This window comes from Rhineura floridana, chromosome 3 (genome assembly GCF_030035675.1).
Source record: "Rhineura floridana isolate rRhiFlo1 chromosome 3, rRhiFlo1.hap2, whole genome shotgun sequence".
NCBI classification, from domain to species: Eukaryota; Metazoa; Chordata; class Lepidosauria; order Squamata; family Rhineuridae; genus Rhineura; species Rhineura floridana.
The window spans coordinates 86,560,587-86,704,765 of NC_084482.1; positions in this window are offsets into that span (position 1 = coordinate 86,560,587).

Here is a 144,179-nt window from a genome sequence, read left to right on the forward strand (position 1 = left end):
GTCTTGTGTTGCCACAAGGTTGAGGGTGTGGCTAGCACATCTCTGGTGTGGTGGTAAAACAAAATCCTCTCCTGAGTCTGCAGCTTCTTCCTCTGCCTCAGGTCCTGTGTCCAGGATCTCACAGATAGGCACAAACTCCACCTCAGCCTCCTCCTCCTCCTGGTTATCACCATCATCGTCACTGGTGCCTGCAGCTTCCACTGGTTCTTTGGCCATGAAAACTCTGAATGCTTTCACAAAGTTGGAGCCATTGTCTGTAGTAGTGCACATAACTTTGTTGTGGATCCTGTACTGCACATGTATATCATGCAGTGCTTTTGAAAGGACATCGTATGTATGGCACCCCTTCAGACGCTTACAAGCCAAGGCCCTGACCTCACGTTTCAGGGTAGTTGGGTTGATCCAGTGGGCTGTTACCCCAAAGTAACTCTTCTTGCCATTGGTCCAACAATCTGCAGTGGTTGCTATATATGCCACAGCACCCATTCGGTTTGCAAGAGTTTCTCTCATGTGGCATGCTCTCTTCTCAATTCTGTCTCTCAGAGTCTTGGCACATATGATGGTGAGATCTTTGGGGAGTCCAATGCGAACCAGATTAATGAATGATGGTTTGTCCACAGTCTGAAGTGGTAATGTCTCCTCTAGAATGAAATCAATGATTCTCCTGTCAAGATTGCTCTGGGTGACAGGCTCCCTGCCAGATCCCCACCTCTCAAGGGTTGTCTGCTGCTGCTTCAGCATTTTGGGAGGAGGGGTGTCATGCATTGGTTCAGAAAGGCCACGTCTCCTTGCCTTTATTGCTTCTTCAATTGCTCTCAGCTTCTCAGGGTGTGCCCTCTGAGGAAGAAGAACAAAGCATGAATCCAAGAAAAAATGGAAGAGGAACTTCACAATTTAAACATAAATAGACAATGGACACTCTTTGAGGACCAACATGACAAAGGCATACCTCAAAATGTTTCTTCACATTGGATGAGGAGGAAACAGCTGATCTCAGATTTTTGATCATTGGAAGGCAGCAATTGCATCGTACAACAACATTTTTCCCACTCTGGCTCACAAATGTATAAGCTTTCTCAAAGCCAAACCATGGTACTTGCTGTTCTGCAGATGTGGCTGTGGGCAACTGGCACTGCTTCATGCCCTCCTCCTCCTTGTGCACAGGGCCTCCTTTCTGAACCTCACTTTCTAGTTTTGCCTCCTCAGGATCAACAAGCTGTGACTCAAGTGGCCGCACTAACTGACTGCTGCTCTCAGCAGCAAAACCTGCAACAGGCGTCTCTGTAATAAACAAGAGATAATGCTCCTATATGGGTGAACTTCAGCTGTGATGTGCCCCCATCTCTTCCCCATGCTGCAAGATGCCCCAGTCAGAGTGGAAGTAAGCAGGTCAATAGCACAATTAAAAGAGATCCTATTTGCATCATTTTTGCTCACTGAATAACCCTGCCTGGGCCAGTCTAACCTACTATCTCACAGGGTTGTTGTGAGAACAAAATGAGACTAGGGTTCAAATCCCCACATAGCCATGAAGCTCACTGGGTGACCTTGGGCCAGTCACTGCCTCTCAGCCTCATGAAAACCCTATTCATAGGGTCACCATAAGTTGGAATCAACTTGAAGGCAGTACATATATTTTTTATTTTGAATATGATGATTATGATAATAAATATGCAGCATTTCAAATTAATTCTGTATGAGAAGCATTCCATGCCAAGCTTGGAAAACCAAGGATGAGGTATAAAATGTAGACAAAAATACTTTTGACAAAATGCCGTTTATCTTTTATATCTATATTTATAATTAGCAATACAGCTGAATGCTGTATGTAAAGTATTTTTTCTTTCCCTTTTCTTTTTTATTAATATTTTAGTACTACTGCTAAAGTTCTGATGAAAGAATAAAGCATTCATTAGCCAAATTCAAATGATTAGAACACATCACATAAATTCCACTGAAGTTGGAGTTTTTGCCATAGAAAATGAAAAAACATATAACCTATGATAGCCCAATAGACAATCAGAACTAATATAAAACCCTATTGCTTCTCATTTGCAAATCTTGCAAGATCTAAGGTAACTCTAGATCATGTGAGTTCAGGTGATGCATGTTATGTACATTTGTATAGATATTAGCAGAGATTGTCAACAGTCTATCTCTCTCTGGGACTGGGAATCTCTCTCTTTCTCACAGAACATGAGTTTGAGAGCTGGGGGACTGAGAGGAGGAGCTGCAAGGACCCTACTTCTCACCTCATCTCTGCCAAGAACAAAAAAATCAGCCTTAAGCCATTTATTATACGCCTAATGATTTATTATTATTATTATTATTATTATTATTATTACTGAGACAGTTTTTGTCCCACATACAATTCAGTCTTGTGATTAAACAGGACAAAAATACAAATAAAAAGAAAGATGGAGTTCAAATAAATATACAATAAAAAGCTAGCCGGCATTTTAAAAGGCAGGAGTGCTCTGTCTGGATAAGTACAGCACACAGGTATGTATGCATGGGAACAAGGGGGAGAGTTCAAAAAGGGGGGGAAGGGTAGGCCAAAGTTTCGGAAGTGCCTTGTGATTGATGGAGGGGGCGGCAGAGGCAAGGAGAGGCAGTGGGGGGGCAGAACGGTGCCGCGGGGGCACACACACACACACACACAAATCATCGTCACTCACCTCCACAGCTCTTCACCATTCTGCTGCTGCCTTTTCTCCTCCATTGTCCTTGCCCTGGCTTTTTCCTCCAGTGTCCATTTTGTCCTCTGAGACGCTAGCAGGCCCTGCCTATTCACCTCTTCCCTCATGCATCCTAACACAGATCATGAGGGAAGAGAGAGTCCGCGCAGAGGTCCAATCAGTGTGAGGCACATGTCTTGTGTTAACCAATCACAGCCAGGAGCTGTCTTATTTTATTTATTTATTTATTATTTATTTATTTTATTACATTTTTAGACCGCCCTATAGCAATAAGCTCCCAGGGCGGTGTACAGCATAATAAAACAGGTTAAAATACAAGTGGATGTAAATACAATACACAATAAAACATAATTAAAAATTTTCAATTTTAAATTCAAATTTTAAAATTTTTAAAATGCCTGGGCGAAGAGGTAGGTCTTTACCTGGCGCCGAAAAGATAACAAAGAAGGCGCCAGGCGTATCTCATCAGGGAGGGCGTTCCATAGTTCGGGGGCCACCACTGAGAAGGCCCTAGCTCTAGTTATCGTTCTCCGTGCCTCCCTATGCGTTGGGACACAGAGAAGGGCCTTCGACGTCGAGCGCAGCAACCAGGTAGGTACATAGCGGGAGAGGCGTTCCGCCAGGTATTGCGGTCCGATGCCGTTAAGGGCTTTATAGGTCAGAACCAACACTTTGAATCTGGCCCGGAAACATATTGGTAGCCAGTGCAGCTGGGCCAGGACAGGTGTTATATGATCAAATATTTTTGTCCCAGTAAGAACTCTGGCCGCAGCATTCTGCACCAGCTGAAGTTTCTGAACCGTCTTCAGAGGTAACCCTATGTAGAGTGCATTACAGTAGTCCAATCTAGAGGTTACCAGAGCATGGATAACTGTGGCAAGGTTCTCCCTATCCAGATAGGGTCGTAGTTGGGCTACCAGCCGAAGCTGGTAGAACGCATTCCGTACCACCGAGGCTACTTGAGCCTCCAGTGACAGGAGCGGATCTAATAAGACCCCCAAACTACAGACCTGCTCCTTTAGGGGGAGTGTAACCCCATCTAGGGCAGGTCGGACATCAACCATCTGGGCAGAGAGCCCCCCCACCAACAGCATCTCAGTCTTGTCAGGATTGAGTCTCAGTTTATTAGCTCTCATCCAGTCCATTATCGCGGCCAGGCAGTGGTTTAGTACATTAACAGCCTCACCTGAAGAAGATGAAAAGGAGAAGTAGAGCTGCGTATCATCAGCATATTGCTGGAGACGCACTCCAAATCTCCTAATGACCTCGCCCAGCGGCTTCATATAGATATTAAAGAGCATGGGGGACAGAACTGAACCCTGTGGGACCCCATATTGGAGTATCCAGGGACTCGAGTAATGCTCCCCAAGCACCAACTTCTGGAGACGATTCTTGAGGTAGGAGCACAGCCACCGCCAAGCAGTGCCTCCAACTCCTAAGTCCGCAAGACGTCCCAGAAGGATACCATGGTCGATGGTATCAAAAGCCGCTGAGAGATCAAGGAGAACCAACAGAGTTTCACTCCCTCTGTCTTTCTCCCGACAGAGGTCATCATACAGAGCGACCAAGGCTGTTTCTGTACCAAACCCCGGCCGAAAGCCCGATTGACATGGATCCAGATAATCAGTTTCATCCAAGAGAGCCTGGAGCTGGTGAGCGACCACACGCTCTAAAACCTTGCCCAGGAACAGAACATTTGCTACCGGTCTATAGTTGTCAAGATTTTCAGGGTCCAAGGAGGGTTTCTTTAGGAGCGGTCTCACCACTGCCTGTTTCAGGCAGGGTGGTACCACTCCCTCTTGTAAAGAGGCATTGATCACCTCCTTGGCCCATCCGGCTGTTCCGTTCCTGCTAGCTTTTATTAGCCATGAGGGGCAAGGATCCAGAGCAGAAGTGGTCGCCCGCACCTGTCCAAGCACCTTGTCCATGTCCTCGAGCTGAACCAACTGAAATTCATCCAATAAAACAGGACAGGACTGTGCTCCGGACACCTCATTAGGCTCAACTGCTACAATATTGGAGTCAAGGTCCCAGCGGATGTTTGTGATCTTATCTTGGAAGTGTCTCGCAAACTCATTACAGCGGGCTATTGATGGTATTATTGCGTTCTGAGGACCAGAGTGTAAAAGTCCCCGAACAACCTTATAAAGTTCCGCTGGGCGGTTAGAAGATGACTGAATGGAGGCAGCAAAGTACTGCTTCTTCGCTGCCCTCACCACCTTCACATAGAGCTTGGTAGAGATCTTCACAAGTGCAAGACCACAGCCGTCGGGAGTTCGTCTCCATTTGCACTCAAGCCGTCTCCTTTCTTGCTTCATCACTCTTAGCTCTGGGGTAAACCACGGAGCCAATTGAGCTCTGCAGAGGAGAGGGCGCACCGGGGTGATCGTGTCAACTGCCCGGGTCATTTCCGTATTCCACAGATTGACCAGGGTTTCGACAGGAGCGTCAGTTTTATCAGCCGGAAAACTCCCCAGAGCCTTCTGAAAACCTTCAGGATTCATTAGTCTCCGGGGGCGGACCATCTTAATTGGTCCTCCACCCTTGCAGAGGGGAGAAAACATTGTGAGCCTACAACTCAATAGGCGATGATCTGTCCATGATAGAGGAACAGATGTAAAATCCCTCACTCCCAGATCACCATCCCCTGCTCCAGTAGCAAAAATTAAGTCTAGAGTGTGCCCCGAAATATGCGTAGGGCCAGTAACAAATTGAGACAGCCCCATGGCTGTCATGGAGGCCATGAAGTCCTGAGCCGCCCCAGACAAAGCGGTCTCGGCATGAATGTTGAGATCCCCCAATACCAAAAATTTGGGGGATCGCAACACCAAACCCGAGACCACCTCCGTTGGCTCAGTTAGGGAGGCTGTTGGGCAGCAGGGTGGACGGTACACCAACAGTATTCCCAGTCTGTCTCGCTGACCCAACGTAATATGGAGACACTCCAGACCATTAGCTACCTGGATAGGGTGCCTAACGAGAGGGATGGAACTTCTATAGACCACAGCGATTCCCCCTCCCCGACCCTCGGATCTACCCAGATGCTGAACCGAGTACCCAGGTGGGCACAGCTGGGAGAGATTAATGCCTCCCAGATCGCTCACCCAGGTCTCAGTAATAAACGCCAGATCGGCCACCTCATCCACAATTAAATCATGGATGAGGGAAGCTTTATTATTTACCGATCTGGCATTAAGAAGCAGCAACTGGAGATCCGAGAGTTGGCTGATAGAACTACCAGCAATCCTGTGGATGTGGGGAGGACCAGAACACGGTACAGCCACCAATTGTCTGGGCCGAGTTCCCCTCAACCGGCATGTCCTCCTCACAATGCCATACCTCCCATTACCCGTCACTATGCTAACAGGGGCCCCCTCTGGTCCCCCCTCCCAATACCCTATCCTCCCGCCCAGGCACATAATAAAATAAAATAAAAATAAAATAAAAATACACACACACTCACAACATACAGTCATACAAACATCCACTCATTCCATTCAGGTCTACACAACAACCACAGTCCCGTGCTCCATGCGCACCAACGCAGCTCTCAAACCGTTCTTCTTCCCGGGAAAAGCGCCACCTGGAGCCTGGTCCTGCAAGGTGCCCACGTGCAGAGCAGGAGCCCAAGAAGGAGAGAGCAGAGATGTTGGCCAAGCAGCAGCAGCAAAGCAGGCAGATGGCTCTCCCTCCCTGGGCGGTGATGGTCCTCCTCCCTTGCAGGCACTGGATCTCCCAAGCCCCCTCAGCCAGCCGGCTTATATATCCCCTCCAGAGAAGGGACAGGTGGAACAGTATCAGGCACAGCTGGCTGAGTACCTGGAGCCTGGTCCTGCAAGGTGCCTACATGCAGAGCAGGAGCCCAAGAAGGAGAGAGCAGAGATGTTGGCCAAGCAGCAGCAGCAAAGCAGGCAGATGGCTCTCCCTCCCTGGGCAGTGATGGTCCTCCTCCCTTGCAGGCACATATTTACAGATGCTTAACCTACAGGAACATCACAGGGGCATACAGGAAGTGTTCTGCCAGTTCCGGTGTGTGTCCACTTTTCTCTTCTGAAAACGGGGGCACATGATACTAGTCTTCCCCTTGTTCCCGCCCCCAAGTAACGTGCAACCTAACGTGGAAACGTTAAAGTTGCAGCTGAAAAGTAGGGAAATTACTAGTCGTTCCGTTACTTGCCAAATGTAATGGAATTACCCACTCGTTATTTAAAATTGTAACGAATTACAAGTAACTCGTTAAAAATAATGAGTTACTTCCAAGCTCTGATCTGTAGGCATGAAAAGAATTTAGACAAGATTTGCTTCATTTTTGTTTCCATTTAGAAGGCATGAGGCATGACTTTCAAATGAAAGGGAGACTGAACACACAATGAAAGCGAGACAAAAAAAGTGGGATCAAGTGAAAACAAAGCCAAAAGAACATGATTTCCTTGATAATTTCCTTTTTTTCTACAACTTCTGCAGAAAAGTATTTGCATTGCACCTGCTAGTAGAATTATAGAATTTGAACAATTTTCTAGAAGAATACTGAAGTGGGAAGTGTGAGCTAGCAGTGTTCTGTATATTTTCAAAAAGAATTAGTACCAATTTAGTGACTTTGATTTGTTCTTATTGGAAATGTCAGAAATAGGGTTTATTCAGCTCTATAAAGAAAAGAATAACAAATTATCTGTATTACCACAAGGCGGCAGCCAAATTCAGTTCTTCACATACACATTTTGAATTTGTTCATAACTTGAACTAGGAGTAGAACAGCATTTAAACTTGTGAACCAATGCAATGATATTAAAAGGGTTGATACTAAAAGGCCTTATTCCTGGTGTTGGAGCTGAGCTGCACATTCATGGGGAAGGGGGGATTTCAAATTTTAGACTTCAGAAGTATGAGGGAAGCAGAAGGAGAGGATTCAGATCTTAGCCAATGTACCCCTTTGGCTCTTTTAAGGTTGCAATCCTAAACACTCTTTTGAGGGAGATGCAGTGTGACTAACTTCTGTGTAAGCATGCATAGAATTACAATGTAAGTCACTTTACTCCCTGTTGTTTATGTGATTGGAGACAGAATAACCCACATTTGAAGGCATCTTCTGTCACATGTAGCTTGGGCCTCAAATCACCACTTTGGTTGCAAATGTTTAGTTGGCCAAGTCAGGCAATAGTACTATTAACTGTAGGATTTAGCACACTAGGCCAGCAATCCTAACCCCTCTTACTGGAAAGTAGGGATGGGGAAAAATGTAATTCACTTCACATTTAAAGGCAAACTTAATGAAATTTGCACTTCTCCAAATTTTGCAATGCAGTTCTCCAGCCAAGTAATGTGTACAGAAATGATATATTAGGGCAAAATGTGTATATAAATGCACATACTATTTTCGCTAATATAAGTGTTTATATGCACATTTTGCCCTAGTATAAACAGTGAAAATAACATATTATGTTAGAGAAAATTTGCAAAACTTTGTGAATGAAAAAAATAATTAAAATTGGTATATTAGGAGCAATTCACAATGAAATGCTGGTGAATTTTCATGAAGACTTTAAAAAATCACAAACTGATGTGGAGATATGAACTGAAGAATGAAAAAATGAGAAACTGAAATTGACATATCTGCCCATCCCTACTGGGAAGTAAACTCAAAACTGACAAGATTTACTGCTGGTAGATTATGTTACTGCAAGTCAGTGATCTGAAACAAAGCTTGGTAGTAGTTCATTCCTTGGGATTTCCAAGGAACTGTGTGTTTGTAAGATTCCTCATCAAGAACAGGTCAGATACATTCATACTACTACTGCTACTACTACTGTTAATAATCATAATAAGTGAGATAATACATTGAAGTTCTAAATATAGGTGAATATATGAGATTGCAAAGCTCCAGTGAATGGAAAGGGGAAAAGTTAGGAAGATCAATTGGAAAATTATGTACTTCTCTAGCAATGGTAACAGGTTAAGTGTGTTGACAACTTTGTCTCCACTAGGTGGCACTGAAATATGACCAAAGCACATGGCATTATTTATAGTTTCCAAGTGATCCTGTTATCGATGTTGATAAATCATTTGCTAAAATGTCAGCATTTAATTATCTTGATTCTGACACTCTTTAGGTCGGAGCTAGATGCTTACCTCCACACATCAAGATGAAAGCTCTGAGATCCAGTGTGAGGAAGGCAACAATCTGGATACACTTAGCAAGAATGTATGTTTCCCCAACCCACAAATATATGTTGGATAACAAGCCTCAAAGTTAAATAACATGGCAGATATGTACATTATATAATTGATTGGTTGTGGAAATCCTTTTAACATATATAGACTTGAATAGGTTTGGAGTCAATTTTATTTTATTTTTTAATTTGTTGGGGCTGAACTTCATACTCAGAAAAAACGAGGTACTGTGCCACTTCAGACTGAAGGGATGAGGAGTACTGCATGTTTCAAAGTTTCCATTTGTAAACATATCCTGCTCTTAGAAATCTATCATGTGTCTCGTTCCACTCTAGCCTTTCTCCTGAGATGAAAGGAGGTTTTTTTACATGTAAGGAACTGCTTTTTTAAACACCCACCCACCAAACAAAAATCAGGTAGAAGCATGCCAACATACCATCCTCATCTGGCATTCTGAATAGTACAATGCCAGGAAGATTGTATTCCTTGCTTTTTTCATACCTAGTTACGAAAGAATTTCCACTTGAGGAACAACACATTTTGTTACCCATTAATATTATCTGTGGCTTATGACGCACTACCATCCAAACTCCAAGAGGAGGAGTTTGGGCACTCTCCATTCTTTACCAACTATACATTTTTAATAGTATTAACATAAATGCACCTTTTAGTTGTCTGGAGATCATTTAATGAATAATTAATTGTTCTGAGATTTTAAATTTTTACAATTTTGTTTGCCACTCTCTTAGTTATACAAAGCAGAAAATCCTAGGTTAACACTGCTAGAATAATTGTATGGAATTATTCCTGGAAGACCATTCTGCTTGAAAAGATGCTTCTGTTAACATCGCTGAGATAGTTGGCACATTAGATGCAATGCCTGGCTTGTGAGCTTCCCGGAGGCATCTGGTTCACCCTGTAAAGGAGGCAGTCCAGATCCCTCTTCTGTTGGCAAAGTGCTTGGCAAGAGGAAGAAATTTGCAATTGTGCTGCAAATGAAGAGCTGCCACATTAAAGGGATCTGCAGTACAACCCAATTTGGGCAGGGGACTTATTGTTTGATTGCAGTGTGTTGTTTTGCTTAGTATTGCATTTGATTATATTATACTGTAGTTTCTCACATTCATTGTTATATATATATATATATATATATATATATTTGTTATTTTGTAAACTGCTTAGAGACTGTCTTAGGTATTAAGCTGCATATAAATATATGAAATAATAAAAAATAATAATCAAGCCTTCCCATTTCTTAATAAAGTGCTTTCCAAGAGAGGGGAAGGTATCACACTTAATTTTTTCAGTGTGAAAAATTATTCAAGGGGCAGCTTGTCTTCGGGTGAGAGCTTCGCCATCCTACAGTAGCAAGCAACTTTCATGCCTAAACCTGAACTATAAAAAGATCAGTGTAGCATTTCCTTTTACTTTTCCATTTTTGCCCCATCTATGAACACACATACAGAGCATCCCTTGACTGCTTGTTTTTATTTGCATCCATTTCACACTTGTATGTCTCCATATAGTGGCCACACACTCAAGGCTTAAATACATCATTAAGCAGTAACAGCTATCTGACTGAAATTGCTACTATGTGGAACCATTTTATAAAAGTAACTGAAACATGTTTAGTATATCAGCTCTTATTTTAAACATGAGAATGCCTATTGATTGGGGAGGACCTATTATCATGAGCCACACTGAGCCACTTGTTTCAGGTGACAGCTAGGAGGGACATCAGAGAGAATGCCTGCTACACTGTCATAATGATGCCAACATCCTCTTGCCAACGGTTGCCATCACACTCAAGTTCCTGTTGTCAGTGGTTGTCTGTCCAGGCACCTTGGCAAAGCTTCACTAGACTTGGGTTGGCTTCTCTGTGGTGCCCACAGTAAGTACTGTTAGTTGCAGCACAGGCAGATGCTGTGTTGTCTCAGAAAGCAAAATGGCTTGGGCCAACCCTGCTATGATGTCCACAACTTTTTCCAAAAGTTAAAATAGTAAGACTTCATTGAAATTAATTTTTCTTGAAAACTGCTTGGAATCCCTGTTTCAGTCCCCTTAAATGCACGAGGACTGGGGTGATCTTGCCTCTTTGCCCTTCGAAGGGATGAAGGAAGAGACAAAGATGAAGATGACAGCAGCTCTCCGGAGTCCATGGTAGAGCCTATCCTCAGGCCTGCAAGATACTATGCATTGATCCTTGGATCTTCTGCATGCAAAGTATGTACTTGGTGACTGCCCTATTGCATGTGATAAGTTTATAAATAACTACCAGCCACAATTATTATGTTCTACTTCCACTGTCAGAGGCAGTATGCTTCTGAATACCAGTTGCCAAGAATCATGAGTGGTGGAAACGCTGTCGCACTCAGGTCCTGCTTGGGGGCTTCTCATAGGCATCTAGTTGGCTAGTGTGAGATCAGGATATTGGACGAGATGAGCTAGTGGCCTGCTCCAGCAGGGCTTTTCCTATGTTTTATTATTATAATTTTGGATGATTTGACTGTAATAGGAGGCAATTAGTAATTTATTTACTGTAGTTTCTGCATACAGCCTTTTTTCTTACAGCAAAATCTTATTTGTACGACATATTTCAAGCAGCACAGGGCTGACATTTAGTTTTTCTATGGAAAAGTATTTGATCGTGTGAGTCTTGACCTGCAGTGTGAAACAGTACAACTGAGGCACAGCTTTTCAATCAGAAGTAGATCTCACGCTGTAGCCTGACCTACACATGCATCAGAATGCTGAGATGGTAGAATGCGGCCACATCTGCACTATCTTTAAAGCAGCATTATACCACTTTAAACAGTCCTGGCTTCCTCCAGAGAATCCTGGAAACTGTAGAGTTCATTAAGGATGCTGAGAGTTGTTAGGTAACTCCTATTCCCTAATATGCAAGTAAAGTAATGCTCAAGATTCTACAACAAAGGCTCTTACCATACATGGAGAGAGAAATGCCAGACATCCAAGCTGGATTTAGAAAGGGAAGACGCACCAGAGCTCATATCGGAAACATACATTGGATAATGGAACAGTCCAAGGAATTTCAGAAGAAAATCACCCCGTGCTTTATAGATTACAGCAAAGCCTTTGACTGTGTAGATCACAAAAGGAAGTACTTCTTTACTCAGCGCATAGTTAAACTATGGAATTTGCTCCCACAAGATGCAGTAATGGCCACCAGCTTGGATGGCTTTAAAAGAAGATTAGACAAATTCATGGAGGACAGGGCTATCAATGGCTACTAGCCATGATGGCTGTGCTCTGCCACCCTAGTCAGAGGCAGCATGCTTCTGAAAACCAGTTGCCGGAAGCCTCAGGAGGGGAGAGTGTTCTTGCACTCGGGTCCTGCTTGCAGGCTTCCCCCAGGCACCTGGTTGGCCACTGTGAGAACAGGATGCTGGACTAGATGGGCCACTGGCCTGATCCAGCAGGCTTTTCTTATGTTGTATGGATGTGAAAGTTGGACAGTGAAAAAAGCAGATAAGAGAAAAATCAACTCATTTGAAATGTGTTGGAGGAGAGCTTTGCGGATATCATGGACTGTGAAAAAGGCAAATAATTGGGTGTGAGAACAAATTAAACCAGAACTGTCACTAGAAGCTAAAATGATGAAACTGAGGTTATCATATTTTGGACACATCATGAGAAGACATGGTTCACTAGAAAAGACAATAATGCTGGGGAAAACAGAGGGGAGTAGAAAAAAAAGGCCAAACAACAGATGGATTGATTCCATAAAGGAAGCCACAGACCTGAACTTACAAGATCTGAACAAGGTTGTTCATGACAGATATTCATGGGGTCACCATAAGTCGTAATCGACTTGAAGGCACATAACAACAAATTCCCTTCACAGCGCTACAATTTTCAGAGTTCCCTGGCAAGAGGAACTGACTGTTAAATCACTCTTGGATCTTGTAGTTCTGTGAAAGGAATAGAGGTCTCCTAACAACTCTCAGCACCCTTAACAAGCTATACAGTTCCCAAGATTCTCTGGAGGAAGCCATGACTGTTTAAAGTGGTATAATACTGCTTTAAAGGTGTAGTGCAGATGGGGCTTAGACTTCATCAGTTTAGACTGTACATGAAGGAATCACATTTTGAATGCTTCCCTACTTTAAAAACTCCTTGCAAGTAGAAAACCATCATAGTTACCAAAGAGGCAGTCTAGAACTTTTCTTCCTGATGTGCTGTGTTTGTGGGGGGGTTGAGTTTGTTTTTTGTTTGTTTTTTATATGGCAGAGCATTCAAAAATGGTAACCCACTACCTGTAGTCTTAAATGGTATAGTCCATTCTACTGTGCCTCATTCTTTTTGCATTCCTAGACCCAGACAGAATCAGTCAGAGACTGGAATTCAGCCTGCTTCACCTGGGCCCAATCTGAGGTAGAGCATGCTATATTATTTCAGGCTGCAAGTGGGGAATACCTTTTTTAAAAAAGCAACCCCAAGTACAAAATCAAATGCTACAACTTGCAAATTAAAGAAAAAACCAAATTATAACATCTCTGGGAAGAAGAATTCCAACAAAATACCATCTGCTCTAGTTTTCTACCAGCATACAATTTCATGCAGTCAACATGTGATACACACCTGTACTCTGACATGGTATAATCCATTCTACCTATAGGAATTGGGTCTGAGACTTCAGCAGAGGTGATTGGTATCAGAAAGAAAAACAACTTGCAGTTTGAATTCGGAGCTGAAAGACTCAAGAGTTTCTGGCTGGAGTTAGCTGAAATAGGAGTGGGGCATGAGAGGGCTTCATAACGTTTGGGAATTTGATGCAGAATTAGCCATTGCCCCCACACCCAAGAAGACTCGTGACACAAGTTGGAATAATGTTATATTTATTAAATATAACATTCTACATCAAATGCAGATAAGCCAATTCATCAGATTAAATTGCTTCGGGCAGGTGAGGCCACCTATATATGTGGGAATACTCCCACGCCTTCTAAAGGCAAATAACTCTCTTCAGACCTTAACTCCATAGTCAAGGACGTGGGGGAAAACCTCCCTCCTTGCTGCTGAAGTCAGCTGTGGATCCAACCCCCGCACCATGGCCCCACCGTACAGGCGTTCACCCTGATGCGCAAGCAGGTCCCACAAGGACACTCCTCAGTTCGCCACCAGGCATTAAGCTTTGATGGTTCCCTGGGGAGTGCCCCTTACCTGTATACCTTAACCACCTCAAAATAACCCAATATACCTCACCTGCCCAAATTCCATGCCACAAGAGGGGATCAGCTCAAGCTTGGTCCCCTCAACCCAAGGAAAAAAACAAAAAACAAAAAACAAACTCCCCAAACCCAACCTCAAATCCTCTAAAAACAAATCACATCCCCACTCTGACAGGTGGATGCCATCGTCCCTAAACAATTGAGGGGAATAAAACCTTATCCTGGCATGGGTTATGCATGCCCCCCCAAGGGATAAAACCAAATCCCTAACCTTCCTATTCACCCATTTGCGTGACCTATCGATCTTATTTGGGTGAAGAGCCCCCCTCCATACTCGTCTCACGAGCATAGCTGACCACACCAAAATTAGAGTAGGATAAGAACACCTAAGCCACGTGAGATCACGAGTGACCCTGAGCAGCAAGTCCATACCGGGGCGCTGCACAAGGTCGTTCTCTCCCAAGTGAATTAACAAAATGTGAGGCGGGGCCGCTGACGCCATGGTACGGCACACCAATGGCAACAAAGCATCCCATAACATGCCCCTCCGCGCCTCCCAGCTAACTATCGCTGATGCAGAAAGCTGCAGCTGCGTTCCGGAAAACGACGAAGAGGCTCTCCGATGTGCCCAAAACAAGATGGAAAGGCCACACAGAACGATCCGCACAGGAACTGGAAGACTTAAAATACCTAAAGAAAAACAAAATTAAATACAATATTAATACCGAACATAAGACTGAAAAGCGGAGGAATGCCACCTGCCAATCGCTTGGATGTCGCTAACGCTCATGCCCACGAGGGCAGCGACCAGTGGCCAACAAGGCCTGCCGAACAATGGCCCAAAATTGGAACTGAGTCAGGGCAGAACCATCCGCATGTATAAATAGATAACGCAGGACCGCTGGCCTTAGAAGCAGCAATTGACGCATTGCAGACACAGGGCATAATTCCAAAACTTGGCAGCTGTGTAAAGACACAAGACTGCCACGGCCCTTCTGATCAGTCTTAGAGACTCGCAGGGAAAACCTAACCATATCAGCACCTAACGTGCAATCGCCAGAGCATAAGGCTCTGTAAGACACATCGTGCTTAGAGAGGACTAACACTTCACTAGGGCGAAAGCACCATAGAACATCGTCAGAGTTACTGTGGCGAAAAGGTGCGCTTCATACTGGGATGAGCATAAAGAACAAAACAATGCCAGGATCTGGAGGAGGACATCGGGCGTGATTGGCCTCCTCTGGTCAGTGGGCCTGGGAGCGAAACGCGACCAACCCTCAAGGACCTTTCTGACCCTAAAATCTACAGAATGATCCGGCAGTTCTCGTGCCTTAGAGATAAAGGCCAGCGCAGAGAGGTGCCCAGCGATAGTGGAAACAGAAGAGCCGTGCCCTCTCAAATGCAACATATACTGTAACAATTGATCCGCAGGAATAGGCCACGCCATAGGTAAAGCAGCACTGATTCTGAAAGCTTGGAACTTCGCAAAAGAATGCTGATACGCTTTCTGAGTACTGGGAGCAAGAGCAGATGCAATAGCGGCCCCAACTTCTAAGTGCCAAAAAGCTCCACAGGAAAGGAGGTAACGCTGGGTCGTATAGCCTGAATACTATCTGGACACATGCCCACGAGGGCGATGATCGCTGCTGGTCCACTTTGAAAAGAAATACGTTAGTGCGAATCCATCCAGATGTATGAACAGGTAACACCGGCTTGTATGACCAGAAAGCTGCCAGAAAGCAGGTCTATGAGGGCAGCGGCACCAGCTGCTCCTGTATGGAAGAAATATAACCCTTCCCCTCGGGTATCACACCCACGGGCCCTCATGGCCCTGGAAATATACCAAAATTAGAATTGAGTCAATGCATAGCCATTGATGCATATAAAAAGATAGCGCTGGCCCGCTGGCCTGACAGAAAGAAAGCTCCTTTAGAGCAAAACCAGCCACCAGGTGGGCCATGGGTAGCACCTCAGCTACAACACCAAGCTACTACCCCCCTGGTCCGTAGTGAGTATATGCACTGAAAACATCACAGAAATGTAAGTGCAGGGCTCCACATGAAGTGACTTGCCTTGAAGGCTAAGATATTACCAGGGCAAAAGTCTCCCTACAAACCATTAAGGCCACTTCCAGGAATAACTTTCCCTCGTAAAGAGGGAAACACAAAGTGCTGATGGAAGGCAGGAGCATCATGAGTACATCAGGGGTAAATGGCCACATAGAGCCGGGCGGCCTTAGGGTGGAGCACCACAATCACCTTTGAATTTCATGAAGTGGGTTTCAGAATGCACTTGGCATGGAAATTAAAGGCCAGGCAGAAAGGTGGGCGGATATATTACTTATGATAACACCCTGCCTCTTTTAGGAGAACATGAACTATGAAGGTGTAAAACTGATATCGGCCACGCCCGAAGTGGGGGATACCAAGATGGCACAGCCGCATCTGTCTGCAAACCCGGAACATGCCGAGCCATGAGCAAAATATAAGAATGTACATTGCAGAGCACACACATGCACAAGGCACATGGCACAAGTAGAGCTAGGGTTCTGGGAATTTACCAAAGAACCAATAGCCAGGCTGGACTGAAAACGTACCATTTAATTCTGAAGGGCAGAAGGCCACACATGTACCACAAGCACTATTGGAAAAATAGCCCAAGAAAATAAAATCCAGGGGAAACCCCATGCCCCTCATGGAAGCCAGCCATTTCTCAGCACACCAAAGGACCTGAAATTAACACCAAAATTCCAGCCACCAACTGCATCAAAGCTTACCTGCAGTGCATCCTCCAGGACAAGTCCGCTTCTCCCAAACAAAGAATGGCTGCTGAGGTCCTTCAAAAAGTAAGCCACAGGGGATATCCACACACCTCCTATCTGAGACACCACTGAAATAGAAACGTGAGCACACCACTTCCGTGTTCTCACAAAGTCACTGAATTAATGCTTTGTCAGAAGGAAATGACCTAAAAGGTAAGTACAAGTGACCAAGCAACTCCTACATATCAAAATATTCCTGCCATACTCCTGCTGAATAAATAAGTTTTTATCAGCTAATCCGCTACTAGAGATCCTTAAAGAAAATTACAATTAAACTTAATCCTACAAAAAAGCCATACATCTGATTCAGCGAATTTATAATCTTTTCAATTTAATCATTAGCATAAACCTCTTAGCTCATAATGACAGCCACAATAATGAATTTTAACTGGCTAAGAGCATTTCCTTTAAACTTACATGGCATACATTGCCTTTCACTGAATCTCACCATATTGACATATTTTAAAGTGTTCTTGCACTCGGGTCCTGCCAGCGGGGTTCCCCCAGGCACCTGGCCGGCCACTGTGAGAACAGGACGCTGGACTAGATGGGCCACCCGCCTGATCCAGCAGGCTCTTCTCGTGTTCCTATGGCTCTTCTTAAATCCTCATAGGAATTCTAGGAGGCAGGATTTTTATTTACCCAGATTAAAACATCTATTATGCCCTCCAAAGGTGATATTGCATAGGCATATCATTTTATTGTTATTTTATTTTAATTTATTTATTATTTTGTATGATACATAGAGCAGAATTAAGAGGCTAAATAATCTAAAACAGCATTATAAGGCAAACCTTGAACTCACCAAGGAACAACAATGAAGTGATTGCAAAACAACCAAATATAACTGTATTGAGTTCAAGCTAATCCAAATGAAACACAAACCATATAAATGGCACTTAATTAATTAATTGATCAATCAAATCAATCAACCAATAAATTATTTATTTATATATTCATATATTTATTTATATTGGCAAAATATGCCCAGGGGAGAAATCAATTAATTGTACCCCACAATGAAATACCCCAAACCCCTAATGAATGAAGCTGCACATAAAAATTTACTTGAAGTCAGCCTGGGAGAAAAAAGGAAGGGGGGGTAATAGAGAAATATGAGCATAGGGCTGCAGGCGCGCTGCAAAACAAAGAAACAAACAAGGTACCCAAAGGACCAGCACCACTTAACCCCCATATTGTACTGCTGTGGCGACTAAATGCAATATGCACGCCAAGTCTGCATGACGTAATCAAATTAGTTACATATACAATTAAAGTGCACACAAGGCACAAGGCTACAGACGCTCTAGAGCAGGCTGAGGGCACCCCTCTAAAGCCAATTGCATAACCTACCCATCTGCAGGAAGATAATCCTATTAAGTACTTAGAAAATAAAGCTCAGGCAAGGCAGGAGGCTACTGCTTCCGCTCTATAGCAGGCTGGCGAGGCCACTCAAAGATGCATAGCTCTACCTACACTCCCTTCACGCGATAGCTTCAAAGCATCGAAAGCAGGGGCAAAGGCAGGGAACAAACCAAATGCCTGCGTGCAAGTAAATACAGGAGTGCTATGCACCCGCTAAACAGCTGACGTGCGGGAATGAAAAGGAAAGAAAACCACCACCTCAATTCTCAACAATTCTCCTAAGCTGGCAGGCAAAAGGAGAAACAAATCAAGCAGCATATTTAAAACGCCTGCATGTTATACTATGAAACTATCCACCCACTGAACAGCTGACGCACGGGGATAAAAAGGGGGAGGAAACCTCCCCCCCACTCTCTATAACTCACAGAAAAACAAGCAAACGGCACGTTTAAAACGCCTGCCTGCTATTATACGGCAAAAGAATCCCCCTCTGCAGAGCAGATGCGTGGGGATGGGGGAGAAAGACGAACCCTCCTCCCCCCACACACACTCCCTAACATTCCGAAGGTGGTGAATGGGAGCGGAATACGAGGCGAGGAAGGCGGGAAACCGCCACATTACCACAGCCTACTTAAACAATAATAAAGCAAGCTGAATAACAAGAGCCTAAGAAATAACGAGGGGGGTTTAAAGCAAGACAACGGGATTAAACTGATACCAATCAAACTAAGGGAACAAAAACAATGAAGGACACCACCCACCGACCCTTAAGGAAAAAGGAGGAATGAAATAACAACAAACGCTTTAACTCTGGGAGAACTCGTCAACGAGCAGCAGCCAGAGAGCCGGCAGGAAGCCGGGGGGCGCGTGGGCGGGCGCCCGGAGCCCAGCTGATCAGCGGGGAAATGAGCCTATTTAATTGAATGAATGAAGCAGGGGAGGGGAGCAGGCAGTAGCAATGGAGAAACCAGCAAGCAGGCAATAAAAATGGTCACAAACAAACGCTGACGGAGCCCTTGAAGCGCAAACCATGCAAGGTATGCTGCGAGGCAAAAAAGGCAAACGCTAAGGGAAGGAGCGGCTTTAAATACTCCGCTCAATCCCGGACTTCCGGGAAGGGTGACTTAGCCTGTGCCTGCTTTTGAGACGGGCTCCTGCCTCAAAAGAAGCTTATTCAGATATATCAGTCAGATTTTTTTTTTTTTTGACTGATTAAACTTCTCCCGGGTAGGGAGAAACGAAGAGATTAACCTCAAAGCCTATTTTTGTTGGGACGACCAGATCTCATTAATTTATGGGACGAGGTCCAGCCGACGAAGGTGGGACGGATTTTCAACAACAAGCTCTATCTGATAAAGCGAACGTTCATCTTATCTTCTAAGAGAGAACGCACTAACAGGCAAGCACCCTTCTTTCTATATTTTTCTTTTACTTGACTTAAATTGTTGCTGTTTAAAAGAGATTTGCCAGATTGATCGGTTTTTGACATCTCACTGGGGAGCCATAACTTCTCTCTGCTACTCACTAATTAATAGCTTATCTCTGTTTTTGTTGCAAAAAGCTGTCCTGGATTTGCATTCTAAAGATATACACAGAAGAGGGATTTCTATTCCAGATTTTTATTTTGAAGAATATTATATTGTCTGAGACTACTCTCTTTTTGGTCTATTTTATTTTGACGAATCTGTTTCCTGACGACCGCCATTAATTGTTTCGATCCTGGGAACTGCATTTTGTTTACTTAAGCATGGAGAGATAAGGCTGTCTGCTCTGTTTATACTGTGATGTCACCAAGTTTGGAGTATTAACCCAATTGTTGCTGAAATAAGAAGTGGTTTTCCTATATTTTTCTTTTAAAATGGCAATTAAGAAAGTGGCTGAGAAGCTGGAAATAACTATGTTTCAGAAAATAATGGATGAGATTGAGATAACGAAACAAAACCTGCGACAGGGTTGTAAGGAGCTGAAAATTGAATTGAGTAAAATGAAGCAGGAGATTAAAGATATAGGGGTCCCTGTGAGAGAGGTGACCCTGGAAGGGGTCCCTGTGAGAGAGGAGACCCCGGAGATTGGAACAAACGTGGAACAGGAAAAAGATTTGGAGTCTATGGACTTTAGAAACAAAATCTATTGTTTGGAGACACAGGAGATTAAAGACATAGGGGTCCTTGTGAGAGAGGAGACCCTGGAGACTGGAACAGGGGTCCCTGTGAGAGAGGAGACCCTGGAGACTGGAACAGGGGTCCCTGTGAGAGAGGAGATCCCGGAGATTGGAACAAACGTGGAACAGGAACAAGATTTGGAGTCTATGGACTTTAGAAATAAAATCTATTGTTTGGAACTCAATGTTATCTCTGAAGAAATTAATGAAGATTCTAGAGATAAAGTTATCAATGGCATGGATAATCTTCTGGACTGGAATGATGTGATGGAGCCCAATATAGAGAAAATCTATGGAATTAACTGCAGCCATGTGACAATGGAAAAACTTTCAAGAGATGACCCAGTGTATTTTGAAAAAAAGAACAGAGATATGATTTTACAGCAGTATTTCAGCAACCTATTCAGAATGGATGGCAAGAAAATATTTGGGATAGAGGTAATTCCCATCAGACTCTTACTATATGACTATGGCTTTGACAGCAAGATTATTATGGAATACTGATAATGGAAGATTGGATACTGAAATTACTGGACTTAACAAGACTACTGAAGATGGAAGATGGAAAATGGAACTAATAGGGATAATAGAACAATGGCTACTGAAATTACTGAACCTAACAGATTCTGATGTGATGGATTAATTGAAATGTTTATTTTGACTATGGTTATGACAATAAGATTATCATAATTAGTAATGAGATGGATTAATCGATATGCTTATCTGGAAAAAAAAATTGATAGATATATTTCTTAAAGAATTGAAACCTCTCTTTGACTTTTTGTGGAAAGAATAAAGTAATGTTTATGAGATTTGATGATTAAGTAAGATAACTACTGGAGGAAAGTGATTTTATAATATGACTTAAGAGACAGGATTGTTATATATTATAGACTTATAACTGATTTGATCTTTGACAAATGGGAAGTCAATATTTTACTCTTTATTTTTTATTTTTGTTTTTTTTTTTTTTCTTTTTTTCTTTTTGTTTAACTATTTTTGATTTTGTTTTTTGTCTTTGAATGTTCTATGATTTTGTCTTGTATGTTTTATGAAAATCTGAATAAAAATTATTGAAAAAAAAAAAAATACTCCGCTCAATCCCAAACCTGATTGGCCCCTTTGATCTCACGTGGCACACTTTAGAAGCTTCGAGATTGTTCACGAGCCTTCTCCTACATTTCGGGTGGAGGCAAAAAACGCCCCTTAACAGGAACGACATTCTAAGGTGGCTGCTGCCTTTGGGTCCCTTTTACAGTCTCTGGTTTTGAATCTGTATAGATGGAGTTAGCAGAGAAACCTACTGAACATGTCAAACCAGTACTTTTGTTTGGTTAATGGGTCTGCCAAGTGCTCCATTAATATGTGTAAGGATTTGGCCAGGAAAAGATGTGCTGTCATAGGATCATGGGTGACCCTCACCTGGTTGAGGCAGGAGGAAGATTTTGAGTTTGTGTCTTTTCAGCTTGCATCTCCACCTCAGACAGAGAGGCTTGTTCTGTGTGCTAAGCCCCAGGTTATGGCTTTGGGGACTCCCCTAGAAACCTAACATGGAAGCAGGATTTGTTGGAATGTTAATGCTGGGAGCCTCTCCATCTTATGTTCAGGTTGTGTACATGTGTAGATAATACCACGTATCCCAAAGACACCATAGTCTCCACTGACCTTCACTCTAAGAAAACCAAACCCTGTGTGAGCACAAGAATCCCTGAAAATCTCACACCACTTGGAGATTGGGTGTATACAACAATATGTTCTGCAAGAGGCAGAAGCTCTTTTAAAATTTGGAAGCAATGAAACACACTCTTTCCCAGTTGATTTTATTCAAAGGGAGAGAAAAGATGATAACAAAAAGGAAAGGCAGTTACAGAAACACACATCCCTTCAGTTGCTAGGATCCCCATTACAGCCACAGCCCTACTCCAGAGCTAGTTAACCATGGCACAATCCTTGCCCCTAGAATGATTCTTCAGTCTGAGCATTCTTGTGACTTTTATACTGTTTCACACCACAGACGCCAATACATTGTGCTGACTCATGCTTGTGTAACTATCCTCATTAGTCCCACCTGATTTCTGGCTACCCCCTAATTAGACTCCTGGTCACCAGTGAGTTGTTATATTCCACAGCTGGTACTCCCAATTAGTTAATTGGGTACACCTGGCTATCCTGTACTCCCAAAACTCTCTCATGGGAGCCTTGAGAATGTTTAAGCATGCAGGACACCTGAAGGAGAAACAGGTGCTGAAGGGAACAATTGCATTACACACTAACGCCTCAACATTACAGAGGGTCTTTCGAGCAGTCCCACTACAATAAATGTAAACAAAACAAATAATAAGAGACTCCCTATAAGCATAAGTGATCAAAGAAAACTAAACCCAGTAGTGTTGCCCCTGGATTTCTTATTGTGTGGAGGAAGGGAAAATGTTTTACAATACCGTAGAAGCATACTTAAGTTGCAGTCCTATACACACTTACCTGGGAGTAAGCTCCATTGTAAACAATGAGACTTCTGAGTACATATGAATAGAACTATGCTGTTAGCCAAGTTATTGCTACAAGACAGGTCACTTCAAATTGTGAAAATTTCAGGGAGTTGAAAGATTTGGTTTCCCACATAAAAATAAAAACTCCATCCACTGATCTGAATAGTTTCCATTTCCAGCCAACATCCCTAGTTAGTCTGAATAAGAACTCCGTTTGCAAGCTGCTTTTGAAGTACTATGCTGAAAGGCATTCAAATGACACCATTTGTCTATGTAGGACTTTCACCTTCATGGAAACAACATTGCTGCAAAGCAAAACATTAGCAAATTGATTTGGATTTCCTATCGCCAAGAGTTTGTCTAATGTACTGTAAGTCCTGATAATGAGGGAAAAGTGTGATGCTAGCAAAGCCTTGACATTTAAGAGAGAAAAAAACCCAAATGATTTTGTGAGCCGATGTGTGCTGTGAGCAGATGATAGGTACTTCAAAGAAAGCATAGTGCAAATATTAAACTTTAATGGCAAACTCTCATGAGAATTTACTTTTCTGCAGTTGGCATACTTTTCTTATGCCACACGGTCACTTCAGCAAGTTCAGTAATGTACTTTCTTTTCTGGAAAGGTTAAACCTATTTAGATTGGGTAGCTGGGTAAGAGGGGCATTGGTCTACTTCACATATTACCCTCTTGATATATAATAGATATAACTGAGCCTTCCACTGCCTCTGTTGGCTTCTTGAGGAAGACAGCAAGGTTGCTTCTTCCAGAAATGAGTATAGGCAGCATCAGAGGCTTCTGGGTGGAATGAGCGAGTCCATATTCCAGTTAAACTGACTTGCCTGTTCTGATATTTTAAAGGAGGGGTGGGAAACCTGTAGTCCTTCCATCATCTCTGATGGCTGAACATGCTGACTGGAGTCAAACAACATCTGAAGGGCCACAGGTTCCCCATCCTTGGTGCAAAGGACTGGAGAATATAGGAAGCTGCCTTCTACCAGGTCAGAGTATTTGTGTATCTGATTGATTGGCTGAAGCTTACCAGGATCTCAGGCAGAATTCTGTTACCTCATCCTGGATATTCCTGGGATTTAACCTTGGACCTTCTGCATGCAGAACATACGCACTGCCACTGAGCTCTGGCATCTTCTAATTAGAATGATTTAAGGTTTTAGCTAGGAACATAGGAAGTTGCCTTGGCCCAGGGTTTCAGGAAGGACTTTTTCATAGCCATATCAGGATATGCCTGGGATTGAACCTGGGACCTTTTGCATGTAGAGCATGTGCTCTGCCACTGAACAATGGCCTTTCATCATTAGATTGTGACCTGTGCTTTAGTTAGGAACACAGGAAGCTGCCTTGGCCTATCTAGCTTGGCTTTCCAGGGCTTCAGGTAGTGGTCTCTTGCAGCTATATTTGGATATGCCTGGGAATGATCCTGGGATCCTCTGTGTGCAAAGCTTGTGCTCTCTCACAAAGCGATAGCCCTTAATTCACAAGTACACAGCAAAAAGCCTCTTGGTAAGGGTGCATACAGTTACAGACTGAAGACTACAGCCTGCATAAGAACTTCCTGTGTGTGTCTGAGGCAGAGAGCTTGGAGAAACATGGCTCAAACTCCTACTTTGGGAGGGCTAAGTGGAACATTGCAAAAATATTCATTTCATTTTAAATCGAGGTGCCAGGTTTTTAGATTGTTTCCTTGTATTATTGTATTGTATTAGAAATGTGAACAAAAAACACCGTTCCTGCTTTCTTGAACTTTTTTTAAACCAAAAAGCCCCAAACATTGTATCCAAACATTGTGACCTGATAAAGGGAGCTGTTCCAACCACTGTATCATTTTGGATAGCCTGTTCTGAACCTTTTCTGAATCTTTTTTGAAGTGAAGCAACCAGAATGGTACCAAATATTCCAACTGCGGTTGCACCATTGATTTGTATAAAGGCATTGTGATGTTGGCTGCTCTATTTTCAGTTCCTTTTCTAACAATCCCTAAAATGGAATTAGCCTCTTTCACAGCTGGCACACATTGGGTATTCTGAGCCCGTGGTTCTGAAACCCACTTTGCCAGACAGTCAACTCAATATCTCTCTTTTAATCAGAAATATTTTATCAAACCAGAAAAAAGCAAAGGTATACAGAAACTTCAAAGAAAACGTACAGTCTCCGGGATGGTGAACTGAGGATGCTGCTGCTGCTGAAGCTTGATGGCAGGTAATTATACTGCAGAATTGTTGAAGAGGTAGATTCAACAGAGGAGAAGTAACTTCTGAGCAGAGCTTGGAAAAGTTACTTTTTTGAACTACAACTCCCATCACCCAATCCAGTGGCCATGCTGGCTGGGACTGATGGGAGTTGTAGTTCAAAAAAGTAACTTTTCCAAGCTCTGCTTCTGAGAGAGAGAGCTCCTGGAAGAGGCAATACTGGCAGAGGAATAACTTCTGAGAGAGAGAGATAGGTAAAAAAGTAGTGTTGTCCTCTGGAGCTACTAGGCCTGTTGCTATCTACACTGATGACTGAAACAAACTGAGACAGGTTTTGGAGGGAAAGCTAACTAACCAATTAAAGAGCAGGGTGATGTCATCTGACAGGCAGTTACTGTAAGGCTAAGGGAGCATACAAACAGACCTCTAGAGTTCCATAACTAGAGTCTAACCCAGCCTTTCCCAACCGGTGTGCCTCCAGATGTTGTTGTACCACAACTCCCATCAGCCTCAGTCATTGGCAATGCTGGCTGAGGCTGATGGGAGTTGTGGTCCAACAACATCTGGAGGCACACTGGTTGGGAAAGGCTGGTCTAACCTAATAAATACCTTCTTTAGCACAACGGAAGGAGTCTCCCTGCGAAGGCAGCACACTGGGTCAACATCTTCATTGTGCTTTCCACTAGGACCCCAAGATCTTATTCCAAGTCAGTCACCACCAATTCAGACACCAGTACTGTATATGTGAAATTAGGGATTTTTTCCCCAGTCTGCATCACTTTACAGTTGTTTACTTTAAATTGCATTTGCCATTTTAGTACCATTCACCCAGTTTAAAGAGATTATTTTGGTCATCTTCACAATCCCTTTTTGTTTTAACTACATTGAACAATTTAGTATCATCAGCAAACTTAGCTACCTTACTGCTCACCCCTAAGTCTAGATCATTAATGAACAAGTTGAAGAGCACAGGCCCAATATGGATCCTTAGAGGATTCCATTTTCTACATCCTTCCATTGGGAGAACTGTCCTTTTATTTCTATTATTTATTTCCTGTTCCTCAACTACTTACTGATCTAAAAGAGGATCCCACCTATTATTCCATGACTGCTAAACTTACTCAGAAGTCCTTGATGAGGTATTTTATGAAAAGCTTTTTGACAGTCAAAGTACACAATGTTGACTGGAGCTCTCTATCAATTTGTTTATTAAAAGCTTCAAATAACTCTAAACATTGTTTAGATGTTTTTCATTGTTCTATTTTTTTAATATATTGGGCTTCTTGTTTTGTTTGTTTTATTTAATAAATAAAAATAAAAAATGTTAGTGGGTCAGGACTTACCCTTCCAAAAGCCATGCAGATTCTGATTCATTAAGACTAATTCTTTTATATGCCTGCTGATTTTAGGCAACCATCTTCCACTTTGAACATAGATGCAAAGAATTTATTCATCTTCTCTGCAATCTCCTTTTCCTCCATTAGCACACGTTTGACTTGCTTGTCATCCAAAGGTCCAGTTATCTCCCTAGCTGTTCTCTTGCCAGTAATGGGATTAAAGGATGTTGTTGCTGTTGATCTCTATGTTTTTAGCAATGTGTTCCTTGATTTTTTTTCTTTTTTGCATCTCTTATTGTCTGCTTGCATTTCTTTGCCAAAGTTTGTGCTTTGCTTCTTTAAAAAATCTGACTGTCTGAACAGCTTGGACTTGTGCTATGGGTTCCGCAGGGTACTCTTCTCTCCCCAGCACTATTCAACATCTATATGAAGCCATTGGGAGCAGTCATTAGGAGTTTTGGAGCAAGGTGTCAGCAATATGCTGATGACACAGCTCTATTTCTCCATAACATCTGCATCAGGAGAGGCTGTGAACACTCTGGATTGGTGTTTGAATGCTGTAGTGGACTGGATGAGGGCCAATAAACTGTGCTTCAATCCTGGGAAGATGGAGGCTCTTTGGGGAGGCTCCCATATCCAGGAGATACGTAGATTACCTGTTCTGGATGAGGTCATGTTCCCTCTGAAGGACCAGGTTTGTAGCCTAGAGGTACTCCTGGATTCATCTTTGTCACTAGAGGCCCAATATCCTCTGTGGCCAGGATTGCCTTCTACCAGCTTTGTCTGGTTCGTCAGCTATGGCTGTTCCTGGAAAGGGATAGCCTGACCTCTGTAGTCCATGTGTTGGTAACCTTGATGTTGAACTACTGCAATGTGCACTATGTGGGGCTATCCTTGGCCCTGGTTCGGAAGCTCCAGCTGCTGCAAAATGGAGTGGCCAGATTGCTGATGGAAGCACATGTTGGGCTGGTGACCAGTAGGCATTACTGTCTCTAGTTGTTTTCCATGAAGCCTGCAAGTTTGAAGACGTAACAGTGGTTAAGGGGGAGTTATGTCTATGCCCTGTCTGGGAACGGACTGCCAGGGCCGTTGCTATGGTAGCCATCTGATAGCGACTGGGAAAGTTCTAACAGAGTCTATGTGTTGTCGTCTTCTGAATTATGCCTCTGAGCTGAGAGGCTGTCTTTTGTGTTTATCTATGGAGAGAGATGTACCAGAAGGGGGATGACTGAAGAATCTCTACATGTATTTACTGTTAAGCCTCTGGCCTTAATGTCTTTCAATAAAGACTCTTAACATGCTCTGAAGAAGTTTCTTGCTCAACTTAACTCCAACGTAATGTATGCTGTTTCACACAACAACGCACACATGCCAACAGTGGTAGCAGAGGATGGTTGCGCTCCACCGCGCATTACACGGGAGTAAGTTGCTGGTCTGAACAGCAGACGGAGTTCCAGAGAGGGCAGCTTGATTGATTGAACCAGACGGAGGTGAGCAACATGGCTGTAAACCTGTCTGGGGGAGGCTTGCCGATGGAACGACTTAATGAAAAGAATTATGGCAGCTGGAAGCCAAGAATGCGGGCTTTGGTGATAACAGAAGATTTATGGGACGTGATTAAGGAAAAACCCCCGGCGGTACCGACCGCGGCCTGGAAGCGTCGAGACCAGAGGGCTCAGGCGTTTATAATCTTGGCTCTATCGGATTCTCAACTGATGTGTGTGAGAGATGAGCCGTCGGCTAAACAGATGTGGGACGCGTTGCAGGATTTGTCCCAGGAATGGCAGCGGAGGCAGGAGGCGCAGAGAGCCCAGCCGGTGGAAGCTGTCAGAAGCAAGGAGGAGAAATGTGCCGAACCGGAGCAGGCTGCCGAAAGCAGACAGGAAAACAAGCGGGAGCAGCAGCGGCTGAAGTCTGGTTTTGCCTGTGGGGCTCGTGGGCATCTCCGTAAAGATTGTGCAATCAAGCGAAACTCCAGGGACGGAGGCTTGAAGCAGGGCAGTGTGAACTTTGTTTGTAAACAGAAGTCTAAAGACTTGGAACAAATTAACTTGATTGTCGACAGCGGAGCAAGCCATATATTAATCAACGACAGACGTTTGTTTTACGTTTCAGAAGAAGTGAAAGACTTTGTTTTACTTGCTGATGGATCACGGAAATCCGTAAAAGCTAAAGGTCTGGTGAAATTTGACAAGCTTGGAATAATGTCAGACTGTTTGTTTGTTCCGGAATTGGCTCATAATATTTTATCAGTTAGCAAACTGGTGAGTTGTAATTATTCAATTTTGTTCCACAAAGACCAATGTTTTATAATGAGGGGAGATGAAGTGTGCATGCAGGGAAGCCTTAATGATTCACAGTTTGTAATAAAGAGCAGTCAAGCAGGGTGTGCTGTGTTAAATGCTGAGGCACAGGTACATCAGGGCTGCGTCCATGAATGGCATCAAAGGCTGGGGCATGCAAACCTTGACACGATAAAGAAAACCCCTTTGCACAGTGAAGGCATGCGTTTAAGAGACTGTGGACAGATAATGGATTGTGATTCTTGTAATCAAGCTAAAATGACTATTGCACCAATAAACCGGGAGGCTGAGAGAACCACAACAGCTCCCTACCAGCTAGTTCATGTTGATTTAGCAGGGCCAATAAATGCTTCACGAGGAGGTGCGAAATTCTTCATGGTACTGGTAGATGATTTTTCAAGATTTTGTCATGTTTTTCTGTTAAAGCATAAAAGTGAAGCTGAGCAGAAGCTGAAACTGTTCATTAAGAGAATCGAAACTCAACACTTGGTCACGGTGGGGGCTATACGCTCGGACCAAGGTGGGGAGTTTACGAGTAAAGCATTGAGTGACTTTCTGGAGAGTAAGGGAATAAACCAGAATTTCACTGCTCCACACAGCCCGTTTTCCAATGGAACTGCTGAGAGAAAAAATAGGGTGCTTGGGGAAGCAATGAGAGCCATGCTGCTGGATTGCAGTTTAGGGAATTCTTTCTGGACAGAAGCAATTCTTTATGCGAATTACATTCACAACAGGGTGTTACACAGTGCTATTGGAATGTCTCCTTATGAGAAACTTACTGGCAGAAAGCCTAGAATACAACACATTCAAAAATTCGGGGCAAGGTGCTGGATCCACATTCCACAGGGAAAAAGGAGGGGCAAGCTTGCGCCCAGAGCACAGCAAGGTTTTGTTTTGGGATTTTAGAATGCATATTACAGAGTTTGGTGTCCAGAAACACAGCAGTTAATTCTGAGCAGAAGCATTAAAGTCTCAGAAAAGCCTTGGGATCAAAGGGAGACAGTCCTTCTTACAGGAACAAATGACACACAAACACAAACATGAACACAATCACAGAAATTTAAGCCAGATGTTGACATTAAAGTGGAAGGTACACAAATACCTCTCAGAGATGCTTTGAATGAGCTCATTTGTGGAAAACGCAGATCAAAGAAACGAAAAGCAGAGGAAATGGATGATCCTGGGCACGCGGTGCCAAGCACAAGCACAAATGGGGGGGGCAGAGAGAGCCGAAGCTCTGGTTCCTTTAAGACGCTCCACGAGAGCGAATTTAGGCAAACCGCCTGACAGATTTACTGTGGGATTAATAACAAGTCCTGGAATGAATAAAGTTGTAGACATGGATCCTGAGACACTTTATTTGACATGTGTTGAACCAAAGTTTGAGTGAATAAAGTTTTTGAACTGTACTGAGATATAATTTTGAACTGTACTGAACTGAAAATGTATGATGCAATGTACTGAAATGTATTGCAAGAGGTATTGTAGAAATGTATGACTGTATGACTATGTATTATGGAGATGTATTTCATGTGTATTTTGCAGTCTTAATGGAAAAAGGGGAGACTGTTGGGCTGGTGACCAGTAGGCATTACTGTCTCTAGTTGTTTTCCATGAAGTCTGCAAGTTTGAAGACGTAACAGTGGTTAAGGGGGAGTTATGTCTATGCCCTGTCTGGGAACGGACTGCCAGGGCCGTTGCTATGGTAGCCATCTGATAGCGACTGGGAAAGTTCTAACAGAGTCTATGTGTTGTCGTCCTCTGAATTATGCCTCTGAGCTGAGAGGCTGTCTTTTGTGTTTATCTATGGAGAGAGATGTACCAGAAGGGGGGTGACTGAAGAATCTCTACATGTATTTACTCTTAAGCCTCTGGCCTTAATGTCTTTCAATAAAGACTCTTAACATGCTCTGAAGAAGTTTCTTGCTCAACTTAACTCCAACGTAATGTATGCTGTTTCACACAACAACGCACACATGCCAACAGCACATGACCGACAACACGTGATACCACTTTTAAAACGTCTGCACTGGCTGTCCATCCACTACTAAGCCAGGTTCAAGGTCCCTGTATTAATTTACAAAGCCCTGACCAACTTAGGTTCAGGGTATATTAGGGACTGCCTGAACTCTTATATATCAGTTCGATCACTGAGATCATCTGCAAGAGCAGCTTTGGTCATCCCCCAAGTTGGCAAGGCTCATTTAGCACTGACACAAAATCGAGCCTTCAATGTCACTGGCCTAGTTCTCTGGAATGTTCTCCCAACAGAGATTCAACAGGCACCTTCCATTTTAACTTTTAAGCACCGGCTGAAAACCTTTCTGTTCTGCCAGGCTTACGCAGGCCATTAAGAAGATGCTCTTTTTGCAACAGTTGGCCTTTGTTTTTATTGTATTTTTAATGTTTTTATTCTATGGTTGTTTGTTTGAACATGTTGTAAATTGCTTTGATGTATTTAATGAAATAGCATTATACAAATATTTTTATAAATAAATGAGCAGCCACTTGCTACATGAGGTGATCCAGTGTGAACACATGTTGCTTGGGTCAGAATAACAAAATTCCATGTATCAATCTAGTTGAAATTAATTCTTCCTCCATCCCTAGCCTGAAATTCTAGAAGGTTGCTACCTATGTACTGAAGACAATACTGAGGCACATGTTACCAAATTCTTCCAAGCTACACAGGAAGTGGATTGGACTGTGAAAGACCAACCCAAATTGTGTTTGCATTTTGACAAATTTGTAGGGTAGTACAATATCTCAGAGAGTTGCTAGGAGATGCCGTGTTCCATTTACGGAGCTTCCATCAGAACATCTGACTGTTAAACCACTCTGGCCACTGGAGCTCTGTCAGGGCAATAGGAGTTTCCTCTCAGCACCCTTCACAAACTACACTTCCCAGGATTCTTTGGGGGAAGCCATGACTGTCTAAAGTGAAATAAAGATCTGGCAGTGTGGCCCCTGATTAGCCAAGCCAAGCAGTTGTGAGTCTGGCTTTTAGAACACTGAGAGTTGGTTCTTTCTGAGCATGCTCAGGTTTATCATTGACTTTAATGTTAAATTTCTTAAATTAATGAAAAATCAGCCAGGCATTTTTTTAACTTTTCAACTGCAGAAGATGAAGGTCAGAGTATGGGGCAAGGTAAGTAATAGGATTACAGGTACTCTGTGAACATGGCTGATATTTAATTAATTTCAACAAATTATAAAACCACTGAGAGAAAAAAGTCCAACAGGGGTATTTTTTTCTCTTTTTACACTTTGAACTCTAAATTCTCTGTGACTGTTTTGTGTATCACCATGAAAATGTAGAGGGTTGTTAAGCAAGAGTTTCTGAGTTCAGGACGATGGGTTTTGTAAGGTTTTGTTTTGAAATGAGTTTATGAGAAGCAGCAGAATGACATGGGGGTATTTTTAGTGCTGAATGTGAAAAATCCATGTTGGCTCTATACACTCTAGCGGCTGTATAATTTTAGAAAACCCACTATTTGAAAGGTTCATTGTTAAAATACTTTGTTCCTGCCTGTAGCCTCCCATTGTTCAGTTTTTGAACATTAGAAAACCCATCATATGAAGTCAGAAACGGCAGGCGTTAATTCATATCATTGTCACTACCCTTAGCACTAATTAACAATCTTCTCCTCTCATACACTCTGATCATTGCAAGCAATGGAGAACCTGATTGTGCAGTTTTCATGCCTTTCTTTTCTGCCCCAGAATCACAACTGTCTTTCTATAAATCAACTGTTGTGATCTGAACATGCAGTTCTGATGCCAGTCATGGTTTTGCTTCTGCCCTTGTCTTTCTCCTCAGGACACATTATTAAACAAATTACTTAAAATGCTGCTTCAGTTTTCATTGCTGATTCCATACTTCTTTTCATTTTCCCCACTTCTGCCTACAACACAGTTTGACTCTGTGACTTAACCTCAGAAGGCATAAATAAAACATTCTCAGCTCAGCTCCTAATGTGCTTTCCAGTGAGAGGTATAATTCTATCCCTAATTCCTGGAAGGTGACTCAGCTAAGTAGAAGAATTTTGGTAAATGGCAGTAGGCAATATTCATATTGGGAAGGATGAAAGTCACATTTGATTGATGGAAGTGACTGCAGAATTAAAAATGTGATGTTTTAATAAGACTAATTAATTATTAATTGGTGTTTGTCAACAACATTTATGCTTTATTCATATGCCCCACTCCAGTGATCTGTTTCAGATGCCAATTATTCCAATGTGTTCATGGAGCTCCTTGGCAGCAATGGATTTCCTGCTAATTTAAATGGATGAAGCAGATTTGTTGTTCACATCAGTTTATGTGAATAATAAATATACTTTCTTCATTAGAAGAAGTAGAGACAGGCTATGTATGCGGAAATGTGTGTGTATGTGTACTGGAATGCCCATGGATCTCTGGCTGAGAACATTATTATTGTTGTGAACAATAATTGATCTTTGTTGGCATTAAACAATCAAGCCACTGATATGTGATCAAATGCAAAGCAGAATTTGAGGAGGCCCAACCTAATTGGTACTAGGTAGGGATGGAAGGATTTTTCAATTTTGGTTCTCTCACTTTCTCAGTTTTACAACCTTAAATTGAGTTTTCCACATTTCATCAGCAATTTGTGGATTTTTTGTTTTTTAAAAATCCTCATGAATTGTTTTCAGCAATTTAGTGTGAATTTCTCCTAGTATTTTTTTTAACCCAGTCCAGACTAATATACACATTCCTTCTAATATAATACATTTTGTACGTTACTTTCATGAGTATATTCGTTTTTTGCACACTTTCCTCTAATATATGCATTTTTATAAGCATTGGTTGGAGAATTGCAAAATTGTGAATTTCAAAGGATGACTGCATTTTGGTTCTCATATTGTTTCAGAACCTGCAAATTTGATAGATTCAGCTGTAAATGTGAACTGAAACATAATTCTCCCCCATCCCTAGTTCCAGGTATTTCAAATAAGTCTCAGACAGTAAAACACCAGGCTTCTCATTTTTCAAAATCTAGCGCTAAATAACTTGCACACCTTTAAACACACAATCACTCCAAAGTATAATATGCTAACAGATTGTTAGTCCTCAAAGTAATATGGGTGACAGATCTAAAATACACAATTTCTGATGAAAGCTGGAAGGGGATATGACACAAAGTATCGTTCAAATGTACTTTAGCTTATGAATGTGAGAATGGGTTAATAATGAGTTGATGGTATTTGTACCCATTAAAGCTACAAACTCTTAGCACTGTGGAGCCAGCCAGGTAAGTGGCTGGCTTCTTGGGGGCAAAGCCTGGAAGCTTCTTAGTTTATTCTCCCTCTGCCTGTTCCTAGGTCTTATATTGTAGGCTCGCTCTTGGTTTTAGCCAGTGCTGCCACCAAATTCCTAACCTGTGTTCCCTAACACTTGAGTTTGTAACTTGCTGTGAAGGTTAGCTGCTGGTTGATGAGGCTAGGAAATGTTTTACTCACAGTTGTGATTGGGCTCTGCAACATAGGGTTTTTATCTTCCTCATAACAGGACTGTTATCTATTCATCGTTTAAATGGCTATCTGATTTTATCTTATTTTACTGCCACCACTTTATTCCTGGTAGCGAAGGGATCCATATCAGACATAAGCAGGGATGTGCCCCTGTTCCTCATGCTCCTCACTCAAGAAGAGTGTTGCTTCTTGACTCAAGCCTATCTTGGGGGCTGGCATATCTTCCACATACCCAGATTTCAGGTTCGGCCCCACCATATCTTTTTGTGCCATGGTGAACCCAATATACCTATAACTCCCATCAGCATTGTCCCAGTATTGTAGGACAATGGTTGCATCAACCAGCAGGCAAGGTGCCTGATGGCTAGGTCTTTGCCCTATGCTTTGCCAAGCTCTGTGAACTGTAATAAAAAACCCCTGCAACCTTTGACTCAGCCTATGTGTAGTTCTCGCTCCCAGAAATGGCACCTATTCCATGCTGCTGGAGAGACCAATGAAGTTGGCACAAAGGACATAGCTTCAAAGAGGTTCTATTCAGATATTGTAACTGCGAACTGCTAGCTTACTTGAGGCTCCAACTTAGTGATTCCTCATAAATCCAGACTTGCAAAAAAAAAAGCCATACTTTATCCAGACAGCCATGTTTGATGCCCCAAACCACACTTAGTAGTAATGGTACAGAGATCTTGCTCTAAAAATTGTTGCCAAAACTTGAGCAATACCCTCTATAGCATCAGGACATGAAACATACATCATTTCAGCACTGAAATTCAAAGCGAATATGTGATTGGAAAGTAAAACTGCCTCCCCAAGCAATTTTAGTTTCAAGACTACAGCCACAGCTCCTCTGTATAAGAACTACGGGAACATCCTTAATTCCCACAGCACCAAACCATAGTCAAAAATTCTATTGCGGCATCCATTACTATCATGCTGTTTCTCCTTGACATCACACTGGCATACATGTCAAGGAGCATGCCATGTATGGAGAAAGGACAGCAGTCCATCTTAAGTATTTGGCAGGTGGTCACATCTCTGGTTCTTCTACACAGCAGGCATTGAGAGTGGTGGTTTTGCTCCAGAGGAATAGGAATACTGGAAACGTCCTGATACCATCAGACTATTGGTCCATCTAGCTCAGCATTGTCTACACTGACTGACAGTGGCTCTCCAGGGTTTCAGACAGAAGACATTCCCAGTCCTATCTGGAAATGCTAGGAATTGAACCTGGGACCTTCTGCATGCATAATCCACCCAGGAGAAGGATAGAAACCATATCATATTACATTTCTCTTTGGGGGATTGCTTCCCTCACTTCTAATGCATTCCAAGTGCCAAATGGGGGCTTTGGGAACCTCACTGTATATTAGCCATTAAAAAACCTGATATTCTTCATGCTCCATTGTCCTACTCTTTTTTTTATTATTATTATCATCATCTTGGATTGGATCCTGTGTTTGTTTATGCTTGCATGGTTGCTGATGCTATTTAAAGCCTCTGCTTTTACAGATTGGATATGCAATCCAATCCAAGCAGAGAACCCAGTCCAATATTTTGTACAAATTGATAGGGTTTAGGTGGTGATGCCAAGGATTCAACACAGCTGGGGTGCAGGAAAAAGTTATCATCTGTGAGGCAGCAGCATCTGCTTCAGCCCCTCTGGCATCCTGTTTGTGAAGGAAAATAGAAGAGAAAAATAAGCAACTGCAGGCTGCAAAATGAAGTTAGCTACACACCGACACCCACGGGCAGAGCAACCCAACTTCCAGGCAGCCACTGGCAGAGGAGGAGCCGGCAGAAAGCTCCATGGGATCCTCCGCCTCCTTGGGAGCTGCTGGTCTGGCTGAAAGTGCCAGCTGCAGCCAAGAGGCCTCCTGGGGAGTAAGAACTCCCCAAAGGCACACAATGTCATTTTTTAAAAAACATTTTTTTACTCTGCTGGCCTTTTGGCCAGTGGAGTTTGAAGGTGGATCAGGACCTGGGGGAGGGGTCTGAACATGAGCAGGATCTTGTGCAAGTCCACCCCATGGCTCTGCCCTCACAATGCCTCCAGCACACACAATTTTTGGGCCTTCCGCCATGCCTCCGTCTGCTGGGCTGGATGTTCTTGGTGGACCCCTGGCAGTGCTGGGAGGCTCCTGGTGAAGCCACATCTCCACAGAAGGCTGCTGCTGGCAGAGCCCAGCACAGCTGGGAGCCTGCCAGCATCGCCAAAGATCTGCAGCATCCAACTCATCCCAGCCTGGCGAAAGGGTGAGTTGAATTGTGCCCCAAATTAAGTATGCTAATATTAATGAATTTTATGGTCAAATTTCCGAAACTCTAATTACAATCCCTGTAAGAGAGTAACAAGTTAGGCATAGCAGGGTTATCTGTTAGCTGCTGATGACTTTGCCATCCCACATTCCTTTCAAAATAAAATAATAGCATAACATAATTCATGTTAGATGTAGAATTTATGGCAGGGTGTTTACCCTCATAACTGATTTATCTTTCAGGAGTCTATAGTGAAATTATCCAGTGATAGAAACAACTGAATGAAATGCTTGGAAAATTTACATTTCTGTAGTTCAACATTCAGTTTTTGACTTCTTTCTTTTCAAATCTTGAAATGTGAAAATATTTAAGCATTTTATAGTAGAAACCATCTCTTGCAGAATAAGTATTTCTGATACATTTGTGTGCACATGGAGGATTTCGTGCAGAAAAAAAAGTCATAGAAGGAACAAAGTTCATTTTTGGGGATATGAGCTTTGTACCTTTTAGAATTAGACTATCTTTAGTCTCTTAAGTGAAACATGCATACGCAAGAATGGCACATTCTTTGTGCAACCTTAAAGCTACAAAAGCCACAATGCAAAATGAAATTGGTTAGGATTTGCATCTCTTATTCCCTACTGACACTGAACATGCATTTAGCACCCAGAACACACACAGTGACATTCTGATGATCCCACAACATGTCCTTAAGATAAAATTTCCCACTCATTTCACTCCACTTTATTTATTTAAATGTTTCTATTTGACCTTTCCCAGAACTGCTCAAGGTATAGTGTATAGTGTGTATAGTTTATTTATATAGTGGCAGAACATGCACCTTCATTCTTGTTTGCAATGAAAAGCCTGCAGCTTTTTATTACATATAGAAAGGCTGCTTTTCAGCCCATATACATTTTCAGGCCAAAGCTTGTAGTGTACATAGTGAACTGGATAACAATAAAGGGGCAAACAGAAACATGAAACCCCACAGAAGGAAAACCTACTTGGGCAGGGTTAATCTGAGTGGAGAAACAAAGGGTAGAGTAAGGATTAAACACTTCCTCTGCCCTCTTTCCCCCCCTTCATGAAAATTGTTTAGTTAGCTGCATACTCCATGATGTGTTATAATGTAAATGAGTGTTTTACCCTATCACAGTGCAAAGATCTCTGTGTTGAACCAGTATAAAGAGCTATTTGGTAAAGCATTGCTAGCTTTGGTACATGCCCACAATGTGCCATTCTGCCAAGTAAAAAAGACAGATTGTGTCCATCAGTGGCACCACCCTCGAAGCCACAGGTCCTGAGGTAAGGTGAGAGAGGCACCTTGAGAAGTGTGAGGTAACTGAGGAAATCAAATAAAAAATATAACATAGAATAGATCTTAGAAAATCAATAATATCAGTAAGAGAAAGAATAAATTCTCAGAGAAAATCGTTTGGGTTGTATCCAACAGTGTTGCTCAGCTGACAGTAAGACTTCCATCAGCAGAATGAATAGGGAAGCCATTTTGGTGATTCTTCATCTTCCCTGCAGTCTCCAGAAGTAAATGTGTTTCTTCAATAGCAGATCTAGATGGGGGGGGGGATGCAGATATAAGGGAAAGAAAATAGCTGAAAATGTTTCCCTTCACATTACACTATAGTAGGGTTGCCAGGTCGGGACCATTCAAAAACCTGAGAAAATGGGGGCGGGCCCTAGTGACGTCACGGGGTGGGCCCTAGTGATGTCACGGGGTGGGCCCCGGAGGGGCAGACAGATGAAATGGTCTCTTCCCTGCCCTAGAACCCCTTACCAGCAGCCACAGGCAAAAGCTGGTGAGGCTGCAGCAGCTTTCTTAATTAACATGGGGTCTGGTATAAAAGCAGTGGCGTCACTAGGGTTGGTGTCACCTGGTGCGGTAACTCATGGTCTCACCCCCATGGACCTCCTCCCGTATCAACCACAGTTGCTTGGAGCATACCATTCAAAAAAAAATTCTCTGATCAGAGATTAAAATAGAAATCTTACCTAAAATACGGTGTTCCTAGGTCCATCTGAAGTGACAAGGTCATTCTTTCTCACAAGCTTAGGGAGTATGGATGGAAAATGGAAATGGAATGCCTTCAAGTCGATCCCGACTTATGGTGACCCTATGAATAGGGTTTTCATGGTAAGAGGTATTCAGAGGTGGTTTACCATTGCCTTCCTCTGACTTTGGACACGTATACTTTGGACACATAATGCGAAGACATGATTCATTAGAAAAGACAATAATACTGGGAAAAACAGAAGGGAGTAGAAAAAGAGGAAGACCAAACAAGAGATGGATTGATTCCACAAAGGAAGCCACAGACCTGAACTTGCAAGATCTGAACAGGGTGGTTTACGACAGATGCTATTGGAGGTCACTGATTCATAGCGTTGCCATAAGTCGTAATCCACTTGAAGGCACATAACACACACATACAATATGAAGAGAGATTCCATTCTATGCTTATATGTAATTAACCTATGAAACTGATTGTCACATAACGTCTACTAGGATATAAGGGTAGACTTATAGTTGGCTAATAGCATCATTAGGCAGAAGTGAAATCTCCATATTTTTAGAGATGATACAGTACATCTGACTACCAGGCATAAAGGAACCTAGGGGAAAGAGATCATCATGTCATGCTTGAAAAATTCTCATTGTGTCTTCTGGCTGGCAACTATCGAAAGAGAAAGTTCTGAATCAGATGCATCATTGTTCTGATACTGCATGGCAATTTTGTTGGAGTAGTGGAGGAATTGGTCAGAATTTAATAATCAGAATTTGGTGATGCAAGCCATGTTGCATATATGACACCCTGTCTTCTAATGATGAAAGTTTCTTGCTGTTTAACGCTAGAAGAGTAAGAGACATGACATCCCATCCCATCCCATCCTGTGGCTCAGTGCAACATACAGTAAAGTGATGTTAGTTGTGCACCCAGCTATATCATTGCAATGGGCAGTTTGCATCTTGAGTGCTCACCTGGGTTTTTGCTCAACATGTTTCAGATTTTTTTTGGAGGGGAGCAGAATTTGGAAAACATTGTTTCTTGTCACAGAGTTGGGAAAGCAACTTGGGATGTGTAGGAAAAAATAGAAGCAATAATTTAGAGACAGAGGAACCCAAATGTAGAATCCTAGGGAGGAATTTTTGCTGACTGAAGACCTATTTTCTTGAACACCGCTACTTGGATGGGAACTCTATCCAATTCTTTTTCTATTTATTTACTACATTTGTATTTTGCCTTTCCTCCAAGGAGTTCAGGGTGGCATACATGGACTGACTCAAGAACACCTAGTGAGCTTCACGGCTGAGTGGGGGTTTGAACACTGGTCTATAGTCTACTACTCTAACCACTACATCATACTGGCTCTCTGGTGCTTATAAAAAATTTTACCATGCTGGTTCTGTAATTGCCTATCTGCAGCATGGGCAAGTAAGGGACAAGTATGTTCTGAAGTTGTTACTACAGATGACTGCGTATATGCCTTGGGTTAGCATTACATCTGTTGCTGCTCTGAATAGGAAAGGCCAAATGGTCTTTTGCCACTGAATGACTTAGTGCAAAAGTCACATCTACAGAAGGTGATGGAAAGAGAATGAGTTGGGGGGAATCAAGAAGATACAGATGTATTTCCATGCTTTATAAAACAGTATTCAAGCTTTCTACAGCAGTGGATATGGGCAAAATATACTGGAAGGTCTCAATTTGTTGACATCACTAAATCCCTTATTCTTTCCCTTGATACAGTATTATCATGTTCCCTGTTTGAGGAATGTGGAATACCACTCCCAATGGAAATTACCCTGCAATTTTCCAGTTTCCGAATTTTTAGCTTGTGTGCACACATTTTATTTTCTCTGTTTTCTAATCTTTCCAGTCCTTATTAAATGTGAAGTATTTCTGGGTCTGTACTTTCTCCGTATTCTTTCTTAATAGGGACTGGATGAACTGTACAAAGAGATTGCGTTTGGTTTTCTAAGTCAGGCCACCTCTCTTTAGATTACAGGGATAGTTTGCAGAGGCAATGTACCGTTATGTCAAAATTTAATTAAAAATTGAATGATGCAGTGGAATATGAAGCATGTGCTTCCTGATTCTTATTAGGTCTGGAGTCTACGGTGAACCTCCCTTGAAGTAAGTTAAAATAGCACAAAGACACTGCAGGTGCAGCCAGGAACAGAACTCAACTTTTCCTTAACTGATGTTTGAATACTGAGGTGTAGACTTCTAAGCATGGGATGTGGCCTAATGACGCTTTTGCAGGGGAAGGTATAATCCAAGAGCATAACATTTTTTGAGCAGGTGAAGCTTTGTAGGAGAAAATAAATGGAGTACAAAGAGGCTTCAGATCAGCCTTAAGAGTTTTAAATCTGGATAATGTGCAGAGGCATGTTATTTTGCCTACACTTGGAAACTAGGCAAAGATGGCAAGAATGAGCCTTTCCATAACTATTTCCTGTGGGTTTTTTGTTTAGTATGTTTATCAAACAAGGAATTTGGGGAGATTGTTCATTGCTTTAGGTAGAAGTGGTGGTCTTAACATGATGGCATACTGTATCTAATGTCTGGCTCTACTTCTGTAAATTAAGAGAGCTGCCTTATAGATAAATACATACCACATTGTCCTTGCCTCAAGAGAGCTCCCAGTCACCAAAGAACAGTGAAGTGGTACAATGAAAGAGAAAATAGGGATTCAGTACAAATGTAGATTGCTTCCATCATCATGATCTAGAATTCTAACTTCTTGGTCTGCCTTTTCACATTTTTCTGATGAAAGGGAAGTATCCTCAGGATTTTTTTATATTGAGTCCAGTTCAGGCATAGCATCAAGGAGGAGATTTTAAAGTTGTGTAGATCCTCCATAAACTAACGGCTTGTGGATGACTATAAGGACAGCACCATGTAAAGGTTTGGTAGTCAAGCTTGAACAAATCGGAGTTTCTGTTTGGTTATTTTACCCTCCCAACTGTGATTTCAACATTCAGATTAAAACAAGGTTTGGAAACTTTCTTTAAGCAAAGCTCAGAGATTTGCTACTGACAATGGCAGGGGTAGTAAGATCTAAGAAATTCTCTCTCTCTCTCCAGCCTGTCTCTCTTTCTCTCCAGCCAGCCTCTCTCTCTCTCCAGCCTCTCTCTCTCTCTCTCTCCAGCCTCTCTATCTCTCTCTCCAGCCTCTCGATCTCTCTCTCCAGCCTCTCTATCTCTCCTGCTCAGGCTACAAGGCCGCATGGGTCCCGTCTCGGCAGCAGTTGCTAGGAGACGGCTTCCGAGCGGCCTGCAAGCCTCAGCAGGAGTGGAGGCCAGCCAGGGCCGGCTCCTTCTTAGCCCCGGAGCCGTTTCCCCTGCTCCGGAAAGGACGGCCGGCCCGGCGGCTTCACCCCTCCTGCTGTGGGTGCCACTGGGCGGCAGCGGCCGCGATGGGGCTCAGCAGTCTCTGGCTGGGGGGGCCCATCACGGCCGCTGCCGCCCAGCAGCACCCACAGCAGGAGAGGTGAAGCGGCCAGCCGTCCTTTCCGGAGCAGGGGAACTGGCTCCGGGCCGGGGCTAAGAAGGAGCCAGCCCAGCCTGGCCTCCACTCCACTGCCACTGCCTCTTCACGGGCTCCTGCTGAGGCTGCCAGGCTGCTGCTGCTGGGGGGGGTCGCTGAAGGGGCGGCAGCTGGACGGAGCCCACGTCGTCGTGGCAGACGCGGGCCAGGAGGCTGCCCTCGCTCAGCCAGGTGGCTGCGGGCTCCATGTCCAGCAGCACCCTCACCTGCAATTGTGTGTGGGCTCTGGGTGGTGGCTGCTGCTGCAGCTGCGTGCTGGGGGGGTCCCTGCAGGGGTGGCGGCTGCTCAAGTCCATGCTCTCCAGTGGTCCCTGACTGACTGACAGGGCGGGAAGGCGGCCAGCCACAGCCCAATGTATGCGTGTGTCAATCACGCATGCATGGCTGAGGGGGCCAATTAAAAGCTGGAGATCTCCCTGTTTAAACAAAGTATTGCCGGAGGCCGGAGACGGCCCCCTTTTGCTGGAGACTCCGGCAGAAAACCGGAGACCTGGCAACCCTACACTATAGGAAGCCTTACCATCAGTTGAGCAAAAGCATTTCATGCAACCTTTTTTTTTACACAATTTAGCTTGAGCTCAGGGGATGAGTGAGAGAAAGTCCCTACTGATAATGCCACTGCACTGGTAAAAAGGAACTGAATCGGTGCCTTGCCCCCCAGTGTGTACACTGAGAGTGGGAGCATACTGCTAACAAAGACACAAGCATGGATCTAGAAAGATCCAAAATGAGGCTTAGTGCAGGCACAGAACCTATGTGTGACTGCATAGATGAACTTGAAGGACCAGTGGTAAGCAACCTGTTTTATGCGTGTCTGTTTCTGTACTCTCAGCAATGCACATGTCTGCTAATGTTTACTCTCTTCTGAGATCCAGACCTTGTAGGAATATATCCCCTAAGACCATGTGTGAGCATTTGTATTGGGGGTGTTGTATGGTTAGTAGGTTTGTTGGCAAAAACATGTATTTTGAACTTTGTGTAAGCAATGCGTTGCTAGAGCTCTGACCTCTAATTGAACAGTATTTGGACCTGTTTTATCATCACAATTATGTATTGGCTATAAAAATTGTTTTAGGAAGATTGCTTCTCTGTCCTTGTGTCATATCATCAGGAAATTTATTAAAATACACTGCATTTTTAATGCATGCATTTTGGCTTAGTTATAAATTTATATTAAAATGTTCCCTCTTGCATCACGGCCTTTCTCAGAAGAATGTAAACAGATAATAATAATAATAATAATAATAATAATATTTAATGGTATATATTTTATATAGCTAGCTACTTGCAGTATGTGCAAATCATGATTAAACAATCAATAGCTGAGCCTCAGCTGGTCAGAAATGAGTCTAAATCCAATTCAATCAAGCATCTTTTCCTTACCATGGATGTTTGTATTTAAGGTGAAATGCCTTTGCTTTCAATATAACTGCTTTTTGAATGGAATTACTTTTAAAACTCTGATGTGTTTTATCACTATCAAACATTTGTACAGAGTAAATCAAGTAGTTGCCCACTATTTTGTAACATTTTATAAACAAGTAGTATGGTATTGCAACTTGCTCTGGGCATTTTTAAAGGAATTGTTATTGGGTGTCCATTTTTTTCTTTCAAATGTCTTACATGTGGAAGCCTCTTTATCATGCACAAGCTCTGACATTTGGATTGAGGCTGAAGTGGTTCAAACTAAAAACAAAAACAGGGAGTGAATATAGCCTTGCAAATGGATTTACACAAGTTACTAGCCTGTCCACCCAGCAGTAAATACATGAATTAAAAAGCAAATTAAAATTAAAAACTGCTGCTTATGATCCATGCCCTGCTGAAGCAGAAACCTTGTGGGAAAAAAGAATGAAGATACAGTGAACCAGGCATCACAGTGTGCAGGGAGAGAAATCTTATTTATTTATTTAAATATTTCAATCCCACCCTTCTACCCTACAATAGGGCACTCAGGGCAGCTTACAATAAAATCGCACACATACATAATAAAATAATACACAATAAAAACACAAAACATTATAGTAAATTAAAATACATAAAGTACAATTAAAATACATAATGTACATAAACTATATATATACACACACACAGACATACAGACACACACATATATATGCATACATATATGAGGGTGTGACACTAAAAGGACTAAAAAGATAAAAATTAAAAATGAAGATGTAAAAACAGTGTCAGGCTCACCCGTCAGTCCCTCCCAAAGGCTCCTCAGAACAAGATAGTTTTCAAAAGTTTCTGGAAAACCATCAGGGAGGGGGCAGAGTAGGCTTCTTGGGGCAGGGAATTCCAAAGCCTGGGGGCCACAACTGAAAAGGGTCTCTCCCCCGTGCCTGTCAGTCTAACATCTTTCATTCCAGGGATGCAGAGGAAACTAGAGGCAGATGATCTTAAATCCAGGATAGGAACATATGGGCATAAGCGGTTCCTCAGGTACACTGGTCCAAGGCTGTTTAGGGCTTTAAAGGTCAAAACCAGCACTTTGAACTGGACCCAGAAACAAATTGGGAGACAGTGGAGTCAACAGAGCACAGGGGTGATATGTTCCCTGCGCCATGCTCCAGTTAACATTCTGGCTGCGGCATTTTGAAACAACTGTAATTTCTGAACTGTTTTCAAAGGCAGCCCCATGTAGGGTGTGTTACAGAAGTCAAGCTTCAATGTCATCGATGTAGAAAGACTGGTGGTTTGTAATAACCCTAAGAATGATTGTGTAATGTGCCTCAATGTTCTACTGTTTCTATTCAATTTTGCTTTCTTGGTTCATTTACTGTTTGCATCCACTGGGTGTCCAAAAGCTAGGACTGGATGTCCATTTGAACACAAAACTATTACTTAAAAATGTTTTGACCTTGCTGATTTGCAATACAGCTATAAACAGGGGTCAGAATATCAGGACAAACAACAGCAACTCCCCGTTTTATGCTACAGAAAGCCCAAATGTTGCCAAATTTGCTCTGTACCAAACATGTAAAATGTGAGTGCCTCCTTAAGTACACCAAAGGCTAAGTGTTACTATTACTGAATTGGACCATCTTGTACTAATAATAGACCAGAACTTATTTGCTCATAAAACAGGTGAACTGGAGGGAAGGGAGGATTGTAAGTAGGACTAGATACTAGAAGGAGTGATGATTTGAATTGGATGTGTCCCTCTATTAAAAGTCAGGGTGTTTAAAACTCAAGGAATGGAGAATGAGTATCTCTTACAACAAGTATAGGTTCATATTATGGAAGGACATCTTTTTGGGATTCTCCTTATGATGCTAAAAAAGTACCTTATTATCCTTTCAATGTAGGGAAATTAACTTAGTGTCAGTAATTTTTTTGCATTCAGAATCCTATAGGAAAAAAATACTTACTCTACCATTTATCTGTCAGATGCCTTCTATAAATGGATCAAAATCTGACTAATGTTCAGAAAGCAAAGAGCATAGTATATTGATTGGGGAAGCAGAAAGGTCAAATTATAGAAGAAAGCATTATTAATAATTTTAAAACTTTCCCAAAGTCAGAGCAGGGCACTATATTGAACTGCTATGCATACCTCCTTAAGTATCCATATCTGAGAGTCCTAACTGAACACAGGAACAAGGTAAGACCACTGCATGTTGCCACCCACTTAACTTGAGAAGGGAGGATATTGGGAGACAACAGCTGTAATATCAGTTTAATTGTTATGTGAGTCTGCTTTTAATTTGTGGTTCTGAGACGTTCAAAAATATAAAACCCATTTTTTAAAATCATGATGCACTACTGAAAAGAATAGTGTTACACTTACCAATCTTTTATCATTAATTCTAAAATGTTGGCATCCTAGGCACAAGTATTTCTCTCTTTTTTAACTGGAATGTTTCTAGGTGAAGTTTTCCATATTCATAATGAATATTAATTCATATATGTCCCTACGGCTGCAGTACTGGGAATGCTTACTTGGGAGTAAGACTCTAACTGTGAAAGTAAACCTGTACAGGATTGTGCTTAAGGCTGCAATGGTATACACACTTACCTAGAAGTAAGCCCAATTGTACTCAGTGGAACACACTTCTAAGTAGCCACACAAAAGATTGTGCTGTTGTTAACTGATCGCTTAGGCCAAGGGTAGCCAACGTAGTGTCCTCTGGATGTTTTGTACTACAACTCCCATCAGCCTCAGCCAGCATAGCCAAAGGTGAGTGATGATTATAGGAGTTGTAATCCAAAACATATGGAGGGCATCATGTTGGCTGTCCAGACTTAGGCTTTTTTGCTTAGCGAACTATACTGACAAAATATTTAGCCATTGCAGCATGAAAATTCAAGATAGAACAAAGATGAATTATTAATAAAAGTACATATTCTGGGTTCATCCCTGTTCATCTGTAAGGATGTTAGTTACAATTAATGATAGAATGTTTAATGCAGTGAGTTTTGGGTTTCAGAAATTCTGTAACATGCTTTCAGGCTTAAAATTATGCTACAATTTAGAAGATCATCTGAGTCAAAGGGACAAATGCAAAATGGAAGTTGTAAACTTTGTCATCGAAGAAAGGACAATTGCTTCTAGAATCAAGTCTCTTAGCATTATTTATTAATTTAAATCATTTCTGTCTATATCTTTCTGACTGGCATCCAGAGTAGCACTAAGCCCCTCACACTGTTAGTGCACGGATTTCCGCTTGTGCATGGAACTTCCCCTTCCTCTTCTGTGCCACCCTAAATCTGCACTGGGTTTTCCTCCAACCCTCTACAGCAGATTTGGCGAGAGTATGGGGCACCCGTGGAAGGAGGAGAGGGGGGAAGTTCCATTGTGCACATGTAAATCTTTGTGCTAATGGAATGAGGACTTTGGATACACCCATTATATTTCAAAAAAATCTCAAAGCAATTTACTGTCTATCCTAAAACATCAGATGGAACATTACACACACACACACACACACACACTTTTCAAATGAAGGTAACTATACATTAAAGTAGCATGATTAACATGAAAGGAAAATATTCTCTTAAACATAAAAAATACAAATAAAATCAAATACAAAACCACAATAAAGCTTCACATAATAGCATCATCAGCAACTAAACAAAATAAATGAAAGATGCACCCCACTTCCCCCCAGTAACATCTCCCAAATATATCCTTAGCAATCTTCCTCATACAAACCTCCTACTCAAGCACTCTCACCAATCATATGTATAACACAGCTAATCCCCTGCCAACCATTTGTTGCAAAGCAAATGTCTAGTCTACCACAAAATCTCTGGCAGCATTAAGCGTAATTTACAACTAGCTCATTCCCCCAATCTCCACCTAGGACAACAGTATCACACAAACAGCAACATAATCACCCATCCCTGTTTCCCACCCAGGTTCGGCCTTATTCTATACCAGTCTCTCACTCTGAGAAGTATTAAATAACTTTGCAAGACACAAAACTTTGCAAGACAGAAAAAACTGTCTCTGGACAGCAAAAGAATTATTCCAGTTACTACCCAATAATATAGCAGTCACTTTCTCCTACTGAATAATAAATTCAACAATACAAAATTAAAGTGGGAAGGCACCATCACCCATGTGGCAATCCTGAAAAGCAATCTAAAGGGAAAACTCACTTTTGGTTTTCCCCTTTAGGATCAGCATGGTGGCAGCAACCCACTGCACTGCAAGAACCCTCTTATCTTATATGTGGGCTGGGAGGTGTCAATTAACCACAGCCTGTTCCACTCTCCTCCTCTGGAATCAGTAATAGCATCCTAGCTGTCAGGGAGCAACCAGGAACCGGAGGGGCAGACAGATGAAATGGTCTCTTCCCTGCCCTAGAACCCCTTACCAGCAGCCACAGGCAAAAGCAAAGCAGGTCTGCATCTTCTCAGAGGTGAGGCTGCAGCAGCTTTCTTAATTAACATGGGGTCTGGTATAAAAGCAGTGGTGTCACTAGGGTTGGTGTCACCTGGTGCGGTAACTCATGGTCTCACCCCCATGGACCTCCTCCCGTATCAGACCATACAGAACCCTTAGTAATGTTTTTTGTACTAATGTTACTCGTAAATCGTAATTCCCGTATATCACTGAATGTAATGGCAATAGTAGTGACATAAACAACTAGCAAAATTAAAATTACACCTTTAAATTACAATATCATACGCACAGCCCAAATTCTTGCTCTTATTACTAATGGGAGTTAATTATCTTGCATATGCCCATAGTAAATTTTCAGATACTTTCAGACCCTCAGCAATTTTCAAGTGGTCTATGTAGAAGAAAGGTTTGGGAATCCCTGGTATAAGACATCTGCTTATGTCCCTATGCTGCTCTCACCCCTCATTTAGGTGCCTGGGATGCTTGCGTGTGGACATACCTCCTTACAATTATGGAAAGTGATTCTTAATAAGTCTCCAGACACAAAGTTACATAGGTATTTATCAGTTGTTTAGTAGAAAATTCAGAGCTGCAGGGTCCCTTCATGATAGTTACAGCCACGTACACCCTTTATTGCTCCTGGATTAAGAATGAGATCTTTGTTAATGCATTCTCTCACAACAACAACCATCTCTAGGAGCCAATCAGCATGAAAGTGGAGAGCGTTAGCAACTGAGAAGAGTCTTCTCAGTGGATGACTCACCTCCTTTCACTCTGATTGGCTCCAATCTGCAGAAAAGGCAAGGAAGCATATTAGAAGACTCTTCTCAGCGACTAACACACTCCCTTTTCATGCTGACTGTAGGATGCTTGGAGACATAGGAATCCTGCTCCCAAAAAAGCAGAGGGACTAAGATCACCTGGGTGACTACCCTCCTGGTGCTTATGGACATGACTGTAATATATTTTGTGATGTGCAAGTTCAATATTATTTATTAAGTGTGTTTAGGATTACACTGATGGCATTCCCAAATATGTACTTTCACACAGACTTTGGTTTTCCATAACACAATGTTTGTCCAAGCCTCCACACTTGGGGGGGGCACTACTTGCATACCCCTTCCATAAGCACATCAAAGTTGGATACACACCTGAACCAAGACCCAGACAAAAGGGCACTCAAAACAAATAGGTAATTACAGTGGCTGAGTAGATCTTGTACAGTGGTTATACTGACTGGGCAGCCACTGTCCTTCACATTTTACAAAATACTTTTTCCTATACAAAGATTAAATTTCTGTGTATGAAAAAGTAATATATGAAGTGGTCTCAATAGTGAGAAAAGTAAACAAGTGAATGGTGATCCAAATGTTTTTCATTCTCACGTTATGAAGCTAGCTGCCAGATGATGTATCACCTTCGCTACGCATGCAGCGTAGACTGAAAAAACAGCACCCAAGCCACCATTCAATACGTGCATGTGTTCTTTCCAACATTACAGGTCTCAAAAAGTAATGTATGACAAAGTCCTCAAACACCTTATAACATGCCTCAAACACGGTCTCTTGTTCTACCAGCATGCCTTCACACCATCACTTTGCCAAAACATAAGGATAGGTAAATTGCTTTTAGGGAGGTTCACAATTATGATTTCCTGTTTATTTAATCTAAAAATATTTAAAATACATAAAAACAGCCAGGGGAAGATATTGGAGAAATATAAAATAAATACAAATAAAAAAGGGGGGGGGAGGTGAAAAGACCTTAAATGTGCGACTCACCATCTCTCAGCCTATCCTCCCCTCAGGATGAAAACAATGGAGAACCATGACCACCCCCAGGAAGAAGGGCACACTTAAAATGTAGAGGAAAAAATCATCTACAACCATAGTGTGAAATCAAATACTTATTGGGACACAGTATGAAGAAATATTTATATAAACATGACTATCAAATATGTTTATGAATTACACAATCTTTAAATATATTTATAGTGCAATCCGATGTTTGTTTACTCAGAAGCAAGTCCCAATGTATTCAATGGGGCTTACTCAAACTGGGAAGTGTGCAGAGAACTACAGCCTCAAGTGATAAGGAACTTGTTCTTTCAACTTGTTCTTTTAAGTTGAGACCTTATCCAAGTCTGAGTCTGTGTTGGAATTGCTTTTTAATATGTTTTTAAGCCTTTTCTTTTTTTAAAAAAAATGTTTTTTTAAAGCTTTAAAAAAATATTTTCAAAGGTGTTTTAATATATTTTAAAGTCTGTTTTTATGATGTTTTAAAGTGCTTTTAGTGCTTTTTTGCCGCCCTGGGCTCCTACTGGGAGGAAGGGTGGAATATAAATCAAATAATAAATAAATAAACTTCATTCACCCAACCCAAAACTCAGAATCATGCCTCTTTAGGCTGTTTTCCAACTGTTTATTCTTCCTTTATGGTTATTGGATTTTAAATGGCTTTATTTTTTGTTGTGAGCTGCCTTGGCTTCCAACCCTACCTCACAGGGTTGTTGGAAAGACTACACACACACTGCAGATGTATAAATACATACAGCCCATATAATAGTTTATTGTCAAACCAGTTGGTCATTGCAGAAAAATCAGTATTAGTTTTTAAAAAATCAGTATTCGTTTCCTACAGAATAAAAACTGTAATACCTAAGTAAGCCCTGCCTACTTGCTTTAAAATAGGACTGGAGGAGGGGGAGACAGAAAGACAACACAAATACAATTCTTTTTTACATTCACTCCAAAGTCCCATTGATTTTCAGCACATTCATAACCATGTCTACTCAAAAGTAAATTCTATTGAATTCAATGGGATTTACTCTGGAGATATGGGATTAACAATGCTTTTACCCCCACAAAAGCAAATATTGGGAAGGTTTTCAAAACACTGCCCAGGATCTGACTCCTACACACAAGAGGGGAAAAAACTGAATTTATTTATTTATTTGTTAGATTTTATACCGCCCGACTAGCATAGCTCTCTGGGCGGTGTACAGCAAAAATACAAATACATACAATAAAAACCCATAATAATACAACAAGAACACATATAAGGAAATGAAATATCTAAAATCAGTTATCGCAGATTTAAAACTAGATTAGAATTAAAATTAAATTAAAATGCCTTGGAAAAGAGGAAGGTTTTAACTTGGCGCCGAAAAGATAGCAAAGTCGGCGCCAAGCGCACCTCATCGGGGAGACTATTCCACAGTTCAGGGGCCACCACCGAGAAGGCCCTAGTTCTTGTTATCACCCTCCGAGCCTCTCTCTGAGTCGGGACTCGGAGGAGGGCCTTTGATGTAGAACGTAGTGTACGGGCAGGTTCATATCGGGAGAGGCGTTCCAGCAGATATTGTGGTCCCGTGCCGTGTAAGGCTTTATAAGTCAAAACACTTTGAATCTGGCCCGGAAGCATATTGGCAGCCAGTGCAATTTACCCAATTTATGAGATTTTCAGATAAATGGGGGGGGGAAACACCATTTTCTGGCCTTGCAATGAGGTTTACTAGACACTGCCACAGGTCAAACAAACACTTCACTGATTGGCTGCAATCCTGAACAGGCGGGGTTAAAGCTACGAAGTGCTATACAGTAGTTTAAAAAAAGATTTAATGGGTGGGCTGACATTTTTATGTATATCTCGAGAACCGGACCACCTAGAAACTTATTTTTTTTAAAATTAAAGCTGAGAATCACACCCCCCTCTGATAGTGTCACCTGGTGTGGTCAGCACCCCCCCGCACACCCCTAGTGATGCCACTGGGGGGCGGTTGATGTTTTTATGTATATCTCGAGAACCGGACCACCTAGAAACTTAATTTTTTTAAAATTAAAGCTGAGAGTCATTCCCCTCTGATGGTGTCACCTGGTGCAGTCTGCACCCCCCCCCACACCCCTAGTGACGCCACTGTATAAAAGAGCCATGGTGCAGACAGAATGGTTATCTCCTTAGCAGCCAGGAATACTAGGAATGTGGCAGAAGAACCAAAGCACAGGAGTTAAAACAGAGAAAGGCTTTGTTGAAACTGTAGGTGTCCTAAGCATACCTAATTTGAGTGTGCTGTTCATCAGGGCTTTGCCACAGCTTCAAGTGTGATCCTAAACAAGACCATCTTTCCTGGTGTAGAGATCCAGTGACAGGAAAAGCTGCACCTCTTTCAGCTTTTGCCCACCATAGGTGAAACTGCCTTTATCTGGTCTGTGTATAGTTTTTATTCATGATTCTGTTCCATTCAAGTTCAGCATTATGCTGTGAACTTTAAAAAAATGTCATTCAACATATGTATTTAAGTGTTTATTTTCTCTCAAGGTATGTATTAAGTATGTTTTTCAATAAATTTACACTGCCAAGAACTGCATCACAACCTTTGGAGAAGCAAGGAGACAATGAGAGGCTAAGTTCTGATTGTTAGTCCAAGAGGTTCAGATCAGATTCTTTCATACAGGAATGTGCAAAGATCAAGTTCCTCAAGTATACCTAGCTATTTAAGGCTCTAGGCCCTAGCCAGAAAAAAAAGCAGAAACCCTCTTAAAAAAACAGACTTTCTGCGCTGCTAAAGGTGGTTGAATCTCTTCTCATGAATGATTGGATCCGCTGTTGTCTGTACATCAAGAATGATTTGCTCATTCTTTGCTCAGAAATAGTTGGAGGCTCTTGTTTCACCATAACCAGTTAGGGAGTCAGGTGATCGATTAGGCAATAAGATTAAAAGATGCATCCAAAATATTCCAAATTTGCTTTTACAGCTAAACAACTGATCCTCAGATCTGCTGTTCATACTGTTTAATTGGATAACAGGAGAAGATATTTGGAGACAGTGATAAGCGCAGCCTCTGTGGACACATTAATTTAAATGTGTGTTTCTTCACCAGCCAGCAGGGACTATAGCTCTTCCGTGCATAATCATTGTTCCTTTTCTAGAGACTTCTTTCCATGCTTTTGGCTTTGCATTGATGTGCTTTATTTCAAAGGAAAGAAGAAATTTGTATAAACCTCCAGGAAGAAGACCATGTAGGATCACCTTTCTGGAAAAAATGCAAAACATGTTTTTATTCTTGCTGCTAAAGAAGCACAGCACTGGGAACAGATTATGCTGTCTCCACAGAATGGGGGGAGAGGAGGGGAATTTTATTTTATTGTCACCTTATTTTTTATTATTAAACAGTTACATTATGCTCCAACACAGAGGCACAGAGGAAAAAACTACAGTGAAAAAATGTCAGGGATTTACAACAAAGGTAGTTTGCAGTATCCAGCTAATGATGAACATAAGCTAGCTTTTCTCATTTTCTTCATATACATTCATCCAATGTTCTTGTTGTTATTGTTATCTCAACTATCTGACAAGTACTCCAAGCAGCTTTTTAAAATTTATTTGCAGTGCGTAGCCGGGAAATGAAGAGGCAAGACAAGATGAAGTGTGGGTAAATCAAGGGCCACGTTTATTTATATAAAGCTAATTAAATGCTTGATTGCATAATAAATGATCTGCAGAGACAAATGCGGGACCTAACTCTTGCCCAATCGGGCAAGGGCACCCTGCCATGGCAAACGGGGAGGTCCAAGCCCAATCCCCTCTTCCAGACCCCATCCCCACAGGGAGGTTAGGGAGGCCTTCCTGCTCCACACCCCTTCAGGGCCCCACAACCTCTAAGTGGGTGTTACAGGTTAGCCCCAAAGGTGAGCCTTATCCTGCCAACCAGCCACACAACCTGGAAGGCAGGCCTCAGAACCCACCGATCACCTTAAAGGGTGCCTAAGGGTGGTCACCAAACCCTATCCTGTGAAATTCTTGCACCCATCCACCACAGAAGAGGACAAGCCTCAGCTTAGTCCCTCTTTCCTCACCTGCGACAAATAATTAAGCTCAGGGCACTCTGTAGATCAGTCAAAGCCAGATCATTACCCAGGTCAGACATATGAGCACCGTCTGGCCAGGAAAGATCCACCCTGCCACACTTCACCTGTGGATGATGTATTACGTCGCCCTGCTTATCAGCAAGGGCAAGCCAGACTTTCCCATTTACCTTTTGACTAGCCTTATTCAGGCCTATAGGATCATTCCCACCCCTCCAAATCCTCCTCTGGAGGATATTGGACCAAACAATCATGATCCTAGGCCACCTACTGCATATGGCCGCAAAGTCTAGGCAAGTCTGAATGATAAGGGCTTTCCCCTTCAACATTCCCAGGCCATTGCCACCCAAATGTATAATCAAATCCTGTGGAGGATGCTGCACCAACGAAGCATCAAACAGTATTGGCAGGAGGCGTTCCCACAGCATGCCATGTCTACCCAGCCACTGGACCAGAGCGCAATGGTTGAGCCCCAACTGGGTTTCGTGCCTGATCTGTGATGCCCTCCCCTTGGCCCAGAACTCCATCCAGCGGCATCACTAGGGGGGTGCGGGGGGTGCGGACCGCACTGGGTGACACCATCAGAGGGGGTGACACCCAGAGCTGCCCCAGGCACCGGGAAGCCCTGCAGCTGCCATCTCGCCAGCCACTTCCCTCTTGGGGAATTTCCCACTCTTCAGCTGCAGAGCAGGTTTTTCCCCCATCCTGCCTGGCCTGCCCGCTCATCAGCTGTGAATTTTAGGGGGGAGATTTGAATCCCCTGCCTGCTCTTGGGCTGCATGCCTGAGTGGCTTCCCAGGAGTAGGGTTACCAGGTGTCTGATTTTTGGCTGGAGTTTCTGGTTTTGGGGGGTCCCCTCCAGGTCCCCAGATAATTTACCTTAATCTCTGGACTCTCAGCTTCAATTTTTTTAAAAAACTAAGTTTCTAGGTCGTCTGGTTCTTGAGATATAAACCAAAACGTCACCCGCCCCGCAACTGTTTAATCTGTTTTTTAACCGATTTGTATAGCAGCTTCTAGCCAGAGCTTGGAAGTTACTTTTTTAAACTACAGCTCCCATCAGCCCCAGCCAGCATGGCCACTGGATTGGGCTGATGGGAGTTATAGTTCCAAAAAATAACTTTTCCAAGCTCTAGTCTCTAATCCCGCCCTTTCAGGATTGTAGCCAATAAGGAGAGCCAGGCTTGTGATCTGTTGACCCAGGCAGTGCTTAGGCTTCATTACAATGTCAAAATGGTGGTTTTGAGGTCTTCTGTTTGAGTAAGTAAGAATATGGGTTAGAGTTTTTTTTCTCTTGTGTGTAGCAGTCAGACCCTGGGCTGTTGGAGAGGGCAGTGCTTTGAAAACCTTTCCAATATGAAAGCTTTAATCCAATACTTGCTTTTCAGGGAGTAAAGGAATGCTGATCCCATGTACCTGGAGTAAACCCCATTGAATTCATTAGGACTTACTTTTGAGTAGACATGGTTAGGATTGTGTTGTAAATTAATGGTACTTCTGAGTAAACATAATAAAGAATTGTGTTTGTGTTGTAAATCTTTCCCTTCTTCTCCAATCCTATTTTTAAAACAATTAGGCAGTTCTGCAATGACCAACTGGTTTGACAATAAACTATTATGTGGGGTGTATTTTTAGGTGTGTGTGTGTGTGTGTGTGTGTGTGTGTGTGTGTGTAGTCTTTCCAACAACCCTGTGAGTCTTTCCAACTTCATGTGAGAGGAGCTTTTCAAAGCTGAAACTTATAAATAACTTATAAAGAACTATTTGGGACAATCAAGGCTTTCCAATCTTGTGATATTATCAATTTTGATGTAGTTCTTAAACATTTTTACTTTGAATTCTATTGTTTTCTTACCAAATTTTCACTTTAACCACATGAAACTATGTAAATGTAAATACATTTAGGCTGTGCGTATGATATTGTAATTTAAAGGTGTAATTTTAATTTTGCTAGTTGTTTATGTCACTACTATTGCCATTACATTCAGTGATATACGGGAATTATGATATATGAGTAACATTAGTACAAAAAACATTACTAAGGATTCTGTATGGTCTGATCAGACTCTTATTATATGACTATGACTATGACAGCAAGATTATTATGGGTGCAAGGATGGAAGATGGAAGATGGAATTAACACTGATAATGGAAGAATGGCTATTGAAATTACTGGACCTAGCAGACTTGATGAGATGGATTAATTCACATGTTTATTTGGAGAAAAATCGATGGATATATTTCTCAAGGACTGGAAACCTCTCTTTGACTTTTTGCGGAAAGAATAAAGTGATGTTAATGAGATTTGATGATTAATTAAGATAACTACTGGAGGAAAGTGATTTTGTAATATATTAAGAGACAGGTTTGTTATATATTATAGACCTATAACTGATCTGTGACAAATCAGAAGTCAACATTTTATTTTATTGTATTAGTTATTAATTTGTTTTTTGTTGTTGTTTTGTTTTGTTCTGTTTTGTTTTTTGAAACTTTGAATAAAAATTAATGGAAAAAAAGGATTCTGTATGGTCTGGTACGGGAGGAGGTCCATGGGGGTGACACCATGAGTTACCACACTGGGTGACACCAACCCTAGTGACGCCACTGACTCCATCTGTAGCCTTGACTCTCTCCAGCACCCTCCAACCTGTTAAAAAATCCCAACAATTATCAATATGCTCAGCAGCACAATGGTTAAGGAGGACCCTTAAATGGCCTACAGCCAGTGCCCCACTGCCTGCATGGCTGTGCTCCCACAGCCCAATGTAGCTACTATAGAAGCTACACCCATCTGGAAAGAGTGTGTACCGAACTGGTTGGGATCCAACCCCAAATATGACTGTCATTAAAGCTCCACTCAGCCCCTCAAAGGCAGAGAGCAGTCACTGCACTCTATTATAATGTGAGTAATAGTTTCCATAATGTCCATACTGGGTAATTGCATCTTTATTATCAGAACAGCTCTTGCTGGCTCAGGATAACAGTAGATCAGTTGGGATTAGATATGGTATGTGGAAAGAATTGATGAAATGATCCCTAATAAATCATGGCCACAACAGTCTTGGACACAATGCACCATGTGCAAAGTCCATCCCTTCGACTTCTTGGGTGTGTTTGCTACTCCTGATACAAGTCTTGAAGATGGCTATTTCTGTTCCTCAAATCTCAGAAAATGGTCAGGTTACAGTGACAAGGCCTGTCTGACAATGGACCAAAACTGAAACTTAGTCAAAGGCTGACCATCCTGATGACAAAATAACAACCCTCTAGACTTACTTCTAAGCCACAAAATGAACCTAAAGCCCGGACTGCACACAGCCTGTGTACATGGAAGAGGCCAAAGTGATAACCAAACTTCAGCCCCTCTGGTCAGTCTCTGACTTGCGCAACTAAATCCAAACACAGCTGCCACTTACCAAAACATCACCTCCTCCAAAGCCCAACCAGATCCATGATTTCTAAAAAGGGGGCAAAGCAACTCTCCCATCCAAAAGATCCCAGCCCCAAAACAAAACAAACAAAAAACACGCTATCACAGCACTGCATGAAATAAGACTGCCTCAGATCTACAACAAAGATACCCAAAGCCCAACAGCCTCAGCCCATTCCGCTGGTTATGCATTTGCACACCAGTTATCCTGAAAAATAACCCCCAAACCCAAAGCCCCAGAGGCAATGGAGTGAATTTACACTCTGCCTCCAATAATAAGTTCCATCACCAAAAGAAACCCAATTAAATTGCTCCAAAATTCCTGGTGCATCTAATGCTGGCCACGCTACGCTTCAACTCCCCTAACTTCACTGCTGGTAAATGGCAAGCTTGCAGCACTGAGTCAAGCTCAATTCCCCCAAAAGGTATGTACAGGCAAAGGACCCTCCGTTTTCCCCATGGGCAAGGCACCCCTAGCTCAGCAGACACCAGTCAAAATACAGACATAGGTCAAAACTCTGCTGTGAGCAAGCATAGTAGGGTAGTTGAATAGACCCAGTACCCTTCTCTCAGCTATTTATTTATTTATTGTATTTATATACCGCCCCATAGCTGAAGCTCTCTGGGCAGTTTACAGTAAAGAAAAACATTAAAAACAAATATACAAATTTAAAATACATCTTTTAAAAACAATTTAAAACTCAATTTAAAAATTTAAAACAATTTTAAAAAATAAATAAAAATATCCTTATCTATTTTCTCCTGCACCACTAGCTCCATTTCAACTACCGACTTAAAATTCCCTGACATGTAAGGGCTATGCTCCCCAACAAATGAAATCCTAAAACCAACTCAAAAACTTTTCCCCACGTAGAGTGCGTCAGCCTGCCTAGTATGCTGACGGAGCAAAGGCAAAACCCACAAATCTTAATCAGGGTGGGACCCCTTACCTGAAGGCTGCCCTCCAGATCCGAGTTTTTTCCCCTTCTGAAAACCCTTAAACCCCTCAGCTCTAGAGCAGCTGGTAAAAGGATGGGAGCCAGTTCAGATGGAACACTCATGTCTAAATTTACACAGGTTCCTGTTGCAAAAGCCCGTAACACTGAACTCCCAACAGAGCAGGCAGGCTTGAATCTCCTGCCCCATGGCCCACAGGAAGGCGCCACAGTGTCAGACTGACCCAGTAAATGCCTACTATCAGCCCTATCCTCTTGCATGGGTCGAGCTACAATCATGAACTGCAACCACAACCAGGGTCCTTTCTGTCCCACTGTAGGTTTATATCCACTGCTGCTCTCATCCTAAAAGATTTATCATAGCCCAGCCATGCTGAGCCCATGAATTCTGTATGCACCCTAAATATTATGTCCAGGTATTTCACCAAAGCTACTGCCCTCATAGGCTGGCGCTGAATCACCACCCCCATATACATTACAATTTCTGCCATCCAATTACCCCAGGTCCTATCCACCTTTTCCTTTTAACATTTCTCATTGTCTCTCTCCTCCTGCTTATCCCTTTCCTTCTGCTCGGGCTCTCATTATAACAGGGAAAACACATCCATGCATTCTTCCTTCCAAATATGCTCCCTTGTTGCCAACAGCAAATGGGCCCCCAGAGGAGCTGACATCTCCCCTAATGGAACTGCACCAACTTGGACAGAAGACAACGGGCCAGCAGTGAGGTAGGCGGCCCCTGCCCATGGGGGCCCCAACCTATCTACAATCATCACTCATAGGCTGCTTCTGGGCAGAAGGAGAAGCACTCCTTCCATATCCAGCAAATACTACCCCTGAATATGCAGATATGATATCAGGGCCCTAATCCACAGAGGATGACATGTCCTGAGTGAAAGAGGCCACTGCTGAGCGGGCTGCTTTGGGGCCTTGCCCGTCTCTTAGGGCCACCCCCACTCTTCTTAGGAGGCATGGCCCACAACCCAGATGGTTACTACCTAAAAATTACCTTACCAGAATGGCTGCCAGCATAAGACCTTACCAAAATGGCCACCCTCCAGAAGACCCTACCAAAATGGCCACACTCTTGAAGACCCTACCAAAATGGCCACCTTCCAGATGACCTTACCAAAACGTCTGCCTTCTAGATGACCTCACCAAAATGGTCAACCTCCAGATGACCTTTCCAACATGGCTGCCAATCACCTATCAAATGACAACCTTCCCAAATGGCTGCCTCATAGAAAGACTGCCAAAATGGCCACCAGGCAAAGAAAGGCCCAGTCACACAGCCCCATACTACCACCCATGCTCCAATTTGTAGGCCCCAAATGATTCCAGCCCTCCAGGCCCTTAACAAGCCAGCCAGGCCACCCAGGAGGCCTCCAAGTGAAGCAGACCTCCCAGGCCTAGCAGAGACTCTCCCTGCCCCAACTCTAAACCTTGCGATCCCAGCCCTCCAGGCCCTTAACAGGCCAGCCAAACTGCACAGGAGGCTGCTAAGTGAAGCAGGCCTGCCAGGGCTAGCAGAGTCTCTGCCCAGACTCCAACCCTTGCGGGGGCCCTGCCTCAACCGCTCCAAGCCTCTCTCTCACGCTCCAATGCTGAGAAGCTGACCCACCAGGTCCCCAGCAACCTGTTCTGTCTAAGGCCTAAAGCACCTAACGTGGCCTAGCGACCTGCTCTGTCATCGTGTCAGGCCAGAAAGAGGCCAAGGGGAGGTGGAGCAGGGCTTAAATAGCCACCCTGCTCCCCCCTTATGTGATAGGCATGCGTGGCCATGCCACGCCCCAAAGGAGAAGAAGCCATGCCAGGTCTTCCCCAGCATGACTGCAAAGGCCCGCCATTGCCAGAGCTCTTGGGTCTGACAATGACGGGAATTTAAAAGGTAAGACAAGTCATCCCATCAGATCGGTACAAGGAGCACTCAACCCCTAAAGCAGGCAGAGATACAAATTTATAATGATTTTTAATTATATTGAAATGGCAAGCTGGTTGGAGAAAAGATATTTGGATCCCCTGCAACACAAAGTATCAACTTCACATTTATTGCAGAATGAAATGATTGTCTAGAAAGGTTGTCTGAAGACAGAGACATTTTTGTTTTTAACGCTTGTAATTGTATGGTCTAAAGCTGACATCGCTTTTGGCCTTTGAGAGGTGAAGCTCTCTTTTCACTCTGGCACGCAAATGACAAGAGCAGAGAATGTCCAACTGGCTGCCACCATTCTTTTCTAATTCTATGAAAAAGGAAGCAGCTGGAAGATATTTTTTTTTGGTTAATTTTAGTTCTCAGCGTTGCTGAGACTGCAAACTAGATAATTTCCCAAGAGTAACTCATAGCGGCAGGAAAAAAAGGTCCTTGGGGCCAGCTGTGGGTACATCTTTAGAAGCGATTTAAAAACAAAACAAAAGCTGGAACAGAAAATAGATTCGTTTAGTACTTGTTTGTTATCATTAGAAAGCCAAATGGAGGAAATAAATTATTCTGTCACAGCTGTTTTAAAATCAAGGGTTTCAACAGAAAATTGAAATCTAAAAAACCCACCACCATTAGTGGGGCACCTATTCAAGCAGTACTTGGTATTTTTTTGTCCTTCTAGGGTTAGTGTGTTGGACTACGACCTGGGAGACCAGGGTTCAAATCCCCAAACAGCCATGAAGCTCACTGGGTGACCTTGGGCCCATCACTGCCTCTCAACCTCAGAGGAAGGCAAACCCCCTCTGAATACCGCTTACCATGAAAACCCTATTCATAGGGTTGCCATAAGTCGGGCTCGACTTGAAGGCAGTCCAGTTCCATTTCAGGGCTGCAGGGATGACCACAACAAGTAGCCCTCCACGCATTTCCCCTTTTAAAAAAAAGTGGGTTGGTTTTCTTCTTTGATTGGCTCTGTTCTCGGTCAGTGCTGACTGATTGTCATTTTGGGACCAGGAAAGAATTTCCCCACAAGTCAAATTCATCATTCTGGAATAAAAGTGGGTCTGCCTTCCCCTGTAGTGCATGGTCTTGCTTGATTGCTTGAGTCCTATATGGTTTGATCCTATGCAAGCTTACTCAGAAGTGAATACCAATGGGCAGTTCAGTGGGGCATACTTATTTGTACATGGGCTCCCAGTCTTAGAGCTATTTCTCTGCAAGGTATTTTCCAGTTCAATGCCTTAGTTCTATGCCTTTTCTGCCATCATTGTTTTGATTTTCAGGGACATGTCTGAAGAAAATAAAGATTTTCAGAAAGGGTAGAAGAAGTGGCATTTCACATTATTAAGCTGTGATGGAGTTCTAGGGGCACAATCCTACAAAAGTTAAGCATTGTTAAATCCCATTGATCTCAATGGGAATGTGAACCACTTGCCTAAATCTCTTCTGTTGAAACCAATGGGACTTAAAAGAATGTAATTCTGGCTAGAATGTGCCCCTAGTCTTTATAGTAGTGAAGGCTCCAACCTATGTCTGAGGGCATTTTTATCTGTCATTTCATTTTCAGGACCCAGTAAGGGAGAAAAAGTGCAATTCCTCATTTTCTGGATTATAATAAAAATAATAGGCTTTCATGAGCTGCCTGAAGATGCTTATCCCTAATAATTCATTTTAGCTTGTAGAATTGCAGAAAAACTAGCACACTTTGCACTGGACCCAGTATGGATGTTGATAGAGACCTGTGATCTATGGAGCAGAATTAGAAGCGTTGGGTAGTCAAAAACTATGACTGTCAAGTATTTTTAGCTGAAAGGATCCATCAAAAGAGAAAGATGTTGATTATTTGTTTTTCTTTAATTGTGTGAATAGATCAAAGAACCTACTAACAGAACTTTAGGATCCATTGGGATGTAATTTTGGTTTACGACTTTCATCTCAATGATGTTAATTACTGTTTGCATCTAATCACTGTATCTGTAAAGCCATAAAAATAATCCACTAAATGGATTTGAGAGTGACTGTCAAATAGTAAAGTGACTCAATGCTTGTTTATTAATATACGGTCAAAGACCCATTCAAATAAAATAGTCAATAAAATGTCAGAATAGTTAAGATACGGAAATATAAAAGTACAACATAAAAGAAATAGCAGTTAAAAGGGAAAAATCCTCTTGTGACTCCTTTGGGCAGAGAAGAGGAACTTAGCCACTGACTCTGTTGTAGACTTATTAAAATCAGCTAGGAAATATTTCAAGAACCAGACCAATAGCCTGCCAGGAAAGTTCCTCATAATTAAGCCAAGTAGTCTATCGTGATCCTCCCTATAAAAATTACATACAAAAAAGATGTGAGTCAATGTTTCAACTTTGTCACCGCAAGGACACAGCCGGTATGCAGTATCAATGCAGTATTTTTACAGCGCTGAGACGGGAACTTGAAATGGTCACTCCAATTGTTTATAACACTTTTAAAAGTCTTTCTCATCGTGTGGCTTCCTCTAGTAGAAAACATTGCTGATCTTATCTTCCTTTTTTTATTAAAAGTAAAGGGATAATATTGAACAAGATTGGTGTGATCAGCTGGATTATGTAGAAGTAAAACATAAACTAGCTATAAGGTAGCATGAGTTCACTCAGACCAGACAAATCACAATATCCTTTTTTTGGGGAAAGTAATTGGTTTTTTGAACAAGGGAAATTGAGGTAGCTCTAGCTTATCTGAAATTCAGGAAAGTGTTTGCTACTTGACTCAGTAAGACAAGAGACATGAAATGGGGTTATCTATATCATAAACAGGATCTGCAATGTGCAAGAACGAATGTTAGCTGAACCCAGAACTTTCCAACTCAGATTTGTATTCAAGTACTCAGAACAGAACCGTTGAAGTTAATGAACATAAGTTAGTCACATCTATTAATTTCAATGGGTCTGCTCTGAGTAGAACTAATATTGGATATCACCTGGAATGTGGAAATTCTGCTTAGGGTCAATAAAAATGTTTCAAAAAGAGGGTTTACCAGGTGGCAAACCCTCATGTGATTGTACCCTCTAACAATAAATATGGGAGTTCACATCTCTCAATATCTCCATTGTTAATTTTTCACTGTTATTGCACTTCAAGGTGAAAGAAGGACAATGGTGGCAACTCCCTTCATGTTTCATGCATTATTAAAATGTTTAAACTTATTCTTACTAATGTAAGAAAATCATAGTGATGAAAAGTCACATCCACCCATCCTGGCTTGGAGGCCACAGAGTCCCCCCCCCCCAAGTAACATCTCATGAAAGTGGCAGACAGGAATCCGGAAGCTATCAGTACCTCCAAGTTTTTTGTAAGGCTTAAGGAGAAGTAAAGGACTTGACTGTCTGAATATTGTGCTTTGAAATAGTTTCTACTATTTGTTTCCTTTAGTTTTCAGATAATCTTTTCAGGAACTCTAAAACACTGCAGGCACCTGTTCCTATGACCTCCCCCCTTTCTGGCAATGAACCTGTGCACAAATATGCACACAAATGAAATTGTACACATTGGGTTTGAAGAGAGCCTGCGATGGACTGTGGTCTCTCTCTCTAGGGTCTGAATAGTTTTAGCAGAGTAGAATCACAGGAGATATTTGACAGAACAGAATAGAGTGGGTCACTGGTGCAGCTATTTCCAGTCACCCAGGCATCATTAAATTAACATAGAAACCAGAATTCAGGAGCAAGAACAGCTCACACTCTGTCTCTCAGCTATATGTTTGCATGTTGCTACCACCATTACAAAGACTAACATTTTACTTGTTTGGGAATTGTTGGGTTGGGATTGCTGATATATTTTATATAAGAAAGCTGTTTCTGAGCACTCATGCTAATATATATTTGTTGTTATGTGCCTTCAAGTCGATTGCGACTTATGGCGACCCTATGAATCAGTGACCTCCAATAGCATCTGTCATGAACCACCCTGTTCAGATCTTGTAAGTTCAGGTCTGTGGCTTCCTTTATGGAATCAATCCGTCTCTTGTTTGGCCTTCCTCTTTTTCTACTCCCTTCTGTTTTTCCCAGCATTATTGTCTTTTCTAGTGAATCATGTCTTCTCATGATGTGTCCAAAGTATGATAACCTCAGTTTCATTATCTTAGCTTCTAGTGATAGTTCTGGTTTGTTCTAACACCCTATTATTTATCTTTTTCACAGTCCATGGTATATGCAAACCTCTCCTCCAACAACACATTTCAAATGAGTGGATTTTTCTCGTATCTGCTTTTTTCACTTTCCAACTTTCACATTCATACATTGAGATTGGGAATACCATGGTCTGAATGATCCTGACTTTAGTGTTCAGTGATACATCTCTGCATTTAAGGACTTTTTCTAGTTCTCTCATAGCTGCCCTCCCTTGTCCTAGCGTTCTTCTGATTTCTTAACTATTGTCTCCATTTTGGTTAATGACTGTGCCAAGGTATTGATCCTTGACAAGTTCAATGTCCTTGTTGTCAACTTTAAAGTTACATAACTCTTCTGGTGTCATTATTTTAGTCTTTTTGACACTCAGCTGTGTGCTTTCCTCTTTAACTTTCATCAGCATTCGTTTCAAATCATTACTGGTTTCTGCTAATAGTATGGTATTGCCTGCATATCTTAAATTATTGATATTTCTCCCTCCAATTTTCACACCTCCTTCATCTTGGTCCAATCCCGCTTTCTGTATGATACGTTCCGTGTATAGAATAAACAAATAGGGTGATAAAATGCACCCCTGTTTCACAACCTTTCTGATTGGGAACCAATCAGTTTCTCCATATTCTGTCCTTACAGTAGCATCTTGTCCAGAGTATAGGTTGCACATCAGGACAATCAGATGCTGTGGCACAACCACTTCTTTTAAAGAATTCCATAGTTTTTCATGATCTACACAGTCAAAATGCTTTGCTGTAATCTATAAAGCACAGGATGATTTTCTTCTGAAATTCCTTGGTCCATTCCATTATCTAATGTATATTTGCAATACGATCTCTGGTGCCTCTTCCCTTTCTAAATCCAGCTTGGACGACTGGCATTCTCACTCCATATATGGTAAGAGCCTTTGTTGTAGAATCTTGAGTATTACTTTACTTGCATGGGATATTAAGGCAATAGTTCGATAATTTCTGGATTCCATGCGATCTCCTTTCTTTGGAATTGGAATGTATATCGAATACTTTCAGTCTGTTGGCCATTGTTTAGTTTTCCATATTTCTTGACATATATTTTTCAAAGTTTGGACAGATTCAATCTCAGTAGCTTGTAGCAACTCAATTAGTATGCCATCTGTTCCTGGTGATTTGTTTCTTCCAAGTATTTTAAGAGCAGCTTTCACCTCACATTCTAAAATATCTGGTTCTTCACCATATGGTTCCTCCATGAATGAATCTGTCATCCTTGCATCTCTTTTATAGAGTTCTTCAGTGTATTGCTTCCATCTTCCTTTTATTTCATCTCAGTCAGTCAGTGTGTTCCCCAGTTGATTATTCAACATCCCTACTCTTTGTTTAAATTTCCCTTTAATTTTCTAATCTCTTGGAATAGGGCTCTTGTTCTACCCTTTTTGTTGTCCTCTTCTATTTCCATACAATAACTATTGTAATAGTTCTCTTTGTCCCTATGTATTAGTCACTGTATTGTTGCATTTAGGGTTCTGACCGTGTTCCTGTCTGCTTCTGCTTTTGCTTTCCTTCTCTCTTTAACCATTTTAAGAGTTTCATCAGTCATCCATTGAGGTCTTTCTGTCTTTTTAACTAGAGCCATTGTCTTTTTGCATTCTCCCCTGATAATGTGTCTGACTTCACTCCATAGTTTTTCTGGATCTCTCTCAATTAAGTTTAAAGCCTCAAACCTGTTCCTTATTTGATCTTTATATTCTTCTGGGATGTTATTTAAATTGTATTTTGGCATTATGAGTGCTTTGTTGTTCTTCTTTAGCTTTACTCTTATTTTCGATATGACCAGTTCATGATCTGTACCACAGTCTGCTCCTGGTCTTGTTTTCACAGAGAGTATGGAACTTCTCCATCTTCTGCTTCCAATTATATAATCAATTTGATTCCTATATAGACCATTTGTTGATGTCTACATGTACAGTCATCTTTTCAGTTGCTCAAAAAATGTGTTTGCGAGAAACAAATTATTGGCTTCACAGAATTCAATAAGTCTTTCTCCTGCTTCATTTCTGTCTCCTAAGCCCCATTTCCCCACAATTCCTAGTTCTTCTCTGTTCCCTACTTTTGCATTCCAGTCCCCCATGATTATCAGCACATCTTGTTTTGGTGTGTGATCAATTTCTTCCTGTACATCTGCATAAATTCTCTCCAATTCCTCTTCTTCTGTGTTTGCCATTGGAGCGTAGACTTGCATGATGGTTATGTTAATTGGTTTCCCATTTAATCTCATTGATATAAGTAACTCAGACCTTGTGTTATAGCTCATAATTGCTTTTGCTACATCACTTCTCACTATTAAAGCAACCCTGTTTCTTCTCAATTTCTCATTTCCTGCATAAAGTATTTTGTAGTTGCCTGATTGAAAATGTCCTATTCCCATCCATTTAATTCACTCACAGCAAGTATTGCAATGTTGATGCGTTCCATTTCTTTCTTGGCAATTTCTAAGTTTCCCTGGTTCATGCTTCTCACATTCCATGTTTCTATTGTGTACGTCATACAACTCTGGACTCTCCTTTCGCATCTGTGCACATCAGCCTCTGGGCTTCCTTTCAGCTTTGATCCAGCTGCATCATTAGTCCCAGCACTACTCGTATTTGTCCTTTGTTCTTCCCCAGTAGCTCCGTGAGTGCCTTCTGACCTGGGGGTCTCATCTTCCAGCACTATCATGTGTTGCATTTTGGATACTCTGTTCATAGGGTTTTCGTGGTAAGAGATATTCAGAGGTGGTTTACCATTGCCTTCCTCTGAGTTTGGGCGCATCTTAGTCTGGTGTCTCAACTTTGACCATTCTGCCTTGGGTGCCCCTGCTAGGATTCTAGCCTCTTCGTCTAGACTCCTGACAGCATTGCTCTCAGCTTCTTCAGCACTTTCAAACCCCCTCGCTATGTTAAGTATTAAACACCAGTGAGAGGGAAACAGGACAGTATTAGCTCATCTATTTGCAACCCAATTTTCCTCCGTCCAGCCCTGCAGTTGTAGATGAGGTGCTTGTTAAAGGATGGCCCACTAATATCTGACTGGCTAAAATGTTTGCAGAGGGTGTGTGTGGAAATAAAAGATATATTTTCCATCCTATCTGAAGCATGCACAGCCTGAGGACACAGAGTTTATCAGAGAGCTAAAGAGAAAAGTTACTCTGGGTTGTTTATTTATTTATTATTTGATTTATATCCCGCCCTTCCTCCCAGCAGGAGCCCAGGGCGGCAAACAAAAGCGCTAAAAACACGTAAAAACATCATAAAAACTGGTCTTAAAATACACCAACAGAAAACAACTTTAAAAACATTTTTTTAAAAAAGCTTTAAAAGCATCTTTCAAAAAGGGTTAAAAAAACATTGGTTTATTTTCAAAAAAAATATTAAAAAGCAATTCCAACACAGACGCAGACTGGGATAAGTCTCAACTTAAAAGGCTTGTTGAAAGAGGAAGGTGTTCAATAGGCGCCGAAAAGATAACAGAGATGGCACCTGTCTAATCTTTAAGGGGGAGGGAATTCCATAGGGTAGGTGGCACCACACTAAAGGTCTGTTTCCTATGTTGTGAAGAATGAACCTCCTGATAAGATGGTACCTGCAGGAGGCCCTCATCTGCAGAGCGCATTGATCGACTGGGTATATAAGGGGTAAGACGGTCTTTCAGGTATCCTGGTCCTGAGCTGTATTGGGCTTTGTACACCAAAACTAGAACCTTGAACTTGGCCCGGTAGCAAATGGGCAGCCAGTGCAGTTCTTTCAGCCGCGGGGTGACATGTTGGCAATACCCTGCCCCAGTGAGTAGTCTTGCCACTGCATTTTGCACCAGTTGTAGCTTCCGGACCAACCTCAAGGGCACCCCACATAGAGCACATTACAGTAATCCAGCCTGGAGGTTACCAGTGCAAGGACAACAGTGGTCAGGCTATCCCATTCCAGAAATGGCCACAGCTGTCTTACCAGCCGAAGCTGGTAAAAGGCACTCCTAGCCACTGAGGTCACCTGGGCCTCTAGTGACAAAGATGGATCCAGGGGCACCCCAGACTATGGACCTGCTCTTTCAGAAGAAGTACAACCCCATCCAAAGCAGGCCACTAACCAATTATCCAATTATTGTTCTTAAAATATTGGCAATGATTCATTACTGCAAGCATATTAGTTAGGGCTGAATTTAATGTGTAGATTGCAGAGTTCTACCTTCAGAATATATTTGTTTCCTTCTTGACTCTTTCTTGAGAGCATGAATGGCGCTTGGCTTCTCCTGCTGCTTTTAATCTCCCACTGATAAATGTGTACGTGATTAGGATTGATATAATGCGAGTCAAGGCACACCACTAGGGCATTATTCAGCCTTCTACAGATGACGGCTGTAAAACTCAGGCTGGTGTCTGTGTGTGGGTTTTCATTTTTTTGAGACATGAATTTTCCATTGTTTGGACTGGAGGAACACCAACCAACTAGTCTATCTCCTTAAGAATTACATTATATTATGTACTGAGGTCAAAAGGCTGCACATATGTGGTGGTGTCCTCCTGACCTGAATTACAAAATTGTCAGCTACAGTTCGGGCTAGCTGGGAGGACTTTTTCTCTGGGTGTTTTATGGATGGATGGCAGCCAAGTTATGTAGGGAAGAAACTTGCAAAGAAAACATGTTGTACACTTTCTTGGTAAGAGCTGAATTCTGAACAAATGTCCAATGATTGTTGAGTGCCTGGATTATAGGGGAAAGATTTATGCGATGGCAGAAGCTAGTGTATTCATCTAGACAGCTTCCATTCTGGGCGAGAGACATCCTTTGGAGAGAAGCAAAAGTGACATGGCTCTTCTTAAGCTTAACCATAGTTGTGTAGAGTTACTCTTTGCTGATCACACCATTCTTATTCTTCCGTTTCTCTTGGGTATCATTAGTTGTGGTTCTGCATGTGGCTGCCATGGTTTCAGTGCTGTTGTGCTATAAAAATCTCCCCATCCCAATTCATCCCCAAAATCTCCCCATCCCAATTCTTGTTACTATAGTGATCGGTTGATTTCGGCCGCCTTATTCTCTAATTATTCCAATCTTAAATTCACTTCCCCACATTTCTGCAGCAATTTGTGATTTATCTGGGAAAAAAATCCTCCTGAAAATTCTTCATCATTTTAGGGCAAATTTCTCCTGCTAAATGCATTTTTTTATGCAGTTTTTGACTAACATATTTTTGCAAGCAATTTCTCATAATATAATGCATTTCTGTAAACATTGATTGGTTGGAGAACTGCATCACAAAATTCAGATAACTGCAAAGTTTGAAGGATGGCTATGTTTCAGTTCTCATATTATTTCAAAAATCATGAATTTGATAAATTCAGCTTTAAATGCAGACCTAATCATATGTCTCTCCCATCCCTACTAGCTACCTATCTTCATGTGGTAAGAAAGCATTGGAGAAGCTCTGAATATGGGATGGCAGAAGGGAGATCTCAGGTGATCAGCAAGAGTTTGACACCCAATTGTTTTGTCATGGGGAGAACAAGGATCCTCTCCCTAAATTAGGCTGCTGAAAGTTTAGGGGGAAACACAAAGTGGATTGCGTTGTGAGTGAAAGGATTGAGCAGAAAATTCATTTCCTCCACATATTGAAGTGAACCATCATCATTCACTGGCTACAGACTTATATACGGATTGGAACAAAGCTATCATGGGATTGCAGACTTCTCTGAATTTTGTAATGCAGCAAAAAATTGCAGGTTAAAAATTTGCACAAGAGGCATATTTTGCAGAGGAAATGTGTACAAAAGTGCATAAGGGAAAAGTGCACAGAAAGGAGGCAAAATTCATATTTTAGGGAAGACTGTATACAAATTCATATAAAATGCATATAAAATATGTACATTTAAATGTGAAATTTTTTTTGGAGGGGTGGATTTTTAAAAATCCTCAAAAAACAGAATGGAGCAACCTGGGATTGAGTGCATATGAAATATGCTACATACCTATTCTCAGCTCTGCAGCTGAAAGCAAATTTGGAGCCTAAACATACGCTCAGAGGTACATTGTTCCACCGCACTGTGACACTACTGCTTCACTTTGCTTCAGTTGGTGGACCTTGACCTTAGTGAAAATAATAATAAAGTAGATTTTACAAGTTTATGTCTACTCCCCCCTGCTCTAAATGTCCCAGAATACTGGCTTATATTATATCTTCCTTTCTACAACAAACTATAAGGCCAAGCCCGAGATGCTACAGTCTTACAACTTATTCTGCATAAGTAGGGTCTTCCTACTTGAGTACTGCAGCCCAGTAAGATATGAATTACCATGGCACAGCTTTGAACTTTGAGGTAACATGCATTTATGTTAGCAGACATGACATTTTGGGAATGGGCCATGGATTGCTGGCATTAAGCTGGGTTCTGATTCCCCAGTCATTTAATAAATGGTAAATGTACTATGGATGTCCTTATTGATTTCTATGCCCCAACTCCTTGACCAAAAATATAAAATTATTAAATTTTTAATTGGTTATGTTACATTTTTTATTGGTAGTTAGCCAATTTGTGAGTTTTATTTTTAGTGCGGTGGAATTAAAAATAAGGCTTTGTAAACAAATCCTAATACCCCCCCCAACGGAACAAGGGTAGCTGGTGTTTTCCAGATGTTTTGGACTATAACTCCCATCATCCCCAGATAGCACAGCCAAAAACATTCTTGAAATACGATAGAAGTTGCAGTCCACAACATCTGGAGGGCCTGATGTTGGCTACCCCTACCCTAGAAGAATACCCAGATTTGGTTTCCGTTCTTTGGCCCAGAAAACCCATTGGCATGTCTCCTTTATTTTCCTAAGTTGTTGTACCAAGAGTTACGAACTACATCAGACACTAAAAATAAATAGACCATCAGATCACAGATGCTCAACATGATAACATCACAGTGCTGCTTGCAGACAATGCAAAAAAATCAGCCATCTACACATTCCACTGAGCAATTTCATCGCCATCACCAGATACTCTTTCAACAATAGGTTTCTTCCCAATATGTAGACAGTTCTCTGACGGATAATCCTAAGTGCAGGGAACTAAAGAATAATACAAAGTACAGCACAGTTACCATCTACAAGAGATATCAGGAAAAGTAATCTTTTATTTGACATACAGTAAATACACATTGATATATATGAAAAATTGCAGGGTTTTTGTTAAAGGTGTGAATGAGTGCCTATCTTAGCAGCTGGTTATTGCCATTCTTGTTACTGGAGTACTTTGCAATATTTTCACTAGGAGAAGGCAGCTTCTGCAGGGGTCTGTTCAGTTTGTTCCTCAACACTCCATACTTAAACAGAGAAATTTTAATCATTTTTTGATGGGTGGGTGTGTTTCATGCATTTTGTTTATGGCCAGTGCATACAGGGGCTTCGTGGCTCTTGGATTTTATGTTCAAAAAAGTAGGCTGTAAGCAATGATGGTGTACTAAACAGTTACGTCCATACAAACTGAAATGCTGCTATTCTCCTGGATTACTATTCAGTTAATAAAAAAACCCAATGCAATAATGGTTAAAGATTTATTTCTCTATTGCCCTGCTGGTTATTTCATCAACACTATGGAAAAAGAAACCTTTGCTTGCTGTATTTATTTATTTATTATTTATACAAAACTTAAAATGATTAAAAAATCATACAAATGACAAAGATAATACACTAAATTGATCATTCCTTAATAATAAATAATACATACCCTTCCCACATACAACATAAGCATAATGATCAAATAATTGCCTAAATTTGTTTATATCTCTTGACCTTGAATCATTAAGGTATTGATACCAGTAAGGATATATTCTGTGACCCTACTGAGTTAAGCACATAAAATAATGTGTAAAGTCCATCTTCTTTAAAAGATCCTTATTGATATTCTTGAGTAAATGCTGGCTGGCTGTTCTTTTTTCTTTCTCAATTGCTGGCCATGTCCCCTGCCAGTCACATGTTTGGCTGCAGTGAGAAAGAGTCCTATGTGTATAGACCAGCTCTAATTATGTAAATGGGGATCCTGTGCCAATCAGGATTCTGCCTCACATGGAAGAATTGTATGTATCTTTATGGGGATGGAGTCCTTTCATATGGCCATTGAATGTACAGTTGGCAGGGAAGTATGGCTGGGCTATGGTAGCAGGATGCAGGGCTTCATAGCACAATCCTGTCACCTATCACCTTCCTCTGTGTGTTCTCTGCCTGAAAAAGTCTTCTTCCTATATCTGAATTATTAGTGTACAGTGCACTAATTTGTACCCCTGAGGTGCCTTCAAGCTAATTTGTACCCCTGAGGTGCTTCTGAGACACCTTACATAGTCAAAATTAGTTATTTAAAGTAATATTTACATTGACAGGGTGGGTGATTAAAGGTGAAGCACTTCTGTAAATATATACAAAGGGCTCTCTTAAGGTTGGTTCATATATGCATATTTATCACTTCAGTCTCCCCACTGGCTTGCTCACCTCTTGATGATTTGCAGCTAAACACATAAAGCTGCTTTGTTGTAAAAAGCATTATATTTTACATGATTCGAGGTGATTATTTCCAGTTTGATTTGTTATGGTTCCTAGGGTTGCCAGGTTCATGGCCTGAGACTGATCCTGTATCTTTAGGAGAAGAGAAAGTCAGCCAAGTGCAGGTGTTCTTGCAACACTGTAATGAGAAAAACCACAAGGTGGAATTCTCCCTCCCCCCTCCACAACTTTTAAAGATACAGAAGACCTTTTGGAGGCCGGGCCTGGCAACCAAGAGGTCTTCTGTATCTTTAAAAGTTGTGCAGGGAGAAGGTAGAATTCCACCTTGTGGTTTTTCTCATTACAGGGTTGCAAGAACACCTGCACTTGGCTGACTTTCTCTTCTCCTAAAGATACAGGATCAGTCTCAGGCCATGAACCTGGCAACCCTAGTTCATTCATAAGTACTACTTCATGCATTGCACTCCCATAGGAGGCAGTCATGGCCACTATCTTGGATGGCTTTAAAAATGGATTAGACAAATACATGGAGGATAAGGCTATCAATGGTTACTATCCATGATGGCTATGCTCTGCCTCCATGGTCAGAGGTAGTATGCTTCTGAATACCAGTTGCCGGAAAGCACGGGGGGGAGTGCTCTTGCGCTCAGGTCCTGCTTGTAGGCTTCCCATAAGCATCTGGTTGGCCATATGCCTATAGGAAGAACAGGAAGCTGGATTAGATGGTCTGTTCAGCAGGCTCTTCTGCTCTAATGATAGCTCGTGTCACACCAAACATAAAAGCATTGCTAGTATCACACTTTTTGTGCCCTGAAAGGTACATTTTTAAGAGGTCTAATTATACTGATTGATTGATTGATTGATATCCCACCCTTCCTCCTGGTAGGAGCCCAGGGTGGCAACAAAAGCACTAAAAACACTTTAAAACATCATAAAAACAGACCCTAAAATACATTAAAACAAAACATCTATAAAAACATTTTTTAAAAAAGCTTTAAACATATTTTTTTAAAAAAGGTTTATAAACATATTTTTTAAAAAAGAAGGTTTAAAATGTATTAAAAAGCAATTGCAACACAGACACAGACTGGAAAAGGTCTCTACTTAAAAGGCTTGTTGAAAGAGGAAGGTCTTCAGTAGGCGCCAAAAAGATAACTGAGATGGTGCCTAATATATAAGGGGAGGGAATTCCAAAGGGAATTCACACTAAAGGTCCGTTTCCTATGCTGTGCGGAATGGACCTTCTGATAAGATGGTATCTGCAGGAGGCCCTCACCTGCAGAATGCAGTGATCGATTGGGCATATAAGGGATAAGACGGTCTTTCAGGTATCCTGGTCCCAGGCTGTATGGGGCTTTGTACACCAAAACTAGTACCTTGAACTTGGCCTAGTAACTAATGGGCAGCCAGTGCATTTCTTTCAGCAGTGGGGTGACATGTTGGTGATACCCTGCCCCAGTGAGCAGTCTTGCCACTGCATTTTACATTACTTTTCCTTCCAAAAAGATCTCTGTGTGGCTGTTATCGGTTGCATCCCGTAACCATTTCTCTTCCTCTCTTGGCATACTGATAATCCCACTCAGTCACTTGTACATCTCCTTCTATTTGTTTTATGGTACTGTTTTCTCAAAATGTCATGAAAATAAATCAGCATGCAAAAACTAAATTAGCACTGGGATTTACATTTCTGAATAAATGGAGGCAGGAATGGCCTATGAAATAATTCTCAGCAGGGGTTGTCTCTAAAGCTAACTCCTCTTTAACATAAGCACTGGTTGTAATTTGGAATGTGGTGACCTGAGTTTATTTATTACAGTCCACAACTCTGGTTACAGACTGAGCAGCCACTAATATCTTTGGTTGATTAGCTTCCTTTCCACTGTGACAACGCTTCAATATGACTTAAAATAAAAACAGCCAGGGCCAGCGCCAGAGGGTCCCTCTTTAGGGTGGGAGGATAGCACTCCTGTTCTGTGATACACAGCAGCATTGACTCCCAAACCTGCCACAGATCCCAGAGAGGGAGCTGCCAGCCCCCCCCCCCCCGCATGGAGGACTGTTAAGGACATATTTGGGAGGTATTATTGGGGTGTGTGTGTAGCTCCTAGTATAGTTCTTTTTAATTAATTAACTAATGATGCTGTTTTGGGAGTTTGTATTTTGGATTTGATTCTTAACTCATAATGTTTATGTTTAAGAGGATACTTTTATTTTTCTGCTAATTATGCTGGTTTGAATGTGTTTTTTATATTTGGCTTGAATTTGTAATGTTTTCTTTTAATATTTTGTGATTTTTTTTCGATGTTTTGTTCAATGTTTTAATCTAGGTTGTAAACCACTTTGAGATTTGCCCCCCAAATTATATAAAGCGGTATAGAAATGACATAAATAATAAATAAATAAATTTTGCAAGGTGATATATTGATATCAAAGATCATTAAACTGCTTCAATCCTTTATATATTTATGCATCTCTTCATACGTTCTCCTTTTCCAGAACATTCCACTCCATTTCTCCCCCTATGGCAAATTTGCTGTGTGCAGAGTGAAACTCTAAGTGTGATTTCCATATAGCAGACACTGAGTCTGACAGTTAAGCTACACCCTAGCTCCCTCTGCAACAGATGCCATATTATGGAGTTAACCTCCCCTCATATTAGCACACAGAAATTTAAGGTTCAGGGATGAGTCTTAGGCTGATGTTTGATAAATACATTTCCTTTATTTAAGAGAACTTAATTTAACATTACAAAAAATAAAAAAGATGAAAAAAGTCAATAACGCAGAAGCATTTCGTGTAATTGCTATTATTACAATTCTAAACAATTGATACAGAGCTGAGAACCCCTATTAAATCATAATTACCTGACTCAACAAGGCTGTCTGGGACACAAGCAAGGTGGTAAGTGCATCTCAAAAAGAAGAGGGACAGATGCTCAAAGGAAGGGATATTTATACTAAATCTTTCCTTTGAAGAAGATAAATTTATGATGCATTCCTAAACTGCTAACTTTCTCAATTATAAAAGAAAGACAAAACTACCTTCTATAATGTCCAACAACATAAAATACTTTGATAATTCACATACCAAAGTAACACATTGCAACTTTAGCAACAATTTTGATTAAACATTCATTGCAACTTCTGCAACAATTTTGATTACGTAACTACAATCATCAAAGAGAAATAATCGTAAGCACCTCTAATAGAAATACATCAAATACAAACAATTGGTATTTTATTATCACAACCTAGATTGTATTAATATGAGAATGTGTCTGGTTCACATCTGTGCATAGTAAATGTATCAATGTTAAAAATAACGTTTGCTGTGAACACAACTTATTTAGCTAATCTACAAATGTGGGTTGATTGAGTCTAGCCAATTCAAGGTTTTCTTTGTATAACAGGAGATGCAGGTGTAATAGTTCAAGAAAGAGAAATGGGGAGTAATGATGTCCCAGTCTGGTTTGCAAATCTGGTCTGTTTCTGAAGGACATCACAAAAATGGAAAGATGCCTCCTATTCCCAATATAACTGAGCTGCAATCAGGTAAGGAAAATCAACTATGGGGCCTGGTCCACTGTCTCCAGAACCAATCCAAATACGTGCAAAAATGGGTGCAGAAGTGGATATATTTGCTACATTCCTACCAGATTTTCAGTTTTCCCCCTCAACAGTCAGAGAGCTGAATCCTCATTGGGCTGTTGGGAGGATGTCTTCCTTATGTATTTATTAAGAGTTATATTCAACTAAGTCTTACTCAGAGTAGATCCATTGGAATTAATGAACCTGTGTCTATTAATGTCAATGGGTCTGCTCTGAGTACAGCTAGCTTTGAATACCATCCTACATTTCTGTCCTACCCTTCCTCCCAAAGGAGCCCAGTGAGTCAGATAAATTATAAGCCTTGGGGTTTCCCCCCTCATGATTTCTTTATATTTCTGCAATCCTCAGAGTTATCCTGAGTACTGATACCTCTCCTTGTGCATGGGTGGGGTAGTTACATATATACTGTTGTGTGCACCCCAGTCTTTGAGTGCTGTGAGACTTCCAGGGGTTCCTTCGCTTACCCAGGGTTTGGTTTCCTTGACATGAAGGTCAGCAGAGACTTCTGTGTCTTTATGAATTATTTACAAATATATACAACCTAAAGATGTAAGAGCTTACAGAATTAACACTCCAACTGATCTTGCTTCCCCATTAGAGTTCTAGGGGACTCTCCAAAGCCATGGCTTGGGGTTCAGCCCACAGAGCAAGGCAAGCCTCTCTGTGCCTTTCCAGCTTCCAGCTCACCTCAGACTCACTCAAAATCTATCTCCTGCCCCAGCCAGGTGAGGGGAAGAGGGCTACCCTAGTTCCTATAGCAACACATATTCTCTAATCCAAATCCTAACACATTAATAGGGGCACTTGGCAGACCCATTAACCAAACAAAGACACTGGCTTGGTCTTTACAACAAGTTACTTCTACTGCAGATCATAACTTCCAGATACAGGGTTATAGGCTGGGAGGGGCCTCACAGATATCATCCAAACCATCCCCACAATCCTATAACACTACAAATACATATATGCTCTTAGTTCTGCTCCATTCCTGCATTAAACGGAGTTTTAAAAAACTGTCCATATATATATATATATATACACACATACATATTTAAACATGTATTTCATCTGAAAATATATATTTCAGTGCCTATTTTAATAATATAAAATGCTAAGGAAGATAACAGCCAAGAAAGATAAGTGCACCCTTCTTGCCATTATATCTCTTGGATAATTCAAGTCCAATTGAATTATTTGGGGGGGGAAGTGATGTAAGCAAAACACCAGGAATGGATTTGCTTGTTTGTTTGCTAGGTGTGTTTGTCACTGGATTTCGTTAAAAGTTAAATTCAAAGTGAATTTGAAATATTTTAGGTGAAATATTTGCAGAATTTTGAAAGAACCCAAAACAAGTTTCCACAGGAGAAGGCAACCTTCCACACCCTCTAGTTTTTGAGAAGTGACAGAAAGCAGAATTTTTTCCCAGAGGTTTACCAGTCCAGTGGCCCAGTCCAGTGGCCTTAAGCACACTTAGCAATGGGACAGAGATTATCTGTGGTTTTTAAAGGTTTGGACTGTATTGTCCTGTACTCACATTTAATTGTACTAGGCCAAAATCTGCTACAAAATTTTGAACAAAAAGGTTTCCGACACTTGTAATAAAAAAGTGGAAATACACAGGTATTCTGTCAACCCAATTCCATCTCTTATTGAAGATTTACTAAAGGATTGTAGTCAAATGAGAACATGACTCAGGATAACAATTAACATAAATGAAAGTGGCTTTGTCTGATGATCCTGGAGGAGGACATCTTGGAGGAGAGCACTGCTCACCAGAACCATGAACAGCAGCATTCTGGTAAGAGGGTAAAGATTCAAAAGAATAAAACATTTTGTTGCAGGGCCCATTTGTAATACCTAATGCTTATTGCAAATGTGGAAATGTAGCTGTACAACAGAGATCTCTCATGTAGCTGTACAACAGAGATCTCTACAGGTTATTTTATAATCAGCCGCACTCCAAACCTGGAAAAACCAAAGCAGTCGAACGGGAGAAGGCAAAACAACTCAACTCAACAGAAACTTGGGAGAAGTGTAGTCTCTTTGTCTTTGTCAAGAGCAGCTGAACCCAGCGCTTACCTGACCTCCCAGCAGCTGAGTCTCTGCTGCTGATCAAGAGAGAGGAGCAGAGTGGCAGGGAAGTCAGCATGGTGTAAAAACACCAGCAGGTCAGCTTTGAGAGAAGAAGTGGAATGTGTATGAGCTTAACCCTCCCTGCACCTACAGTAGCCACGCACCAGCTGTATTTCCCTGTGATGTTCTGGTTGCAAAGGAACAGGACATGGAGATGGAAGCAAGCCTATCTAGACACCGGGAGAAGACACTGCTACCAAGGAATCTGTTACAGCCTTCTTTGAAGGATATGGACTGTTATGCAGTGATGGGACTCTGTTGTATATTTGTTCTCTCTCTCTCTCTCTCTCTCTCTCCATATATATCTCTCTAGATTTTGCAGACTAGATTGATTTGATATTTCAGCCTGTTTTATGATATTTTGTGGTATTATTTATTGATACCGTTATAGTTTTTATAATTTCTGAATTGTTTTTATCATATTATTTTGTTCTTGCAATGGAAGCCACTTTGAGGTTACCTGGTGATGAAAAGCAGCATACAAATATACTAAATGAATAAATAAATAAATAAATAAATAAATAAATAAATAATTATAAGTGCAAAATCATTGAAGACCCCCTCATTTCTTTCTTAATGAATGTAGAACAGATTTGAAGGAAGCAAGGTGGATTTTAGTGAGATAACCAGAATGTTTGGAAGAATATATATTTCCAGATCTACAATATGAGACACAAATTTTACTCTTGATAAATTTCAGTAGCACTTATATTCACTTTTTTCCTGCATGAAGACTGTTTGACTGTCTGTGAATTATCTTTCACTGATAATACAAATACTGTGTGTATATTCTCTCTCTAATGTACACAGACAGAACAGTCTCAGCCCAGAAGGCAAAACTGAAGGGAAGAAAGTCAGATCTAACTGAACCGTCAGTAAAACCTGAAAATGATAAAACTAGTGACGAAGTTGGAATAGTGCCAAGATACCCCCAAGCAAACAATCCTACACAAGCCAAAGGATAAAATAATGCTAACTAGCATGCTTTAGGGTAAGAGCTTGCAAAGCCTCTAAAGCCTTTTGGGATTACAAATGTCAACATCATTATTACCTTCAGGTAGTGAGCAGTTTATCTCCCAACCACATTAGTTTATGTTAAGCCTTTCTTTTCAAGGTACTTATTCTGGAAAGACATTTTGTGTGCGAGAGAAGTGATTTTGCCTATGTCAATTGTACTGATTAAGTGTAAAGGCAGAAATGTAAGGCTACTTGGCGGCATAATACATGGAGTCCTCAATTGCAAACAAGGGCACTCATTCTGCTGCATGCTCCATAATACCCAAACAGCTCAATACTTTGAGCGCTCCCCTGGCACAAATTCCAGTCCTGAAGTAAATCAGGGTTGTTTTAGCTAAGCATTCTAAGTGGGCTAGACAATGAGTTACAAAAGCTATTCAGGTGTCATAAAAATAATGAAGACTCTAAAGTGTCAGAAGATCAATGTCTATGATTAAACACAACTTGAAAATGCCACTTCTTGAGAGGTGCTATTACAGTATTTATTTCTCACATATTCTCTGTGTTTATATCGTGTAGCCCAACCCTACTCATGTCTACTTGGAAGTAAGTCCTACTGAGTTCAGTGGGACGTTCTCTCAGGTAAGTGTGCATTGGGCTGCACAGTTGGAACTTGTTTGTATGAAGCAGAGTATTTGAGCCCTTCACCATCAAAAGCATATTAACCCCCCCCCCTTTCCACTGACATTCTGGTCCCAAACTGTAGGGAATTTGGAAGCACCTTCTAATACAAACTCATTAAGAGTGCTTCCAGGTGACCTGTTTATTGAGCATTCATCCTGGGGTGGTTAGGTGATGTTGTGTCAAGTCAGTGTTATCCCACACTTTCCAGTTAATTGTCCCATCACTTTTCTTATCACAAAAAAATCAGAACTTTTGGGGAAGTAGGTTTGTTGCACAAAGCCTCCCAGTCAACTATAAGAACATAAGAAGAGCCTGCTGGATCAGGCCAGTGGCCCATCTAGTCCAGCATCCTGTTCTCACAGTGGCCAACCAGGTGCCTGGGGGAAGCCCACAAGCAGGACCCGAGTGCAAGAACACTCTCCCCTCCTGAGGCTTCCAGCAACTGGTTTTCAGAAACATGCTGCCTCTGACTAGGGTGGCACAGCACAGCCATCACGGCTAGTAGCCATTGATAGCCCTGTCCTCCATGAATTTGTCTAATCTTCTTTTAAAGCCATCCAAGCTGGTGGCCATTACTGCATCTTGTGGGAGCAAATTCCATAGTTTAACTATGCGCTGAGTAAAGAAGTACTTCCTTTTGTCTGTCCTGAATCTTCCAACATTCAGCTTCTTTGAATGTCCACGAGTTCTAGTATTATGAGAGAGGGAGAAGAACTTTTCTCTATCCACTTTCTCAATGCCATGCATAATTTTATACACTTCTATCATGTCTCCTCTGACCCGCCTTTTCTCTAAACTAAAAAGCCCCAAATGCTGCAACCTTTCCTCGTAAGGGAGTCGCTCCATCCCCTTGAGCATTCTGGTTGCCCTCTTCTGAACCTTTTCCAACTCTATAATATCCTTTTTGAGATGAGGCGACCAGAACTGTACACAGTATTCCAAATGCGGCCGCACCATAGATTTATACAACGGCATTATGATATCGGCTGTTTTATTTTCAATACCTTTTCTAATTATCGCTAGCATGGAATTTGCCTTTTTCACAGCTGCCGCACACTGGGTCGACATTTTCATCGTCAACCTGAATTTGCTGGTATGTAGTTGAATCCCACTTGAAAATAGCAACTGTCTGGAAGTGCCCTAAGAGTTAAGGAAAGAGGTCAAGCCCTTACATATGCACAGAAGCATTTTAAATGCTATTCAGGGGCTTGCTTATTTGTTTATTTACTTAATATCTTGCTCTTCAACCCAGCAAAGTTCCTAGGGTGGTTCACAAATCAAAATATTGAAACAATCAAGTAAAGCTACATTATAAAACATGCTTATGAAAAAGGACAGTAAAAGCAAAATATGCAAGTCAGATAAAACCAGGGGCTAGGAAGAACAAAACCATTATTAAATCAGCATCTGAATGAATGAATTTTATTATTACGGCTGCAGACCAGATATTTAAAAAAGAGAGACATAAAAAGGCAAACATACAGGATGGAGGATTTGGATATTTAGGATACAGAGCTACCATAGTTCCAACAGCCCAATTCTTTAAAGATCAGGTTGGCAACATTTTTTCCTAATTTGCATTGAAATAAGGAGAAACTTTGCAACATTAGCAGAGATATAAGATGACACATCACCAAGACAGGTCGACACCAGATTGGCGGAATTATCCTTAGACAAAGCTGTTGGTGTGTGTGCGTTGTTGTGTGAAACAGAACACATTACGTTGGAGTTAAGTTGAGCAAGAAACTTCTTCAGAGCATGTTAAGAGTCTTTATTTAAAGACATTAAGGCCAGAGGCTTAAGAGTAAATACATGTAGAGATTCTTCAGTCACCCCCCTTCTGGTACATCTCTCTCCATAGATAAACACAAAAGACAGCCTCTCAGCTCAGAGGCATAATTCAGAAGAAGACAACACACAGACTCTTTTAGAACTTTCCCAGTCGCTATCAGATGGCTACCATAGCAACAGCCCTGGCAGTCCGTTCCCAGACAGGGCGAAGACATAACTCCCCCTTAACCACAGTTACGTCTTCAAACTTGCAGGCTTCATGGAAAACTACTAGAGACAGTAATGCCTACTGGTCACCAGCCCAACAAAAGCTGTTATCAAAGGGGAAATTAGCCTTCTCCTGTATTCTTTATATAGCTCACAGGATAGAAGAACATGTTCTACAGACTCCACTGCACCATCTCCACAGAGGTATAACCGTTCACTAACTGGAATCTTGTTGAAAAGGCCCTCCAACAGTGCCAAAGGGAGCACATTAAATCGAGCAAGAGTAAATGCTCTCCTATATTTCTGAATGGTCAGTGGGAACATATAGGGGGCTACAGTGATTCCATAATTGCTGACGTTCCTATAGGTTAATGGGGAGCAGAGTTTGTTAGCGGCATTTCTTAAGTACTGCAAATCTATATCAATTAATCTTTGTACGACCAAAAACTGAGCCTTCTCGAGCCCATAATTTCCCAGCACTTCAAGGGAAAAACCCAAGGTGTTTATTTTCTTCGCCACCGCATGCTTCCAGCGGCTCTCGAAGGTATCTGAGCGCAATAGGGAAAGATAGCTGCCAGGAGATGCTGGGAAATGTAATCACAACCACCACTTCAAGGCATCGGTCCAAGCTTTGCAAGCCACCAAGCAGATGCCTACTTCTAAGTAGACAGCAGCGTTACTCACACAGCAGGGTAACCCAGTAATTTCATAAGGAACTTTGATTGGATTCTTTCCAAATGGGAGTTAAAGCCCAAGATCCAGATTGGGACATCGTATGTGAGCTGGGCCAGAGTCTTTGCTTTGTAGATTTGGATAGCAGCAAGGATGTATTGGCCACCTTGTAAAATGAAAAATCTTAAAATTTTCTGTTGACTAAGGCTCGCTAAATTGATTGCCTGCCTATGCTGTTGGGACCAAAGCCCAGAGCTTTGCATTTGGATTCCAAGATATTTCATGCAAAAGACTTGCTCAATGGCATTGCCATTTAGAGTCCATTTATATTGTCTTCGGGCTTTAGAAAACACTAGAACTTTAGATTTATTGTAATTAATAGTTAGCCAATTGTTAAAACAATATATTCCAAAAGCAGATAGTAATCGGGTTAACCCTGTTCTGGACAGAGATAATAACACGGCATCATCGGCGTAGAGAAGCAGTGGTATTTCAATTTAGGGGCATGAGAGTCAACTTTTTAAAGAGAAGGAGCCAAATCATTTAAAAATAAATTGAAGAGAAACATCCTTGTCTTACCCCCCTAGTGACCATAATTGGGTTGGTAATTTGTCCCTGCACACCACACCTAACGTGACTGGAGGTCCTGTCATACAGTGATTGAATAAGAAACAGAAGACGCTTGTCCATACCGCTGCTCTGTAGTTTTGACCGTAGCAGGTTTCTTGGGACCAAATCAAAGGCAGCTTTAAGGTCTATAAACGCAGCAAAGAGTTTGCCACCAGGAATAGTGGTGAATTTCTCGGCTAAGTGTGCTAAGATACCATGCCCCATGGTGATACCATGCCCCAGGAGGGACTTAATACTGGGAACGATCTATCGTCCCCCTGATCAAAATGCTCAGGGAGACCTGGAGATGAGATATGAAATTGAGGAAGCATCCAAACTAGGAAATGTGGTAGTAATGGGTGACTTCAACTACCTGGACATAGACTGGCTGCATATGTGTTCCAGTCATGACAAAGAAGCAAAGTTTCTAGATATTCTAAATGACTATTCCCTAGACCAGTTGGTCATGGAACCGACCAGAGGGACGGCAACCCTGGACTTAATCCTCAGTGGGGACCGGGACCTGGTGCGAGATGCAAGTGACGAACTCCCAACGGCTGTGGTCTTACACTTGTGAAGATCTCTACCAAGCTCTATGTGAAGGCGGTGAGGACAGCGAAGAAGCAGTACTTTGCTGCCTTCATTCAGTCATCTTCTAACCGCCCAGCGGAACTTTATAAGGTTGTTCGGGGACTTTTACATTCTGGTCCTCAGAACGCAATAATACCATCAATAGCCCGCTGTAATGAGTTTGCGAGACACTTCCAAGATAAGATCACAAACATCCGCTGGGACCTTGACTCCAATATTGTAGCAGTTGAGCCTAATGAGGTGTCCGGAGCACAGTCCTGTCCTGTTTTATTGGATGAATTTCAGTTGGTTCAGCTCGAGGACATGGACAAGGTGCTTGGACAGGTGCGGGTGACCACTTCTGCTCTGGATCCTTGTCCCTCATGGCTAATAAAAGCTAGCAGGAACGGAACAGCCGGATGGGCCAAGGAGGTGATCAATGCCTCTTTACGAGAGGGAGTGGTACCACCCTGCCTGAAACAGGCGGTGGTGAGACCATTCCTAAAGAAACCCTCCTTGGACCCTGAAAATCTTGACAACTATAGACCGGTAGCAAATGTTCCGTTCCTGGGCAAGGTTTTAGAGCGTGTGGTCGCTCACCAGCTCCAGGCTCTCTTGGATGAAACTGATTATCTGGATCCATTTCAATCGGGCTTTCGGCCGGGGTTTGGTACAGAAACAGCCTTGGTCGCTCTGTATGATGACCTCTGTCGGTAGAAAGACAGAGGGAGTGTAACTCTGTTGGTTCTCCTTGATCTCTCAGCGGCTTTTGATACCATCGACCATGGTATCCTTCTGGGACGTCTTGCGGACTTAGGAGTTGGAGGCACTGCTTGGCGGTGGCTGTGCTCCTACCTCGAGAATCGTCTCCAGAAGCTGGTGCTTGGGGAGCATTACTCGAGTCCCTGGATACTCCAATATGGGGTCCCACAGGGTTCAGTTCTGTCCCCCATGCTCTTTAATATCTATATGAAGCCGCTGGGCGAGGTCATTAGGAGATTTGGAGTGCGTTTCCAGCAATATGCTGATGATACGCAGCTCTACTTCTCCTTTTCATCTTCTTCAGGTGAGGCTGTTAATGTACTAAACCACTGCCTGGCCGCGATAATGGACTGGATGAGAGCTAATAAACTGAGACTCAATCCTGACAAGACTGAGATGCTGTTGGTGGGGGGGCTCTCTGCCCAGATGGTTGATGTCCGACCTGCCCTAGATGGGGTTACACTCCCCCTAAAGGAGCAGGTCCGTAGTTTGGGGGTCTTATTAGATCCGCTCCTGTCACTGGAGGCTCAAGTAGCCTCGGTGGTACGGAATGCGTTCTACCAGCTTCGGCTGGTAGCCCAACTACGACCCTATCTGGATAGGGAGAACCTTGCCACAGTTATCCATGCTCTGGTAACCTCTAGATTGGACTACTGTAATGCACTCTACGTAGGGTTACCTCTGAAGACGGTTCGGAAACTTCAGCTGGTGCAGAATGCTGCGGCCAGAGTTCTTACTGGGACAAAAAAATTGATCATATAACACCTGTCCTGGCCCAGCTGCACTGGCTACCAATATGTTTCCGGGCCAGATTCAAAGTGTTGGTTCTTACCTATAAAGCCCTTAACGGCATCGGACTGCAATACCTGGCGGAACGCCTCTCCCGCTATGTACCTACCCGGTCGCTGCGCCCGACGTCGAAGGCCCTTCTCTGTGTCCCAACGCATAGGGAGGCACGGAGAATGATAACTAGAGCTAGGGCCTTCTCAGTGGTGGCCCCCGAACTATGGAATGCCCTCCCTGATGAGATACGCCTGGCGCCTTCTTTGTTATCTTTTCGGCGCCAGGTAAAGACCTACCTCTTCGCCCAGGCATTTAAAAAATTTTAAAATTTGAATTTAAAATTGAAAATTTTTAATTATGTTTTATCATGTATTGTATTTACATCCACTTGTATTTTAACCTGTTTTATTATGCTGTACACCGCCCTGGGAGCTTATTGCTATAGGGCGGTCTAAAAATGTAATAAAATAAATAAATAAATAAATAAATAAATGAGTTATCTGCATTGATACAAGGGGGTTGGGAACAGCATAGGCACGCAGTCACGAATGTAACCGGATAGAGAGACTCAGGCAAGGTCTCTGGGAACATTGGTTGTAGAACGTGACTGGTGGTGCTGCCTAGCAGGGGGATCTATTGAGATCTGTGCTAGAGTGGAGAGAGAAACCATAAAAAAGGACAGTCTGGACTGGTGGAGTCCCTGGTGGTGCGTAGTGAGAGGCAGTAGCCACGAGCAGGTAGGAACCTGACAGGGAGAGCCAGGGAAGGGCGTCACAGCGCTCACCAGAGTCTCGAGTGGTAGGCTATGGCAGAAAACTTCTCAAATCTTCTGGTGAAGCTGGGGTGTCTTTATAGTCAGATAATGTTTTGGTTTTCTTTTGATATCTTCACTGAGCCCCGGTATCTCATCCATCAGTTGGTCGGCTGGCACTTGTAGTGATGTCAGTCTCTTGGCACATTTGTGTTCTGAGGACTGCTTCTCCTCTTTCTCATACCAGCTTGGTACCTATCAAGGGTGCTGGTCACAGGATCTCTTTTAGGGTACTCAGATTTATAGTAGAATTATAATATTTGTTTGTTAGATGTATTCTAGACACTCTCCAGTTGTTGCCATCTTGATAGCCTTCAGCGCCTCCAAGCCTCCAGTTTCAGCCATAAGCCCTAGAAAGAGAAATTCATTCACACTTCACATCCACTACATTTTATCATAACATAGACCACTCTGTTATTGGTGGCCTTGGGCAACTAGCTGGTTCCATAGTGCATACAAGCAATGTAAGAGACAGTGTGCTTTGTTTTACAAACAAGATGGAGGAAGTTACAAACATTCCTGGCTTTATCTCAAACACTATATTTCTGACATTTTCTATACTAAGACTATGTCTTATATATATATTAAAGATACAATTATAAATGTGAATACAATGATAGAATAATATTTCTAGTAAATGCATAGCAGTGCAGGAGCATATAGAAATATTCCAATAGCAATATCAATAATAAATGGCATGACTATATAAGTGCAAAGAGGTGTTCAGGCATTGATACATATAGGAAGGAAGAAATATATAGCAAATATACTTTAATTTGTGTCTTTTTAGTCTATTGTCTTGCATAGTCCAGATGAATTTGTCTTTTTTTAAAAAATGTTTTTGAGCTTTGACTAAGGAATGAAGTCTGTACAACATAATTAGAAATGTATTGGAGCCACTTTCAGACTGAAAATGAAGCAGTCACCTGCCCTGGAGCTGTTCAGCTCTGATCATGGGCATAATGACTTTGGCCCCATCTGGGAGGACATGTGAAAGGTAAATAAAGCTGTTTCTTATTTTAAGTCCAGGCTATTTTTTTACTCGTAGTGGTGTATACTCAAAACACCATGCTTATTTTTAGCTTGCATCTATGGTTCTATTTCTATTAAAAAATCATGCCCCATATTTGCTCTAGAACCAGGACAAGGAACTTGAGACCACCAAGATGTTGCTGGACTACAGTTCCCATTATCCCTGACCTTTGGTCATGCTGGCTGGGGCTGATGGGAGACAACAACCTCTGGAAGGCCACATGTTCCTTATCCCTGCTCTCGAAACTGACTCTCTTCTAAGAAGTGTGATGATGGGTTTGTTCTCATGTGCTTGTATCTGGGCAGTAGTGCTTCAGACTGTAAGTACAATTCACATGGTTGAATGCTCTTCCATATAAAAATAAAACTTGCACACAGAAAAATAACTTGGTTGGCCAGTTTCCATTTCTGTTATTAAAGAAAGGTCTCAAGACACTCCTGTTTTCCATGGTTCTGGTTTTGGTGTACAAAGCCTTATACAGCTTGGGAACAGGATACCTGAAAAATAATCTTACCCCTTATACAGTATACCCAGGCGATCACTGCGTTCTGCAAGTGAGGACCTCCTGTAGATACCATCTTCTCAAGAGGTCTGTTCTGCACAACATAGGAAGCGGACCTTTAGTGTTGTGGCACCTACGCTTTGGAATTCCCTCTCCTTAGATATTAGATAGGCATTGTTTCTATTGTCTTTTTGGTGCAAGGCCTTTAAGTAAAGACTTCAACCCAGTCTGCATCTCTGCTGGAATTGCTTTTTAAGGTGTTTTTAAAGCTTTTTTAAAAAACTGTTTTTTAAGATGTTTTATTTTTTAATATATTTTAAAGTCTGTATTTTATGATATTTTAGAGTGTTTTTACTGTTTTTGTTTGCCGCCCTGAGCTCCTACTGGGAGGAAGGGTGGATATAAATTTAATAAATAAATATGTAACAGAAGTTTTAATGGTGTGCCTCTCTTCCTCCCTTGTCTTTTCCATGCCCTATTTTCTTTTCCTTGTGCATAGGTTTATTGAGATTGTAAGTCTGCAGGGAGGGTTTTCTTGTGTTAATTTTATGTTTTATACAGCACCCATTTGGATCTTTTTAGGTGCTTGGGATATATGCTTAGGTGCTACATGATATGGAGGACCATTCAGTTATTTGATCCCCAGTCTGAAGTGGTTGAGATGGAAGAATCTGTCAATTCTCTCAGTTTCTCATTTTTAAAATCTTAAATTCTGTTCTTCACATTTCTGCAGCAATTCGCAATCTTGTTTTTAAAAAGTCCTCATGAAAATTCTTTAGCATTTTAGTGCAAACCTCTTAATAAATTCTGGATTTTGTATGCAGTTTTGACTAATGTACACACCATGTTTGCAAACAATTTCATAGTAAGCGGTATGCAGAGGTGGTTTACTATTGCCTTTCTCTGAGGCTGAGAGGCAGTGACTGGCCCAAGGTCACCCAGTGAGCTTCCTGGCTGTGTGGGGATTTGAACCCTGGTCTCCCAGGTTGTAGTCCTAGGATATGTAAAACTGACCATGGGGGAGGAGGAGGAGGGGGAAGGAGGGGATTGGAAGGGGATCAGAAGGGGATGGGGAAGGAAGGGAGGGGTGAAGAGAGAGAGAGGGAAGGGGCAAGAGGAAGGGGATAGGAGGGAGGAGGAGGGGAGGACAGGTTTGATCATTTGTATGCTTTTTTAGTTCAGTGGGATTTACTCCCCTGCAATCATGCTTAGAATGGGTGAAACTGACCTGGGGGAGGGGGGGCAGGAGGAGGGCGGGGAGGGGAGGGGGAGAGGAGGAGATTGTGTGGGTAGGCACTGGGCAGAGGGGAAGCCCCTTTCCTCTCCAAAAGGAAAACATTGTGAACAGTATTTTTTTCTTTTTCAGGGTTTCCTCCACCTTTTTATTCTGCAGCAGGCACATGTAGCCTCCCTCCCAAATCTAAACCAAAGCTGTCCCTGGCCACATCAACACCAGACCTTTATTTCCTTTTAGAGAGTCATGGCTTCTCCCAAAGAATCTTGGGAAGTGTAGTTTATGAAGGGTGCTGAGAGTTGCTAGGAGAGGCCCTGTTCCACTTATAGATCTTCAATCAGAGCGGCTGTTAAACCACTCTGGCCACTAGAGCTCTGTCAGGGGAACTTGAGTCTCCACGCCACACTCTTCACAAAAGTCACTTTCCAGGATTCTTTGGGGGAAGTCATGACTGTCTAAAGTGAAATGAAGGTCTGGTGTGGGTGTGGCCCCCTGATTAGGCAAGCCCAGCAGCTGTGAGTCTGGCTTTTAGAACACTGACATTGGTTCTTACTGAGCATGCCCGACATTATCATTCAGTTCAATGCTAAATTTCTTAAATTAATTAAAAATCAGACAGGCATTTTTTTAAACTTTTAAACTATAGAAGATGAAGGTCAGAGTATGGGGCAAGGTCAGTAATAGGACTACAGGTACTCTGTGAACATGGCTGATTTTTAATTAATTTCAGCAGATTATGAGAACTCTGACAGAAACAAGTCCAAAAGTGGTCTGTTTTTTCCCCTCTCTCTTTTTATGCTTTGAACTCTCTGGTCTCTCTGACTGTTTTGTGTATCATCATGAAAGTTTAGAGGGTTGTTAAGCAAGCGTTTCTGAGTTCAGGACTATAAGTTTTGTAAGGTTTTGTTTTGAAATGAGCTTATAGGAAGGATCAGAATGGCATGGGAGTATTTTCAATTTAACATTGCAGAATGCAAAAAATCCATGCTGATTATAGTATACAGCCTCTCTCGTATGACCACATTCATGTGTCTGTTGCAGGAAAGATAAGTGAACCCATATTTCTTACAGGAATCAAGCTATGTAGAACAGCCATTATTGTAAAAAGGGTTGTACAGGTTTGTTTGTTTTTACATCGAGAAGATTAGTGCTTCTAAAACACAATACAATAGAGAAAAGCTGGAAGAAACAATGTTTTATATAATGTACATCACAGGATATACCTGTAGCATTTCTGTGAATTCAATTTTTAGCTGTGAATACTTCTTTTTACTAGTTCCTATTTTAATGAGCAGCCTGGTTTGACCTAGATGAGGCATCTAATAGAATGTGGTAGGTGCTTATGATGTGGAGAACCTGCTGGGAAATAACTTGGGATAGCTGGCTTTGATTTCTTTCTCCCATTTGCACCCCCAGAAATGACCTTAAAGTCTGTGGGAAATGTTAGAATGACTTATAACTGTTTTCTATGCTGAATTGGTGGTCCTTGTTTGAAAGCTTTCCCTATTTTGTCCATATCTTGCCTTTTGAGGGAAATGTGGGGATTAAAAGGGGATTTTGAAGGAAATGTGGGGATTTAATATGGGAATAAAAAGGTGAACCCTGAAAAATTATTATTTTTTGTTAACTTTGGTTGTTAGATATGCCATTTTTCAAGTTTCAGCCACAACACCCCTGCACCAATTCTCTAAAAGTTAAATCTCTGAGTTGGGGGCAGATGTGTATTTTGCTAATGCACATGTTTGTGTATGCATGCACATGGCTCTAAGTATGGTAGTCAACAAAATAACAGTGTTAGTGCAAGGATTGCCACTAGTGCAACAGGACTTCCTCCCTGTATGGGTGCCCTGTGCTGTCCCAAAATCAGCAGTTTTGCAGGGCTTGTGGAGGGAGAAGAGGGGGAGAACATTCCAATGCACAAGGAGATATCATTGTGGTGATGGAACGTTTGCCTTACTGCTTTGTTTAATACAACCCTAAGGCACCATCTAGTGCACACGCTGCCATTTTGCACCTTACAATCTGGGGGCTTCATTTTGAACACTGGTAACACATTATAAGACAACTTACAATTTTCAAGAATACTTGAAGAGAAAACAAATAGCAGCTTTGTTTTTAAATCCATGCAAAGTAGGCTGCTGTAGAGTCAATACGTACAGCATAGAGTACGCAGCTAAAAGCTTTGAGCAATTTGGAATGTTGGCCTGGAGCAGGTCATCTCAGACCATGATCCTTGTTGTGAAATGTTACAATTTTAAATGAGTGCACTTTTAGTCTACTAAATTCTGAGAGTATTACTGTTTGGTTTTCTAAATAGTTTAGATGTATGTTGAGTAGCATTCTGTTTTGGTGTATGGTTTGGTGAAGAAGACTGAATAATGTCTAAATGTTTAGGAACTGCAAGGTATCCTCTTGGCATTTGCTGGATTAACTCTTTTATCTCTTGCCAATTCAAGCTAATGGTATTTTGGCAGTGCTTTTATGTGAGCAGAAAAGATCTGGAGGTCTTGAGCATCTCTCATTACCTTCATACAAAGCTAAGCACTGAAATTTTGTGTTGGAGAAAGAGACTTGGCTAGGAATGAACAGATCAGTCTGTTCATGCCCTTCTGCATTTGCTCACAACGAAGTTCAGTCCAGTTAATGTACAGATTCCATCTCCCACCCCACCCCCCAGAATATGCACTGAATGCCATCAATGAGGGCAGAGAAGAAACTCCTATTAAGGAACAGAAAAGATCGTCCCAAAATGTCCCTACAGAAAGACTTATGCTTATACAAAGGTTGGATATGATCTTTGTGTTTATGAAATAGGAACATTGGAAGCTGTGTAATATTGAGTCAGATAATTCATCTATCTAATTCAGCAGGCCTGGGGCTAGACACAGCCAGGTGGGGCACTGGCCCAAGATGAAGGTCAGAGTATGGGGCAAGGTCATTAATAGGATTACAGGTACTCTGTGAACATGGCGGATTTTTAATTAATATCAACAAATTATGGGCCCACTGACAGAAAGAAGTCCAACAGGGGTCTGGATTTTTTTCTCTTGTTTTACACTTTGAACTCTCAATTCTGTCTCACTGTCGTGTGTATTGCCATGAAAATTTAGAGGGTTGTTAAGTAAGCATTTCTGAGTTCAGGACTATAAGTTTTGTAAGGTTTTATTTTGAAATGTGCTCATGGGAAGAATCAGAATGGCTTGGGAGTATTTTCAATTTAACTTTGCGGAATGTGAAAAATCCATGCTGACTATAGTATACAGCCACTCTCGTGACTGTATAATATTTGCATTTAAGCAGGTCTGCTGTGAAGGGCATAGTAACAGAAGAACTGTAGTATTCATCTATTTCTGCAATTGCTACTCTCAGCTGGGGTGAAAAAGTATCCAAGAGAGAATGGGTTTATGCTGCCCAATTGCCTGAGGAAGTAGGAACCAGTCAACATAATTTTAACTCTTTTAGCTCCTCCTCCAGCTCTGCTAGGGAGATCCCAGTTTTGGGATCACTTGAAGAGAGACACTGCTTACAGGTGCCTGTACGCTAATGCTAGGAGCCTCCGAACCAAGATGGGAGAACTGGAGTGCTTGGTCTTAGAGAAGAGCATTGATATAGTGAGCATAACGGAGACCTGGTGGAATGGAGAAAACCAGTGGGATACGGTTATCCCTGGATATAAACTATATCGGAAGGACAGGGAAGGACGTATTGGTGGCGGAGTCGCTCTATACGTGAAAGAAGGCATTGAATCCAGCAAGCTCGAAACCCCAAAAGAGGCAGACTCCTCCACAGAATCGTTGTGGGTGGTGATACCGTGCCCCAGGAGGGACTTAATACTGGGAACGATCTATCGTCCCCCTGATCAAAATGCTCAGGGAGACCTTGAGATGAGATATGAAATTGAGGAAGCATCCAAACTAGGAAATGTGGTAGTAATGGGTGACTTCAACTACCCGGACATAGACTGGCTGCATATGTGTTCCAGTCATGACAAAGAAGCAAAGTTTCTAGATATTCTAAATGACTATTCCCTAGACCAGTTGGTCATGGAACCGACCAGAGGGACGGCAACCCTGGACTTAATCCTCAGTGGGGACCGGGACCTGGTGCGAGATGTAAGTGTTGTTGAACCGATTGGGAGCAGTGACCACAGTGCTATTAAATTAAACATACATGTAACTGGCCAATTGCCAAGAAAATCCAACACGGTCACATTTGACTTCAAAAGAGGAAACTTCACAAAAATGAGGGGATTGGTAAAAAGAAAGCTGAAAAACAAAGTCCAGAGGGTCACATCACTCGAAAATGCTTGGAAGTTGTTTAAAAACACTATATTAGAAGCTCAACTGGAATGCATACCGCAGATCAGAAAAGGTACCGCCAGGGCCAAGAAGATGCCAGCATGGTTAACAAGCAAAGTCAAGGAAGCTCTTAGAGGCAAAAAGTCTTCCTTCAAAAAATGGAAGTCTTGTCCAAATGAAGAAAATAAAAAAGAACACAAACTCTGGCAAAAGAAATGCAAGAAGACAATAAGGGATGCTAAAAAAGAATTTGAGGAGCACATTGCTAAGAACATAAAAACCAACAACAAAAAATTCTATAAATACATTCAAAGCAGGAGACCATCTAGGGAGGCGATTGGACCCTTGGATGATAAGGGAGTCAAAGTTGTCCTAAAGAACGATAAGGAGATTGCAGAGAAGCTAAAAATTCTTTGCATCTGTCTTCACAGTGGAAGATATAGGGCAGATCCCTGAACCGGAACTAACATTTGCAGGAAGGGATTCTGAGGAACTGAGACAAATAGTGGTAACGAGAGAGGAAGTTCTAAGCTTAATGGACAATATAAAAACTGACAAATCACCAGGCCCGGATGGCATCCACCCAAGAGTTCTCAAAGAACTCAAATGTGAAATTGCTGATCTGCTAACTAAAATATGTAACTTGTCCCTCGGGTCCTCCTCCGTGCCTGAGGACTGGAAAGTGGCAAATGTAACGCCAATCTTCAAAAAGGGATCCAGAGGGGATCCCGGAAATTACAGGCCAGTTACCTTAACTTCTGTCCCTGGAAAACTGGTAGAAAGTATGATTAAAGCTAGATTAACTAAGCACATAGAAGAACAAGCCTTGCTGAAGCAGAGCCAGCATGGCTTCTGCAAGGGAAAGTCCTGTCTCAGTAACCTATTAGAATTCTTTGAGAGTGTCAACAAACATACAGATAGAGGTGATCCAGTGGACATAGTGTACTTAGACTTTCAAAAAGCGTTTGACAAGGTACCTCACCAAAGGCTTCTGAGGAAGCTTAGCAGTCATGGAATAAGAGGAGAGGTCCTCTTGTGGATAAGAAATTGGTTAAGAAGCAGAAAGCAGAGAGTAGGAATAAACTGACAGTTCTCCCGATGGAGGGATGTAGAAAGTGGAGTCCCTCAAGGATCGGTATTGGGACCTGTACTTTTCAACTTGTTCATTAATGACCTAGAATTAGGAGTGAGCAGTGAAGTGGCCAAGTTTGCTGATGACACTAAATTGTTCAGGGTTGTTAAAACAAAAAGGGATTGCGAAGAACTCCAAAAAGACCTCTCCAAACTGAGTGAATGGGCAGAAAAATGGCAAATGCAATTCAATATAAACAAGTGTAAAATTATGCATATTGGAGCAAAAAATCTGAATTTCACATATACGCTCATGGGGTCTGAACTGGCGGTGACCGACCAGGAGAGAGACCTCGGGGTTGTAGTGGACAGCACGATGAAAATGTTGACCCAGTGTGCGGCAGCTGTGAAAAAGGCAAATTCCATGCTAGCGATAATTAGGAAAGGTATTGAAAATAAAACAGCCGATATCATAATGCCGTTGTATAAATCTATGGTGCGGCCGCATTTGGAATACTGTGTACAGTTCTGGTCGCCTCATCTCAAAAAGGATATTATAGAGTTGGAAAAGGTTCAGAAGAGGGCAACCAGAATGCTCAAGGGGATGGAGCGACTCCCTTACGAGGAAAGGTTGCAGCATTTGGGGCTTTTTAGTTTAGAGAAAAGGCGGGTCAGAGGAGACATGATAGAAGTGTATAAAATTATGCATGGCATTGAGAAAGTGGATAGAGAAAAGTTCTTCTCCCTCTCTCATAATACTAGAACTCGTGGACATTCAAAGAAGCTGAATGTTGGAAGATTCAGGACAGACAAAAGGAAGTACTTCTTTACTCAGAGCATAGTTAAACTATGGAATTTGCTCCCACAAGATGCAGTAATGGCCACCAGCTTGGACGGCTTTCAAAGAAGATTAGACAAATTCATGGAGGACAGGGCTATCAATGGCTACTAGCCATGATGGCTGTGCTCTGCCACCCTAGTCAGAGGCAGCATGCTTCTGAAAACCAGTTGCCGGAAGCCTCAGGAGGGGAGAGTGTTCTTGCACTCGGGTCCTGCTTGCGGGCTTCCCCCAGGCACCTGGTTGGCCACTGTGAGAACAGGATGCTGGACTAGATGGGCCACTGGCCTGATCCAGCAGGCTCTTCTTATGTTCTTATGTTCTTAGATACAGCAGTGATCTAGAGTTGAACAGCCTGCTTTAAATCCAATCTGCTCGGCACCAATTATGTTGTTACCCTCCATCCAGGATAATGGCTTGCGTTTTAGAAGTCTGGCATAGAGTTTCCCAATTGTAGATAAAAGGCTAATGGGATGATAGTTGGCCAGGTTAGTCCTGTCGCCTTTCTTAAAAATAGGGACTATAATAGCTTTGCGCCAAGTTTCTGGGATTTTTCCAGTGCTATTTATAAAAGTGAAGAGAGTTGAAAGTAGTGGAGCCCACCAATTGGGGTTAGATTTCAAAAGATCTGGGAGAACAGAATCGGGTCCTGGAGCTTTCCAGGTGTAAGCTCAGTAATCAATTCATTGATTTCATCTGGAGTTATGGGTCCCCATTCTGGGGCATCGATGGGTAATTGAATGTTGCACGTAAACGGGGTACTGAGGTCATGGAGATTTGTGGAAAAATATCTTTCCCACTCATATGGAGGGATGCAACAAGGAGACAGCCCTTGGGATGTACCATTGCCCTCGTAGCGATCCTCCAGAATAATTTGCTGTCCTTCTTTTGGGAGGCAGAAATTAATATGTTCCATTTCCTTCTCTCTTCAATTTTCTTTTTCTGTCTAATGAGGGCTTTATATTGATGTTTCAATTTTTAGTAAGACTCGGGCAAACATTTGGCGCCTTTGCTACAGTGGTTAGAATACACCTGTCTGATTTGGTTACTAAGCATCAAACAATCTCGATCGAACCAACTCTTGCTTCTAGAGTGCTTAAGTTCAACTGGATTGCTGTGTGCAGCTAGAGTCTTTTGGATATCAGTAACGAGGGCCTCATAGTAGTGCAACTTATCTTCGCCAACTGATGCCAAAAGATTCTGGTATAGTTGCACAGAAGCTGGGGATTCAGCAAAAGAGACAAATTTACCCCCAGTTCTACTGGACCATTTAATCCGCTTCTCACTAGTTGTTGGAAAAGAGTCCAGCAAAGGGGGACCATTGGGGAGATGAATATTAAAACGAAATCCTATTAGAGTGACTAAGGGATAATGGTCACTGTCTGTGTGGTCATCAATACAAAAGAACTGAATCAGCTCCCTTAAGAGCTGAGAGACAAGGACATAATCTACCACACCACTTCCTATTGTGGAGCTGAAAGTAAACTCGCCCTTCAGGTCACCAGGGGTGCTACCATTCAAAATAAGTTTATTTTGCCAGTGGGCTAGGAGAGCTAAACAGGCACCATCTTTTGAATGTCTTATGTAAGAAAATTGTCCTAGCGTATATTCGATTCCCTGAAGGTATCGAGATTCCGCTAGCACATCGTCATCAGGGTCCAGATGGGCGTTAAAATCGCCAGCCATGAGGACCTGTGCAGATGGAAACTGTGCTTCGGTTCTAGTAATATATTGTTCCAGCTCATCCCATTGGGCTTCCTTCTCTAATTGATTTTTGATTTGGGGGATGTAAATGTTAAACAGTATAATTTGGGGAGAGTAGTTCTTAATTAAGGTAGCCATAGCAAGCGTTCCACAACTGGGTAGTGCAGTTGTTTCGACCTTAAGAGATGTTGATACTAGGCAGAGTAATCCTGCTCTGGGCCTGCCTTTGTTTGTGGGCTGAGTAGCCGCCAGAAAGGTAACACTGTACCCCTCAAATATAATCTGGTCACGGGCCCAGGTTTCCTGTAGCAGAACAATATCAAAAGCTTTCATATAATCGATGAAAGAGCACTCCTCTAACTTCCCTTTCCAACCCGCTATGTTCCAAGAAAGACATTTAATTAAGGATGGCATATGATGTGTCCTAGGTAGTCAGTCAATAGGCTTTAGTTCCTCTAGCGTGTTGTCTTGATCTAAAAAGACGCAACCACTCTTAGTTGGTGGCAGCTGCTTCTTTAGGGAGTGAGTACTAGAGTCAGTAATGGGAGATGGTCCCAGTTCATTTGGTTCCAAAAATTGGCAGCTGATCCAATCCATGGGATCGGCCAAACCTGCCATAGTTTTGGGGGCATTTAATTTGTTATCTCTGCCTGCTTGCCGAGAAGAATCAATAAGTTGAAATGTTCCTGTATGCTTAGGTTTCCTAACTATGCAGACTGGAGAAATAACTTTAATAATTGGCGTTGGTTCATCAGTTACAGCTTCTGGTATGTTGACTAAGTTTCCATTTTTTGAGGAAAGACTCAGAAGTTTAGATTTTACCATGTCTAATCTTTGTATAATACTTGCCTGCTCAACCCGAGGAAGAGAAGAAAAGGAGGCAAAAAGATGGTGCTCGTCTGCCTCCCATGGATCATTACTAGCCTGAAATGCAGATTAGAATTTCAAAGGACTAGGTTGTGTCTTTTCCACGCCCTGCTGGGAAGGAGTTACAGGAGAAGGGATCACTTCATCCCAACTAATTAAGTCTGGGACTTTAATATCAGGGAAAGGATCCTGATAAGGTTCAGGGCCTGGAGATTGAGTAGGCAGCAGGTTCAAGGTAATATGTTTGTCACGTTCAGGACCTTTGGGGTCCTTGCTGCCAAACAAAATTCACTGGCCAGGGTGTATCTTTGAGCCGACCAGACCCTTTCGGCTAATGCTCTTACTATCCATGTCAATGTCAGAGCCTTTTGGAATAGTTCAGTTTCTTTAAAAGGGTATCAGTGGATGGAGGGAGAAGTCCTTAAAGACTCTCACCGGGAGATGCCATATAAGTCCAAAAATGGCCTTTCCGTAATTAAAGTAGTGGGGATGTCTGGTTTAGAAAAGCTAAGGAGTATACTTCTGTGGGTTGGAAAAACACCTAGCAGCTCTACTGTTCTCAGATCAATAGACCTGATACTTAACAGTTGTTTTAGATGGTATTTAGCCAGTTTAATTGAGCTCCAGCATGGCTTACCTCCCCTGAACAGCCTGATATTTAGGACAACCTGATGGTTCTGTAGCACCAGATGATACCCCGTGGCTCCATTGGATCGCCCGTTATTGGCCTTAATAGTATGATTTACAGGCATAGTCAAATGTTGAGAAACACCTGTAGTGGTAGCTTTTCCTGCCCTTTCAGGGAGCTGGTTAGACTGGTTGAGCTCCCCGGCATCCCCCAAAGCCAAGCGTCTGCCTGAGATAAGCATAGCTAACTGTTTTAAAGTGCTCCCCATGTCATCTAGTTTAGAATAGATGTCCCGCATTGTGTTAGCCACCAAAAAACACTGTTTTGCCATGAGTTCTAAAGAAAATATGTCAGGGGACATTAATTCAGCTTCTGACATAGTTAGAGGGAGGGGAAGGAGAGTCTTTGGATTCAGGAGGGAGGCTTAAGGTCTCAGGCTTAGCCAGAGCGGAGAATCTGTTGGTAACTGAGATAGAGAAAGACAAATTGTCTTTTGGGGCAGTTTGAGGGGACATACATTCATCAAGTCTACACTGCTTTAGGCACGGTTCAGACGTCAGGTCACTGAGAGAGATTTGTCCTTTATTCCGCTTCATCCTCCCCACAAGGCCTTCTCGAGAAAATGACAGAGACTGCGGATGTTAAGGGAAAGTTAAAGCAAAAGCTAATCAAGGGCCCCCCAAATCAGAGCCGTTGTCTTGATCTTCTCACCCCTTATAATTTCTTATAGTTCCAAATAGTTAATTATAGTGGGTTTATAAAGTTTGTAGACTGCAACCAAACAATGTTACTCCACCAGGTCCAGCGCTGTAGTTTGCTCTTACTAGTCATCTAGGAGATACCTAGCCAACAGCTGATGGATTACAGAACGAGTGGGAGAGCGGGGCAGGGAAAGTTCATCGATCTTACTCTCTCACCTTCGCCTCTAATCCATTAAATGGTGAATCTGATATCAGAGTCCAAAGAAAACATTTTTAGCATATAGGAGGATCTTCGCTGTGTCTGAATTACTTATCTTGGTCGTATCAGTACTTCAGCTGTGGTTATAACTTCAAGGTTTTCTGGGCGTCTTCATTCAGACTTTGTTCTCCCTCCTCCAGTCTTGCCTTATGCTCAGTGCTTTAAAAACCATCTGAGACAAGCCGGGAAATCTGGGAGGTTATCAGTCTGAAGAAACCAGAGGAGTCCAGTGAAACAAGCCCTCTAACAAACACTGCTATCAACTCGGCGCCATTTTCGTTCATACAGATATTGTGCAGTTTCTTAATGAGGTTGTTTTATTGAGCTTAAGCCAGAGATTCTAATTTGCAAAGTTATCCAGAGGAAATTTGTAATTCAGACTCTGCTCCTTGCATGTTAGGCTTTTCAGGAACCAAGCGCAGTCTCCACCCCAGCAACTTGCAGCAATAGAGATTAAAGCCTTTGAAGTCTATAGATAAAAAAGAAAACAAAAGTCCCCAGTGCCTGTATGCCTGTATGCAGCAGTCAGTCCCATAAATCAGCTGCAGCATTGAGAAACAAGTTAAAACAGTTTAAAATTGATAAAATCTAACAGACAAACCACAGAGCTCGAAGGAAAGCAGCCATCTCCGACTCTCCCGGAAGTGAACTCTCAAATCAGCATCTTAAAAGCCTGGTTTGGAGTCTTATCGAAGGAAGATGAGTCAAGGATTGTACTTCAAAAAGAATTTTTCCACTGAACGTAAGAAACAGAAACAGTCATTTGTTAGGGTCACTTTTGTATAATCATGATGATTTCATGTGGCCATGAAATTCATTTATGCTATCCAAAATTAAAAATTTAAGTTGAGCTATGCAGTTTTTTTAAAAACTGCAGAGAGCAGTATGGCCCATGGCTATCTTAAAGTCTTTTCCATTGAAACTGCCTTGAAAAACCAGAGCATGGAAAAGTTACTTTTTTGAACTACAACTCCCATCAGCCCAATCCAGTGGCCATGCTGGCTAGGGTTGATGGGAGTTGTAGTTCAAAAAAGTAACTTTTCCAAGCTCTGTGAAAAATTAAGATGTCTTCCATTGCCCTGAAACATTTGACTTTCAGCTGTTATACTCTGACGACTACAATAATCTACAGATCCATACAGGGGAAAGATTTGAAACCCCTTTGCTATGTAGAATCCATTAACCCTCCTGCTGGGATAGTTTGGGATGTTGTTAGGCAGTCAAAGTTTATCAAAGAGCACTTAATACAATTTTAGGGGTATCATATGATCGTGATCACATTTTGCATGATTCCACAGCTCCAGCTGTGGGTTTTGGTACTGCTTAAAGGCTTCACCAGCCCTGTTTATTCAGTATTCTTCCTGATTTCTTTATACAAAGCTTACATGCTTCAATCCACTTTAATTGCACAAACTTAAATTTTTAGCATGTGCTTGAATCCCCCTGCAAAATGGTGAGTCTGGAGACACCCTAAAAAGTGTTGGAATGTATGAGGTTCAACTCCAATTTGTGGGTTGAGGCTGCATGGGGCTAAAGGCATAGCTAGACAGGAGACCTCTTGGTTGCTAGGCTACACCTGTCCTTTGATCTCCTGCTGTCTCTTCCTTCCTGCTAGACTGATATGCAAGGAATGTTGATCTCTGTTTCTTCCCGCCTTCCACCAGTCTTTCTTCTTTCTCAAGAGGGGAGCAGACATCTTTCCTTTGTCTCTCCTCTCAACCAGCATGAGGGCAGACCCTGGGATCAGAGTCTGCTGCTCCAGCATAGCTAGTTAGCTAGATATAGAACTCTTTCCTATCAAGCATGTACTTCCAGAATAAAGTCATCCTTTCTTATTTTAAAGCTTAAAGCCTCTGTCTGACTAATTTGCAGGGAAGGTAGAATCTTAGCAAAGATTCAAACACACACATGTAAGCTTGCTCAAAACTCTCCGTTCCGCTACGCAACTCTGCAGGGTCCTACAGGACATTGGGCCCAACGTCCTATAAAAAGAGCAAGAAGAAGAGAAATATCTCAAATATTCCCATTTTGCATATGTTACTGAAAGTTCTCTCCCAGTGCAATCCTATCAGAAATCAGCTGAGTTTTATAGGATAACAGCCTTATTCATTTTAGTCATTCTCAAAATTTCTCCTGTTTGTGGTTATTGGGTGCTTCCAGATGCGGATGATTTAGTACAGGGATGGGGAATTTATTTCCCCCACCCCTTGCAAGCCAAATTTGACAGGTGGGCAGGTGTTTGTAAAGTACCCTAAGCCATACTTTGAAGTGGCGCTGATCAACTAAGGCTTGAAGCCTGCTTTCTTCAGGGATTGGCTGTGCAATGGTCACACAGGTGATCCAGTGGACTTGGATTCATCAGCTATCAGCTAATAGGAGGCGACTTCAAACATGCTGAAGTTCTCCATGCCCTGGGTCAACTGTGCTATCAAGTTGCTCATAGGGAACTTAGAAGCACAGCCCATGCCAGCAAGCTGCTTCTCACTGTGTCTGTGTTAGAATTGCTTTTAATATGTTTTCTTTAATAATATGTTTTTAATCCCTTTTTAAAAATATGTTTTTAATCCCTTTTTAAAAAGATGTTTTAAAGCTTTTTAAAAAAATGCTTTTAACATTGTTTTGTTTTCATGTATTTTAAGGTCTTTTATGATGTTTTAAAGTGTTTTTACCACTTCTGTTTGCCGCCCTGGGCTCCTGCTGGGAGGAAGGGCAGGATATATATCGAATAATAAATAAATAAATAAATAGGGCAGATCCACACTATTAGTTTAAAGCACATTCAACACATATTTGAATCACATGAATCACATCACAGAATCATGGGAACTGTAGTTTAAGGGTGGTGGGAAATATCACTGTGAGGGGGAACTACACTTCTCAGGATTCTTTAGGAGAAGACATGTGCTTTAAATGCAAGTTGGATGTGCTTTAAACGTATTGTGTGGATCTAATTGATCAACTTTGCCTGCATGTTGTTGTTGTTATGTGCCTTCAAGTCGATTATGACTTATGGCGACCCTATGAATCAGTAACCTCCAAGGTCCAATCCCGCTTTCCGTATGATATGTTCTGCATACAGATTAAACAATTAGGGTGATAAAATACACCCCTGTTTCACACCCTTCCCGATGGGGAACCAATTGGTTTCTCCATATTCTGTCCTTACAGTAGCCACTTGTCCAGAGTATAGGCTGCGCATCAGGACAATCAGATGCTGTGGCACAACCATTTCTTTTAAAGCATTCCATAGTTTTTCATGATCTACAGGCTTTGCTGTAATCTATAAAGCACAGGGTGATTTTCTTCTCAAATTCCTTGATCCGTTCCATTATCCAACGTATGTTTGCGATATGATCTCTGATGCCTCTTCCCTTTCTAAATCCAGCTTGGACGTCTGGCATTTCTCACTCCATATATGGTAAGAGCTTTTGTTGTAGAATCTTGAACATTATTTTACTTGCATGGGATATTAAGGCAATGGTTCGATAATTACTGCATTTTCTGGGATCCCCTTTCTTTGGAATTGGGATATATATTGAACGCTTCCAGTCTGTGGGCCATTGTTTAGTTTTCCATATTTCTTGACAAATTTTTGTCAATGTTTGGACAGATTCAGCCTCAGTAGCTTGTAGCAACTCGATTGGTATGCCATCTGTTCCTGGTGATTTGTTTCTTCCAAGAATTTTAAGAGCAGCTTTCATCTCACATTCTAAAATTTCTGGTTCTTCGTCATATGGTTCCTCCATGAATGAATCTATCATCCTTGCATCTCTTTTACAGAGTTCTTCAGTGTGTTGCTTCCATCTTCTTTTTATTTCATCTCGGTCAGTAAGTGTATTCCCCTGTTGATTATTCAACATCCCTACTCGTGGTTTAAATTTCCCTTTCATTTCTCAAGTCTTTTGGAGTAAGGCTCTTGTTCTTCCCATTTTGTTGTCCTTTTCTATTTCTATACTATTGTAATAGTTTTCTTTGTCCCTACGTACTAGTTGTTGTATAGTTGCATTTAGGGTTCTGACCGTGTTTCTATCTCCTTTTGTTTTTGCTTTCCTTCTCTCTTTAACCATTTTAAGAGTTTCTTCAGTCATCCATTGAGGTCTTTCTCTCTTTTTACCTAGAGCTATTGTCTCTTTGCATTCTTCCCTGATAATGTGTCTGACTTCACTCCATATTTCTTCTGGTTCTCTGTCAACTAAGTGTAAAGCCTCAAATCTGTTCCTCATTTGATCTTTATATTCTTCTGGGATGTTATTTTCATTGTATTTTGGCTTTATGAGTGCTTTGTTGTTCTTCTTTAGCTTTACTCTGATTTTCGATACAATGAGTTCATGATCTGTACCACAGTCTGCTCCTGGTCTTATTTTTGCAGAAAGTATGGAACTTCTCCATCTTCTGTTTCCAATTATATAATCAATTTGATTCCTATATTGACCATTTGGTGATGTCCACGTGTACAGTTGTCTTTTTGGTTGCTCAAAAAATGTGTTGGCAAGAAACAAATCATTGGCTTCATAGAATTCAATAAGTCTTTCTCCTGCTTCATTTCTGTCTCCTAAACCCCATTTCCCCACAATTCCTAGTTCTTCTCTGTTCCCTACTTTTGCATTCCAGTCCCCCATGATTATCAGCGCATCTTGTTTTGGTGTGTGATCAATATCTTCCTGTACATCTGCATAAAATCTCTCCAATTCCTCTTCTTCTGTGTTTGCCATTGGAGTGTAGACTTGGATGATGGTTATGTTAATAGGTTTCCCATTTAATCTCATTGATATAAGTAACTCAGACCTTGTGTTATAGCTCATAATTGCTTTTGCTACATCAATTCTCTCTATTAAAGCAACCCCGTTTCTTCTTGATTTCTCATTTCCTGCATAAAGTATTTTTGTAGTTGCGTGATTGAAAATGTCCTTCCTGTTCATTTTAATTCACTCACAGCAAGTATTGTAATGTTGATATGCTCCATTTCTTGCTTGACAATTTCTAACTTTCCCTGGTTCACGCTTCTCACATTCCATGTTCCTATTGTGTGTGTCGTACAACTCCAGACTCTCCTTTCGCATCTGTGCACATCAGCCTCTGGGCTTCCTTTCGGCTTTGACCCAGCTGTGTCATTAGTCACAGTGCTACTCGTACTTGTCCTTTGTTCTTCCCCAGTAGCTCGGTGAGTGCCTTCTGACCTGGGGGTCTCATCTTCCAAAAATATGTCATGTTGCATTTTGGATACTCTGTTCATAGGGTTTTCGTGGTAACAGATATTCAGAGGTGGTTTACCATTGCCTTCCTCTGAGTTTGGATGCATCTTAGTCTGGTGTCTCAGATTTGACGATTCCGCTATGGGTGCCCCTGCTAGGTGTCTAGACTCTTGGTCCAGACTCCTGACAGCATTGCTCTCAGCTTCTTCAACACTCTCAGACACCCTCACCACATTAAGGTGTGCATCCTAAAGGGGGTTGCCTCCATGGAAATTGTATTAATTCATTTTTTTAATGGAAATGAGCAATAAAGTTTACTGGGTGACCATGGGCTTCTCACCATCTCTCAGCCTAATCTTCCCCTCAGGATGAAAACAGACGCAAACCATGAACACTGCAAGGAAGGACATATTGAAAATGTAGAGGAAGTAATATTGTACAACCATAGGGTGAAATCAGATACTTATTGAGACATAGTAGGAAGAAATATTTATTTAAGCATGACAGTCAAATATGTTTATTATTTACACAACCTGTAAAGATATTTATAGTGCAATCCTGTGTTTGTTTACTCAGAAGCAAGTCCCAATGTATTCAGTGGGGCTTACTCAAACAGGGGAGCTTGCAGAGAACTGAAACCTCAAGTCATAAATAACTTCATTAACCCATCCAAAATTCAGAATCATGTTTTGCAACTGTTTATACTTTTTTATGGTCATTGGACTTTAAAGGGATTTATTTCTTATTGTGAGCTGTCTTGGTTTCCAGTCTGCAACCCTACCTCACAGGGTTGTTGGAAAGATTCCATATATACACACACACTGGAAATGTAAAAATATACACCCCATATAATAGTTTTTTGTCAAAACCAGTTGGTCATTGCAGAACATTTTAAAAAAATAAAATCAGTATTAGTTTTCTACAAAATAAGAGCAGTGATACTAGGGTTGCCAGGCTCAGGGCCTGATCCTGTATCTTTAGGAGAAGAGAAAGTCAGCCAAGTGCATGTGTGCTTGCAACAATGTAAGGGGAAAAACCACAAGGTGGAATTCTCCCTTCCCCATGCACAACTTTTAAAGATACAGAAGACCTCTTGGTTGCCAGGCCCAGCCTCCAAGGAGTCTTCTATATCTTTAAAAGTTATGCAGAGGAAAGGGAAAATTCCACCCTGTGGTTTTTCCCATTACAGGGTTGCAAGAACACCTGCACTTGGCTGACTTTCTCTTCTCCTAAAGATACAGGATCAGTCTTAGGCCCTGAACCTGGCAACCCTAAGTGATACCTATGTAAGCCATGCCTAATTGTTTTAAAAAAATAGGACTGAGGGGGAGAGAAAGATTTACAACACAAACACAAATCTTTGTTATGTTCACTCAAAAGTCCCATCTATTTAGAACACAATCCTAACCATGTCTACTCAGAAGTAAGTCCTATTGAATTCAATGGGGTTTACTCTGGGTATGTGGGATTAGCATTGCAACTTTACTCCCAGGAAAGTGTGTACTGGATTGAAGGTTCATATTTGGAAGGTTTTCAAAACAGTGCCCTCTTCAACAGCCCAGGAAAATTTGAACTTGTTTGACTCCTGCATACAAGAGAAAAAAAGTCTAAAAACTATATACTTACTCAAATTATAAGATTTTCAGAAAAAACAGGAAAAAACAAGTTTTCTGACTTGCAAAGGGCTCAAGTTACTGCCTTGTCAACCACAATCCTGACTTTGCTTATTGGCTGCAAACCTGAAAGGGTGGGATTAGAGCAGCCAGCTATGAGCTCATTTACCAGAATTTGCAGGGGATGGTGGCTGACCTTTTGGTGTATATCTTGGGAACCAGATCACCTAGAAGCTTATTTTTTCAAAAAAATGAAAGCTGAGAGTCCAGATATTAAGGTGACTCACCCAGAGACCTAGAGAGCACCCCAAAAATCCAGAGTCTCCAGGCAGAACCAGACACCTGGCAGCCCTAATCTGTAACTGTGTTTGATACTAATGATGTCTTCAGTGTACCTGCCAGATTGTTCATGCCATGAAATATTTAAAGCGGGGGTGGGTAGCCTACATTCTAATTTCATACACCCTCAACCCAATTTCATAAGGATGTTAGGAAGGGAGTGGGAATAACCAGGGAAAAGACTGGCACAGAAAGAGTGGGGGAGAGGAAAGATGCCCTGCCCATTTTTGCTTTGACCCCACCTATTACTGGTTTCAGCCCTACCCACTACTGGCATGCACTCCCTGACAGACTAGTCCTGCAGGAATATGGCCTCAACAGGTGAAAGGATTTATATTATCAGATATACCTACACAATTATTCTGAATAATGAAGACTTGTTATCAGAGCTTGGAAAAGTTACTTTTTTGAACTACAACTCCCATCAGCCCAATCCAGTGGCCATGCTGGCTGGGGTTGATGGGAGTTGTAGTTCAAAAAAGTAACTTTTCCAAGCTCTGCTTGTTATATGTCCACCTGTTCCTTGTAGATCATTAGACTCAAGCTAAACTTCCTCATGCCCAGCCCAGTTCTCTGTGTTCTGTCATTTTTACACAACTTCAAAGTGGCTGTAGAATGTGGCAACGCAACGTTGATCAAGGGAACAAGCAGCACCTGCTCAAAAACAGCCAAACAATCCCCAAGCCCAAAACAAAACAAAAACACCCTCATTAAAAAATAAAGTTTAAATTGGGCAGAACAGTAGGCACCATGATACCCAATGGCACCACAATGAGGATCCCAGTCTTACACAAGACTATTGTATCCGGGATCTCATAAAGCTGCCTTTTCTAATGTAAACATGAAGGTAGCCTTTTCCAAGTCCATGATAGTTACTACATAGGCTTGCCAACTGCTTTTACGTATCCTGCTCTTGTGCCTTTAATAGCAACCTGCCATGCAGAAACCAAGTTGAAGCTGTTCAAATAAGTCTATCTCCATGTCAAGGGGAGGGGGGGGCTCTCCTGCTTTATTTCTGTATGCCATTGCATTAGGCACAGCAACAGGACCACTGAAAGACTGGTAACTTTCATCATCTGATAGCTCTCACCTCGCCAATCAAGGGATGGATTCACATGCTTCATTGGGCAATAATAGGAGAGGTATGAATGTTGCAGGGAATTTCCTTCCTCCAGCGTGCATTTATCAAAGCAGCTGGGGCTAGTTAGGTACACTAATGAAACATGAGAGGGAAGCTTAGAATAATAGGATAGGAATAAACACCAGGAGATTAATTTCCAAATTTTAATGGTTAGGGTTACGACCGTGTTTCCTGTGAGCCAATCTGTCTGTTTAATAACTAAATGGCAGGTAGAAATCCAGCTGGTGTGACTTCTCCAACAGATACATAAGAATGTTCACCTGAGAAATGACTTCCTGGTGTACATCTGTCAAAAGTGCAAACCCCCTAATAACAGTTGAGCCTTATACTGAAACCAGAAAGTTAAAGCTATTATTTTGCTGTAGACACTATGCCACCTGCAGATCTCCAGGAAATCTGTATGGATTCTTCTGTATTTTTAATTTATGTATCTGAGGAATATGGTGATACTGGAGAAAATAGCTGTGAGGAGATGAAAAGCCTGCTTGTGTGGGATGCCAAATCATAACTATATAAAAAACATTTTGCCAAAAGCTAGCAAGGTTGCAAACTTTCCCCCCCTGCCCCTGTATTTATTTATTTATTTTATTTATTTCATTTCATTTTTAAACCGCCCATAGCTAGTAGCTCTCTGGGCGGTGTACAAAACAGAGTTAAAATACCATGTCACAATAAAATCCGATTCAAATAACAGGAAAATTTAAAACATTAAGATGAACAATTAACATTAAACATTAAAACATTAAAATGCCTGGGAGTATAGCCAGGTCTTAACCTGGCGCCTAAAAGAAAATACTGTAGGCGCCAGGCGTATTTCCTCTGGTAAGCTGTTCCACAATTTGGGGGCCACCACAGAAAAGGCCCTAGATCTAGTAGTAATCCTCCGGGCATCTTGATGAGTTGGTACCCGGAGGAGGGCCTTTGATACTGAACGAAGTGGACGGGTAGGTTCATAGCAGGAGAGGCGTTCCACAAGGTACTGCGGTCCCACACCGTGTAAGGCTTTATAGGTCAAAACCAGCACCTTGAATCTGGCTCGGAAACAAATAGGGAGCCAGTGCAAACGGGCCAGGACAGGTGTTATATGTGTGGACCGATTGGTCCTTGTCAACAGCCTGGCTGCCGCGTTTTGCACTAGCTGTAGTTTCCGAACTGTCTTCAAGGGCAGCCCTACGTAGAGCGCATTACAGTAATCCAGTCTAGAGGTTACCAGGGCGTGAACAACTGAGGTGAAATCATTGCTGTCCAGATAGGGGCGTAGTTGGGCGACTAAGCGAAGATGGTAAAACACATTCCGTGCCACCGAGGCCACTTGAGCCTCAAGAGACAAGGAAGGGTCAAAAAGGACACCCAAACTACGAACCTGTTCCTTCAAGGGGAGTGTAACCCCATTTAGAACAGGTCGAACATCCACCATCTGGGCAGAGAAAGAGTTCACCAACAGTGTCTCGGTCTTGTCTGGATTGAGTTTCAGTTTATTAGCTCTCATCCAGTCCATTATCGCGGTCAGGCAACGGTTTAGCACATCGACAGCCTCACCTGAAGAAGGTGAAAAGGAGAAGTAGAGTTGCGTGTCATCAGCGCACTGATGGCAGCGCACTCCAAAACTCCTGATAACCGCACCCAGAGGCTGCATGTAGATGTTAAAAAGCATGGGGGACAGAACCGATCCCTTAGGGACTCCACAATGGAGAGTCCAGGGTATCGAGCAATGTTCCCCAAGCACTACCTTCTGGCGACGATCCGCTAAGTAGGAGCAGAGCCACTGCCAAGCAGTGCCCCCAACTCCCAACTCCGCAAGCCTCTCCAGAAGGATACCATGGTCGATGGTATCAAACGCCGCTGAGAGATCAAGGAGAATCAATAGGGTCACACTCCCCCTGTCCCTCTCCCGACAGAGGTAATCATACAGGGCGACCAAGGCTGTTTCAGTGCCAAAACCAGACCTAAAACCGGATTGAAACGGATCCAGATAATCGGTTTCATCCAAAAGTGCCTGGAGCTGGGTGGCAACGACCCGCTCCAAAACCTTGCCCAAAAAAGGGACATTCGCCACCGGTCTATAGTTGTTCAAAACATCTGGGTCCAAAGAAGGTTTCTTTAAAAGAGGTCTCACTACTGCCTCCTTGAGACTGCCAGGGACTACTCCCTCTCTCAAGGAGGCGTTTATCACCTCTTTGGCCCAGCCGGTGGTTACAGCCCTGCCAGCCTTCACCAGCCAAGATGGGCAAGGGTCCAGAGCAGACGTGGTCGCCCGCACCATTCCAAGTACCTTGTCCACTTCCTTGAGCTGCACCAACTGAAACTCATCCAATAATAAAGGACAAGGCCGCGCTCTGGACACTTCAATGGATTCAACTGTCATAACATCAGAGTCCAAGTCCCGACGGATGCATTCAATCTTATCTTGGAAGTGCTCCGCAAATTCGTTGCAGCGGGCTTCTGATGTTTCCTTAGTATCAGGAGGGCCAGAATGTAAAAGCCCTCGTACCACCTTAAATAGCTCCGCTGGGCGGCAAAGAGATGATCTAATAGTGGTGGCAAAATAAGACTTTTTCGCCGCCCTGACTGCTTTTATGTACAACTTAGTGGAAGCACTTACCAAAGAATGATTACATCCATCAGGAGTTCGCCTCCACCTGCACTCTAGCCTCCTTCTCTCTTGCTTCATCACTCTCAGCTCCGGGGTATACCACGGTGCTGCATGAGTTCTGCACTGAAGGGGGCGTGCGGGAGCGATCATGTCAATGGCCCGAGTCATCTCCATATTCCACAGATTGACCAGGGCCTCAACAGGCGCGCCAGTACTATCAGCCGGAAAACCCCCCAGAGCCCTCTGGAAAACTACAGGATCCATAAGCCTCCGGGAGCGGACCAACTTAATAGGTCCCCCACCTCTGCAGAGGGAAAGGGCTGTTGTGAGTCTAAAACTCAACAAGCGGTGATCTGTCCATGACAATGGAGTAGATGAAAAATACCCCACCCTCAGATCACCATCTCCATGACCAGTGGCGAAGATCAAATCAAGAGTATGTCCTGATACATGCGTCGGGCCAGTAACAATTTGAGACAGCCCCATGGTTGTCATGGAGGCCATGAAGTCCTGAGCCACCCCAAACAAGACAGTCTCAGCATGAATGTTGAAATCCCCCAGTACCACAAGTCTAGGGTACCTCAAAAATACCTCCGAGACTATCTCTGTCAGCTCAGCTAGGGAAGCCATTGGGCAGCAAGGTGGGCGGTACACCAACAGTATTCCCAGTCTGTCTCCTTGGCCCAGCACAATATGAAGACATTCCAGACCAGTCGCCATCTGGACAGGGTGCTTGGTGAGAGAGAAAGAACTCCTATAGACCACAGCAACCCCACCTCCCCAGCCCTCAGATCTACCACAGTGCTGCACCGAATACCCAGGTGGGCACAGCTGGGAAAGAGCAACTCCTCCCTGCTCACCTGTATCTTTAAGAATAAGCAGAAATGGGAAGGGAAGCTTTTCTTGAAGTGATGGGAACAGCCTTAGTTTCTGCAAAGGAGAAGGGCTACTGAAAAGGACAGATAAGAGGAATGTTTGGTGTGGAAATGGAACACAAAAGCAGGTGAGATTTTTCTGAGAAGCAGTTTCAGACTTCTTAGTTATCTGGTAGCTAGTTAACTCCTGCCGGAGACTGCCAGCCGTGCAGTGGACCTTTGAAGTCAAGCTTTTGGTTGTATACAGCAATTTCAGTGAGAAAAAAAATCAGCTGCTCGTACTGCAAGCCACTCTGCACAGGGCACACAATCCTTCTGAATTTCATGATAAATCACTTTTCCTGTCTCTATGAAGAAACTAAAAAAACATGAATGAGAGTTACTAGGAAGAGATGTGATGTGAAGCAGAAAGATGTACTTCAAACAGCAGCATTTCGGTGCAGTAGTCACCCCCCTTCTGACTTTAGTATTAATTGCTGCATTACTGTCCTGTAAGACAGTCAACATAGCTTGGTATATGGGCAAACTGCACCTCCCTGCTGCTTTCTACAAAGGCTTGCTGTATGCTAAGTACCATCCGGGCTAGTAAAGCCACAGGGCATCTTATAGCATCAGTGTAGATTGCATGGTTAAAATCTTGCTGGGGTGAGCTGTACCTTTAACACAGGCTGTACAAAAAGCCACCACTGCAACATTTCCTGAAAGCTTTAGAGAAATCTGTTTCAGCACAGAGGTGGTGGTGCTGCTGCCGCCACTGGATCCTCAAATCAGACTTTGATACCATCTAAGTTGGAAAGGGACTTTTCTGTCTCTCAGCTGAGCAAGAGAGAGAGAGAAGAGTTTTCCTCCTGCTCTGACAACCATGAGTGGCTGTTCCAAGAGATGTAAGCATGGGATTGTTAAATTTGCCCAAACCATCTTTAAACTCATCACAGGCACTCTCAACAAAGGTAATGCAAGACATTTTCTCTTCTGTTAACTGTGAGGAATGGGGAACTGCTGTTGCCAATCAGGAGCTTTATTATGGCTGAAATTAAACCAGGTTCCTTTGGGGACATTGTTGCTTAGAGTGAAGTCATGTGTGGTGAAGGGTGGAAGTGATGCTGGTTAGCCTTATGTAAGTGTTAGTAACTTTGGAAAGGCAGTTTTGGGCTGTGAGATGTTGAAGCTGCAGTGTTTTCATTCATGAGATTTTTTTGGAGCGGTTACAAGCAGTTTTGTGTGCAGTTACAGGGAGTCGCTTTCTAGTGTCCACAAATACAGAGATTTTGGAAAACTGTTCAGCTGTAATATCAAATTAATATCTGACATTGACAGTGTAGTTGGTTGACAATTTGTCACATTGGAAATGGTTGTATATATGTGCGTACAGAAACATTTAGCTCTAAATCTGGGACATTAGTTATTGCAGGAGCTGCTTTGGAAGCTATTATTTGTCTTGCATGTTTGCAGTATCTAGAGTGAAGTGTGAATCAGCTCACTGAATCTGTTTATTTTTAGATGGGTCAAAGCCTTCTCTTTCGTGTCTTGCCTTTCTCTCTTTATTCCTTCTCCCTGTCCCCCCTTGTTATCCAGTTGTAGTACAGGTGATGGTCCCTGAATATACTGAAATTACTGCTGTTCTTTTTAAACAAACAAATCCTTCTTGAGGGTGATATTTTAATTGTTCCTATTAACTTGTTTGTCTAAACTTTAGTAATGGTGAAAGCATTCTTATTTTATTAAATTTGCTGTGCTTTCAGTCCTGAACTGCTGGTCTAGTTGAGATTTCTCTCAAGTTGGTTTATTGGATTGAGCCCATTTCTTAAACAGAATCACATGTGTGTCCTTAATGCAGCTGTTGAGCCTCATTATGGTTACCTGTAAAACTTCTGAAGCTTTTAGAAACATATTAGGTACATTATCAGAAAAAAGAAGGGAAGTTTCAAATCTCAAATGTGCAATTTTGGTTTTACTGGTCGTTGGGGAAATGTGCATTTGCTTTGGATTTTGTGTTGTCTCCAAATGAACTGAATGTGTGCCTGGAGATGTGTGTTAATAGATGACAGCAAATGCCAAGGTATAAAGTATTAGCACATCCTCTTTTAATAAAGATTGGGGAATTAATTCTTGTGATTCCTTCATATTTGTAATGAACAGATTCAAAGATCCAATAATGGCTGATTCCTCTCCTGATTTCAAAGATATTTTGCACAAAACATTATGATTTCCATGCAATCTCCTTAATTACATTTTCTACTTATTATTCTCTTGCTGTTTACTTCCTTGCTTTGTATGAAGGCTGTTGGACATAAGCCCTGCTGAGAGAAATGAGAATCAAACAACTGAAAAACTTGTCACAACTATCTGGCGGCAGCAGCTCTTTATCATTCCCAAGGTGCCTTTTCATGTAGACTTACTGAAAAAAGTTTGCAGGACAAATACCATGCTGAGTAATCATGTGTCAATGCTGAGACAGAAGTGGTAGTGTTCTCCAACCTTGCCCCCCCCTTCAGCCCTCTGGTGTCCCAGTGTGCGAATGCATACTTCTGCTGTGGAGAGAGAAAGTGTGTGTTTTCTTGAAGCGCTGTACTTCAAAGGAAATGACGCTTGTCAGTCACCTTCATGAAATTTTTGTTCTTCAGTAAAGCTGCCCTCTTTCTGGATATTGAGAATACCACAAGAATCTGTACTGGCTCCAGGTTTTGTGAGGCCTTTGGGCAGGATACCATCACTGGGCCCCTGTCTTTGAGTTGGCCCACTTCCTCCTTGCCACTGTCACTACTGCCTATATGATATTCCCCTCTCTTTCTAGGCACAACTGCCCAGAGGGAGAACAGAAGGCACAGGGAGAATGCTGTTCCTTCTCCTCAGACTCAGCACTGCTGGCATGCTCAGAGAGGGCAGGTAAACAGGAAGTGAGGAGGAGGAGAATGGCCAGGAAACTCTTGGGATTGACAGTAGCTCCCCTGCACGGATATGGGCCTTGGCAAGTGCCAGATGATGCCTTGGGTGAAAAGACCGCAGAGCCCTTGCTGTATTATGGTTTCAAACTGTTGATTTTGTAACATTTTAGCAGATGGCTCCTTCTTTCGATCAGCCACCTCCATGTTTGCCTTTTCTTCAAATTTTTAGTTCAACACTAACAAAGTTAGGATAAACTTAATTCCCCCAGATAAATGTTGTTGTTATGTGCCTCCAAATCGACTATGGCTTATGGTGACCCTATGAATCAGCGACCTCCAAGAGCATCTGTCATGAACCACCCTGTTCAGATCTTGTAAGTTCAGGTCTGCGGCTTCCTTTATGGAATCAATCCATCTCTTGTTTGGCCTTCCTCTTTTTCTACTTCCTTCTGTTTTTCCCAGCATTATTATCTTTTCTAATGAATCATGTCTTCTCATGATGTGTCCAAAGTATGATAACCTCAGTTTCACCATTTTAGCTTCTAGTGATAGTTCTGGTGTAATTTGTTCTAACACCCAATTATTTGTCTTTTTTGCAGTCCAGGTATCCGCAAAGCTCTCCTCCAACACCACATTTCAAATGAGTTGATTTTTCTCTTGTTACATGGGAGAATGTATATGTATCAGAGCTTGGAAGTAACTAGTTACAAGTAACGAATTACTTGTAATTCATTACTTTTTTGAGTAATGAGTGGGTAATTCCTTTACATTTTGATTGTAATAGAACTAGGAGTAATTTTACTACTTTTGTGGAGTAATTGTAACATTTCCAGAATTACTTTTGGGCATTATTTGGGGGGGAGCAGGGGAAGTCTTCTGCTCCTCTGATTTGTGGATGAAAATCATGTGCCTCAAACTGGACTTCTGCACAGTGTTGCTCTTTCCTCATGCTCTGTGGATGGGTAGGAGGTGACGAGGGAGGAGGCGGAGAGTGAGACAGGGTGGAGTGGAGAAAACAATTATTTTAAAAAATGGATAGTGGTGGTGAAGAATGGAGTGGAGGGGGAAAGGATCTGGAGGTCAAGAACATGGATAAAGGAGAAGGAGGCAGCAGCAGAATGGAGATAAAGAACTGTGGAGGTGAAAGATGACAACATGTGTGTGTGAATACTGTGTTTGCACTTGGCACACAAAGTGGCCTCCACCACCCTCTCTGGCTACTGTGCTGCATTTGCAGTATTTTAACTTTTTTGCATCTCAGGGGATGTGCTTGGGTGAGTGTCCTTTAGTTGGTGGCAGGGCAGGGTCTGGGAGGTGGTTAAATGAGAGAGATTATGCTGGCTGGCTGAGTGGGGGGGTTGCACTTGGTTTGATGTGCAAAGATCTGAGTATTGGCCTCAGCCTCCCTCCCTACCACCCTTACCAGCAGAGAGACCACCATTGCTATCTTATGGATAAAAATAATTATTCTACTACCTCTGTATGTGTTTGTTTATTTTTATTGTTGTTTTAGGCTACTTAGATGTGCAGCAGCCAAGGCCAGCACCTTGTAGGTGTTTTTTTTTAAAGTAACTGAAATGTAACTGTAGTGATTACTTTGGAGGAAAAATAATCAGTTACTTTCAGAGCAATTGTAATTGTAACGGTAATTACTACGTTTTTGGGGCCATGTAACTGTAACTGTAATTTATTACTTTTTAAAAGTAATTTTCCAAGCTCTGATATGTATTAAGCAATGAACCAAGCAGACAGAACTTCCAGTGTGGTGGGTCTTTTTTTTTAAATGAGGATTTGTGCAGCCTGATCTTAAGCATGTTTATTTAGAAGTTGCTTTGAGTTAAATCGTATGTTCAGCCTAGTAGATGTGCTGATAACTGCAATCCCAATAAACTAGAAATGGAATGTGAAGGGTATGGAACTACTTTAGACTGGTATATTAAGACTACAAACATATATTAGTTTTTTGTTATATGCCTTCAAGTCGATTACGACTTATGGTAACCTTATGAATCTTTTTTGGATATATTCATAGGATGTTCATGGTAAGAGGTATTCAGAAGTGGTTTACCATTGCCTTCAGCACCCAGTGTTCCCAGGGGGTCTCCCATCCAAGTACTAACCAGGCCTGACCCTGCTTCGCAGACGAGATTGGGCTTGTTCAGGGTAGTATGGCCGTAGGCTACTGGTTTTATACCTATCTAATGATTATGGCTCCCTGGGAATAGTAGTTCATTAGTACTATGGGGGGTAGAGATTTGCATGTACGCAGAGGGAGAAAGAGAGAACTACAGTTTCCAGGAGTTCCTGAGCTAGGAAGAGGGGATGTGTACAAATGTGGAGTTCAACAATGTCCTTTGTTCTAGATTAAATGCCCCTTGATGAAGCTCAAAAACTGCTGGGCTTCTACCAATGAGCTGTTGTAATAAATTTGTAAGTTGGTGTGGACTTCCTTGTGCTTCACATTGGTTGTGTGTGCAAGTATGAGAGTGTCTTGTTGGACTCCTGCAGCCAGTACAATTACTAGAAAATGTGTGATGCTTTATAACACTGGGATTATCGTCCCATTGCTCTTCTCTTGTATGGAATGATCACATGTATTCTGACTTAGTCATTTCTTGTTTTCTGGCAACTTCCACCTTCAAAGCTGCAAACATTAGATGTTTGTGGTCTCCAAGGAATCAAACTTTTAAAACTTTAAGCATATATTTTCTTTAATTCTGCAGTATGACTTTCTGACTGGAAGATGCATGCTTAGGAAGGCATAAACAGCTGGAACTAATTTTAAAATCTCAAAGATCTGATGTAAACTAAAAGGTAGAGTCAACGCTTATTGAATGAATGAAATATCTTGAAAGGGAAAACAGTCTAGGATAAACAATATCACTATTAACTAGCTGTGTATATCTGGTGTGATGAGAAATGCATGTTATTACAGAAATTATTTCTTCAGACACTTCTAATATTCCATTTATTTGCACTCACATGCTTGCTCTTGGATGTAACACACATCCAGAGAGATCTGTGCCATCATTTCTGCCTCCCCCTCTTCACCCCAGTGGTTTGAACATTTTTCACATTCCGTCTTTCAAGTAAAAACTCTTCAAAAATGGCAGTAAAAATCCAAATGACACAGTATAATATTTTCAAGCAACATTCTATGTGATCCATTGCAGGTTTTAGTGCTGTGGCTTGCAGAAGTTGAGGTTAAGCACTACAAGTCCTAGAGCCACTTACGGTCCAGGGAAATGGATGGCTGTTCTTGTGCAGGTTGCACTTGTGTTTGTGAAGTTCACTTGCAGTACATGGCATCATGTGTTGGTGTGTACTCTGTATACCAAGCACCTTCAGAGCTCTCATTTGTACTGCAGACCCTTATGAGGAGAACCTGATGTGGCCCAAAGCGCTGCATCTGGAAAGGGAATGTCATCTGCCATTGTCAGGCATCTGCTGTGGCCCCCCTAATGCCAACCCCCCAAACCTCCTGGCCTCTCCTCTTCCTTGCTGTCTGTTCATGGTCCTGTTCAAACCAATGATGGTGATGGGAGCAAGGACAAGCTTGCTTTAGGGCAAGTTATGAGCATAATCAACAGCAGTGATAAGGAGATGAGACTACTCCGGGAGTGTCCCCCTGAGGACACCTTGATCAAGGGCCACTAAGGGTGGAAACACAGTAGTTACTAGATCAAAGCGTTTTCATTAGCCACACCTGGAGGGGGAATGGGTTGATTTGCTGATCAGTTGCAAAATCTCTTTGAAGTTGATCCCCCCCCAAAAAAGCAGTCAAGTTGCTCCCATTGGGTTTTATAGTAAAAAGGGGCAAAGTTTGACTAGTGTTGTGTGCCCCCGTTTCCAGAAAAGAGAGATGGAGATGCACTGGATCCGGCAGAACAGGGAGTGTGTTCCTACCCTCAAACCTGGAACTGACACTGCCTGCATCACCACCTGTGTGTGCACAAGTATTTTGGCTTCTGTCTTGCATTTCTATTGCAAATGGAAATGGACTGCCTTCAAGTCGATCCCGTTTTCATGGTAAGTGGTATTCAGAAGGGGTTTACCATTGCCTTCCTCTGAGGCTGAGAGGCAGAGACTGGCCCAAGGTCACCCAGTGAGCTTCATGGCTGTGTGGGGATTCAAACCCTGGTCTCCCAGGTCATAGTCCAACACTCTAATAACTACACCACACTGGCTCTCCGCATTTCTAATAAATTAGGAATAAAGATCAGGTGGGAGTTCGTCTAGTACAGAAAAAAGAAACCGTGTCATCTGATTCCAACCTGGCAGTACTTTTTGTCACAATTTCTGCCTTGCTAAGATTCCATATAGATCGCAATTGCACAGCAGAATGATCATTTTGTTCTTACTAAGAGGTGGGTTGGAAGTGTGTTCAATCAATAATGGGTTGGTTTCCTTTCTTAATTCTACTGATCATGCATTAGTTCCAGAGGCTCACAATTGCACATTTTAAGACATTTTATTCAATAAGAGCTTTCTAGGTGGTGAGGCTCATCTAGGATGCCATATGGTAAATTATGACCTGACTAGTTTAAGCTAGATAGTTAAAAGTGGCTGTATCAAGATCTGAATTTAGTAATCCATAAGAAGATTAAACTATTATTATTTATTTATTTATTATTTTATTAAGCTTATATACCACCCGACTACCAACAGCTCTCTGGGCAGTGAACATGATTGTGATTATTCCCTAATCATGTACACGCAAGCCAGGGATAGGGGGAAATTCCTCGAGGTGCCAAACCAAAATGAAGGGTTGAAAAAGTAATTAAAATTATTGTAGCCCAATGCATTTCAGGTTAACACACAACTCTTTATCAAGGGCAATCTTGAGAAGGCTTAAGACTAAGTCCTTGTAAAAATGGCAGGTAAAATTCAAGGGAGCCTCTAACTACAAGGAATTAGCCTTAAGTCTTTTCAAGATTGCCCTTGATAAAGGGTTGTATGTTAACTGAAAATGTGCTGGGCTACAATAAATAATCTTCGTTAATTTTTCAAACCTGCATTTCGTTTTGGTTTGGCACATTGAGGGCTTTTCCCTCTTTCTGGCCTGTATGTACATTTGGTGCTCCCCCGCTGTTTCTGTCTGTTTCTGTAATAATGTGTAGTCCCCTGATCTGGGTTACCACTGGAGGATACCTGTTAGACCAGAGGTGAAATATGTTTTCAAGGATCTTTTTCTTGAATTGATACAGCTAGTCCTGTTTCTGACTCCTGAATTGCAATTCGTGAAAGTGGGGAACAAATATGAATCCCTCACACTGCTGGAGGTTTCTGGAACTGGTAAGTTTCCTTGCCACTTTGGTTACGACCAGGTTGATGTTAGTGAAGATCCTCTTGAACCATACAACTAAGATATTTGCTAGTATTAAAAGAGATCCTTCCTCTACCGCTGCCAAAATCATTTCCATTTGAAATTGCAGTCTCAAAGGAGTGGTTTTCATCAAAACAGGGGAGGCAAGGATTAAACTCCCCCCCCCAGCCATGCCTCCTGCTCAGTCCTCTCTCCTGCCAGTGGCTTGGTGGTGGTTTGCTTTTTCTTTTTTTTTAAATCATGTTAAATGACCAAAGAAAGATGTTTGGTCTTCAGATGTCATTGTCTGTATTAACACGTCCTGCTATCTGAAAGAGGAGGAAAAGTATCATCTGTCTTGAATTGGATAATATACACCCACCAAATTAATGCAAACAATAGAAGTGAACCGTAAGCACATTTCCCTAGAAGTAACTGACCTGCTCTAATTGACGATATACTCACCAGTAGCATTGCAGCAGAGGCCCATGTATTTCTTTGCCATTCTCAGGGGCCTTTGTACAGATGCATGAGCCACCACCTCTTGGAAGTCTGTTGCAGATAGGTGCAGAGCCTCTTCCCCTGACTTCCATAACCGAGAATAGCAGTATGCACCAGTACACGGACCAAGATTAAGGATAATCTCATCATAGCTTGAAGCTTGACATTTATAGAGCTTTTTAATAGGGGAGGGATATTTAGTTGATTACTCTTCTGGGATCTTCCTTCTCAATGGTGGATAAATTGCTATACCTTAAGTGACCTGCAGTCCTCTTTTGTCCTGAAGTCCTTGTTAAAGTAGCCACTTCAAGATCATTGCATGGAGTTTTTGTGTATGTATACTTTCTATTCTGCACTGTGTGTTTCTGGCAACTGGTCCCCCCCTCTTTTCATTTTAATTGCCTAATTATCTGCTTCTGTGAAATAATACAGTTTTCACTGACGCCCTCCCAGTTTTTCGGCTGCTCACTCCTCCCTAGTCCCTGGTGAGCAGATGAACTGTGTAATATTTACAAACCTAATAATATAATCAACATCATTTAATGTTTGGATTAATTTTTAAAATGTTGCTGTCTTCATGCTCGTGGTAGACAGGGATTTGCTTCATACTTGTGTAACAAATTCAGTTGGTTCCCGTTACCCATAATAGGGCACCTGTGATATGTAATCTATATGGCCAATGCATTCCTGTAATATATTCAATCTGAAGTCTGTACAAGTGTGTGATTGCTGCTCTGTTTACCAGTCAGCTAAAGGATGTCATTGCGGATATGACTATATCTGCTTACGTTATCACTGATTTCCACATACTTTTGCTTCCTCTTGGTCAGGGCAGTGGTGTCATTTCTATTTCTTGACCAATATAGAATGGTACTCTGTTGTCACAATCTGAATCTCCCTGTGATCATCCTCTTCTGTGAATGGCAATGCTGCTTACAAACAGGTGGATATTATCAACTGTATGCAAGGAGCAATTTTGTGTAGTGCAGTTGTGGTCAATTTTATTATTTATTTATGGCATTTATATTAGGGCTGTGAAGAGACCTTTTCCCCCAGATCCACCCCATGGCCCCTGTCCAGGACCCTTGCGTCAGGCAGACACCCTTGTGCTGCCCTGGGGAATGTCCGCCCTGCCCCATATCTGCCTCTTAAGCAAAGAAGGCTCTCAGAGCAGCTTACAAAAATCAGTGTTAAGATGGTCCCTGACCTCAGGCTTGCAATCTAAAAAGATATGATATATGCAGAAAAAGTAATGGGAGGGAGGAAGGCACAGTGAGTCCAAGCGCAGCCTGTTCTTCAAACCAGAGTTCTTACATTGCAGTTACATAGGTTCTGTTTGCTTGTTCTTGATAAAGTGCAGCTCCTCCCTGGAAGCAATCTTCTCCCCACACCACCCAAATCAGGTACAAAGCAGGTGACAATGTCCAGGCCAGGAGGACAGAGCAGATCCTACCAAATGGTTCTTCCCTCAGACAGCTGACTTGATGACAGTTTGAATCCTCACATGAGAGGGCTTCATGGAGTTGCCCTTCTCCCTTGCCAATGTCAGTGGTGGTTTTGAATGCTGCATATTTTTCAAAAAAATATTTCAAGGTGGCCATATTTTGGAACAGCTTATGGAGCTGCCTAATATTGCGGGACTCTTGGGCAAAAGGCTTTTCTAGGCTTGCCACCTGATTTCCTTGAACTGGAGCTGCTATGAATTTTTTAAACAAAGGGGATTTTCTGTTCACCATTGAGCAGTACAGTCTGGAGTTTTTCCACAAGACTATGGCAGAGCTAAGCAGAGCAGGGGTTAAGCTGCTTACAGAGGCTTGCCAGGCACCCAAGGCCAACACCTGGCGTTGGCAAGGGCAACCATCCTGATAAAGGCTGGAAAGAAAAACCAGCAGAGTGTGTGGGGAAAGTCTATGGAGAGGAACGTGGAGCTGGACTGTATGTGTCTGAGGCTTGTGTCTAACTCAAGTAAAGGACTCTTAAAACTTTCAGAAGTCTGCACTTGCCTCTGTTCTCTGGTTCACTCACTGCCGGGTAACACCGGAACTGGGCAATCGCTTATTCACACGTCGACATTTTCATCTATGTAAAGAAAAGGTGAGGAAGTGTGGCTCTTCAGGTGTTGCTGGACTCCCAGCTGCTATCAGCCCCAGCTTGCAAGCAAGCATGTCAGTAGAAATATTTTTGGGGGGAGAGGGACAAGGTCTATGAATTGGTACTACACATCATTAGCAACCCACTCCACCCACCATTACCTTTAGAATCCCTTGGAGGGGGAGCACTCCCCCCCCATCACATACTTTTGCTAGCAAGGTCAATGTTCAGAAACGATGGGAGCTATAGTCCAACATGTGCAGACTTAAAGATTTCTTATCCCTGGTGTAAAGAATGTGATATGACTCCCTCCCTATCTTTGTGCCTCTTCTCTTTCCCTACCAAACTGTTCATTCCATTTTTTTAATCCATTATCACTTTTCCATCATGGAGAATGGTAATGGACAGTATAGTCATGACTGTCTCCTAAAGGGGCTGGTTTCTATTAGTTCTACTGTAGAAGAGCCAGATACAGTAACATTAAATGCCTGTAAATATTAGCACAGTTCTGGAGTTTTTAAAAAATGAATACAGGCAGAAAACACGTAGAGATTTTAAGCCCCTGTTGTACATGAAATGAATATTCATGGAGGGCTTCCGCTGGTGAAGCTTAAATTCACATGGAATTACAAATCTACCTCCTGATCTCATTTTTCAGTTAGCTTCCAATTTTATTGCTTTGACATGCATTTTTTTCTAATATTTTCCTTTCCTGGGAAAGTGGATGGGCTACATCTACTGCTGATAACTTGAGTAGTTATCAGATTTAAAATAAGTGATTAATGGAAACACTCTAAAATGGGAGGCACAGTGCAGTAGCTTTTCGGATGTGTGGTGGAAAGACAGATGCAGCCGAGCATTGCTGAGGTGCTAATATAACAGCCTGAAATAGCTGAAATCCTGCAAATAACACTTTTATTGTGCAATTGCATCTTGAAAGTTGATACTTTAAAATAAGCATTTGTCATTAGCATAGCTTCTTATTTGGATTATTCTGAATAAGCTGCTGCCTCTGGATTGAACTGCACAACTTTTATTTGTTAAATACATTCATGTACCTCTCCCTTTGCCAGGGCAGTGATCATGGTTATCTTCCCTCGCTTTATAATTGCAGCAACCCTATGAGGTCAAGATTTAAACTTAAGCCTGTCTGGATCTAATCTGACACTTGAACCACTACGTTATGCTGCTTACCAGAAGAACTATGGAATAAAGTCAGAGACGTTATCAGGGAAGAATACAAAAAGACAATACCTCTAGTTAAAAAGAGAGAAAGACGGTGACCTCAATGGATGACTGAAGAAACTCTTAAAATGGTTAAAGAGAGAAGGAAAGCAAAAGCAAAAGGAGATAGAAACACGGTCAGAACCCTAAATGCAACAATACAGCGACTAGTACGTAGGGACAAAGAACTATTACAATAGTTACTGTATAGAAATAGAAGAGGACAACAAAAAAGTTAGAGCAAGAGCCCTATTCCAAAAGATTAGAGAAATGAAAGGGAAATTTAGACTAAGAGTAGTGATGTTGGATAATCAACAGGGGAACACACTAACTGACTGAGATATAAATAAAATAAGATTCCGGTGGTTGCTCCGCACTTCTATCTCATGCTGTGCGCCCTCTAACAGGTGCTGCCAGGTTTCGAAGGCATCTCGGATCGCCAGCAACTTCTTCTCCCACTCGGTATAGTTTTGCTCTGAACTGGTCAACTTCTGCGAGAAGTAGGTGCAGGGTCTCAACCCTCCCCCTTTTAATGCTGGTTGTAAAAGCACCACTCCCATAGCTACGTCCGATGCATCTGACTCCACCACAAAAGGAGACGCGGGATCGGTGTGTTGTAGAATTGACTCCGAGGCAAACTGCACCTTCAACTCTTCAAAGGCTTGTTGCACGGCTTTGGTTCAATGGAAAGGTCCCTTTCCCTTTAGGCAGTCTGTGAGGGGCTCAGTCTTGTCCAAGTAGTTAGCAATGAAGCAATAGTAATAGTTAGCAAACCCCAGGAAGCACTGTAAGTCCTTCTTGGTGCAGGGGCGTTGCCATGTGATGACACACTGGACCTTGCTCGGATCCATCTCCACCCCACTGGGCAAGATGCACTATCCCAAGAAGTCCAACTTGGTCATGTTGAACTCACACTTCTCCAGTTTGGCATAAAGCTGATGCTTCCAAAGCCGCTGCAGCACAGCCTTCACATGTTCTGTGTGCCGCTTGGGAGTGTCCGAGTAAACCAGGATATCATCCAAATACACAATCATAAAGCGATCCACATAGTCCTGAAAGATGTCGTTCATGAAATTTTGGAAGATTCCAGAAGCTCCAGACAAGCCAAATGGCATTACTAAATACTCGAACTGTCCATAATGGGTCTTGAAGGTGGTTTTCCACTCATCCCCTTCTCTTACATGCACGAGATTGTATGCCCCTCACAAATCCAGTTTGGTGTAAATCTTGGTGGTCCGCAAACACTCCAGCATCTCTGGGATGAGCAGCAAGGGGTAACTGTTGTGGATTGTGATTTGGTTCAGGGCTCCATAATCATTACATGGGCATAATTCCCCATCTTTCTTTTTGACAAACAGCAAGGGCACCCCAGCTGGGGACTGAGAAGGGCGGATGAAGCCTCTCTTCAGGTTTGTATCCAGAAACTCCCTCAACACCACCAACTCTGGTTCACATAGGAAGTAGATGCGCCCTGCCAGCATGGGTGCTCTGGGCATTAAATTAATGGCACAGTCATAGGGCCTGTGGTGGGGGCAATTGGTCAGCTTCCTTCTTATTGAACACATCATGGAATTCCGCATACTTCTCCGGTAAAGGTGTGTCTTCCTGAAGCGTGGTCCCTGCTACAAACTCCGGGTCGGTGTCTTTAAGAGGTTGACAGTGATGTTGACAACATCGCGAGGTGAATGCCACCACTGCCTGTTCCCAGAAGATGTTCGGATTGTGTTGCACCAACCAAGGCATACCTAGCACCACCGGGAAGCAGGGCTGCCAGGTAAAATGATAACTCCATGTGTCTTGGGATCTCCATTCGTAGCATTTCGGTCACTCTGGTTACAGTTCCTGACTTTAAGGGACACCCATAGATGGTCTCAACTGACAAGGGTTACTCCAGTGTCTGAATAGGAATGCCGTGTTTGTAGGCAAAGGTATAGTCCATGAAAATTGATGACGCCCCACTATCAATCATGGCTTTGACTTGAAGGTTCTGCCCCAAAGGCAGAACTAACCGCACTGGCAAAAGCAGGGCAGCCTGTGATGGCAGAGGTTGGTTTTGAGGCCGCTTCAAAGGCTTGGCTCCCAACTCTTTGGCACTATGAGAGCTGGGATTTGTAGTTTTATGGTGCCTGAACCATCTCTGTTTTGGCTGGGCAGCCGCGGCCCAGGTGCCCGGACTTCCTGCAGTACAGACATAACCCTTCCCATTTGCACTTCTCCTTCTCCTCCTCTGATAGGTGTGGCCGGGCCCTGCCAATTTGCATGGGCTCCACCCCTGAAGAAGTCGGGGTTCCCACGCTGGCCGGATGGCGGTTGTGGGGGAGAGGCAACGGTGCCTGGGAATGACTCAGCTCCACTCTACGCTCCAGTCATTGCCCCTCAAGTCGGCTGTCTATTTGTAAGCATAACTGGATCAACTCAGCCCAATTGCCGGGTGGAGAGGTGTGCGCCAACTCATCCAACACCTCCGAATTCAGACCATTCCGATAAAAGTACATTAAAGCTGGATCATTGTATTCAGTCTCTTGGGCCAAGACACGGAAGGTGTTGGTGTAGGCTCCCACAGATCCCCTCCCCTGTTTCAGAGTTCAGAGTTGACGGGCTACTGTCTCCTTCCTTTGGGGATCCCAAAACATCTCTTCCATGGCCATGACGAAGGCTGGATACTGTCCCAGAACAGGGTCGTTCCTGATTAGATACAGGGTGGCCCATTTGGCTGCCTCTCCTTCCAAAAGGCTGATGAGGAACGCCACCTCGGAGTCATCAGTCAGAAACTCGGCTTGACGTACAAGCATATACATTTCACACTGGGCCCAGAATGTGGTAAACTGCTCACTCTGCCCACTGTAGTGGGAGGGCATCCCGACAGTAGGCTTGATGGGGGTGGGCGCTGCTGCTGGCACTCCCCTCTGGTCAATCAAGGCACGGAAGTTCTGGTTTTCGGCTCAGAGATTCTGGGTCTCTGCTTGCAGGTTTTTGACCTTGGCATACAAGGTTTATAGAGTCACTGCGCCTCCCCCTTCAGCCCCGCCTCTGATCTCCATGTCTTCAGTAACGGGAGCATCGGCGAAGAGGGATGTCGGCTGAGTCAAACTGTCCTGCCTAGAGTGAGAATCATGAAATGGAGGCAAGACTGGAATTAATTCCTGTTTTATTAGAGTAACATCGAAGGCAAGGCGTCTCATAGATTTTGTTAACTAGCTCACTGTAATCCCTAACTAAACTACTCAGGCTTACTCCTCAGCTTGTAAGGGGAGTTGACTCAGCCCCCTCATCAGGTGGGCGTGGGCTTAAGTAGGAAAGGTTTTTGCCTGTAATCTCTGACTCCTGCACAGGACCTCCCTCTGGCCAAGCCTCTTTTCTCAGTGGTGTGCATGAGGTGACAGAGGGTGCGCACACGTCTGCTCATTGAACAGTCTAGACCCCTCAGGTGTCAGCTGCATTGAAGGGGGCAGAGTCGTTTCTGGCAGGAAAGCATTTGAAGAGCCAGACAAGAAATCCTAGGGGGGTGAAGTTGGTGCGCGAGCGAGGTCTTGCTCCAATGGCTCTCCTGGGGTGCTTGGCAAGGGAGGGGTCTCCATATGAGTGGGCGAATTTCCCATGGGAATCAGAGAATGGTTCGTCATGTCTCCTCCCCCTAGATCTTCAGGAGCATCTTCCATATCTGACATCTCTCCCATCTGCAGAGCTGGGGGTGCACCTTCGAACAGCTCACCCCCCCAGAGTCACTCTGTGCTGGGAAGGGGCCCTGGGGCTCCCCCGCCTCCTGATCCAGCCCCCCCGGGTCACCTGGGGCTCGACATTTAACTTGTCAAGGATTATCAATATCTTGGCACAGTCATTAACCAAAATAGAGACAATAGTCAAGAAATCAGAAGCAGGCTAGGACTGGGAAGGGCTACTATGACAGAACTAGAAAAGGTCCTCAAATGCAAAGATGTATCACTGAACACTACAGTCAGGATCATTCAGACCTTGGTATTTCCGATCTCTATGTATGGACGTGAAAGTTGGACAGTGAAAAAAGTGGATAAGAGAAAAATCAACTCATTTGAAATGTGGTGTTGGAGGAGAGCTTTGCTGATACCATGGACTGCGAAAAAGACAAATAATTGGGTGTGAGAACAAATTAAACCAGAACTATCACTAGAAGCTAAAATGATGAAATTGAGGTTATCATACTTAGGACACATAATGAGAAGACATGATTGATTAGAAAAAATAATAATGTTGGGAAAAACAGACGGGAGTAGAAGAAGAGGAAGGCCAAACAAGAGATGCATTGATTCCATAAGGGAAGCCACAGACCTGAACTTACAAGATCTGAACAGGGTGGTTCATGACAGATGCTCTTGGAGGTCACTGATTGATAGGGTCGCCATAAGTCGTAGTCGACTTGGAGACACATAACAACAACAAAGCATAAGATCACTCTCCATCTTTCTAAGCCATTGGCTTGCACACAGGAACACAGAAACAGGTAATTGTAGCTACAGTCAGAAAAGTTTCTTATCCTTAGAAGGGAAGTCTTTTTCTTGTCACAATTATGGAATTGTGTGCTGCTGTCCTTGATCACTCAATTCACAAATTACAGTTTCTGCTTGAATCTGGGGTATTCAAGAAGCTAAAATTTATGGGGAGAACTGTGATGTTCCTGTATTAATGTAAATATGGTAAGTACTGTTTGTATAGAAGATATATGGTAAGTGGAGTGAAAGAGGAGGGGGGAGTAGATGAGCAGTAGAATGCTGGATGATTGGCTGAGCGTTTGAATGGCTGGGAGTATAAATGGAAGAATGACAGTTGAATCTGGGTGGACGTTAGTCAGTGGACATTAGTCGGTGGATGTGAGAGGAAGAAGGTGTTTGGTGGTGGATGTTAGGAGAGTGTGGAGAAAGAGGGAATTGGAGTTCTAGTTAATAATAAGACAAGTATCACAGGAATAGATGAAACCATATGCTTATGTACCATTATAAAAGTAATCTTGTTATTTCTGATATTTAATAAATTCTATTTTGGTTTACCGAAGGCCTGATCCTTGGCTGGGGTTTTCACAGACCAGAAGGGAGGGCAAGGTAATTACCAAGGCTGAAGGGAAACAGTAACGAATGGTGGCAGCAGTGAAGAGAAGAATAATAACATTACAAGTATCCAGAGCAACCCAGAGTTGTATGCGTTATCTATAAAGATACAAGGGGGTTGGGAACAGCATACGCACGCAGTCACAAAAGTAACCAGATAGAGAGAGACTCAGGCAAAGTCTCTGGGAATATTGGTTACAGGACGTGACTGGTGGTGCTGCCTAGCAGAGGGATCTAGAGAGATCTGTGCTAGAGCGGAGAGAGAAACCATATAAAAGGACAGTCCGGACTGGTGGAGTCCCTGGTGGTGCCTAGTGAAAGGTAGTAGCCACAAGCAGGTAGGAACCTGACAGGGAGAGCCAGGGAAGGGCGTCACAAGAACTTGTCCTACTTGGCTGATTTCCTTATTAGGAAAGTGAATAAACTCAACTGACCTGGGATCCTTCTGGGAAGGCTGTCATGTTGTTAGCAGGAAAGGGTAATTGGAAAAAGATCCTGCTTTTTCAAGTGCTGGCCTTTGCTGCCTGTTGTTACATTTGTATTTCATGCATAAACAGCATCAATGTACCGCTATTATCATGTAGCTTTTTTCAAGGCATTCTCCCTCTTCATGAATGAATAAATGAATGGAAATGCAGTTCTTCAAGAGATAATACAATGCAGGCAATTTGAGCTATAATGGCATATACCCATCTTTAGTCTTTTCTGTCCCCCACAGGCCTAAATATCTTATTGCAGATGGTGGACCACTTGGAAACTGTGCTTACAAATAGGCTTCATGCAGGGCTGGCGCCAGGCGTGACTGGGCCCTGTGAAGTCTACCAGTTTTTTCACACTGTTCTTGAATCTGTCTCTCTCTCTCTTCAGCCTTTTCAAGCTTGCTTTGAAAGGGTTGTGCTTCTTCCCAATGATGGAAAAACTTTTCTGGCTCCCTAATTGGCCTCACATTCATACTAGCCTGAATCTGTCTGAACTATTGGCAGCACTGAGTTCCACTGATCATCAGGCACTCTACTTCAGCCTTGAGCGCTTGCCTGCCTCTAGCCCTGGATTTAGTTCTACAGCTTCATCTTATGCATTTTTGCTAACAATAGGTGTTGTGTTTATTTTACAAGTAAACCCCACCTTAGACAATGGAAATCTGATACAATTCAGTTGTTTTTTTTAAATGAACATGTAATGAGTTTCTTAAGTAGTATTATACTGATGTACGGGGACTGTATTTTGCTAGAGTTTGCACAAACTGAGATCTGTCTTAAGAATATTTTCCATTTCTACATAAAAAAAATCTTTACTTGGGAACACAAGCTGCAAGCCTCAGGGATAGCAGGTTCTATAAAGATACTAAATTATTTTTATGTATTTAAAGCATTTATATACTACCCTTCATTTATTTATGTATCAGAGTGGTGTATGACATGAGTCTCAAAACTCTAAACAATACAGTATATTTAAAACCCATTTACAACAGTCTAGTATCCACAGTAGCAAGAGGCAAGCTAATAAAAATTATCACTAAAAGATTGGCGGTTAAAGAAAATCACCAGAAAAATTATAATTTAACAGATGAAATAATCAATTTTTTTAAGCTCATGATTTTGTTTGGATATTTCAGGATGAGATCATGATAAAAATTGTCTGTCTTGTAATGGGGCTGAAAACCCCCCAGTGTCTAGTGTGGCACATGTACAGCCTTGGAAGTGCTTACCCCCACCAGTAGTGTGGTAAATTCAGAAGTACAGCGTCCCTTCATGATAGTCACAGCCCACTCCCTCCCCCCCTTTTCCCTGCTGGGGTGAGAATGAGATCCTTGTTAATACCTTTTCTCACATCAACAGATGTTCCTAGAAGCCAAAAAGCATGAAAGGGAGTGTTAGCTATGTCGTGGAATTTACGAATAGGTTCTTTTTGAAGGAGACTCAATACTGAAGCCAAAGCCTGTTTTAAGGTTATTTATTCAGCAAAGCCCTTTGCTGGAGCAAAGTACATAACTCGACTAAAAATGGCAGTTGGGTACAGACATATATATACCCCTACATTCATCATAGCCATAGCAATGGTCTCATCCAGTTATTCTATGCTACTGTGATGCTCTGCCCCCGTACCAGCCACCCTCCTCTATGAATTCCTGCGATATCAGTATCCTTGGCACATGTTCAGTTTGCTACAGCAGTTCTATTCACTATTGTCTACGTGACTCCCCTGCTCAGAAGGAATGGCGGCCAGAATCCTCCTTAGCTACTGAGAAGAGTCTTCTCAGTGGCTGACTCACCTGCTTTCACTCTGATTGGCAGGAAAAGACAAGGAAGCATGTTAGAAGGCTCTTTACAGTGGCTTGTAAGATGCTGAAGACAGGGACCCTGCTGGGACCCTGCTCTGAAAAAAGTAAAGTAATTAAGACCCCTGATGACTACACCCCTGCCCCCCACCCTCCATTAACTGCAAAGTTCAGTCAGTGTTCTAGGTTCTAAGCCCAGGGACCAAAATAAATGTGTGAGCTTGGGTGATGGTATTATCAAATGTCAACTTAGGTAGCTCTGATGGCTTCTCCTGAGATTCTTCAGGATCTCTCATTCAGTTGTATCAGACTAGAGGACTGTAAGTCAGGTACCTATTGTGGGCTAGAAATGAAATCTGCTGGCAAAGAGACATGTGCTGTGGGGTCTACCTGACTGCAGGACACGACGTTTTAGCCAGTTAAACTAAATAATGCATGTGAATTCAATTAGATGCTTGTAAAGCCTGCCTTCTACTGTCAGATTCACTCTTGGTGTGGAAGTTGCCAATGCCTATAGTTGATGGCACTACATTGACTATAATAACTGCTAAAAGCAATGAAAAATGTGGGGGTGGGTTGGTGGGAGAAGAGTTCTTTTACCTAATTCTTCTCTCTGATAGTAAAAGCAAAATATTTTCCCTGACAAATACATGCATTTCAAGTGGCTCTGAATTCCATCTGTTTGTGAACTGGCTTAAACTTACTTTAGGTCTCTCTCCATTTGTTGGACAGTGGACTTGTTGTTAAACCCTTTGGGAAGGATGGGAGAATGCTTTTGGGTTGTGTCTTCTTCTTGGGAGGCTTTTTTTTTTTTAAAAACTCTCTCACTCAATTTATCAGCTTCATGGTACTCTATCACTCAACTTCCAATAATGGGAGATTTATTTCAATAACAGTGTTTTCTTCTTTAGTTTAGGGAGCTCTGGCTAGATAAGCCTGATACTAAGGAGCAGGACAGCCTAGTGTAAACCTTTACCAAATGATCAGCTTCAGAATTGTGGCTACCTTATATAAGGAAATCATTTCAGTCACTGTGTTGCAGAATTGACTGCCATGGAGATTTAATTTGCTTAGCTTTTAGAAGTCCAGCCACCAATATTTGTACAAAATATTTTACAAAAACTATTAAGATGCCTTATGTTTCTCTAAAACTAGGTCCCCTCTTCCTGAATTTACCCATTCCCCCATGTTCTATAGCAGCCAACGTTCCCTCTGCAAACAAACAGGAAATGCATTGTTTGCTAGCAGCCATGTATGATGGGCTGGATGTCCTCTCCTCTCAAAGTCCCTTCCAGCCCTGTGATTCTGCATTGGAAATGTGGGGTCTACCAAAGTGTTCCATTTAGTAGGACTGTTAAGGAGATTGGCTTTAACAAAAGCTAAGGAAAGGAGGAGAGCCTTTCTAGAAGAGGACAAGTTTCTCTTCCTTCACTTGTTTCCACAGTCCCTAATCTGAGTTGATGTCATCCAACTGTCTGTGAAAATGCAAGCAACCTGTAGCTTCTGAAGCTGGGACATGGATGAAGAAGAGAGAGCTATCTGTAAATTACAGGCAAATGTTGCCAAATGCCAATAAGCCTCCAGTGACCTCATTCCAAATGAAAGGAAACCTGGGTAAGTGCTGCATCCCTAGAGTTCTTGCCATTCTGAGAATTGGGGTGCCTGTTAACATAGTGGCCTGCAGGGCCGGTGCCACATGTCGGCCAGGTCGGGCCCTAGCTGAGGGCCCCTGGAGGACCCCTCCTTAGGGTGGGTGGGTAGTGCTCCCTTCCATGATCTGTGGCATTGTCAGCTCCCGACCCTGCCGCGGATTGCAAGAGGGAGCTCTCCCCTACTGCCGTGTAGGCCCACAACGCTTGCCTGCCTGCCCCAGCTACCTCTCCCTTGACATAAATGCTGGCGGCACTGCAGGTGCAAGCCTGCCTTCAACCAAGATGGCGGCTGAGGTTTCACTAAGGGGTTGATGCCTCTGCCACCATCTTGGTTGATGGCAGAGATGTGTGCATGTCCTAATTGCTACAGGGGATGATGGAGGTCATCTTGGAGGTTGTAGCTAATGTTTTTTGTGTTTGTGTGGGTAACTATCCCTTCCCCAGCTACGATCTCCACAAACATTACCTCTCTCTACAGTAATTGGGCTTGAAAGCAGCCTTCCATTGACACCAACAGAAGGCTATTGTCAAGTCTGGCTGCTGTGCGTGGTGGTGATGTTGAAGACCACAGGGGAGAAGGTAGTGGAGACTGTTGTCTCCAATGACAGGGGGGCAGTGATTCCAGTCTGGGTTTTAGTTCAGACTTTGAAGGAGCTGTCCAGGGAGCTTCACCTTGGACACTTCCTTGAAAATCTGGACTACTAAAACCCAGCACAGATTCACTGCCCCACTGATATCGGAGCCACCAGTCTCCACTGGGAGGAAGTTTGATCTAATATTTGGATACTCATAGGTGGTGTGGCAGAAGAGTGACAGATTGTGTGGCAAGGTGAGCAGTTGTATTTGTGATTAGTAGCTTATGTACATTTACAGTGCAGTTTTTGCTTGGAGGAAAAATGAGATTGTTGTTGTTAAGATTAAGAAATATTCAACTGGATTAATTGAAATGTTTATTTTGACTATGGTTATGACAATAAGATTATCATAATTAGTAATGAGATGGATTAATCGATATGCTTATCTGGAAAAAAAAATTGATAGATATATTTCTTAAAGAATTGAAACCTCTCTTTGACTTTTTGTGGAAAGAATAAAGTAATGTTTATGAGATTTGATGATTAAGTAAGATAACTACTGGAGGAAAGTGATTTTATAATATGACTTAAGAGACAGGATTGTTATATATTATAGACATAACTGATTTGATCTTTGACAAATGGGAAGTCAATATTTTACTCTTTATTTTTTATTTTTGTTTTTTTTTTCTTTTTTTTTTTGTTTAACTATTTTTGATTTTGTTTTTTGTCTTTGAATGTTTTATGATTTCGTCTTGTATGTTTTATGAAAATCTGAATAAAAATTATTGAAAAAAAAAAAAAAAAAAAAAAGAAATATTCAACTTCATTTTTAAAAACTTTTTGAAACAGATCTTCAGTCTTTACAGTGTCACAGTGTAAGTCCTTCTCAGGCTTTATTCCTGTGTGTGTGAAGCAGCAATAATTTTAATCTATCTTTGAGTTCATTTAGAAGTGCTGGTTGGAAGTGTCGGTCCTCTAGATCAGCCTTTCCAACCTTTGGGTCCCCAAATGTTACTGGACTACAGTTCCCATCATTCCTTACCACTGGCCATGCTGGCTGGGGCTTGTAGTTGGAGTTGTAGTCCAACAACATCTGGAGACCCAAAGGTTGGGAAAGGCTGCTCCAGATTGTTTGCTTGTAATTTGGTTGACAGCTGGGCCTTGTGAGCCCAGCTGTGGTGGAGGCTTCTGTGCATCAGAAATCAGTTATTCACTTCTAACATGTAAAGGAATATTTTATTAATAACAGGCATAAACCTTGGCCTCTTGCCGGTTTGGCTGTGAAAGGTATATTGACATGGATTTGCTTCAGTCCTTTCTAGTTGTAAACCTTGATATTGAGCTGTGGAGTAGTGTCTGCTGAGGCAAATTTGTGTGTTGACTTCTGTACTCTAGTCTTCCTCCAAGTCTGTCATCAATGTAGTTATCGTGCTAACCATAGTTGGCACAAACCATGGTTTCTGATTGCTGCCAGTGCCTTCTTTCCTCTGAAAATGTATGATTACAGACACAAACATGTATGTGTTAGGATAAATTTGCACTAAAATGCTGAAGAATGTTCATGAAGATTTTTTTTAAAAAAAAGGAAAATGCTACAAAAGTGTAGAGAACTGAATTTAAGATTGGAAAATAAGAAACTGAGAGAATAAAATTGACAGATTCATCCATCCCTAATGAGTGCAGAGGAGGTGATAACCCTCTTGTCAACTAATTTACCTGGATCAGCTGAGTGGAGGGCTCTCTGCCACTGTATGTCTGCCTGTGTGTGCATGTGAGAATGTGGGATGGCCACATACATTTTTGGCCATGGTCATCACTGACATGTGGCTCCTGGTGGGTTGACCAAGGGTGAATGAAACCCTTGGACAAAAAAAGATTAGGTACCTCTGTGGTAGAGCTGGATCTCAATTTACTGATTTTTTTTTGTAATGACTGTTGTTTTGATTTTGCATTTTGGTTGTGCCTTTTTAAATTTATTTTTACTGTATCTGGTTTTACTATTTTAAAATGTATATGCCAGCCAGGGAGTCTTATGCCACAGGGTGGTTAATAAATTTGCTTTTTTTTAATCTAGCTATACCCTATTGCAGATAATGATAGCATTTGCAGAGCACAAAGTGCAACTTCACATGCAGAATCTGTGAAGCTCTTATTCCATTCTGGGCAATCATCTCTTGGAAATTGTGATTGTCAATGTTCAAAGAATGGATGCTTTCTCTCCTTTATTTTATCACCATGCTAGGAAAAGCAAAAGTCAGTAGGAATCCTTCTGACCATCCATCAAATGCTAAATAATCATGCAAGCCTAACTCAGCAAAATACAATCCAGTAACGTTATCGGGTGATTATACTGTAAACGTCACTGTATGGAACTGCCATTTAATGTTTGTTGCTGTTATTATTATTGCTTGGCTCAACTATAGAGATGGTGGAAAGCAGCACAGCCTACTCTAAACTTGATTTTGCAAGGATTTCATGGCAGCCTCCTTTCCAGTTGATACTTGGGGGTACGGAGAGCAAGAGATTGACATACTATACATGCCTACTCAGAGGTAAACTCTAATGAGTGAAATGACGCTTACTTCCAGGCAGGTGCATATAGGAATGTGCCCTGAAAGTCTGTAGAGACTATATAGTTGTGATCTTTGCAGCTGCGGACATGTGATCTCGGTGAAAGAGGAAGCCTGACTGCTCCTTCTGTTCTGAACTGTATTTAGTTACTATGCATGCACTTTAAACTATAAAATATGTGTTTATGTATGTAGTTCATATGCATTTTATATAGTTTTTGTAAGACTCTAAGGGGGAATTAACATAGAATATGAAAAATGTACATAAAACATAACATTGTCCTAGACAGAGAGCATATCATTAAGACCTGTAGCTCTCAGCTACGTTGATTTCAACACACATGGCAGCAAGAGCCCTGAGTGCTATTTACCTGCTTATAGGGGGCTGGAATTACTTTTTAAGAACAACAAAAGATGAGACAAGCAGCCCTTGAACAGTTCATAAGCATTCACAACGTAGATCACCTTGTAAGGGTCTCTTTCTTTTGTCAAAAATATATGTGCAGAGTTTTAAGGATATGGGCAGATTCATCCTTAAAAGCCTGCAAAGAGACAGGTTGGAGCATACTTTAGTCTTGTCCCATGATGAACTGGTCCAACATAGATTTTGTCCTCAGATGCATCTCTAGTCCTTCCTGAGAAAAGTATCATTTTATCTTGTCTGATGGATCTGATCAAACCCTATTATTGATGCCAAAGGTGGTTAGTGTTTTTGCATCATACTGTTGGCAAGACTCTCCTGACCTTCGAATGACCATAATTGGGGAACTAGCTGGAGTTGTAAAAAATAAAATGCTCGCTGCCACTGAACTCACTGGGCCTCCAGTGATAGTGCTGGATATAGGAGCACCCCAAGCTATGAACCTAGTCACTCAAGAAGGGTATGACCCTGTCTAGAACAAGCTGGCTCTCCAATTCCCATCCATAGCATCTCCATTTTTAAGTAATCACCTTCAGTCTGTTGCCCTATTCCAGCCCATGTCTGCCACCAGACACTGATCTAGCACTTAAACTGCATTACCTGATTATGATGTCAAAGAGAAATAGGACTGGGTGTTGTCTGCATATTGATAACCTCAGGCTCCAAATCCCAGTAGCTTCATATGGACATTCATATATATTCATTCATATAGACCAGGGTGTGGTCAATGCATCATTGAGAGAGGGAGTGGTTCCAGCCATCCTGAAAGAGCTGGTGATCCGACCGCTCCTGAAAAAGCCCACCCTGATCCCATTGGTCTGCGACAATTACAAACGTTCACAAATACCCCATTCTTAGGGAAGGTGATTGAGAGGGTTGTGGCACAGCAATTGTAAGTACTCTTGGGTGAAACAGATTATCTTGACCCATCCCAGTCTGTGTTCAGGCCTGGTTACGGGACTGAATTGGCCTTGGTCGCCCTTGATGGATGTCCTTTATCAGAGCAGGTCAGGGGGAGGTTGACCCTGTTACTCTTAGTTGATCTCTCATCGGCTTTTGACACCACTGGCCATGGTATCCTTCTGGGCTGACTTGGTGACATGGGTATTGGATGCACTGTTTTACAGTGGTTCCGATCCTATCTCCAGGGTTGTTTTCAGAGAATTGCATTGGGTGATTCTCTTTTGGCCACCTGGCAGTTGTGGGGTGGGGTGCCACAGGGTACCATCTTGTCCCCCATGCTATTTAACATCTATATGAAGCCCTTGGGAGCAGTCATCGGGAGATTTGGGGTGAGGTGTCAGTAGTACGCTGATGATACCCAGCTCTGTTTCTCTATAACATCTGAATCAGGAGAGGCTGTGCAAGCCCTGGACCACAGCCTGGACTCTGTGGTGGGCTGAATGAGGGCCAATAAACGAATCTTAGCAAGATGGAGGTGCTGTGGCTTGGTGATTCCCAAGTTCAGATAATTGGTCAGTTGCCTGCTTTGGATGGGGTCATACTCCCTCTGAAAGAGCAGGTCTGTAGTGTGGAGGTGCTCCTGGATCCATCTTTGTCGCTAGAGGCCCAGGTGACCTTAGTGGCTAGGAGTGCCTTTTACCAGCTGCAGCTGGTAAGACAGCTGCGGCCATTTCTGGACTGGGATAGCCTGACCACTGTTGTCCATGCACTGGTATCCTCCAGGCTGGATTATTGTAATGTGCTCTATGTGGGGCTGCCCTTGAGGTTGGTCTAGAAGTTGCAGCTGGTGCAAAATGCAGTGGCAAGACTGCTTACTGGGGCAGAGTATTTCCAACATGTCACCCCGCTGCTGAAAGAACTGCACTGGCTGCCCATTTGCTACCGGGTCAAGTTCAAGATTCTAGTTTTGGTGTACAAAGCCCTATACAGCTTGGAACCAGGATACCTGAAAGACCATCTTATCCCTTATATATCTAGTTGATCACTGCGTTCTGCAGGTGAGGGCCTCCTGCAGATACCATCTTATCAGGAGGTTCGTTCTGCACAACATAGGAAACAGACCATTAGTGTAGTGGCAACTAGCCTTTGGAATTCCCTCCCCTTAAATATAAAACAGGTGCCATCTGTGTTATCTTTTTGGCGCCTACTGCAGACCTTCCTCTTTCAGCAAGTCTTTTAAATTGAGGCCTTATCCCAGTCTGTCTGTGTTGGAATTGCTTTTTAATATGTTCTTAAAACATTTTTTAAAAAATATATGTTTTAACCTTTGTTAAAAAATGTCTTGAAAGCTTTTAAAAAAATGTTTTTAAAGATGTTTTCTTTTAAAGTATTTTAAAGTCTGTGTTTTTATGATGTTTTAAAGTGATTTTAGTGATTTTGTTTGCCGCCCTGGGCTTCTGGAGGAAGGGCGGGATATAAATCAAATAATAAATAAATAAATTAATTAAAGGGCATGGGGGACAAGAGGGAATTCTGCAGGACCACATAGCACAACTGCCATGGGGCTGAGCGGTGGTCCCCCAATGCTATTTTCTGAAAACAGCCCTGAAGAAAGTAGAGGAACTGCTCTCTTGCTGTGTATCCAACTCCCCACCTAGTGGGCCACTCTAGAAGAATACCAGGATCAATGGTATCAAAAGCCACCAGAAGATGCAGGAGACTTAATAGGGATGCATTCTCCTGGTCCCTCTTCACATAGAGATATTAACCAGCATGATCAAGGCCATTTTGATGTTTAAGTCAGGGCTGTAGCCAGTCTGAAATGGGTCCAGATATTTTCCTTCATCCAAATGTGTTCTAAATAATTTCTTCACTGGATTGTATTTTTTATCCTATTTTTCAAATGAGCTGGAGTGTACTGTAGTAAACACTTCAAGGGATGGGAGTTTGAACAATGGGTTTAGTGAAAGCTCCAAAAGATTAGGTGGGTGTTCCTATATGTGAGATGATGACAGCAATCTGATTCAGCAGTTTCTGCCTCCAAGAACTTTAATTTTGATGACTTCAGAGGCAGAAGTTGCTGAAGTTCTCCTCCCTCATGCAGTGAACGAATGAATTCTGTAAAGTCCCCCACCCAACCACCCACTGTTCCTATCTGGAGTATTCTAATCTCTGAAATGAATAGTTGTGCTATATTTAAAGATAATAATGCAGCTCAACTTTCACATTAAGTTTATGACTGCTTGGAATCTGTTTGCATGTTTCAAATTAAAAGGAGCTGAAAATAAGCCAGCTCATAGCCACAGCAGCGATCTACAGATCAGGATGCTGGCGAGTGGTGTGCATGCTGAGCAGCAGATGACACATGAGAAGTTGCGCCTCCCTCATGTTTAAGATAAGTATCTTAAACTTCCAATTTAACCCCCCCTCCCAATTAACTCGATAACGCTTCTCTTTTCTTAGAATGTCCCATTTGGCCACAAAGTTACCTTGTGTAAGATAAGTCATATCCTGCTGAAGAGGAGTGTTAATTGGCAAAGAACATGGAAAATCTCTGGTCCTAGAAGCTGTACCCTTACACTCTGTTGCCACTAATCTTATGCATTGGTGGAAGAAAGCATTATTTACAGGTAATCTTTGTGAAAGGCACCTGAAACACAGCTGTTCCTTTTCTTTCTTTCAAAACTGCAGACAGAATGAAGGCGCCGACAAGTGCAGTTAGCGCCATTTTATGCTTGGTGCGGCACCTACCTTTTCAAGCCAAGTAATAAGAGGGAAGGGTGGGCACACTGCATCCATGTATTGTCTTGCAGGGGACAAGCTTTCCAATATGATTCTCCTTTTTAATCACCCACTGAATGCTTGGTCTCAACAGAAATTGAGATCAGATGCATGTGTGTGGTTCTTTTAAAAGTACTTTCCACTAATCACAACCATCTGTCTTCCTCTAGAAGGGGCTGTGTCAGAAGTAGCCAGGTTTTGTCTTGTTTTTGGTTATGAGGCATGGACTTTATTTCCTTAGAAATTGGGACTGTACTGGTGCCTTGATGAGGGTAAAAGGTAAAGGTGTCCCCGCACTTGTAGTGCGAGTTGTTTCCGACTCTTAGGGTGACGTCTTGCACCGTTTACTAGGCAGACCGTATATATGGGGTGGGATTGCCAGTTCCTTCCCCGGCCTTTCTTTACCCCCCAGCATATGCCGGGTACTCATTTTACCGACCACGGATGGATGGAAGGCTGAGTGGACCTCGACCCCTTTTACCGGAGATTTGACTTCCTCCTTCCGTTGGAATCGAACTCCGGCCATGATCAGAGCTTTGGCTGCGTTACCGCCACTTACCACTCTGCGCCACTATTAAATCTGGTTGTTCTGGGCCAGATTTTGCCAGCTGAAGCTTTTTCTCTTCTCCTTCCCTTCTACCCCTTCCCCTATTTGGGACTATGTTAAGTATCTGCACAAGGAGTGTGCATTTCCATTGAGAGGCTGTTGAAATTGGTGGGTTACCTTTTTTTGTAATGGGAGGCAATTGCCACATATATGAAGGAAGCCGCATCTGAGTTGATCATCACTGATATACAGTCATTGCTGCATTGTTGTCAATTCTCCTCTCACCAGAATTTCACTAACTTGAGCTTCATAAATCTAAGGGGAGTGGACTCACAAAACAGACTCCATTGTGAGACAGTAATGCCCATTTGCCTTGAATTAACAGCATTTAACGTACTTCAGAAATGGCTATTGGTGGCTAGCGCATCACCAATTAGACAATGTTTTGGAAGTAGAACCTATGCTTTTACCTTGAGGGTCTAATGGCAAGCAACTCAAGTGGCCTGCTCGGGCAGGCTAGAAGTGGGACTGAGCTGGAACATTGGGCTGAGCTTTCTGAATAGTGCTGATAGTGTGGCAGAATTATTTTTGCATTGGTATCCTATTTTGTAGAAACTACATTTTCCAGCCTCTGATTGGCTGGTAGCATAAGACATCTTCAGGTGCTCTTCTAATCCAGGAACTCCACACTTAGAGGGAGGGAGCAAGGCAGAGCATGCTAGCTCTGGCCCTCATCCCTGCTGGGGGAAGGGATGTGGCTCAGTGAGGGAAGAGATGTGGCTCAACGGCAGAGCATCTGCTTTGCATGCAGGATGTCCCATAGTCAATCCCTGGCATTTCCAGGTAGGGTTGGGAGAGACTCCTGCCTGAAACCCCAGAGAGCTGCTGCCCATCATTGTCAACAAAACTGAGCTTGATGAACCTTGTCTGACTTAGTATAAAGGCAGCTTCCTTTGCTGACTCTGTGAGTTGAAGGTGAAGTGTCTGAAGCAGGGGATCTTGGACTCATTCATGGAGGATCTCTATGCAATACAGAATCCTGGAAAATCAGAATTCTATATCGCTTGGGGATCCCACACAAAGAGGGCTCTAGTGTCTCCACAACTCTTTAAAAATGGAGCTGCCAAAAGAAAGGCAAATAGACTTTTAAGAAGCAGCAATGAAGAAACACCCCAGAACACATCCCCCTGTCCCCAATAATTTCTGCCTCAAAAAGGATTCCATAGGTTTCAGGGAGGACTCTGTATCTCCTCAGGGCTCATATCGGATTGTCCTGATGTTTATAATAGTTGATGGGGCATGAAAATAAGATTTCATATGCAGAAATTTTCTGCAAGGATACATTGCAAGTGAATCCAAATATACTGTTGATTTTTTGTTTGTCTTTCAATTTTAGAGACCTAAAATATTACCAGACTGCTTCTGATATCCGATATAGATGGCTTTTTTAAAGAATTGTACGTATTAAGAGGTTTTCCTTCAGCAGAGGGGAAAAATGACGATGCACGGTGCCGTGAGAAGGTGAGGGGTCAAATAAGCATTCAGTCTTCTGGCTTTTCAGAGCCTTAAAAAGGGCCTATGGTGGTTTTTTTCATTGAGGGGAAGCCAGATAACTTTAAGAATGGGAGCAATAACAGATATAAATGCATTGCATGTGAGGACTGCTCAAGCCCTAACATATATGCTCTAGCCCTGATTGACTGGGTTGTATCATTGAGTGTGTTAGCTGCAAATCATGTCTACTCAGAAGTAAGCTCCATTGGGTTCAATGGGACTTAGTCTCAGATAAGTAGTGTGTATCAGATTGCAGCCTAAATCTCCCCAAGTCTGGAAGGGTTTAAGGGTGCTTCTGCAGATCAGTTGTGGAGGGAATTGCAGCCTTTCTAACCATTCCCCCACCTCAGTATGCGGTGGCAATGGGCTCTGATTCCAGTGATCAGGTACCTGTTTGTTTCCTCTCTCTCTGCACTAATCATTGTTATCACACTTCAGTCAGTTCTTTGTGATTACAAGAGTAAGATCAAGAGCATGGGAAACTGCTGTGTGGATGCCCATGGCTTTCCTTGGGCAATTGGTCAGCCACTGTGAGACAGGATGCTGGACTAGATGGGCCACTGGCCTGATCCAGCAGGCTCTTCTTATGTTCTTATGATGCATGTTTACACAGCATAAAGATTTAGTTCAACTAACCTATGTGCCTACCTGAGGGCTTTTAGACTGTCCCTCTTTTGGGGTAGGATTATCCACTTCTCCCAAAGATTGGACTTTGTGCAATAAGGAAAATGACTAAAAGATGCAATGGAAAGCGTGGGATAACATTTCCTTCAGTGCAACTGATATCTATTGACCATGGTATCCTTCTGAGCCGGTTTAGTGAGATGGATATTGGAGGCTCTGTTTTACAGTGGTTCCAAACTTACTTCCAGGGTTGTGTTCAGAGAATTGCATTGGGCAGTTGTCTTTTGGCCCCTGGGCAGGTTGTGCTGTAGGGTGCCACGGGGTACCATCTTGTCCCCCATGCTGTTTAACATCTATATGAAGCCTTGGGAGTGGTCATCAGGAGATTTGGGGCAAGGTGTCAGCAGTACGCTGACGATTCCCAGCTCTATTTCTCTGTAACATCTGAATCAGGAGAGGCCGTGCAAGCCTTGGATCACTGCCTGAACTCAGTGGTGGGCTGGATGAGGGCCAGTAAACAGAGTCTGAACCCTAGCAAGATGGAGGCGCTGTGGGTTGGTGGTTCCCAAGTTCAGATAATTGGTCAGTTGCCTACTTTGGATGGGGTCGTACTTCCTCTGAAAAAGCAGGTCTGTAGTCTGGAGGTGCTCCTGGATCCATCTTGTCAGTAGAGGCCCAGGTGACCTCAGTGTGCCTTTTAGGAGTGCCTTTTACCACCTTCGGATGGTGAGACAGTTGGGCCATTTCTGGACCAGGATAGCCTGACCACGGTTGTCCAAGCACTGGTAACCTCAAGGCTGGATCACTGTAATGTGATCTATGTGGGGCTGCCCTTGAGGTTGTTCAAGAAGCTGCACCTGGTACAAAATGTGGTGGCGAGACTGCTCACTGGAGCAGAGTATCACCAACATTTCACCCCTCTGCTGAAAGAATTGCATTGGCTGCCTATTAGCTACCGGGCAAGTTCAAGGTTCTGGTTTTGGTGTACAAAGTCCTATCAGCTTGGGACCAGGATACCTGAAAGATTGTCTTACCATTTATATAGTCTACTCAGCTGATTACTGCTGTGCAGGTGAGGGCCTCCTGCAGATACCATCTTATCAGGAGGTCCATTCCGGACAACATAGGAAGTGGAACTTTAGTGTAGTGGCACCTATCTTTTGGAATTCCTTTCCCTTGACTATTAGACAGGTGCTATCTCTGTTATATTTTCTGTACCTACTGAACACCTTCCTCTTTCAACAAGCCTTTTAAGTGAAGACCTTAACCCAGGCTGTATCTGAGTTGGAATTGCTTTTTAAGATCTTTTAAAAGCTTTTTTTAAAAGATGTTTTGTTTCAATATGTTTTTAAAGATGTTTTGTTTTAATATATTTTAAAGTCTGTTTTTATGATATTTTAGAGTGTTTTTAGTGTTTTTGTTTGCCACCCTTGGCTCCTAAATAAATAAATAATTTGGCTTTCCTGCAAACAAATCAGAGTGAATGCTCATTAAAGAGCTGATGCCACTAATCTCCCTGCAAAACAATCAGTTTGAATGCCAGCCAAATAACAGATAATCTGGATGCGCCCTAAATGTCAATCCTCTCCATCCGTTATGTCTGCATTTCCCTCTCTCCGTATTTTCCTTCTCCCTGGGACTTAAACTGTCATTCAGATTGAGAATTCCTAACTATATTCATATGGGGGGGGGAGGGATGTACCCTATAACTATGGTGCATGCTTTCTTTCCTAGCATCAGCATCAAAACAACTGAAACTTCAATTAAGCTGTCTTAAAAGTCAGGACGGAAACATCACTCTAAAAGTAAATTAATACAGGATGCATTCTAAAGGAAGTGAAAAATAGCATGACTATCAAAAATCTGAGTCTGTTCTACCAAGCTTTTTCAATTTGGCTTCAAGTCTGGTTTGGGCATGGAAACAACTTTGTGACTAATGAATGGTTCTTGCCCCATCTAGTCCAACATCCTGTTCTC